Source organism: Ovis canadensis, chromosome 7, assembly GCF_042477335.2.
Source record: "Ovis canadensis isolate MfBH-ARS-UI-01 breed Bighorn chromosome 7, ARS-UI_OviCan_v2, whole genome shotgun sequence".
Lineage (NCBI taxonomy): Eukaryota > Metazoa > Chordata > Mammalia > Artiodactyla > Bovidae > Ovis > Ovis canadensis.
In genome coordinates this window covers 17,917,396-18,060,714 of record NC_091251.1, presented here as the reverse complement: position 1 = coordinate 18,060,714, position 143,319 = coordinate 17,917,396, and the positions used below count along the sequence as shown (strand labels likewise).

Sequence of the window (143,319 nt, the reverse complement as noted above, 5' to 3'; positions counted from 1 at the left end):
TGGTTCCAAATAGGAAAAGGAGTACATCAAGGCTGTATATTGTCACCCTGCTTATTTAACTTCTATGCAGAGTCCATCATGAGAAATGCTGGGCTGGAGGAAGCACAAGCTGGAATCAAGATTGCTGGGAGAAATATCAATAATCTCAGATATGCAGATGACACCACCCTTAGGGCAGAAGTGAAGAACTAAAAAGCCTCTTGATGAAAGTGAAAGAAGAGAGTGAAAAAGTTGGCTTAAAGCTCAACATTCAAAAAGCTAAGATTATAGCATCTGATCCCGTCACTTCATGGCAAATAGATGGGGAAACAGTGGAAACAGTGTCAGACTTTATTTCGGGGGGCTCCAAAATCACTGCAGATGGTGTTTTGCAGCCATGAAATTAAAAGATGCTTACTCCTTGGAAGAAAAGTTATGACCAACCTAGATAGCATATTCAAAAGCAGAGACATTACTTTGCCAACTAAGGTCTGTCTAGTCAAGGCTATGGTTTTTCCAGTAGTCATGTATGGATGTGAGAGTTGGACTAGAAAGAAAGCTGAGCACCGAAGAAGTGATGCTTTTGAACTGTGGTGTTGGAAAAGACTTTTGAGAGTCCCATGGACTGCAAAGAGATCCAGCCAGTCCATCCTAAGGGAGGTCAATCCTGAGTGTTCATTGGAAGGACTGATGCTGAAGATGAAACTCCAATACTTTGGCTACTTGATGCCAAGAGCTGACTCTTTTGAAAAGACCCTGATCCTGGGAAAGATTGAAGGCAGGAGGAGAAGGGGACAATAGAGGATGAGATGGTTAGATGGCATCACCAACTTAATGGACATGAGTTTGGGTAAATGTCGGGAGTTGGTGATGGACAGGGAGGCCTGGCGTGCTGCAGTCCACTGGGTTGCAAAGAGTCAGACAGGACTGAATGACTGAACTGAACTGAATGATAAGTTTGGTCTTTCAGGTGACCAGTCCCCATCCTGAGGCTATTAGGGTCCCACTGTGATCTCTTCATTAGCACAACAAAGACACTATTAGCATTCAGGAAATTTTAAAGGTTTTTAGAGATCCACGGCAGGATGAAAACCAGATATATTCTTTGTTACACCCATCTCCCTTGCGAAGCACCTCCTCCTCTGCCTCTCCAAAGCCTTGATTGAGTTCCCAGGCTCTTCACTTTCTGTTCTCAGCCGGGGAGACATCTTGCCTGTGGAAATGACCTCTGCAGGGGCTGAGCCCATCTTTCAACCATGCGTGCTCATCCTGCTCACCTTGAGGTAACCAAGGGCCCTCCCTAAAACTCCTTCTGACCTGGATCCTGAGCTGCACACCTAAACCCCACTTCCCCAGCTGAGGCTGGGATTCCTCACTTGCTTATGTCATTTCCTGGATCTGCTCAGATTCTCTATCTCAACTGACCATCACCCAAGAGCTCTCTTATTTAAAGTTAATTTTTATTGGTGTATAGTTGTTTTACAATGCTGTGCTAATTTCTACTATACAGCAAAGTGAATTAGCTATATATATACATATAACTCTTCTTTTTTGAATTATTTTTCCATTTAGGTCACCACAGAGCATGGAGTAGGGTTCCCTGAGCTATTAATATATAATAGGTTCTCTTGCTGTGCTTTCTTAACTCATCCCAACTGCAGACCCTGAGATTACCTAGTTTTCAAGAGAAGCCTAGAATTCTGGCTTGAAATGAGTCCTAAAAAGACATTAAATCCAATTGCCAATAGCACATTCCCAGTTTTGCCATTTCTTAGTTGGATGACCTTGAGCAAGTCACTTCAAGCCCAGAAGGTTACATTTCCTTATCTGGAAAAGAGAAAAATAATTCTCCATTAGTCAGGATTTGGCTAGGATTTGCCACAATGACAAATGCTTCCTCACATAACAAAGATGCTTCCTCACGCACAGCACAGCTTTGTCCCATAACTGTATCATATAGAGCACATGGTCTCCAGGGCCATCAGGGCAGAGGAAATAAAGGGGATGGAGGAGGTACGCTGGCTCTCAGTTGTCCTGGCCCAGGGTGACCCACATCTACTTCGCTCACAAGCTCCCGGCCCGCAGTTGTCATGTGGCTCCCACATACCTGCAGGGATTGCTGGAGGATGTCTATGTGCTATTTGGCAGGTGCCCACAATCTCTCCACAAGCTCTTTGACTCAGTGGGAGGTGGGGGAAATCAAGAAAGCTCATGTGTGTGAAAACTCCAGCCACAGAGCAAGTGATTGCTAATCAGTTTCCTGATTCCACAAAGGGCTCTGTTTGGCTTGGTGAACCCTTTGGTCCTGATAAGACATGTGGGTCCTGTTTGTGCTGTTTCACCGTACAACCTCCTGGCTTACAGGCTGCCAGGACAGGACAGGTCCTAATGATCTGGGGGCTGGGGCTGTTCATTCCGGGCTGGGATAAGCCTTGCAAAGATGACCACCTTACTTCTCCCAGCCCCTCACCCCCACCCTCACCCTGGGATCAGAGATCCTAATTTCCTCAAATCAATGACAGAGACAGCTTATCTCAAATATCACTGACGTCTACCTTGGCAATCAAAGATCGAGAACAATCTGACTAAGTGCTGTCGCTTCTTAGTTTAGTCTGTAGCTGTAACCGAACTGGTTAGTAGAATGGAGTGCATGACGTGGAGTCGAGACAGCATTTGCAATAACAGCAAAAACAGCAACAGACATTTATTGAGTATTTAGTGTATGCCAGGCTTCTGGCCGAGAATTTTATGAGAATCATCTCACTGAACTCTCAATATCTCTGTGACGAAAATCCTATTATCCCCATTTGATAAGTGGAAAGATGAAAACCTGTCCCTGTGTTACAGCTGGTCTGTGGCAGAGCCAAGATCTGTCGGATTCCATGGCCTAAGAGATAGATGAGCCAGCTCCATGCCTAGGATCAAACAGGCTTTTCTGCTTACCAACGATAAGCACATTTACCAAATGCAAAGGATTTCCAATGCCTAAGGTATATGAGGATTAAGTTAATTCATCTTTCAGCAACTGTTTACAAGTGCATGCCAAGTCTAAAGACCTGGCTAGGTTCTGAGTTTGAGGAGATGGGTCAGGTGAGGCATTCTTAAAGAGCTCATGGTTCAAGATATTGTTAATTCCCAAAGAGCAAGAAAGAGGCCTTGGGAGAATGAGAAGGAGGAATGTGAAAGTTGGAGACAGGAAGAGAAAAGATGAAGAAGGGCTGAGCCCTGATGGGTGGATAGGCATCAGGAAGCTAAGAAAGAAGGGCCCTACAGGCAGAAAATGGTTCGTGCAATGGCAGAGAGGCATGAAAGAACATTGTCTGGGAACTGCAAATGGGCTCTTCACTGTTGGAACATAAAATCTAGGATGGGGATGGGGGGATACTCTTGGGGGATACTCTTAGGGGATATGGCTAGAGAGGTCGCTGGGGCCATCCTCATTCACCCACTTATTCATGCATTTAAGGGCTATCCACTGAGCATCAGAGGATTCCAGGTGCTTGAGAGACGCTGGAGAGCCAACAGAGATCTTTAAGCAGAGCTTGAAGTGTGCCGGAGGGACATACGCAAGACACCAGCAGGTGAGTAAATGAGACGGTTTCAGAGGGACGCAAGTAAGGGCAAGGGTCTTCAATGCCAGGCCAAGGCAGGGGCACGAAAGAGTTGTAGGCAGAGGACAAACGAGGTGAGATCTATGTTTTGGAAGCTCACTCCATGCAAGAGGGGAGGCTGGTGTACCACCTGGGCAGACACCCCCAGCCCCGGGCTGGGCACATGGTGGGTGCTCAGATCACGCTAGGGATCTGGCTCTCACTGTGTTGCACTTCTGGATCTGGGGCCTATACCCCTCCCTGCCTGGCTTCTTTGTCCCCAAGGACATCTGGGAGATGCCTTCTAATCACCCCGCTGGCTCTGTGCCCAGTGAGGACTGTAAGGAAGGGCCATGTTGATAAGCATCAGAGCTCCAGCTTTGACCCCAGGAGGAGGAGACAGCCTGAGTCCCTTGTGTTCCCTTGCCGAGGATTCAGTCACCTTTTCCCAGGGCCTCATCCATCCCCTGAAAGGATGGGGGACAGGGATGTGAAAATCAAGAGCCTTGAGCTCGACCCTTGTCTCCACCTCTGACTTGCTGTGTGTCCCAGGCAGATTGCTTCTCCACTGTGTTTCCTTCTTAGCAAAACAGGGACAGTATCCAGCTTCCCACCTCAACAGGCCTGTGATGGGGACAGGAGTAACAAGCCATTTGCTCCTCAACTAAGTACTTCCTGAGGCTCTCCATGTCAGACACCAGGAGGGTGCGGGGCGGTGGTGCAGCCCACAGAACCAGAAGAATAAGTCACTCCTTTCACTGGGCGCTGCCCAGGACCCATGTTCTGCTCTAATAATATTACATGGATTTGCTTCATTTAATGTTCACAGCAACCCCATGAGGTGGGTCCACTCCTCAGCCTCATTTAACAGACTAGGAAAATAAAGCAGAAAGAAGCTATAAAACTTCTCCTGGGACAGGTCTACAAAAAGCAGCAAACTAGGATATGAACTTGGTCTGAGTCCAGAGACCATCCTCCTAGCCACTGGTCCACACTGCCTCACTGCCCACGTGGGGCTCACAGCCGAGGTGAGGCCTGAAACGACTCAGAATCAGATGGAGAGTCACACAATGAAAAGCTGTGCGGTGTAAAGTCAGGAGACAGAGACAGGAGGAGTTGGTGGGAGTGAGACCTGAAGGAGGCAGGTGCCTGGAGCGGGGCAGTGGGAGGGCAAGGCTTTAACTGTAGTGAGGAAGTGGGTGGGGTATGCGGAACTCAGCAGGGACTGCAGGCCAGAGGCCTCACGGGGAGTTTGTGCTTTCCACCAGGAGTGAAGAGCTGCTGGAGGGATGTAAGCTGATTGTGTTTTAAAAAGAATCTTCTAGATTTGAGGGACCGTGGGAAGACATGGGAAGGCCATTCATAGGACCCTGCAGTGACCCGAGTGAGGGAGTTTTGGCCTAGACAGGTGTTGGCTTGGGGATGGGGAGGAGGCAACTTTGGGAGGATGTCAGTCAGTTCAGTTGCTCAGTCGTGTCTGACTCTTTGTAACCCCGTGGACTGCAGCACACCAGGCTTGCTAGTCCATCACCAACTCCCGGAGCCTGCTCACACTCATGTCCATCGAATTAGTGATGCCATCCAACCATCTCATCCTCTGTCGTCCCCTTCTCCTCCCACCTTCAATCTTTCCCAGCATCAGGGTCTTTTCAAATGAGTCGGCCCTTTGCATCAGGTGGCCAAAGTATTGGAGTTTCAGCTTCAGCATCAGTCCTTCCAATGAATATTCAGGACTGATTTCCCTTAGGATGGACTGGTTGGATCTCCTTGCAGTCCAAGGGACTCTCAAGAGTCTTCTCCTACAACACAGTTCAAAAGCATCAGTTCTTCTCAGCTTTCTTTATGGTCCAACTCTCACATCCATACATGACTACTGGAAACACCATAGCTTTGACTAGATGGACCTTTGTTGGCAAAGTAACATCTCTGCTTTTTAATATGCTGTCTAGGTTGTTCATAGTTTTTCTTCCAAGGAGCAAGCATCTTTTAATTTCATGGCTGCAGTCACCATCTGCAGTGATTTTGCAGCCCAAGAAAATGAAGTCTCTCACTATCTCCATTAGGAGGATGTAGCTAAGCTGAATTAACAGGAATGGATAGTTGACAGAGGGTGATGGCAGGAAGCATGAATCATGGAGAAGCTTCAGGTCTCTGAGAACACCATCTCAACAGGCTGGTTCTTTAAGAAACAAAGACAGTAAGAGTCATTATGAAACGCCCAACTGGAGAAGGAAGGCTCAGATAGACTCAGCAGACAGGAAGCCCTGACTCCACCCTCAAACCGGCCATGTGACTTAGGACTAGTCTCTTTACCTTCCTGACCCTTAATTTCCATCTTCCAAAAGTAGAGATGTAAACACCCACCTCACAGAACTGTGGGGTTCACAAAGGTGACAGCTCCTGCCATTTGGGTTTAGAATCACTACATATCCTTTCATCAAGAGGCTTTTTAGTTCCTCTTCACTTTCTGCCATAAAGGTGGTGCCATCTGCATATCTGAGGTTATTGATATTTCTCCTGGCAATCTTGATTCCAGCTTGTGTTTCTTCCAGTCCAGCGTTTCTCATGATGTCCTCTGCATATAAGTTAAATAAGCAGGGTGATAATATACAGCCTTGACGTACTCCTTTTCCTATTTGGAACCAGTCTGTTGTTCCATGTCCAGTTCTAACTGTTGCTTCCTAGCCTGCATACAGATTTCTCAAGAGGCAGATTAGGTGGTATGGTATTCCCTTCTCTTTCAGAATTTTCCACAGTTTATTGTGATCCACATAGTCAAAGGCTTTGGCATAGTCAATAAAGCAGAAATGGATGTTTTTCTAGAACTCTCTTGCTTTTTCCATGATCCAGTGGATGTTGGCAAAAAGCCTCTTGATGAAAGTAAAAGAGGAGAGTGAAAAAGTTGGCTTAAAGCTCAACATCCAGAAAATGAAGATCATGGCATCCGGTCCCATCACTTCATGGGAAATAGATGGAGAAACAGTGGAAACAGTGTCAGACTTTATTTTTGAGCACTCCAAAATCACTGCAGATGGTGATTGCAGCCATGAAATTAAAAGACACTTACTCCTTGGAAGAAAGGTTATGAGCAACCTAGATAGCATATTCAAAAGCAGAGACATTACTTTGCCGACTAAGGTCCGTCTAGTCAAGGCTATGGTTTTTCCTCTGGTCATATATGGATGTGAGAGTTGGACTGTGAAGAAAGCTGAGTGCCAAAGAATTGATGCGTTTGAACTGTGGTGTTGGAAAAGACTCTTGAGAGTCCCTTGGAATGCAAGGAGATCCAACCAGTCCATTCTGAAGGAGATCAGCCCTGGGATTTCTTTGGAAGGGCTGATGCTAAAGCTGAAACTCCAGTACTTGGGCCACTTCATGAGAAGAGTTGACTCATTGGAAAAGACTTTGATGCTGGGAGGGATTGGGGGCAGGAGGAGACGGGGACAACAGAGGATGAGATGGCTGGATGGCATCACTGACTTGATGGACATGAGTCTGAATGAACTCTGGGAGTTGGTGATGGACAGGGAGGCCTGGCATGCTGCGATTCATGGGATCACAAAGAGTCGGACAGGACTGAGCAACTGAACTGAACTGAACATATCCTTAGTTACAATTTATTGAGCTTGGAGGATGTATCAAATTCTACGTTGCAAAATGTTACATATGCAATCTCCGAAATCCTCCTATCAGTCCAGTGAGGTAAGCAAAGTTATTCCCTTCATTTCTCAGTGAAGAAATGGAGGATCAGAGAGGTTAAGGACTTGCCCAAGATTATGCAGTGGCTAAAAGAAGAGGTAGAATTTACGCCCAGAAAGATCTTGTTTCAAAGCCTGTGTGTTTCATCATCACACTAGGCAGCATTAGTTGGGATGAGGTCAGCGGCAAGTAACAAAGTGCAGGCAATGGGGCTTGTACAGTGGGGGTTTGTTACTTCTGCATATCAAGGAATCTAGTCATAAGTGATTCCAAGCTGGAGGCAGTAGTTCAATCATGTCATCAAGGACCCACATGCCTCCCAGCTTCCGAATCTATCCCTGCCATTCTATCACCAGTATCTTCACTCATGCTTACAATACAGCTGGCGCAGCTCCAAGTATCGTAAAGGTATCCCAGGAAAGAAGGGGGATGGCATAAAGGGAGTGTTCTTTCTTCATCACGAAAGAAAAAAATGTCCTCAGAAACTTTATTTCTCATTGGATATAGGTCACAAAGAGCCCTAAACCAATCTGCGGTAAAAGAAGGAGAGATAACAACACGCGGCAGTTTTCAAGAGTATCTGCATATTCTCGTCACTCTTCTCATCAAGAAGTGGGGCTCCCTGGAATTTGAGCCAACTTCAGGAGCTTCTTCACCAATAGAACATGGCATAAATGACATCGTATGCCTTCGGAGGCTAGGTCATAAAAGGAGGTTCATTTTCTACTCAGTTCGCTGGAGCCTGTGTGCTGGAATCCTTATTGCATCAGTCCTACCATGAGGCTGCCGTATTGTGAAGAGGCCCAACTCGCCATCGCCGAGATTCCACAGAGAGAGGGCCTGTCTGAAGAGAGAGATGCCCGGGCCAATCACAAGCATGTTCAGTCGCTTCAGCCATGTCCAACTCAACGTGACCCCATGGGCTGCAGCTTGCCAGGCCCTTTCTCTCCATGGGATTATCCTGGCAGGAAGACTGGAGTGGGTTGCCATGCCTTCCTCCAGGGGATCTTCCTGAACCAGGGGTGAGACCCACATCTCGTAAGACTCCTTCATTGCCAGGCGGATCACTAGCGCCACCTGGGAAGCCCAATCCCCAATGTCTATCAACGTTTCTGAGATCAGGGATTGATAGCCCAACTCTGAGAGTGCTAGGAGGTTTCTCACTGGCCACACATATAGCCTGATGCTCCGATGGCTTGAGTGGTACAAGATTCACATGAGAGCTGGAAACATTAGTGCGTCCTGATACAGGTTCCTGTGTTATTAACACTCTCTGCCCTGCTGTGACAGCTGATTCAAACACTCAGTCAAATCTGAGAACTTTCCTGTGCCCAACAGTCCCTGGGCCCCGAGACAGAGAGATGAAAATATAATGCTTGTGATGCCCTCGGGGAGCTCTCAGAGTCGGACGAGCCCAGAAATAACTTCCAAGTCAGAAAGTGTTTGATGTACACGAGAGAGTGCAACTCAAACGTGGAAGGAGTTCAGAGCCAAGCAGTCTCTTCTGAATTTGGGGAGGCAGGGGATGAGTGAGGAGGGGCCTTGCGGTCGTGGCAGCCGTGCAAAGCTCGGCAACTCTCCTGCCCACCTGTCCTCCTGTTGTTTCCCTCTCCCGCTGCTTCCCCACTATGTAGCCTTCTTTCTGTTCTGGGAACTCCCTAAGCTCATTTCTGCCCTAGGACCTTTGCACTTGCAGTTTATGTTTGGGAAACAGGGAAACATGAAACCCATATCTAAGGAGTATAGAAATAAGGGAGAGAAGGGAGCAGGCCCTTGAATTGCCCTGCCTTTGGGCAATGGGCTTCTCATCCACCCTCAAGTGCTTCAGTTCAGGCCCGTGGCCAGGGTTCCTGCACAGATAGCAGACCTACCTTGGCCCACAGCCACCCTGTATATGTCTGGCACTGTGCAAGGAGTTTTATAAACTTCCACTTGCCTCACAATAATGCTGTAAGGTGGCTGTTAACATCCCATTGTACAGATGAGAAGCTGGAGGTCCAGGGAGATGGACGAACGGTGTGCCCTCTGATGCATGGCTCCCAAGGAGAAGAGGGTCAACCCCAGGGTCCACGCTGTTCCTTCTGCAGGGCTTATCAGAAATAAGGGGGATCTTAGAACTACAGGCCTCAGAGTCACAAAGAAAGCCTCCCCAAGCTTGAGTATTTCGGCTTGAATATTCACAACCACAAGGAACTCAGCCCATGAACTGCCGAATTCTCAGCTGGCGGATTCAGGAAAGAGCAGATCCAGGAAGAAGATCCTAGCAATGGACGGAAAGGCCTGGGAGTGGTGCTCATGGGAGAGAGAACAGCTTTGATCTGAGCTTTGGGAACCTCTCCAGAGACAACAGGCGTCTCCGCTGCAGCGGAGTTTGAAGGGCTGAAGGCCATGGAGAGCAGTGCCGACACGTCGCCATCACAGACACTGGGTGTGGGGTACTGCTGGGAGACGATGGGCCATCTGCTCAGCAAGGCCAGGACAGGCAGGGACTGGACAAGGGGTCCATCTTCTGGCCGCACCAGGCCCCCAAGGACGGCAGTTTGCGTGTGTCCTAGAAGCAAAGCCACTGTGCGGTTGGTGTCCTCCTGTTGCAGATAAGATCAGCGGGTGAGGTCACAGGGGGGCCCATTGCTTGTTTAGTCTGGGGCCCTGGCAGCCACGTCAATCATTAGCTGGTAATTAGAGGCCTCCAGAAGCTGTGCCTTCTGCAGAGAGCAACCTGTGTCCAGCAAGTGCCCAAATACCCCTTCAACCTCCGCTGCAGGAATCTTGGTACTGGTAGGCTCCCATCCGTGGGCCTGAATAACTTTCTCCCCACATGCGCTGGAAGAGGGCAGATCATTCGAGCTCACAGTCACTGGATCAGAGAGGTTCCATCATGGCCCCTCAGGTGGCCTGATGCATCAGAAGTGTCCTGGCTCTGGCCTCCCCTTGACCTGGGTTCAAATCTTGTTTTGAGTGGTTCCCTCTATCAATCAGAAGACGCATTGTCATGAGGGTGTTACTGCAAGAGCTCAATGGATGGTCATCTTCCCGATCCTTCAGTAACCTTTTACTGTTCAAAAAAAAGGTAGTAGGTGTTTTGAAAGAGACAAAATCTCACGCTGGCTCTAGTCCTTCTAATCTAGTTACGGAGAGAGATGTCACAGACAGAGCCACAGTTGTGTGTACATTCATAGGATTCTCATGGGAATGGGAATTCCACCAGGCAGTCTGGAGTGTTCTTTGATCATTCAGCAAACCGTTGCTGACCGTCCATCCTACATTCTCAGAGCTGGGCACACAAGATCGAAACACATGAGCCCTGCCAACAGAGACGCACCCCTGTGAATAAGCAATTCCAGTCAACCCAGTAATCGCCATCCCCAACGTGTGGACCATTTTCAGTGGCAGCCCTGGAAAAGCAGTCCTGCCTGATGCTGCCTCTGGATGTAAATTGAAAACTCATGGTTCCTTCATCCCAAGAGTTTAGAATTTAGAACAGAAAGAGATGCACGGATAAAAATATCAATATAGCCAGATGATGGCATTCACAGATTCATGGGCCATTTTCAGCAGGAGCCCTGGAGAAGGAGCAGCTAATTCTGCCCAGAGGAGGTAAGCCAGGCTCCCCAGAACAGACAGGAACTGAAAGTTGGGAGACTTTCGAACATCCACAGCCTCCCTCCCCTCCTCCCGGGGCGTCCTGCCCCAGGGAACTCCTGGAGCCAGCTCCCGCCTCGCTCAGCAAGGCAGCTCTGCCCACACTAGGCACCTTCCTCACTTCTGCTGCAGGGGGACCTCCAGGGCTGGGCTCTTCCACTGTTCCCCAAGGTGCCTACTGGCTCAGGCTTCCAGGAAGGTGCAGCCGAGTCAGCTTCTGCGTCCACAGAGGCTTTTTTTTTTTTTTAATTCACTTTTCTGGCTCTCAGTCTGCTTCAGGAAGCTTGTTACTCATATTCTCCACCCCCTCCAGAGTTCACAAACACACCAAAGATTACTTACCCTCCCCCTAAGAGCAAATTCACAGCCTGTATGGTTAACTCATTGTACATCTTTTAGAGAAGAGAAAACAGAGCCTCAAAGCATAAAAAAAATGGCAGCGGTGGAGTGAACCCCAAGTCCAAGGCTTTGTCCAGCACAGCACACCTGCCACGCTTCCCACAAGACATCAGTTAGGGACAGGCGGCTGTGAACTGGCCCCCAGTGCAAAGGATGAAAGGGTCACCATTTATTCAACAAATAGCTATGAAGCTATGTGCCAGGCACAATCTTACACACTGGCAACTTGTCAATAATCAAGACAGACAAACATGAATTTCAGTGAAAAAGGAAAAGCAATAATTGACCATAAAAAGAGTAAATGGAACCATTTCAGAGCATAACATGTGCTATGAAGAAAAGTAAAACAGAGTAATAGGATAGAGAGTGATGGGAGGTGAGAGGGGAGACTTCATTAGACAGAGTGGGCAGAGAAGTCCTGACTGATGAAAAGTGTCCACGCTTATGAAGAGCTCAGGCCAAGAAAGCAGCAGGTGCAAAGGCCCTGAGGTACAATGTGCAGAGTGTGCTGACAAAGCAGCCAGCGTGGCTGGAGCAGAGTGAGGAAGAGCCTGCAGGCTATGAGATGAAGGCAGAGAGGTAGATGGGACTCAGTCATATCAGTTCAGTTCAGTCGCTCAGCCGTGTCTGACTCTTTGCAACCCCATGAACCACAGCACGCCAGGCCTCCCTGTCCATCACCAACTCCCGGAGTTTACTCAAACTCATGTCCATTGAGTCAGTGATGCCATCCAACCATCTCATCCTCCATTGTCCCCTTCTCCTCCTGGCCTCAATCTTTTCCATAATCAGGGTCTCTTCCAATAATTCAGTTCTTTGCATCCGGTGGCCAAAGTATTGGAGTTTCATCTTCAGCATCAGTCCTTCCAACAAATATTCAGGACTGATTTCCTTTAGGATGGACTGGTTGAATCTCCTTGCAGTCCAAGGGACCCTCAAGAGTCTTCTCCAACACCACAGTTCAAAAGCATCAATTCTTTGGCACTCAGCTTTCTTTATAGTCCAACTCTCACATCCATACATGACCACTGGAAAAACCATAGCCTTAACTAGACGCACCTCTGTTGACAAAGTAATGTCTCTGCTTTTTAATATGCTGTCTAGGTTGGTCATAACTTTCCTTCCAAGGAGTAAGCGTCTTTCAGTTTCATGACTGCAATCACCACCTGCAGTGATTTTGGAACCCAGTCTCATAGAGCCTTCTCATTCAGGAAAGAAGCCAGGACTGACCACACAGAGAAAAGTCAGCTGAGCACTTGTACCAGAACTTAGGTGGACTGTCCACTTGCTGAGATAAGAAAGCAGGTTGCAAAGCCTGAGGTCCCAGTTATCCACTCGGTGGCCCAGAGTCTGTTTACTGGAGGCTGCCCGGCCTTCCAATAAATCCTTTTCTACTACAGTGCCTGCTACTACCTAGGGCTTCCCTGGTGGCTCAGACGGTAAAGAATTTGCCTTTACTGCAGGAGACCCAGGCTCAATCCCTGGGTTGGGGGGTTCTCCTGGAGAAGGGACTAGCTGCCCACTCTGGTGTTCTTGCCTGGAGAATTCCACGGACAGAGGAGCCTGGTGGGCTACCATCCACGGGGTCACAAAGAGTTGGACACAACTGAGCAACTAACGGGCTTCCCTCGCGGCTCGTCTGGTAAAGAACCTGCCTGCAATGCGGGAGACCTGGCAAGGCACCGCTGTTGAACCCAGGTCTTGCACAGTCCTCTGGACACTTGTCTACTGCAGCAGCTCACTCTGGCTGATCTGAGCCTTCCTGTTGATACCACAGATGTGCCTTCTGCTTGACATCAAATTTCAACTCCCCTGGGGAACATCCTCCACTCAGCTCTTCTTTCTAAGCACTATCCCAAGCATGGCAGTTGGATTCAGAGGGGCTTTCAGCCATGTGAACTCAGCTCCTCCCATAAACCCAGATTTCCTTTCCCTTACTATGAATTTCTATGGGGGTGACTAGCATACGGGGTCTCTATGGGGTCAGGAGCATCACAATGAACTTTCCTAATTTTAAATATCAGAGAGCAGGGCAGGGCTTGAGGGTTTCTGTACCTTCTTTATCCAAAAGATCCTGGTATAATTTGTTTTGGAAAAGAAATTCATGTGAGCTTATTGTTGCCAAATCTTCCCCTTTTTACTCAGCAGAAGCCAGAATGTATTTCACGTGAAACTTTCAGACCTTAAAAATACCACAAAGGCTTGTCAACTACTAAAAAAAAAGAAGAAGCACTGTTAATAAATCATGATTTGATTTCTGTCATACAAACACATCATACACACCCGTATATACATAGACATGTGTGGTGTAATGCACATACACACACACACACATATACGTGTGTGTGTGTATTTTTCCAAATTTAGAAATCAGATTTTTTTTCTTTTATCAATGAGGAAGTGAAAACTGGCTGTGCTGTCGGCCAGACCCTGATGTTCCCATCTGAGTATAAATAATACTCAGTGTTCACAGAACACAGACTGAGTCCAGTGAGGCTGGACTCAGCCAGGGTCACGCCGCATCTGTGTTTTGAACATGGCAGAGAAAAAGCCATTCAGAACCACAAAAATAACTGCACACCCCCTCCTTTTATTAATGTGAATGATTCCTGCTTTTTTACTGTCTCCTCGGTAAAGCGTGTTAAGACACCCCATGAGCGAACTGCCCTTGCTCCTTGACAATATCCAATCCAGAACCTGCTTCCTTAATCCCACCACAGAATCACCCAAGGCCAAAGTCTCTAAGAAAGCTTCTCAACCCCCACCGCCCCCCATCCCGCCTCGTGGTTCCTCTGGGCGACTCTCCCTTACCACTGCAAGATAAACAGACCTAGCTTTTGACGACCTTTGACAGCCTACATTTTGCCCCTGGTGGTCTTTGGATGAGGCCCTTGATAATAGCTTATCTTCAGCACCTTTCCTTACCCATCACTAGAGCTATCAACCCCCCTTTCATGGCTGCTTTGGATGGCAACACCTATATTACTTCAAGCATTTTTTTTTTAACTTAAAAATTTTTTTAGCTGCACTGAGTCTTCACTCCAGCACATGGGATTCTTTAGCTGTGGTGTTCTCTCTAGTGTTGGCATCCAGGCTTAGTTGCCCTGTGGCATGTGGAATTTTAGTTCCCTTGTTGCTGAGTCACTAAGCTGTGTCCCACTCTTTGCGACCCCATGGATGGCAGCACGTGAGGCTTCCATGTCCTTCACCATCTCCTAGAGTTTGCTCAAACTCATGTCCATTGAGTTGGTGATGCCCTCCAACCATCTCATCCTCTGTCACCCCCTTCTCTTCAATTCCCTCAATTTCCTCCTTTCCCAGCATCAGGGTGTTTTCCAACATATTGGCTCTTTGCATCAGGTAAGCTAAGTATTGGAGCTTCAGCTTCAGCATCTGTCCTTCCAATGAATATTAGTTCCCCTTAGTTCAGTTCAGTTCAGTTCAGTCGCTCAGTCGTGTCCAACTCTTCGCGACCCCATGAATCGCAGCATGCGAGGCTTCCCTGTCCATCACCAACCCCTGGAGTTCACCCAAACTCATGTGGATCGAGTTGGTGATGCCATCCAGCCATCTCATCCTCTGTCGTCCCCTTCTCCTCCTGCCCCCAATCCCTCCCAGCATCAGGGTCATTTCCAATGAGTCAACTCTTTGCATGAGGTGGCCAAAGTACTGGAGTTTCAGCCTCAGCATCAGTCCTTCCAATGAACACCCAGGACTGGTCTCCTTTAGGATGGACTGGCTGGATCTCCTTGCAGTCCAAGGGACCCACAAGAGTCTTCTCCAGCACCACAGTTCAAAAGCATCAATTCTTTGGCGCTACCAGGGATCAAACCCTCGTCCCCTGCATTGGAAGGTGGATTTTTAACCACTGGACCACCAGGGAAGTCCCATTTTCGTTTTTTAATACTCCCCATCACATATTTCCTGGTCATGGTATCTCATCACATGCTGTAACTGTTTGGCTTTATTCTATTTATTTGTATCATTTGGCCTTAGGAATCATTACTATGAATAAAGCTAGTGGAGATGATAGAATTCCAGCTGAGCTATTTCTAATCCTAAAAGACAATGTTGTTAAAGTGCTGCTTTCAATATGCCAGAAAATTTGGAAAACTCAGCAGTGGCCACAGGACTGGAAAAGGTCAGTGTTCATTCCAATCCAAAAGGAAAGCAATGCCAAAGAATGTTCAAATTACTGCACAACCGCACTCATTTCACATGCTAGCAAGATTATGCACAAAATCCTTCAAGCTAGTCTTCAGTAGTACATGAACCAAAAACTTTCAGATGTACAAACTAGATTTAGAAAAGGCAGAAGAACCAGAGATCAACTTGCCAACATCTGCTGGATCGTGAAGAAGACAGTGGAATTCCAAAAAAAAAATCTACTTCTGCTTCATTGACTACACTAAAGCCTTTGTGTAGATCACTACAAACAATGGAAAATTCTTAGAGAGATGGGAATACCACACCACCTTACCTGTCTCCTGAGAAGCCTGTATGCAGGACAAGAAGCACCAGTTAGAATCGAACTGAAACAATGGACTATTTCAAAAATTGGGAAAGGAATACATCAAGGCTGTATATTGTCACCCTGCTTATTTAACTTATATGTAGAGTACATCATGAGAAACGCTGGGCTGGAAGAAGCACAAGCTGGAATCAAGTTTGCCGAGAGAAATATCAATAACCTCAGATATACAGATGACATCACCCATACGGCAGAAAGCCAAGAGGAACTAAAGAACCTCTTGATGAAAGTGAAAAAGGAGAGTGAAAAAGCTGGCTTAAAACTCAACATTCAAAAAACGAAGATCATGACATGCAGTCCCATCACTTCGTGGAAAATAGATGGGGAGAAAGTGGAAACAGTGACAGATTTCATTTTCTTGGACTCTGCATGAAATGTGGATGTTGACTGCAGCCATGAAATTAAAAGACACTTGCTCCTTGGAAGAAAAGCTATGACCAAACTAGACATTGTATTAAAAAGCAGATACATCACTTTGCTGACAAAGGTCCATCCAGTTGAAGTCATGGAACGGATGTGAGTTGGACCATAAAGAAGGCTGAGTACTGAAGAACTGATGCTTTCAAACTGTGGTGCTGGAGAAGACTCCTGAGAGTCCCTTAGACAGTAAGGAGATCAAACCAGTCAATCCTAAAGGAAATCAACCCTGAATATTCATTGGAAGGACTGATGCTGAAGCTGAAGCTCCAGTACTTTTGCCAGTTGATGTGAAGAGCTGACTCATTGGAAAATACCCTGGTACTGGGAAAGATTGAGTGCAGGAGAAGAGGGCGACAGAGGATGAGATGGTTGGAAGGCATCATTGACTCAATGAACATGACTTTGAGCAAACTCTGGGAGATACTGAAGGACAGGGAAGCCTGGCGTGCTTCAATCCATGGGGTCGCAGAGTCAGATGTGATTTAGTGACTGAGTAACAACAATTTGCTTTTTGACAACTCCTCATTTTCTGTCCTTCCCACAGGACCATAAGCTCTATGAGGGCAGAGACCCCCATCCAGCCCCCAGCTGAAAATCTGAGAAGAGCTTAGTGAATGGCGAACAGAATCAGATGGGGCTTAGAAGAGTGTTCATCATCAAAGGAAAGAGAGTGAGAGAAATAGTACCGGTTGCAATCTGGACAGCTGGCCTCAGCAGGCAGATGTGGCCTCTGCAGGAGGGGAAGTGAGTCGGGCAGGCTTTGGCTGGCTGCCTGAAAGCTGAGACCTCTCAGAGTCTATGAATAGCTGTCACACAGAGGAACCCAGCAGAGCTGGAGGTCCTGGGACTAGAATCAGTGCTCTATTAATAAGGACAGCAATGTGGTTGGGTCAGGAATGACCTCCAGCCCTCGGACTGAGCTTTTCCTCTGCGTTCTTCTCAGCAACTCTGAAATGGATTAAGTCAGATGGCCTTCTTTTAGCTCAGAGAATTGCAAGATGCCAATGGTCCCCCAAATCCTTGCTTGCCCAGGTTATGTTACTAAATGTTCTAGAAATCCAGAGAAGTTCCCCGAGTCTGCTAAAAAATAGAACTCAAGAGGAATGTCACTAACAGCTCAGCAGGTGCTGAATCCCATGTCAAGTGGAATCTGAGGGCCTCCTGAGGGAGCAGTGTCCTCTGTGCTGAGTCTGGAGGGAAAGACTCCGCTCTTTGGAGCTGAGATGGGAGTAGAGTCAGACAGGGAGCACACACTTCTGCTGTGGGCAAGACATGAGCCAGAATTTGTCTGTAGAAAAAGAGATTGTGAGCCCTAAACTAGACGTTAGAAGACCAACTGTTGTCCTTGAGCCAGCTCCTGCTCCCCGAATGCACTGCTTAGAAAACAAGAGAGTGGGCATTCATGGTCACCAAAGAACAGGTTCTTTCTGTCCTCTCTCTAGTCTGTGACGTGTCCTTTCTGATCCTCAGTTTTCCTGCCTGTAGGGAGAAAGAGGGAAAGAGAAACAGAACGGAATAAATGCTGATTAGCGTCATGTAGCCACTGGGCCAGACATCACGCTGGGCACTGGGGAGGCGGAGATCAAAGACTCTCTCCGTGCTCGGGAAGCCCATTGTCTGGAGAGGCGACAAGTAAACAGCTGATTGTAATGCTTGAGGGGCAATCAGAGGCGCGATGGAAGGAGGCTCCATCACGGTATGACAGCGAAACCTCAAAGAATGAGTAGGAGTATCTCCAGGGAGAGAAGCAGGACATGTTGGGGAGGAAGTGGTGGCTGGGAGGTGTCTTTTGTTTGGTGAGTACCTAGCAGGCAAGGACGTGTGTATGCGTGCTGGATATTTGCAGCAAAAGTCTCAGAGTCCAGTGCCTGCGGGGGCCGGGCAGGTGATGTACGTGAGTTGGGCAGGCAGATGTCTGAGACCAAAGGCTGTGTGGAGCTTCCGTGGAGTAGAGAACTCATGCCCCGTGGAAGGAGAGACATTACTCAGGCCCATCAAATGCCGTCTTGTAAGAATGAGCCCAGTGTCTTCTGAGAAGACAAAAACTGGATTTTTATGTGAAGCAATAATTTGTAAATACTTTCTAATTTGTAAATGTCAGCTCCGATGTGCCAGACACATGAAACGGGTTGGACATGACTTCTTGGTTCCCCAGTTTGCAGCCTCTGGGCAAGGTAGTCCCTGAAGTCCCTCCCAGCATTTCTTTTTTAAAGGAAGGCCTGTAGCAGAGTGACTGACATCATGGGCTGGGGAGCCAGTAAGACCTCAGTTCAAATCTTAGCACTGGATCTTACCAGCTGATTCACAGAGTTGACGAGTGCCACCACCCGGGGCTCTGCAGGGCACAGCCTGAGCAGCTGTTGATGGTTGCCTCATCTGTAACTGTAAGCAAGGGCCTTCTCTCCAAGTCCCATCACTTGTAGATCAGCATACGTATGAGGGTGAAACGAGCTTAGGTGGGTATATGTGCTTAGCTCAATGTTGGGCAGACTAAATACTCAAAACAGGACATATTTTTTACCCTAGTGTCATTCTGAAGACTCCAGCTGAAAGTACAGGCTCCCTGGGGAAACACACTTCTTTGTGCTGGATAATGCTGGCTGATGGTTGGAAGGGAAGACCCCTCTCTTCGGAGCTGGGCTGGAGCAGAATCAGGGAAGCTCATGCTTTCCTCAGTAAGACAGGAGCCAGGATTAGAACTTAGGGAAACAGACTGTAAAAAACCCAGGCGCCAGATTCAGGTTTTGAGAGAATTTTTTTTTCAAGAATTTATTGAGAGAATCAGTTTGGAATATGTTTGGAAGACTTACTTTTTAAAAAAAAATTTCTTGTTCAATAAGGAAATAGGAAGCCCTCCTCTGCACCCCACTCCACCCCCTCATCTCCCCCCACCCCATCAAATGCACAGCAAACGTGAAACCAGTGACTTGGACAATAAGTGTGAGTGGATTCATGGAAGGTTGGTTTACACAGGACTTAAAGCAATTCTTGGCATCCCCTGTCACCCCCTAACTCTCTCCCAGACCACTCACCCCTTCTATCTCTTCCCTCCTGTTAGATGTTCATGGGTTTGCCTCCCTGGGCTATGAGCATCTTGACCTCAGGGAACCAGTCCTCGGTGTCGATGTCTTTGCGTCTCAGAACATCTGGGGTGCAGCACACACTGCGGGCGTGGAGGGAGCAAATGAAGCACTGAGTGAATGTCTCGGCTCTTAAGGCGGCTGGAGTGACAATGTCATCAGCTGAAGTGTGTCCCCCCAAAAGATGCTGTTCATCTGGGAATGGGCACTTATTTGGAAATAGGATCCACAGACGGTCTAGGATGGCACCTAACCCAGTGTGACTGTTGTCCCTATAAAAAAGGGGAGATTGGTGGAATTCCCTGGTGGTCCAGTGGTTAGGACCTCATACTTCCACTGCAGAAGCCACAGGTTCAACCCCTGGTTGGGGAACTGGGATCCCACTGGCTGAGTGGTACAGCCAAAAAACGCAGTGCATGTGTGGGGGGGATGACAGGGGGTGGGGAATGATTTGGACACAGAAATCTATACAGACGGAGGAAGACAGGGAGAACAGCATTTACAAGCGGAGGAACGGGACAGCAGCATGAACAGATTCTCCTCATAAGGCTCGGAGGAACCGAGCCCGCTGATGCACTGAGATGCCCAACTTCTGGCTCCTGAACTGTGGGAAATAAACCTTTGTAATATCAGCCATCCAGTCTTTGATATTTTGTTATGACCGCCCAGACCCAGCAGATAAGCAGTGTTGCTGGGACTCAGATAGGGCATCTGGTCACCCCTCCGGCCCAGAGACACAGGGCAAATTCACGGCTGAGGAGGGCTTGGGGCCAGGGTTCTCACTGGGACTGGGGAGCTGAAACGCTGATTTTAACACTCACAGGGCTGCAGGCCGTCAGCTGATGCAGCCAACCTGATTGCTCTTTTCATCTGCTGCCAGCTCGATCTCTCGCCGTCAGCTCCCCCTGAGTGAAGTTCTTGAGTGTACCTTACCTTACTAGGGGTCCTGCCTTCCGATTAGGATCCGGAGCGCATTTCACAGTGCAGAGCCATGGGAAGGCAGCTCTCCTGGGGACCCTGATGTGGGAGTTGGGGGACAGCACATGGCTGTGTCCCGGACCTCAGACTCTGGGCTGGGCTGCCTGGATCCGGGTTCCAGCTCTGCCTCTTGGTAGCTGGGTGACCCTGGGAAAGGATCTTACCTCTCTGAGCCTAGTTTCCCTGAGAAATGCTGACAATAATAGCATCTACCTCAGAGGACCGTAGTGGGGATTAGATACATTAATACAAATGTAGCTTACAAGAGACTGGCTCGCGGGCCTTCTGTGTGTTTACCATTACTTCCCTGGGGACTGATGTGTGACTCTTGGCTGGGGTGGCCAATCTCACCCTGGCAATCCACACCTCTCCAGCCCCAAGACCCAGTGTTTCAAAGAGCTCCATTACCCCCTGGCTCCTCACTGCGCGCAGCCAAGGGCCACTGCTGCAGGAGAATGGGGAGAGTGCAGTTGGGTCTGTACCCCCAACTTCCCACTGCAGGGCCCTGAGGGCATGACTGCTGCCCTCTGCTCAAGGATGCAGCTCCTTCTAGGTGGTTCTCCCCCTCCCCCTGACCCCTGCTTGTGTCCTGGTGTTGGAACCTGCTAGTTCTCTTGTCCCTTCAGCCCTAGAGAGAAAGGTGCCCAGTTGCAACCAGTTGAGGGCGCCGTACCATCTTTTGGGGGCTTGCCTGCACCCCGTCTTCTCCTTTGTAAAAAGTCCCTTTGCTTCATTCTTCAAATTACCCAGCCAGAGTGTGCCATCTGCTTCCTGCCAGGACACTTCCTAGTGCACGCGCCCTGTGGGAGTTCTGTCAGGACACTCACTGGGGCCCAGCAATAAGAGAATACACTTATTCACACATGGTGTTGGTAAGAAATAAGCTGTGGCATCAGAGGGACTTGATGCTGAATTTCAGACTGCGTGGACACAAGGGTAGGGGCAGGGCTGCAAATTGCTGGGGGGTGGGGGTGGGTTGGGTCGGTAAAGTGGGGAGAGGGTGATGGTGGTAGTTAAAGTCTTCCACTCCTGGTAAACTCGCTGAACTGCGGAAATGGTGCCCAGCTGACAGGAGCAGCCAGCGGGGAGGGCTCCGGGCAGGGAACCAGCCTCTGGGCTCCATCCCCACACCCAGGCCAACAGGGCTGCAGGTCTCCCCGCCAACCCCCACCCCCAGGCAGGGCCTCTGTGGCCAGGCCGGGCCCAGGACCAGTGAGCCGAGTCCCCACTCCTGCTGCGCACAGCACCCCCACACCCCAGCCCCATGCCACTGGGGACCTGCACGGCTTCCGGGTGGGCTCAGGTCTCTGCAGGGCCAGAGGGCCTGGGGACCTGTTGTAAGCAGGTAAAGCTCAGAGGCAAGTCAGTTGCTCTGTCTGGACATGAAAGGGCCCCATGGAAAGACCCAGACAGATATCTGCGCCGGGGAGGAGGAGGCTCAAAACTTCCTGCTTTTCCATTATGATTTATAATAAAAAATATGTATTTCGTCCTTTTCCTCAGCTTCTGGTACAGAGCCCTAAAATCCTTGGAATTTCCTAGGCATTAAAAGCAACCAAAGTGTCTTGCTCTTCATAACAAACCTCTTTCAACCACACCTGAATTTATGCTAATGAGGTGACTTATGGAAAGCCCCTAAGGATGGGGGCTGGTTGCCAGGGAAACCAACATGATTAAAGGTTGGAACTTCTGGTCCTGCCCACCTCCCGGAAGGGAAGACAGCTGAGAGGTTGAATCAATCGCCAACGGCCAAGATTTATTCAATCTTGCCTATGTAATGAGGGCTTCATAAAAACCCAAAAGGACTGGGTTTGCAGCGCTCCTGGGATGGCACATGCGTGGAGATCTGGGGAGTGAGGTGCACTCCTGGGGGGCACATAAGCACCACACCTTTTCCTGGTACCTTGCCCTGTGCTTTGCTTCTATCTGGCTGTTTCTGAGTTACATCCTTTTGTAATTAACTGGGGATCTAGAAAGTAAAAGGTTTCTCTGAGTTCTGTGAGCCACTCTAGGAAATTCACTGAATGTAGGAGGGCGTTATCGGTGCCTCTAATCTCTACCCGTTCAGCCACAAACAGGGATGACAACTTGGACTTGTGATTAGTATCTGAAATGGGGCAGGGGGATAGTCTCATAGGACGGGTGTGGGATCTGATGCCACTTCCAGATAGACAGTGTCAGAATCAGTTGAATTGGTTTCAGAGAAACACTTACTGGTGTTGGGGAAAAAAAAACCCACTCATGGTAGCCATGAAGATGAGTAGGAGTGGAGGAGATAAGAGGGGGTGCAGCTTTCCCTCCCAAATCCTCTTGACATTTGATATTTCTGCTCTGCCCTTCTCTCCCTGGTCTCTCTCACTCCCCAGAATCTTTCTCCTAAACCCTCCTCATCCCTCTCAAGATTTCCTGTCCCCCAGCCCTAGTCTCCATCCGGTCTCAGGCAAAGCGATTTCATTCTTACAACATCTCCACATCAGCTTCATCTTAAAGAATCTGGAAAGCCATTTGACTGACTACTTGACACGTATGCTTAGTGAACCGAAAGATCTCCCAGCAACCAAAGAGATGAGGTGGGGAGAGGAATTGGAAATACTTTTTGTGTATAGTGATAGTAAAACACCCAGCATGATAGTGCATTGCTTAGAGTTATGAAACATTTATGTCATTAAAATAGTAAGTGATCATAATAGCAGATATTTATCGCATATTTGCACATTACCTAGCAGCATCCTAAAAGCTTTACCTGTAATATCTTATTTGATCTTCACAGTGAGCCTGTGGAGCAGACTAGGAAACTGAGACTAAGGGTGGTAGGTGATTTCTCAAGGTCACACACTGTTTAAGCGGATTCACACTCAGATCTCCTGAACACCAGAGCTAGTGCTCTGAACCACTGATGCCAGCAGGAAGGAATATAACCAAGATCCTAGGTGTTCAGTCACTATCACAGATGAGATGGCTTCAAAAGAGCAAAACGAATGGCAAAAATACCCAGGAATGAAGTTCCAGGCAAGCAGGCAAGGCCGACACAGCTTAGCAAAACCCAGCCAAGGAGATCTGGGATATGGGAGCACAGATCATCACGTTTCCTAGGTTGCAAGGTTGATGCTCCTCAAATTACCCCATTCACTTGTTGTAATGCCAATAAAAATCCCATTAGTGCCTCGGAGAAGACCTTTGCAAATTAATTAAAATTAATTTGAAGAAAAATATACTCAAGAGGAGCCACGAAAATGTGCAAGAAACGAAAGAAGGAGGGGAGCTCATACTACTCATTCTTCTTTCAGTGGGATTTATTGAGCACCTGTTCTACATGCCTGAAGATAAAAAGATCATCTTTGTCCTCAAGAAGCTTACAGTCCAGTGGATATAAAGTATGCTGTAACCAGGGGCATGTAAATGGTGTGACTATGGGGCAGAAGTGGACAGACACAGTGGGGGCCCAGATAGAGGCTCTTGGAAAGCAGGCGGTGGGGACTTAGGGAATGATAATTCGGACGGTGTTTGTTAAATGCTCTGAATGTGTGGCATCACTGCATCCCCCAGAAGTCCTGTGACTCAGGAATCCTGATGATCCGCACTTTACACAGCAGGAAACATAAGCCCAGAGAACTCGACCCGCTCAAAGTCACACGGCCAGCAAGGAGCGGAGCAGGGCCCAGAACCCAAGTCCGTCCAACTCCAAGGCCTTGCTCTGGAGCTCTACAGACAGTCATGCCACGGACAGCAAGACTCAGGTCAGCATGAAAGTGGCTTAGCCGACTGACTGTTTTGGGATAATTATTTGAGAGATGATTAATTTGATTTTAAGAACAAATTTGACAAGGATTATATATTTAAACACAAGGCAAAAATTATAAAAGCAATAGAGAAAATGAAGGGAAATGGATCAGATATTTCAAGGTAGGACAGAAGCCGTAAGGAAGTAGAGAATATAAAGGCGGGTGAGAGGAGAGGAAGGGTTTACAATTTTGAGTTGACTTTTAAAAGGTGTTTTCCCAGCACGACATGAGGGTCACTAATGGTAAGAGAAGACAACACATAGGAGAGAAAGGCTGTATAACTTGCGTTGAGAAAGGGGTTTCACAGCATGACATGAAAGTCAGTAACGATGAAAGAAAAGATCAGTAGATAGAATCACATTGTGCTTTAAAACTCCTTTGCAGTACAAGGCACGGAGACGAAGAACAAAATGAGAAAATACATTCACAACAGTTGCTATTCAAGGAGCTCATGGAAGTCCATAAGGAAAAGAAAAGCACCTCATAGAAAAACAGGCAAAAGACACAAACAGGCAACCATGGAAGGAGACAGAATCAGAGAGCATCAGGCAGGTGGCTTGCCGTGCACACTGCCCGTTCCACACAATGAAGTAGGATTTGTAATTAATAAAATGGGATTCAATCTGTACATTTATATACATGAAAAAATGCAGGAAATGAACTGTGGTATTTTAAACTATATTAAAACCGTTTTTTAAATTTGTAGTGTGTGTATGTGTGTGTTTCAGATTCAGATTGCCTGGATTGGAATCCTGGCTCTGACATCATTAGCTGTATGGCTTTTGACAAATTATTTAACCTCAGTTGCCTCATCTATAAAATTGAGGAATAACTGTATTATTTTCAACTGGTTGTCTTACAAGTGTTATAACATGTGATATCTTGGAACAATGCTGTGTATATGAGCTCAGTTGCTCAGTCGTGTCCGACTCTTTGCCACCCTATGGACTATAGCTTACCAGGCTGCTCTATCCCTGGAATTTTCCTGGCAAGAATATGGGGGTGGCTTGCCATTTCCTGCTCCAGGGTTGGGGGGTGGGCATGGTCTTCCCAACTTGGGACTGAACATGCTCTCTTGCGTCTCCTACATTGGCAGACAGATTCTTTACCACTGCGCCACCTAGGAACATACTAAATGCTCAGTTACCGGGAGCTACCACCACCATCATCATCATTCACAGAGCAAAAAAATACAAAAAACTAAAAAGATACGAAAAATCAGTTTGCCTTTGAGGGAAGGGATTGGGATGGGTATGACACTATTACATTTAAGTATGTTTTCTTTGAAAATGAAAGCAAAGAGGGCGCTTTCTCCTCTTAAGTGGAGGAGCTTCAGGAAAGGAGGAGGAGAGAGTGGAGCAGACGAGTGGAGAGACACAGACCCCTCCTGGTCCCCAGAGGGTGAGCAGTGAAGGAAGTAGCTTTGGGAGTAGGGATGGGTGATGTTCAGCTTCCCGTAAGGCAAGGCAGTGATTTGTTTACATAACTGCTCTGTGCTATTATAAAACAAACAACCTCTTCCTTTCCCCCCCCCCCTCCTTTTCCTTTTAAATTTAAGCTAGTTCAAATAGCTTTTTGCTCCTGGTAACCAAAAATTTCTGACCAAAACAAGTAGCTGATAACATAAGAAAATACACTCAACCTTACTGAGAAACAAAGAATTGCAAACTAGAACGCTGAGATACCCATTTTCGCCTATCATATTGAGAAACATTTAACATTGTTAAAAGCTCAGTGTTGGTGAGGGAGGTGGGAAGAGTCAACAGGCACACACGGCTGCTGCTGAAAGTATATATTTGGTCAACCTTTGCGAGAGCACTTACCCATGAATCTATTTGCTCTTAGATTTAGAGATTCCACCTGGAAGAATTTTCCAAAGAACATCTTGGACCAGTTAAGGAAGATTCAAGTTCAAAGATGATGACAGTGTTTGCATTGGTGAGAACACTAGAAACAGCCTGGGAGAACTGAAGAGAGTTCTCATCAACAGGCGTCATTGAACAAGCGGGTCAGCATGTCAGACGGCTACCCAGCGAAGCCTGGCTCCTGCTTTTCACACCGTTGTCTGATCCCTTCCCCTTGAGTGTGGAAGGACCCATAACGTACTGCTAACCACCAGAACATCTCAGCGTTGACTGCATATCACTCTGTGATGGATTACAAAAGATCCTGACTTCTGTCCGGCTAGCAGAGTCTCTGCCTCTCCGGCTTTGATGAGACAGGTTGTCATGGTGGGGAGGGTCATATGGCAAGGGACTGAGAATGGCTTCAGGCCAACAGTCACTGAGGAACTCAGGCCGTCAATTAAAAAGGAACCAAATCCTCTTAACAACTCTGTCGGTAAATTTAAAAGCAGATCCTTCCCCGCTCAAGCCTTCAGAAGAGAACCTAACCCAGCTGACATCTTGGTTACAGTCTAGGAAAAGACTCTGAACAGAGGACTTGGCTAAGTTGCACCCAGAGTCCTGACTCACATAAGCAGTGAGATAATAAATGTGTGTTGCTTTGAGCCACTAGGCTTGCAGTCCTTTTTTTCACATCAACAGAGTACAAAAATGATGTCACTTTTCAGAAGAGTTATATTAGATATATTTGCATAAATATGGGGAATTATCCATGCTACTCATGTTAAAAAAGTAAGCGGCAGAGTAATATATAAAATTCCATTTTTACAAATAAATGTCTAAAAACATTTGTATGAATAGATAAAAATCTAGAATGGGATATAGATCAAATTATCCATAAGCTTATCTCTGGGGGAATAAGATTTCAGGAAACTCATTAAAGCCATATGGTTTGAATTTTTTTTTTTTTTTACAACAAGCTTTATTGCTTTGAGAATCAAAATAATAATAACAATGGAAGTATTTCCACTTAGAAGAAACAATAATAATACCTGGGTTAAAATATCAAAGAACTTTAAAAAGTATGTTTTCTTGTGTTGGCAGATACTGCTTAGTGACCAACCCAATCCTTCCATCCCAGGCCTCTTTCCCTGCATCCACATAGAGAGTGGAAGGGCACATCGCCACTTGGCAAGTCTCCCTGTAGCAAATAAGCCATAAGCAGAAGTCCAAAAAGGGGCAAATATTGCTGGCTCCCTCCCATTTCCCTTTCTTCCTGCCTCACAAAGCTCACGCTGGTGGAAACAGGCCATTGGAACACCATGGGACATCTGCTCTGATAGCGAAGGGGCATCAGTCAGATGAAGAAGACTTCAAGGAAGGGCATGTGATCTAGCCTGGGAACTTTCAGAGAAAGTTGATACCTAAACTTGGCAGGGGAGCAGGAGGAGAGAGAAAGGGAGCATGCCCCAACAGAGGAAAATTCAGTCACCATATCCTCAAAGAGCCGCAAATTAAGGATAGGGTCATATTTTCTGCACATGTGAATATTTCCTCCTTAAAGCAAGATGTATCCAGCCATAAACTGTAAAAACCTGGACTCATTTGGTTCCATCCTTTGGGTGTTTCATTACTTCACAAGGGGGAAAGTTGGCAAGTCGGTGTTTCCAAGGTTGGTGCGGGAGCCCTACTCTGTTTCTCCATTTCTTCCATAGTTTTTCCGTCGCGGGTACCACATGGTTGCCTCAGCTGCAAGATCCAAAGAAGGAAGTGGCAGAACAAGCAGGCCTGTCATCAGGAGAAGGCATGCCTCTGTCCCTCTTTCCTGGTACAGACAGGAAATTCCCCATCCCTGCCCCAAAGACTAACCCTTTGTCCCATTAGCCAGGCTGAGTCACAGGAGAGTCTCTACCCAAAATGGAGGCAGGCAAAGCAAGCCTCTAACTTTCCAGCCTTGACAGTGAGTGAAGCAAGGACAAAGGGTGGCGGAAATCATGGTGGCAGACAACAGCTCTGGTCATTCTGCCCCTGCCTGGACCCAGGACAAGCTCCCCATGATTTCTTGAGCTGGGCCCAGGCTCACCTCCGAACTCCGTGCCTCCCAACACTCTGATTAATGATGCAGCCAGGCTCCCAGAGGATCATCCTAGCATGGGTCCTGGACTAGCTTTTTCTTTATTGCAGGAGTCCCCAGTTCTGGGCTGCCTGTGTCCACTTGCTCTAAATATTCTATCCCACCCTTGCTTTAGGATGTGGCTAATAGCTCCTCTTCTGTGCGTTATTAGTCAGGGCTCTCCAAAGAACAGAACCAATAGAACGTGGATAGAGAGAGAAGGAGAATTATTTTAAGGAACTGGCTCATGCCATTAAGGAGGCTGACAAGTCCAAAATCCACAGGGTGGGCTGGCTGGCTAGAGACCCAGGATGAATGCATCATCTACTTTGGATTCCCACGAAACAGTCTATTTTCTACCGGAGTGGGCCGGCAGAGCCAATTAGTTAAAAGCAGGAGCTTTGGAGGTAGTTACATGAATCCCGCAGCTAGCTGCAAGGCCTTGGAGAAAACTCTGACTTTCAGAGCCTCAGTTTCCTCATCTGCAATCTGGGAGAAATAATAGCATTTACCTTACAGGGCTTTGATAAGAATTATTTGAATTGATGTGTTATATAAAGAACACAGCATAGATGCAGAAGATGGTACCTGCTCTGCAAATTATCTTCCTTCCTATCTTGTGAGTGAGAATGGGCACATAATGCAGTCTCAAAGTCACCAGAGAAAATAGCCAAGTTCAGGCTCCTTGGAGTTGCCCAGCGGGGTGGGAATGTGTTGCATCTGTCTGAGGACTCCAGCCCCGAGACCCTTCCAACACCTCTCTCAAGACCCAGAGCACATGACGGCCAGGAAATGCTGCACCTCACACACCCCAATCAGTCTCAGGTGTCCTGCCACAAACCCAGAGCCACCTCAGGGCTCAGGATAGAGACAAGAAACGACCGATGACAGAAACCGGTGGGGTTTCCCTGGAATTTTCTGCAGACCGTTTCGATAAATGTTATCACTATGCCATTCGTCATCTTAATTGTTGTGATCTTTCTTTTTTTCCAATTTTAAGCTGTCAGACTCGTCAGAGATTACTCATCCAAAGAAGGTACTTTTTTTTTTTTAATCTATTTTGGTCAAATAGTGGTTTGGGTTTCCTCAGAACAAGAAGGTTCTTCCGGCTTCCTTTGAAAGACAGTTCTTACATGTTCAGAGCCAGGAGGACTTTGAGGCCATCAGATCCAGAAGCCCTCTAGTGAGGTGGGAGGCCATTTGTAATAATGACGACTTCAATGATCAAAGTGCTTAGTTACCAAAGGGCTTCAGATCATTATTACAGAACTGGAAACTTTTAGAGCTGGAAGGGGTTGCAAATGTCATCCCAATCTATTGGGCGGCCAACCACGAGTTGCCCTACTTTACAATGTATGAAGGGTATCGGCTGTCTATGAAAACCCTCCAATGACTTCATTTCATTTAAGATGAAATCCCCACGCCTCACTATGACCTTGTACCAATACTATCTCAAACCATGCCCCCTCTCCCTCCTACACTCAGTCATGATGAACTTTGTTCTTTGCCAAGTCCAAGTCTGTGCCTACCAACTTGCATTTGCGCCTACTGCTCCTACATGGGACACTGTTGCCCCTTATTTTCCTACTCCTGGCTCAGCTCAAATGTCACGTGCTCAGAAAAAGTTTCTCCAACTGTCTTCAAGAAAGTGCCTCCCCCAGTCATGCTCAATTACATGATCCCACTTTGCTTTCTCACAGCAATTCTCTTTAGTTAAAATTATCTGGCTTATTCTTATTCAATGTCTTTCTATACCTTCTAGCATGTCAGATCTTTGTCTATCCTGTTCATCACTGTGTCCCAGAGTCAACTCAGTGCCAGACACATAGTAGGTCCAGTACCATGTGCTGAAAGAATGAATGCACTTAATATTCATTTCTTCCATGTGAGCCTTTTGAGGCAGACCTTACTGTTTTGCTTATTTAATGGTGAGTTGGCATTGTTGAAATAAAGACCTCTTACACTGATATGCAAGGAAAGTATAGGTAACCCTTTCAGTAAAAGGTCATAAGATTAATGTCTGTCCATGTTACTAAATAATGAGCTTCAGTTTTGTAAATCATAAAAGTTGTAACTCTCAAACAATAGTATCAGAAGAATGAGAATGTTTCCGAATGCTTGCAATCTGTATTTTGATTAAGGATCCTACAGTAGATTTTGAAAGGCTTTATTTAGATTATGTGTGAACTTAATATATGTCAATTAATAAAACAATGGTTTTTAACCTGTATTTTCTTTAAAAAAGAAAGGCCCATTTTCTAAATGGGCTTATGCCATGCTAAGTTGCTTCAGTTGTGTCCGACTCTGTGCGACCCCATGGACTGTAGCCCACGTAGCTCCTCTGTCCATGGGATTCTCCAGGCAAGAATACTGGAGTGGATTGCCATTCCCTTCTGCAGGGGATCTTCCTGACCCAGGGATCAAGCCAGCATCTCTTAGGCCTAACCTGCATTGGCAGGTGGGTTCTTCACCGCCACTGCCACCTGGGAAGCCCAGATGGGCTCAGAGATGGGAACTGATTCCCACGGCCCTTTATCTAGTAATTCACTGATTTGTAACAAACCAGCCCAGAGCTCACCGACTTGAACCGACAAGAATACATCATTTCTCTCAGTTCAGTGCATGCCTGGGTGGTTCTTCTGCTGGGCTCACCTGCGCTTACACATATGGCTGTAAGAGTTGGGACAGCCGGCTCTTGCCCACCTTGTGGTCCTTCAGATATCTCCACAGCCTGGTGGCCTCAGGGATGATTCCAAGGGAGTAAAAGCTGGGGGATCAAGGCCTCTTAAGGCTTAGCCTCGGAAATGACCCTGCATCACTTCTTCTGGGTTCTGTCCGTCCAAGCAAGCCATAAGACAGGCCCAGACTAGGGGAAGGGACATAGACTCCACTCTAAACGGGAGGAGCTGTCACACTGCAGAGGAGCAGAGGGCCATATGGTGGCCGACTCTGAAAATCTGTCACAGATAGTAAGCGCTGGAACCAGCTTGACTGAACCTCTGACTCAGCAAGGAAAACCAAGGACCAAGTTGTTATCTGTGACTCCAGAAATCTAAACGGCCTAAATCACACTTATCTCTCAGTGACATCATGTGTCCACCACGTGGCTGGCTGGGCTTCTGAGACCTCACTCTGGGACTCAAAGCAAGGGAGCAACCTCTCCATGGCATATCCCCTGAACAGTCTCATGACAGACAGAAAAGGGAGCCGGCAAGGACTCACCGGCCCAGAGCCTCTGCATAGACGTGACACAAATCACATCCACAGTTACATCAGTGGCCAGTCAGGTCACAGACAGCTCCTCCTCTCCTGGGAGGGACACCGAATGTGAAAGGACAATAGTCTCATCCACGTGGAGCCCATTTTCCTCTTTGAGTCCTTTAAAAAAAAAAATCCTTCAACAGAGCCAAAATCTGTCTCATTTTAATTCTCCCGTTGGCCCACAGAGCAGAGAGACAAAGGTCGTTGCAACCATCTCTTCTCTGGGAGCCACCCAGTGTGAAAACCGGCCACAGCCCCTCCATGGCTCACAGGATCGAGTCTAAGACCCCGCGGGCATCCTCTTAAGCGCCCCCACGTTTTGATTCCTGCCGGCCTGAATGCTCCAGGCTGTTTGACGGCTTATGCCGCTCACCGAGCTGTTTCCTCCGCCTCTGTGGCCCTTCTGCTGCTCTCCACCTTGTGAAGCGTTGTTTTCCTTTTAAGATCTGCCTTAAAAACCATGCCTCTCTATAGACAATTTTTGTTGTCTTTGGCAGGGTCAACCCACTTTTCCATTTTCTAAACCTCTTCATTATAGCATCTGTCCATTCACTCATACAGCCTATACTTCTAAAGCATTTATCACTGCTCCAGGCTCTGGGGAGACACAGGGAATTATACAAACAAGTTTCCAGCTCCTTCACTGGTTACATCCTGGCACACTACAGCAGGCAATAAGCACATAAACAAATGAATAAACAAAATAATTCAACACAGTGATACATGTTTTCATTACAATAAGAAAGGGGTGATAGAAAAAACTGGTAGCAAGGAAGTGACTGTTCTAAGTAGGATGATCAGACTTTGTGGTCTCACTGACTTTGGGGCAGCTGCAAAAAGATGTAGGGGAAGTAGAGAGAACAGCCAGTTCAAATGGTCTGGGGGGTGATCCAGCTGGGTTGCTGTGGGCACAAGGGGGAAGGCGCTGTGGCTGAGGAATAGAGAGAGAGGCAGAGAATGGTGAGACATGTGCTCAGAGAGGTGGGTCATGGCCAGATCATGGGGATGGTGATAAGGAGCCTGGATTTTATTCTAACTGCAACACAAAGCCCTGAAAGAGTTTTCTTCAGGGAAGTAGAAAGGCATGACCTAATTTATACCTTTTCTGAGATAACCTATGTTGCTTTGTGAGGCTTCCCAGGAGGTGCCAGTGGTAAAGAACCTGCCTGCCAGTGCAGGAACCATAAGAGATGTGGGTTCAACCCCTGGGTCGGGAAGATCCCCCGGAGGAGAACATGGCAACCCGCTCCAGTATTCTTGCCTGGAGAATCCCATGGACGGAGGAGCCTGGTGGGCTACAGTCCAGAGTTGCAAAAGAGTCACACATGACTGAAGAGAGTTAACACACACACACGTTACTTTGTGAATTGTTGGTGAGCAGGGGTAAAGTCTGTGAGACCAACTTGGTGGCTTTTGCTGTCTTTCCAAGACACTGGTGACTTGGATACACCATCTACAACAGCCTCCCCCAGAAGCTGTGACCTCTGAGCTCCAGGAACTATAACCTTAGTCTCTGCATCTCAGCACACACATAGCCCTGGGGCGGGGGTGGGGGTCCACAGTGACAGAATGACTTGGGGTGGTGTGTCAGTCAGCAGCAGCACATACCTGAAACTTAGATGCAGCGGAACCAGCTTTCTTTCCCCTTGCTTTATCAAGCTTCTGCAGAAACTCCCCTCTACGCATCATATGGGGCAGCCCATCTGACTGCCTGCCTCGCTAACACTGGGTTAGCAACCCAGGCCTGGCACAACCCTCACCATCCTGCCCACCCAGGCTCCGCTCCACCAAGGTCTGCTGGGTTAGCATAGCAGCCGTGATACCTGGATCTGTAAGAGAGGCTCTCTCCCACTGGGCCTCTATGTTTTCATCTGAAAGGCGGGTGTTATTTTCCCTACTCCAAGGGCTCTTTTTCCCCAAGACCCTCCTTCCTACCTTTTCTCTCTCTCCATCTCTCCCTTCAACTAGAACAAGTCCACTCTGCGGATTTCTGAAACTCCACTGATTTTTTTTTTTTTTTAATTAATAACCCCTTAACTGATTTCTCTGTGCCCTTAAGCCTCAGGCCCTCTTTGTTTCCAGTCTAGATCGCAGAATTATCCAGACTTTCCCCTTGAAACCAGTTCTTCCTCTCTCTTCTAGCTTGATTCCAGGTGGCTGAGAGCTGGACACGGAAGGGTAGCGGGTGCCACCTGATCCCATGGGTCTAGCCTCCCCAGGGCAGGCCCTCCAGCTGTGGTCAGGAGTCCCCCTCCTCTTAGCCAGGGAAGGCACAGCTGGAGGCTGGGTCCCAGGCCAGGCAGTGGAGGGGCGGGGGGGGAAGGGAGGGGAGAAAGCGAGGGAAAGAGGGGGGAGCGTGACCAAAATAACGACAAAAGGGAAAGTGTCAGAGGCAGAGAGAGAAGGAAAGCAGGTCCAGAAGAAAGCAAAAGACAGTGTGGGAGAGTGTGGGAGAGGCAGGAGAGCCAAGGAGGAGAGGACGCGAGTGTGTGCGTGCGCCGTGGGGGAAAGAGACGACAGAGAGGGAGAGAAGGGGGCTCGGAGAGGGAAGGAAGGGAAGGAGCGAGCGGGAGCCAGGAGCAGCGAGCTGGGGGCGGAGACGAGGAAGTGGGTGCGAGGCGCAGGGCGCGGGCGGGCGGGAGCGCCGCCCGCTCCATCCCTGCCCGGAGCGCAGCCGGCGCGGGCGCAGGACGGAGGCGAGCCCGAGCGGAGCCACCTCGGCGGCAGCAGCTCCAGGTAACGCGGCCGCCGTCCCCCCGCCGGGCCTGGGCGCGGGGTGGGGTCCCCGGGCAGGCCCTGGTGGAGAGGAGGGGCGCCCCTGGCGGCTGCTCCCGGTTCCCCGTCGCCGGCTGGACCCTGACCCCGGGTTCGAGCCCCGGCCCGTCCGCGTGCGGGCTGTGCCTGACCTTGGACCAGTCGCTTTGCCGGCGAGACTCAGTTTCCTTTTGTGACTCGCGGAGGGTGGCGCCCTGGGAACGCGGCAAGCGCGGGATGCAGCCCCCGTGGGTCTTCGGTGGTGCTCTGGGCGCGGGATCACGCGGAAGTCCCCGCTGCCCCCATGGGGATGGATTTGGAAAACCCACTTTCGCAGAAACAGCCCATGTTTTGTCCCTATGTCTGGGCGCTGGCGTTTTCTCAGAGCGTTGTCTGTGGGCGCAAGGCATGACCTTCTGCTTAAGGAAAGCCGATAGAGGGCAGGGGCTGGGCCGGGAGGAGGCTCCCAGCTCTTTAGGGAGCCTTCGCCCTCCTGGACTGTCACCCGGATGCCTGGGAGCGAGGACCTGGAACCAGGAGCTTCTGGATAGCAAGCCTCTAGGATGGAGCCGGGCAGGTGGCCTCGGCTTGGAGGCTTGGAAACGCAGTTCTGCCGCCTAAGGCGTGCAGCTGACCTTGAGCATGGGAGCCTCAGTTTCCTCCCCCATGAACAGGGCCAGACTCAAGGATAAGAAGGTGGGGCAGCAGGTACCTGCGGGTCGTGGTATTCCCCAGTGGCAGCTGTCATATCCTAACTCGGGCGCCCAGAGTCCTGGCTCCGGTTGCCTCCTGGAAACTCATTTGTATGTGCCAGGTCCGTCCTGGTCTCCTTTGCCAGAGCTGGTTAGTGGTCCAGCTGGGCATGAAGCAGTGCCCAGGAAATGAGGAGGGGGGTGTTGGGAGCCCCCCTCCCCAACCCAGATACAACATCCTGGTGGTTATTTTAGATGTGCAGCTTATATCCAGTAAAGACTCCTGAGGGAAGCTCTCAGAGCCTCAGTTTCCTTATTTGCAATAGCCAGTCATGAATTCCTCCCTATTTGTGAGATTCCTGTTGCTGGAGGTTATGAAAGGCAATTAGTAAATGATATTTATTGACACCTCTGACTCTGAGTTATGAGAAGAATTGAATAGAATGAAAAAAGAACATTTCTTTGGCACCTGCCAGGCCTGGTAACTCAGCGCGTGATATATATGGTATTGACTATAGTTATTGCAATAATCAGGGGAGCCGGTGCCATTAAATCCCAGTTTACAGAAAACCAGGGCTCACAGGGTCTGCGATTTTCACAAGGTCACACTGTTGGGAAGTGCCTGCCCTGGGGTTGGCCCCAGTCCTGCCTGACTGTAGAGTGCTCCTCAGAGCACCAAACTGCCCCCCAAATCTGGTGGTGGATGGCGTTCCTGGCACCTGGTTCGTTGCGTGCTTGTTGCCTGGTTTCTTGTGGCACCTGTGTTAGGAAGAGGTGCTACATAATCACTGGAGAAAGTGAGTCTGAACTCTGGCTGTGGTGTGTGGTGGGGGGTGCCTTTGCCAGGTGATTTCTCCAGGAGTCTGGAAGGAAGAAAGATCACGACCCAACTCCACACGGAAAGCAGACACCAGGCTGACTCACTCTATCCCGCCAGCTTCTTTTCCTTTTCCTGCCGCTTCACCTCCGTTAACCGCAACCTAGGCTGCCTCTCCAGGTCGCAAGAGCAATCTTCCTTCTGCATCCTCTCATGATGACTAATGGAACTGACCATCCAGGCTGAGATGTCTGAGGGGAAAACAAATCCAGCTGCGGCCCATCTCCGCGAGGGCCCCAGAGAAGCAGAAACAGGATTGGGTCCCAGTCTCAAGCATTTAGCTCAGCTTAGGGAGAATGTCTGTGACGATGGGAAAATGGACACCCTGCTCTGGGAAAATGGGTGTTCCAGCAGGCTGGAGAGGTTTCTTTGCCAAAAATGTTCTAAGAGAAGAGGAGGACATCCAAACAAGATGATGGGAATATAAGCCAAGGCTCCGCTGGAAAGAGATTCATCAACAGAGAAGACCTAAATGTTCAAAAGTGGGGAAACGATGGAACAGTCAGGGGGCTAATAAAAACGGACAGGCTTTTTTTTTATGCTAAATTTTATGTCATCTGTATTTTACCACAGTATAAAAACACTGGAACTTAAAGTATAGTTGATTCACAACATAGTATTAATTTCTGCTGATATAGCAAAGTAATTCAGTTATATGTTGGAGAAGACTCTTGAGAGTCCCTTGGACTGCAAGGAGATCCAACCCGGCCATTCTGAAGGAGATCAGCCCCGGGATTTCTTTGGAAGGAATGATGCTAACGCTGAAACTCCAGTACTCTGCCACCTCATGAAAAGAGTTGACTCATTGGAAAAGAGTCTGATGCTGGGAGGGATTGGGGGCAGGAGGAGAAGGGGACGACCGAGGATGAGATGGCTGGATGGCATTACTGACTCGATGGACGTGAGTCTGAATGAACTCCGGGAGTTGGTGATGGACAGGGAGGCCTGGCGTGCTGCGATTCATGGGGTCACAAAGAGTCGGACACGACTGAGCGACTGAACTGAACTGAACTGCACTGATATATATATATTTAGAGAGAGAGACATTCTTTTTCCAAATGTTCTTTTCCATTACGGTTCATCGTAGGCTGCTGAATACGGTCCCCTGTACTGCGCAGGAGGACCTTATTTACCCAGTCTACATGTAACAGCTTACACCTGCTAATCCCATCCTCCCACTGCTCCCCGCCTCAGCCCCCTTCCTCTGGGCAACCACCAGCCTGTCCTCTATGGAAAATGGACAGCTCTTCATGGAGGGGGACATGCATATGTGTATATGTGGCATCACAAATTGGTGGCAAGTACTTAGAAAAAAGACTGGAAGGATATAAGTCAAACGGCATTAACAGTGTTTGCCCGTGGGAGATTTATTCCCCCCTTTATAATTTATGAACTTTCCAGATTTTAATCAGGGAACATATACTATAATAATTAGTGGACCTAGAACTGTCTGATTTTTAAGGACCATCTCCTCCACCCGCTCCCACCTCTTCCTGGCCAGCACCCAGGACACGGCTGGGGTATGGAGGCCTGTCGGCAATAGGGACATCTCTGTGTTGAGGCCTGGCAGGCACCTTAGAAGGAAGAAGGAACACTAAATTTTTAATACCACCAGCATCTGGCATCAGTTACATTTTTACTGTGTGCTCGTGGTGAGTCTGCGAGGCAGGTGCTAGTGAGAGCCCCGTTTTTCAGAGAAGACACCGCACCTTCTGCCACTTCCCCAGTCGCACGGGACCCAAACCCAGGCTCCCCAAATTCAGAGTCTGCACTCCTAGTTGCAGTTAGGAAGGGTCAGCAGATGCCATCGGTGGCATTTTAGTGCTTATCACAGAAACCCTGGGGGAGGCGGGGCCCCTATGCACTGTCCAGGGGAAGAAACGGCTCAAGAAATTCCCTGGCGGTTCGGTGGTTACTCCTCAGCCTCTCACTGTGGGGGCCCAGGGTCAGTCCCTCTTTGGAGAACGAAGATCCTGCAAGCTGTGGGGCATGACCCCCCAAATTAAATCAAGTTCCTTTTTAAAAGAAAAGAAATGGCTCAGCAGTGACCTCTGAAGTGCCAGGCCTTGTGGTATGGGCCCAAAGGTGCATAAGGCGCCATCCCTGCACAGACGTGGGAGAGCAGCGCGTAAACCGTGTCCGCGAGGCTTTTCTGGTCGGGGTGTGGGATTGTTTTAGGGACTGTGGGGCCTCAGAGGAGGAAGAACGGAGGCTCCCAGACAAGGTGGTATCTGAAATGGTTCTGGAAGGATGAGCAAGAACCCACCAGGTGAGCAAGACAGGCTAGAACAGTGGTTCTCAACTGGGCACAGTTTGGCTGCCCGGAGACATTTATCAACATATGGAGATAGTTTTATTATCACAGCTGGGGGTGAGGAGGTGTACTGGCATCTAGTGGGTAGAGGGCAAGGATGCTGCCAAACATCCCACAACGCACAGGACGGTCCGCACAACAGAGAATTTACCTGTCCAAAACATCAGCGGTGCTGAGTTGAGAAACCCTGGAATGGAGAGGGCCTTCTGAACAGGGCTGGCCCGTGCAAGGCTTCCACGGACATTCAGCGAGTGCCACCTTGGAGCCCGTGATGGCCCTCCTGGCCTCCCTGCTGCCACTCTGCCTCCACCACCAGCCAGAGTGGTCTCTTTAAAAAAAAAAAGAAAGAAAACATGAAAGCTTTATAGAGATATAATTCACCTGCCATAAAATTCAAAATACAAGCCAGTTGCTTCAAGTATATTCACAGAGCTGTACAACCATGACTGCTATCTGATTCCGGAACATTTTCATCACCCCAAAGAGCAGCTTTGGACTCATTGGCTGCGGCTCCCTATCCCCGCCCCCACCCCCACAAATCACTGGTCTACTTCCTGTCTCCGTGGATGTGCTGATTCTGGAGACTGCGTGTCAGTGGAATCATGCAACATATGACCTTTTGTGTCTGGCGTATTTCGATGAGCGTCGTGTCCTCAAGGCCCATCTTTGTTGTAGCGTGTGTACTTCACCGCTTTTCACGGCCCAAATCCTATTCCATTGCATGGATAGACCAAGTTTTGTTTATCCGTTCGTCAGTTGATGGCTGATGGGTAATTGGGTCGTTTCTACCTTTTTGTCTATTATGAGTAACACTGCTCTGAAGAGTTGTGTACAGGTTTCGTCAGGACATAAATTTTCGTTTCTTTGAGGTGTATACCTAGAAGTAGAATTATCAGGTCGTACGATAACACTAGGTGTAATCCTTTGAAGAAACACCAGAATGTTTTCTGAAGCAGTGGCCCCATCTTGCCTTCCCACCAGCCCTGTCTGAGGTTTCCAGTTTCTTCCCATCCTCACCAGTGCTTATGATCTGACTTTTGGATCCTAGCCATGCTGTGGGTGTGAAGTGATATCATTGTGGGTTTGATTTGCATTCCCCTGATGGCTAATGAATTTGAACATCTTTTTGGGTGCTTCTTGGCCATTTGTGTATCTTGTTTGTAGCGCTGTCTTTTCAAATCAGCTTTAAAAGTTGGTTGCATGCTTCCCTTACTTAGACCGAATGACAAACCCCACAGCGCAGGACTAGGCCTGCACGACAGGGCCTTGCACCCAGCTTTGAGTGCATCTGCCCTCACTCTGCTATGGCCAAGCCGACCTCAAAGCAGCAAGCCCGTCACTGTGCAAGCCCTTTGCAGGGGGTTTCCCCTACCCCTGACTGCCACCCCATCCGCCTTTGCATAGCAGGTCTGGGGTCAGCCTCAGAAAGAGCTTCCCTGTTCTCTTGGTCTCAAGGGCCTTCCCTGACACCCCCCGCCCCAGGCCATTTCTATCCCCTCTGAAGGTTTCTTTTGAGTATCCTTTTTAGTATCTCATAAAATCCAGAAGAACGGGCCTCCTGTGTGACCCTGGGCAAGTGGCTGCCCCTCTCTGGGTCCCGGCTGCCCCATCTGAAAACAGACACAGGTATATGAGCTGGCTGACCTCACAGGGCCTTTCTAACTCTGCCCTTCACTGATGCCAGCTTCCCTGTGGTAGCTCTGCCAGGAGGCGCCGGCCTGGCGCCATGGCAGCGAGAGAAAGGTGGCTAGAGCCAAGTTGGTCACGGATCGTAGCAGGCAGCGTGGCTGATTATCGCCAGCCCCATGGGGACAGTCTCCAGGAGCATGTGGCTGCCAGGAAGAATTGTCAACAGCTCTGCCCAGGTCTCTGCCTTGGCCACTTTCAGCTCTAGAGTCACCCACTTTCCCCTGGAGAGTAATCTTCTAACCTCCAAACCCTCTCTGAGCATTAGAGCCATCCGGCCCCCTCACTCGGTCACTTAACAAACACTTCCTGGTGGTCTGCTTGTGCCTCGTCCTGGGTGCCGCCCCGAAGACATAGAGGCAGATGAGTGCCGCCCCTGTGCAAAGACTCAGGTGTCGTGGGGAGGCAGGCTTGTAGCCAACAGCGGGCAAAAGCAGCCCTGAAGTTGCAAGCAGACCTCAGAGACTGGAACACCCACTGCCCTGGCGGGGAGGCGGGAGGACTCGCAGAGCTGGGTGGGGCGAGCGGGAGTGCAGCAGGCAGGCAGAGTGTCTGAGTAGCAAAGGCATAGAAAGACGTGTGTAGAGACACGGCTGCCAAGCCTCCAGGTGTGCTCGGGGCCTTCAGAGCAATTAGGTTTTGCCTGAGGCTCCGGGGACAGTGGAAGGAGGTAACAGAGGACTCGATTTGCCGAGATCCTGATCATGGAAAGCCTGCAGTGCCGAGCAGAAGAGTGTGGACTTAGCCCTGGAGGCTGCAGGAGCTGGGAAGAGATCGGAGGCTGAGGATAGAGGCCATCAGGTTGCACTTTTGAAAAGTGCCCTTTCCCCGGACAGCCCAGAGGCCAGGGTGCTAGGGAGCGAAGGGGAGACCAGGCACCCCGTCTGGATGCCCTTGTTCTTTCCAGATGAGCAGAGATGAAGGCTGGAGCAGTGCCGCTGGAGGGAAGGGGCAGAGCCTGAAGTGAAGCCATTTGGTAGACAGAAGCCCCTGAAGGAGATCGGGGAGTCTAAATAATGAACGGCACGGGAAATGCCAAGGCCAGCCTCCCAGGCTGCTGTGATGGGGAGGCATGGGAGCTGTGCGAGCTAGCCCGTGAGGGTGGCATTTCCCTGGTGGCTGAGACGAGACCGCAGAGGCAGAGGCAGAAGGTGTCCAGACCAAGGGACTGGGTTGTGCAAAGGCACAGAGGTGTGAGACTGTCGAGAGTGAAAGGAAGGGTGAAGCCTTCTGGGTGGTTGAAACACAGGGCGTGATAAGAGGGGAGGGGAAACTGAGGCTGGGGAGGGCAGAAGGGGCAGAGACTCTGGCCTCGGAAGGCTGCAGCAGTCCCAGCTATGGCCGCATTGCCTGTCCCTTCCAGACACAGAGCACTCACTACCCCGGAGAAAGCCCATTGCTGGACTTAGTCACCCCTCTTCTGGACTCCGTACCACATTCCCCGGGCAGAGGTGGGTAAATGTCAGAGGCCCCACCTCCAACCCTGAAAAACTGACCAATGGATTTGGTCTAGGGCAGAATTCGCAAAGCTGTATGGAAGGCGGGAGGGTGGTTAGAAAAGCAACCAGATCCTGGGGGCTGACCTTGCTCTCCGAGAGCCCCAGGAATGTGCCAAGGTCCTAGACACCTGCTGGTGGAGGACTTGAACAGAAAACTGTAAGATCTTTTTTTAAAGCCATTATTTTAAAATGAGATTTCATTGAAAAGTTTGGGTCTTTTATTTATTTATTTCAAAGACTGTATATATTTTCAGATCTTCCTTCCTTCCTTCCTTTCTTTTTAAATGTTTATTTATGTATTTGGCTACTCCAGATCTTGGTTGCAGTGCTTGGGATCTTCAATCTTTGCTTCTAGGCCTGCAGGGTCTCGTTCCCTGGCCAAGGACTGAACCCAGCGCCGCTGCGTTTAGTGGTAAAGAACCCGTCTGCCAATGCAGGAGATGGAAGAGACACAGGTTCAGCCCCAGGGTGGGGAAGATCCCCTGGAGGAGGGCATGGCAACCCACTCCAGTATTCTTGCCTGAAGATCCCCACGGACCGAGAAGCCTGGTGGGCTACAGTCCATGGGCTGCAAAGAGTTGGACGCTGAAGCGACTTAGCATGCGCACACCCTTGCCTTAGGAGCACGGAGTCTTAACATTGACCCACCAGGGAAGTCCCCTAGATGTTTTATTTTAAAGCCGGAAGTACTCACTTAAGGGCTTCCTGGTAGCTCAGCTGGTAAAGAATCCGCCTGCAATGGGGAAGACCTGGATTTGATCCCTGGGTTGGGAAGATCCCCTGGAGAAGGGAAAGGCTACCCACTCCAGTATTCTGGCCTGGAGAATTGCATGAACTCTATAGTCCATGGGGTCACAAAGAGTCGGACACGACTGAGCAATGCTCACTCACTCACTCACTTAAACACCATATTTCCCGTTTCTCCTACAGAATGTGGTGATCCCGTGGCACTGGGCCCTTACTGACCACGGTGCCCCTCCCTCTGGCCCAAGTCCCAGCCCCCTCTCTGGGTCACAGTCCCGGAGGATACGCACTGTTCACACACAGCCTGCCTGGGTCAGGAGGCCTTCGGACCTGGGAGGTCTGACCAGCCTCCTAGTTTTCTCTGCCCTAGTGCCTTTCCCTTGCCCTGCATTCTCTGACACGTCCTGGGAGCATCACTGTCAGGGGAGGCTCTATGGTAAAAGTAGGGCTGACGGAAAGAGGGTGGGTCTGGGATCTGATTTGGCTCTTTGGAAAGCCCTGCAATCCACAGGGTCTGTCAGTCACAGCACATGCTGGTAGACTTGGTCCAGTAAGACCCCAGCTGACTTGATTCACCCCCGAGTCATTCCCAGTACAGATTCCTTTGTTTAAGCAGTACCCTGCCCCTATCTGGGGAAATACCGCCTTTTTCTAAAGGTTTATTAGATAGCTAAAGGTTTATTAGATAGCTAGGAGAAGGAAATGGCAACCCACTCCAGTGTTCTTGCCTGGGGAATCCCAGGGACGGGGGAGCCTAGTGGGCTGCCGTCTATGGGGTTGCACAGAGTCAGACATGACTGGAAGTGACTTAGCAGCAGCAGCATTAGATAGCTAAGACTTTTTCTTCTCACTTTTTCATTAAATAAAACACTGATATGGCTCAGCGGTACAATATACAAAGGTGTGTGCATGCTTAGTCACTCAGTCATGCGCAGCTCTTTGCAACCCCATGGACTGCAGCTCACCAGGCTCCTCTGTCCACAGGGATTCTCCAGGGAAGAATACTGGAGTGGGTTGCCATGCTTTCCCCAGGGGATGTTCCCAATCCAGGGATTGAACCCAGGTCTCCTGCATTGCAGGCAGATTCTTTACCACCTGAGACACCAGGGAGACCCATACAAAGGTGCATGATATAATATACAAAGGCCCCCATCTACCTTGCCCAAAAGAGGGGGTCAATTTTACTTTGTTGCAACGTATCTTTTCAGATTTTCTTCATGCAAAAACTTACTCACTTCTTATATAAACACATTCACGCGTACTACGTCACCTCAGTCGTGTCTGACTCTTTGCAACGCTATGGACTGTAGCCTGCCAGGCTCTTCTGTCCATGGAATTCTCCAGGCAGGAATACTGGAGTGGGTTGTCATGCCCTCCTCCAGGGGATCTTCCCGACCCAGGGGTTGAACCCATGTCTCTTCCATCTCTTGCACTGGCTGGTGGGTTCTTTACCGCCATCACCACCTGGGAAGCACCATATATAAACACATGTTTACATATCTATGGTGTATTCTCACCTTTGATATAAGGAAAATATATTAGACACACTTCTGCATCTTCTTGTTGCTTTTTAGTCCCAGTACGATTGATTCTCAAGTGTAGAAGATTTTGAAGGAGATACAGAAGAAAACAGTAACAAATCATTGTATCACCATCCAAAGAAAGCCGCTACTACCATCCAGCCTGCCCCTCTAGACATAAACTTTATTTGTTGTGTTTCTTCCCAGCCGGTTAACAAGGAGTTCACGGTTACAGTCATCCTCTGTATACAATCTGAATCCTGCTGTTTTACTGCTTAAATATAAGCGTTTTCCCTTATTTCACAGTTTCCAAAATGTGATAGCAGCAGCTCTAGTAATTCTATTAGGACATAATTTACGCCACTGTTCTTCCAGTTTTGAACATATAAAAGTCATTTGCAGCATCACCTGTCACAAATAATACAGTTAAGCCTACAGTTGTGTGTGTGTTTGGAATTGTGTTGAGTGAGCATCTTCAGAAAGCCTGCATCCGGAGTAGAAGCCAGGCAGCAGTGATTTGGTCCCCCAGGGCTGGGGGCTGGGCGCGTGTAGCTGAGGGAGGGGGTGTGGGAGGGGCCTTGGGGGGTGAAGGGACCCGGAGGCCAGCGGGCTCTGGTCCCCGGATGGTGCCGCGTGTTTGTGCATCTGTAGAGCGCTCACTTGAGCTCAGCACTTAGTGGTCTCTGGAGCTTCACACACGTTTGCCCAGCTACTCCTCACAACAGTCAGATAACGGGAAGATTCCTGTTATTTCCATTGTGCCAGGTGAGGAATCTGAGGTGGGAGAATCCAAGTCCCTGCTCCCTATGGCCGCATAAACAAGCGGTGGGGCCAGAACGTGGCCCAGGTCACTGGTCCTGGCGGCGCCTTGCTCTTAACCCCCCACCAGCCACTCTACACCCTTGAGTGTCTGGGACTAGTATCCCCATTTTGAAGAAAGGGAAACTGAGGCTCAAGGCAGAGCTGCCTGGCTAACAGTGCCTCCCTGGCAAGCAGCAGAGCTGGGATTCGAACCCATGGCAGCTGCTGGGAAAGACCTTATTTTCAGCAGGGCTGAGCTGGGGAGAGGTGAGAGGCAGATTGGGAGGAGAAGCCCTCTGACCCGCACACAGTCCCAGCCAGCCGTGAAGACTGTGCAGGGCTGCCCAGGAGCTGCCCCTGTGCTCAGACCTTCCAGACGAAGACATGCTTACCGGGGTGCCTTCTCTTGCAGGAGGGTGGGCAAGAAGACCAGAGAATGCCAGGGGCGGGCAAGAAGACCAGAGAATGCCAGGGGTGGGGAGAGACATTTACCAAGGGGCCAGCACGTCTCCAGCATCCCGTTGCCTTCACATTTCATCTTGCCGGCATCGCATGCTGTGGTTTCATGCTCACTTACAGATGGGAAAACCGAGCCTCCGACAGGTTCCTGGTTCCTCTCCACTACACAGTGTTAGCTTCCTGGGTTGAGCGAAATACTCCAGTGTGGCAGGTGGCCCTGAGTGTCCTGGGGTGGACCTGGATGGCCAGTTGTCTCAGATACCAACAACCATCCCATCACACGGTGAATAAATTGGCTCTTTAGTTCTCCTTCAGGCTTTCTTCTTTATGCAAAGAAAGTCATCAGTTAGGTGCTAATGTGTCTTTAACACCTTTGCAGCACAGCCTTTCTAACTAGGAGAGGGTTAGGCTGGCTTTTCAGGCAGCAGGAGCTACATGGAATTTAATAACATCAGCTCTGTCTCCACTGCCTTTGTTTTCAGGGTAGCTTATTTGAGGGAAAGTGATCCTGGTGGTTATTGTAATAATAAGACAAAATTCTTTTTGCAATTCATTCCATCACTTTAAAGAAAAATGTTAAGTACAAAATAGAACTGGTATATTTTCTGGGTTTGGCAAAATCATGGAGTTGGTCCATGAATGCATGAGGTTTGGAAACACAGGAGGCTTCAGACAGGGTATGCGGTTTGCAACTGGAAACCGAGAGGGCTCTTCCCTCCTCTGGCCAGCTGTGTGACCTCAGCCCAGGCACTCGGCATGTCCGAGCCATCTTTGCAAAGTGCAGTAATAGTGACTGCCCTGGCGATCCCACAGGGAGTTCTCCTGCGGGGCTGGAGGGTGTGGAAAGTGGGGGAGGGCAGAGAGGATTTCCTCAGATAACCAGTGTGTGAATGTTCCTGGCAAGCCTTCGCTGTTTGCTGTGGATATCTTTAAGGTGACCCAGCGAGCTGCAGGACTTTCGCCTTATAAGAGCAAGCTACACGCCCTGCTGGGAGGGCAACGCCTCGCTGAAGTGAGGCTGCGGGGAAGAACAGAGAGGAATGACCATGCGGACTGGGGGGTGGTTCTGGTGCCCAGCTCTACTGTCACCACTGATGGTGGTGCCCGTCATGGTGATATGATGGTGCTGGTGGCGATTCTGGTGAGGGCAATACTGGCAGTGACAAGGGCCGTGAGGTGTTCAGTTGGAGGGCCTGAGGACTTTCGTATCACCGAGAAGCAACGACTCGGGAGTTCTGTGAGGCTGTCCAGAGAAAGGGACTCAGATTTGTCCTCTGGGGCTTCATAGCCTTTCAGGAGCCTACAAAATTGTCTGCAAACACACACATACAGATACACACACACACACACACACACACAAATACCAGATTTAAAATGCAAAAAACCCACCAAATTACAAATAATATTTGTTTAATTGACAATTTATGACAGCTAGTCGGTGGCAGCTCCTTATACTAAACAGCTAAATATAAATCCTGTTTTCGATGGAATGTGTTCTAGGAATATTGCAATGCATTCGGTATGCAATATAGGGGTATGCTTCCAAATGAAAGAGTAGATAGGATTCTATAAGGTTTTTTAAATGGCCACGATTGGCAAATAATTTATAAGCTAGTAAGCCGCCATCACTGGAGGTATGCAAGGCCATCGGGGATCATCTCCTCTCTGGGATGCTATTGAAGGGGTTCCTGAGCACCAGATGACCACTGAGTGTTGTTTCTACCCAGAACCCTCTTATTTTAATTAGTCTGGGAGTTTGTGATTCTTTCTCTCCCACCCCCTCCAGACACGCACACACATCTAATCGCTACAAGAAACTTTTAAGATATTCTAAGCCCATCTTCCCTCTTTTCTGCTGAGGAAACTGGCAGTATAAAACCTGTGGGAGGAAACAGAGCAAGTCAGAGTCACACCAGGGACTCACTCAGGTTCCAAATTCCTTGCCCAGTGCCCTCTCCACCCAGCCTCTGCACCCCACGGAGTTTTGTCCTGGGTGGCAGAGATTTGGATCCCCCTGCAAAAACTGGCAATCCAGGGTATAATCTCCCCCAGAAGAATCAAGGTAGAATTTTCATTTGGCCCCAGCCAATGCCCGTCTTAGAAAGTGCCCCCACCCAGATCTTTCCCACACTTGTTACCTCAAGTCTGGTCATGGGCTTTGGTCAGGTTACAAAGCACCACAAACCTCAAGTTCCTCATCTATAAAGTGGAGATAAATAATGGTGTCCTTGTAGGAAGGCTGTTGCAGAGAGATTAAATGGGATAAAGTATGTAAACATCAGTTCGTAGAGCATTGCATACACTTTCAAAGCACCCCCATAAACGGGGTATTATCTTGCAATGATGGTTGTTTTCAGTATGCGTCACTCAACCCAATAAATATTAATCGAAGCCCCATTAAGTGCCTGTTAGGGAACAAAAAATTGATCCTGGCCTTCATGCTGCCTATGTGCTATTTAGGAGAGAGATATAGTGAACAAAGAGGGAAAAGAAGAAAAAAGTGCCTAAAAAAAATTGGCTCTCTCTGTGGAGAGCCAAATGGAGGAGATACGGTGAGGTCCAAGGAGCTGCTCCAGGGGTCAAGAAGGATGCCCTCCACAGAACTGATATTTGAGCCAAGATGCCAATGTCCACATCAGCAGCAGATCAAGGCAGAGGCCCGAGGAGGAGACTGTGCATGTCCAAGGCTCTGGGGCAAGGTCAGAGTGCTGGGTACCCAGTGAGTCCTGAGGCAGGAGGTCAGAGAGATGGGGCACGGATCCCAGGGGGGGCTGTCTTGTGAGCCAAGGAGCGTGTGTGAGGCACAGTGTGGATGAGACAGGAGCAGGAGGGCAGTGCTGGAGACCAAAGGGAGCAGCAGAGATGCCTGGTGACAAGTGTCGCGAAAGTCCACACGAGAGATGGTGCTGGCGTGGACTAGGGCGGGATGGCAGCAACCACGGGAAGTTGCCTCATCCAGGAGGCACGTGTTTCAGAGGGAAAAGCCATCAACTTTGCTGATGGGTTGAATGTTGGGGATGAAGGAAAGACAGAGGTCCAAGAAGATGCTTGAATATGTAGCCTGAGCCCCGAGGTGGATGAAGGGGAAACAGAGGCTAGAAAAGAGACTCAGAGATCCTCCTTCCCTTTGTGTCCCCAGTGTCCAGAACAGGCAAACTCTATGGAGCCCGAAAGCATGTCGGTGGTTGCCGGGAACCGGAGTCAGGTAGCGATTGCTTAACGGGTGTCGGCTTCCCTCAGGGTGATGACCATGTTTGAAAACCAAGTAGAGCTGGTAGTTACACAACATCATGGGTGGGCTGAGTGCCATTGAACCGTGCACTTTGATCTTATGTGCCCTTCACCTACATGGAAAGAAAGGGAGAAATAGAGATGCTCCCAAACAGCAATGACCAAGGGAATTTGTTGTCACCCGATGCGGCTTCAGCTGCCCACATCAGCCGTTGGCAAGGCCAGGCAGATGGCCTGGGGTCTCTCACTGAAAAGAAAACCCCTCAGCAAAAACTGGACACACAAATAGTCAGCAAATGAACTGAATTATATGCAGGTCTTAGTTGGCGGAGGGCGGCATGGTGGTTGGCTGTGGACACTCAGAGACAGTGGAGTTAGATCTGGTTCAAAGCCCTGCCTGCCTCTTTACCAGCTGTGCACCTTTGGACAAGTGACTTTATGTCTGAACCTGAGTTTCACAATCTGTCAAATGGGACTCTGCCTCACAGAGATATCTGGGGCTTCCCAGGTGATCCAGCGGTAAAGAATCTGCCTGCCAAGGCAGGAGACGCTGGAGATGCGGGTTCACTCCCTGGGCTGGGGAGACCCCTGGGAGCAGGAGATGGCAACCCACTCCAGAGTTCTTGCCTGGAGAATCCCATGGACAGAGGAGCCTGGCGGGCTGCAGTCCACAGTCCAGGGAGCTGCAAAGAATTGAACACGACTGAGCACCACAGAGCAGCCTAGAGCTACTAAGCTACCTGTGAGTGCTCAGCAGATGGAAGAGGTCAGTGTCCTGGCTTCCAGCCCAGGTCACCTTCCCGGCACTGTGATGCCCGAGTGATGACAGTCATCACAGGAAAAGGTCCGCTTTGCTGCACCCTGCCTTTCTGGGCTGGTAGACACACATGGCGGAGAAGGCAGTGGCGCCCCACTCCAGTGCTCTTGCCTGGAAAATCCCATGGACAGAGGAGCCTGGTGGGCTGCAGTCCATGGGGTCGCTGAGAGTTGGACACGACTCAGTGACTTCACTTTCACTTTTCACTTTCATGCATTGGAGAAGGAAATGGCACCCCACTCCAGTGTTCTTGCCTGGAGAATCCCAGGGACGGCAGAGCCTGGTGGGCTGCCGTCTGTGGGGTCGCACAGAGTCGGACACGACTGAAGCGACTTAGCAGCAGCAGCAGCAGCAGACACACATGGGTGGGGCTCTTCTTTTGGTTGTGCCAACAGCAGCAGTTACAGAACCTGCCCCAAATTCCAGACGATATTTGGGTCCATTCACCTCTCAGCCTGTGCAGAAGGGGGCACTCTCCCCCATCAAGTAGGCTGCAGTGTTTGGGACAACTTGGACTTAAGAGCAGAAGTGAAAACAATCCCAGCTTCAGATCCCTGTCAGCTCAGAAGACATGAAAGGGTGGAAGAAAAACTCAGACCACCAGGAGCCCAAGGCCTTTCTCTCTAATGAACAACCAGAAATTGTATACTGCCGTAAGAGGCTTGTACCAAACATCAAGCCCATTGTGGGGAAGGAGTTAGGAATCTACAACCACGAAGATCAAAGACAGCAAAAGAGGAAGCATCTTCAGCTGCGGAGCCCGGGGAACTCCCACCATGTCTTTGGAAAGCCTGAAGGGCGTAGTTTCTTTCTCTGTAAGAAAGCTGAAATAACAGCAACTGAGAACCAGGATTATGGAGTCAGACAGACGGGGGTTCAAATTCTGACTTTCGACTTGGTGAATTGAGACTTTGGGCAACCTCACTTTCCTGAACCTGGGTTTCTGCATTTTTAAAATGAGGAAAGACCTCTTGCCACAAGATGTTGTGGTAAAGCCTGAGTGAGAGGATGTTCAGAAAGCAGATAGCCCTAGGCGTGTTGTGAAGCAAGCATCGGATGTATGTTCATCGGTCAGAAGTGCCTCATTGATTGACAGCTGGCTGGGATCAAGAGGGTGGTGTCCCACATGCCACCAGGTCCCTAGGCAATCTCGGACCTGTTGATGGAAACTCCAGGGCTGGCCTGCTGCCCTTAGAACTAAATGCAAACTCCTCAGCACTCCCCCCAACAGCTACGTTTCCCTCTCCACCCTGAGAACAGGCTGAAAAGGTTGGCAGCGGCCAGATCATGCAGGGCTAGGGCTTGGCAGCCATTGTCATCTCTATGCAGATGGCAGGAGAAGCAATTGGAGGGGCCGGGCCTGACCGGTCCTATGCAGTGACTGCGGGAAGAGGGGTCCCTCAGGGTGAGCTTGGAGCAGAGGCTCTTGACTGAGTAGTCACTCAGTCCAGTCACTCAGTCGTGTCTGACTCTTTGCGACCCCATGGGCTGCAGCACACCAGGCTTCCCTGTCCATCACCAACTCCCAGAGCTTAGTCAAACTCATGTCCATAGAGTCGGTGATGCCATCCAACCATCTCATCCTCTGTCGTCCCTTTCTCCTCCTGCCTTCAATCTTTCCCAGCATCAGGGTCTTTTCTAATGAGTCAGTCATTGCATCAGGTGGCCAAAGTATTGGAGTTTCAGCTTCAGCATCAGTCCTTCCAATGAATATTCAGGAGTGATTTCCTTTAGGATGGACTGGTTGGATCTCCTTGCAGTCCAAGGGGCTCTCAAGAGTCTTCTCCAGCACCACAGTTCAGAAGCTTCGATGCTTCTACTCTTGACTGAGTAGGCTGAGTGCCAGCCCTGGCCTGGAGCCCCGACGCACCAGGTCCGGCTCTTAAGCAGCACCTGAGCACACGGCTGCCTTTCCTTTGCTGTTGTTCCTTCCACCTGGGTGCCCTCCCTCTGCCCTTCTCTGCTGGTTAAGCCCTGTGGCCTGGCTGTTACTTTGGCCATAGGTGATGTCTACCCACGGTTGTCATTGTTCAGTCGCTCAGTTGTGTCCAGCTCTTTGCAACACCATGGACTGCAGCATGCCAGGCTTCCCTGTCCTTCACAATCTCCCAGAGTTTGCTCAGACTCATGTCCATTGTGTCAGCGATGCCATCCAACCATCTCATTCTCTGTCACCCCCTTCTCGTCCTTCCCTTGATCCTTCCCAGCATCAGGGTCTTGTCCAGTGAGTTGGCTCTTTGCATCAGGTGGCCAAAGTATTGGAGCTTCAGCTTCAGCATGAATACCCATGAATATCCCAGCTTGATTTCCTTTAAGATTGACTGGTTTGATCTTCTTGCTGTCAAAGGGATTCTCAAGACTCTTCTTCAGCACCGCAATTTGAAATCATCAGTTCTTCGGTGCTCAGCCTTCTTCATGGTCCAACTCTCACATCTGTACATAACTCCTGGAAAAACCATCGCATTGGCTATAGGTAAAAAGATTCCCAAGGTCCCAAGGGACATATGGTGAAGGAAGTCTTTCCCGCACCCTTGGCTCAGCCCTCATCAACCTCCACAGAAGCAGTCAGTCCCTTTTCACATGTGCCCTTCCTGGACCAGCTGCGTGTCAGTTCAAGAGCACGGAAACACACACGCGTTCCCCCTTTAGTACGTCACGCCCCACACATGCAGAAAACATTCCACATCAGCCCCAAAGCCTGCGACAGCCCTCTATTTATTTTTTTTTATTGAAGTACAGTTGATACATGGTATTATGTAAGTTACAGGCATACAATACAGTGAATCACAACATTTACAATATATCCTTGCCGCTTATTTCTCCATAGTAGTTTGTACTCCTTAGTCCACCCCCTTTATATTATCCTTCCCTCCCATCCTTCTCCCTACTAGTAGCCACTGGTTTATTCTCTGTATCTGTGAGTCTGTTTCTTTTTTGGAAAACAGCAAGGAAGTTTCTCAAAAACCTAAAATTAGAGCTACCATATGACCTAGCAATTTCACTGTTGAATATATATCTGGAAAAAAACCCACTAATTTGAAAAGAAACATGCACCCCAATGTTTGTAGCAGCGTTATTTACAGTCGCCAAGGTATGGAAGCAAGCTAAGTGTCCATCAACAGATGAATGGAGAAGGAAGCTGCGGTACATATATACCATGGAATAGTGTTCAGCCATAACAAAGAAGGAAATATTGCCATTTATAGCAACATGGATGAACTTGGAGGATATTACGCTGACGTGAAATAAATCAGACACAGACAAATACTCTATGATACCACGTATATGTGGAACCTGGGAAATGTGAGAAGCTGGTGCAGTTGTCCTTTTGATGATTGCATTGCATGCTGTCACAGGGGCTTGAACAGCATTTCCAGGTCATATGATGAATTCCTCAAAATGCAACTGCTGGGTCAGTTTGTTTTTTTAGCATTCACGGGATTTTCCAGGCCCCATAAGATGTTGCCTTCTGCACACACACACAGCTGTCACCTGCCACCACCCACAGCATCACCACAGCATCCTCCCAGTTCCCATAGCCCCTTGCTGCTCCCCACACCCTCCCTGGCCCTCGCCCCCATTGCTAGGCAGTGTCTGAACTGCTGGGGGCTGGACCCGCCTCACCCTTTTGGTGCGCCCCCGGGCCCTGCCCTGCATCCCGGGCTCCCAGTGATGGAGTCCCAGAGCACCGCCAGCCTTTCTGAAGTGGCCACATGGCCACCAGTCACGCTACTCAGCACCTTTGTCTGCAGCCGCAGCGGGGCTTGGAAGGCCCGTCTTCCCTCCTTCAAGAATGAGTCACCCTGCTGACATAGCTTCCACTTCTTAGGCCCCTCTGGGACTCCAGAGCGGGCAGCACTCCTGGGGTAGCTGACCCTGGGGCCACCCTCTGATGCCCGCAGCACCCAGTACCCAGAACATTCAGACGACGAAGTGACGGGGTGATGTTCTGGGACATTATGGCTCATAAAGACGAGGAACTGCCTGCCAGGGACCCAGGGACCCCTGCATCTCATTACCGGCAGTGACAGCTAGGAGCAGCTAGCAGGGCCAAGTGAGGCCCCCTGCCACCCTGCAGCCACACACCCCTCACTGCCCCCTGAAGTCCCCGCAGGACTGCTGGACGTAAAGCCACCTCTGGCCTTCCGGTTGCGTCAGCCTCCACTCACCCCCCACCCCCAAGGGTTCCTATGGGTCTGCGGACATCCCCAACTCTCTGTCTCCCAGAGTTTGGAGCAGCTGTCCTCTATTTGGAGCGCGCCCGTCCCCTGTTTCCACTGAGTGACCCTTTTCCTTTCTGTTCAGACCTCAGATCACATACCCTCCAGACCAGCACGGGTCCCCCCACTGTATATCACTGTGGCCCCTGTGCCTAGTCACTCAGTCGTGTCCAACTCTTTGCAACCCCATGGGCTGGAGCCACCTGGCTCCTCTGTCCATGGGGATTCTCCAGGCAAGAATACTGGAGTGGGTTGCCATGCCCTCCTCCAGGGGGATCTTCCCAACCCAGGGATTGAACCGATGTCTCCCGCATTGCAGGTGTCTAAGCCACTAGGGAAGCCCAAGAATACTGGAGTGGGTAGCCTGTCCCTTCTCCAGCAGATCTTCCCAACCCAGGAATCGAACCGGGGTCTCCTGCACTGCAGGCGGATTTTTTTACCAGCTGAGCTACCAGAGAAGCCGGTGGCTCCTTACACTCCCCCTTTATAGAACTGTCAACATACTGCAGCTGAATCAGCAGCTCTGCTGTGAGTTATTTCATGTTTGCCGTCCCACCCCCACCACGCTGTCACCGAAGCTCCGAGCTTTGTCTTCCGTGCTCACCGCTGTCCCCAGGCACCCAGCAGTGTCTGCCCTCGGATCCACTCCCTACACATATAGCGCACGTGTGAATGCCGTTTCCAGGCTATGGGGCTTTTAACAATAATTATAGGTAACATTTCTGTTATTATGAAAAATTATTCTTATACTATTATTATACTTAATGTAACCTGCCATATGCCAGGCACAAAGTGTTTTACACACCTTTGCTCTCTGCATTTTCACAACCACCAAGTGAGGAAGGACATATAACCCCTGTTTTACAAAAGAGAAAACTAAGGCTCAGAGAGGTTGCAGTCATATGCCCAGGGTCACCAAGCTCTTAAATGACAGTTCTGAGATGAAAATCCAGATTCATCCCATGTCAAAGTCCTTGTCTTTCAGACCCTGGATGTCCTTGCACTGGTAGGCGTGTCAATTTTTGCACAATAAGGGTCAAATGACCTACTCCGCAGACTTGCCCACTGGTTCCCCCAGAAGCCATTGTATGCCCCCCTAGCACACAATGGTTGCCTGCTGAATATCATTTTCTTTTCCTATTGTAAATGATTGCTTGGAGAATTGAATTCATCTTCCAGGTTGAGTGAGAAACCCAGAGGAGCTTTAACTGATTCCCCTAAATTGCTAGTTACTCCCCCAGTGGCTTTGCCTGGGGGTTTAGGTACTTAAACTGCAAAAGGGGAGCCTCGTTTCACCTCTCAGTGAAAAGGGAAAGAAAAGCATTGGGCTCAGTTTGATAAAATTTGATGGGAGAAGATCCCAACCCCCAGACTAGTTAATCTTCTAAATGGCTTCTCTCCTCTGTTGGCAAATAGAATAGACTGTTAGTGGCATCTCTTGCAGGATTTTGTGGGTGGGCAGCAGTGAGAGGGGAGTTGGGGCATTAGGCAGACCTGGTGGGCCTTTGGTCTGCACCTCTGCTGGGGGCGGGGGTGACCTTCAATACTTCAAGCCCCGTTTTCTTTGCAGGAGAGGACTGAGCAGGGTCATGGTGTTCCAGATTCCACCCACCACAGCGCATTCCACACACACACTTTGGTGAGGAGACGCACTTTGATGAGGAATCACCAAGGACCACATCCAGAGGAGAATTTTCCAAGGGCCCTGGAAACTCAGATTTCTACCCAGTGGAAAGTTAAAGAACCTCTCTCTCCTGTGCACCCCAGAAATCACAAGCCTCTACCAGAGGTAGGTGTAAGTGGGAAGCAGAAGTGAGAGAAGATGAAGCAAGTGCTGCTGGAAGACTGAAGGACTTCCTGGAGGAGGTGGCAGAGACAGCCAGGTCTTCAGGGAAGAGTGCGAGTTCCCCAGGCGTGGAAGGGAGGAAGGGCATTCCAGGCGGTGGGAATAGCATGTGCAAAGGCACAGAGTCATAATGGGCCTAGGACTTTTAAAACCAGGAGGAATCAGATGCCACCAGAGCTATTTCTCCAAGTGTTGTCCAACTAAAGGGCACCGGGCAGGCAGGAGCTAAAGCTAAAGAGAAAAGACAAAACCAGGTCACACAGAACCTTGAAAGTCAGGTCAAATCTGTACTTAGAGGTGGCCGAGGCTGGTCATCGGAGGTGATCCAAGCAGACTTCCCCGTGCAGAGCCCAGCACAGTGGGTTTAATACACATCTGTGAGCTCACTGAGTGCCTCTAACACACTCAGCTGTGGCTGCTCTTGAAGGCTGCTTGGCCACCATGGCCTCCCAGAGGTGCTTGATGGGATGAATCAGACTCTGAGCAGGCCACTGCTTTTTGTTATGGCTGAATATGCCAGGTGACGACTGTAGATGAAGGTCAGAAACCTCCCCGGGGGCAGTAAGGGGCATAGCAACCCATGAGCGAATTCTTCAGAAAGTGCTTTTCTCAGAGGCTCTTAGGGTGAAAACTGAGATGACATCAGAGGAAGCGGGGTGACACACACAACTGCAATGTCTGTGGTCAGCCTGCAAGACCGGGACAGGAAGTGGCTGAAGCTGGTTTTAGTGAAAATTCCATATCATTTTCACACTCACTCTGTGTACCCTGGGCCTCTCCCTTAGACAACAAGAAATGCTTGCTTGCTGACTGGCTGGCTGGATGGCTGGCTGGATGGAAGGACAGACAGACAGGTGGATGGAAGCTGGAGACAGGTGGTCTAGATCCAGGCCCTGCTTGCAGACAGACACTGAGCCGTATTAACAAAGCCAGGCACCAACAGTATGAAGTGAAAGTGAAAGTGTTAGTTGCTCAGTTGAGTCCGACTCTTTGCAAGCCCATGGACTCTAGCCCTCCATGCTCTGTCTGTGGAATTCTCCAGGCAAGAATCCTGGAGTGGGGTGCCAGTCCCTTCTCCAAGAGATCTTCCCGACCCAGGGATCAAACCGGGTCTCCTGCATTGCAGGCAGATTCTTTACGGTCTGAGCCACTATAACTCAGTACAAAGTACAGGAGAGGGTACCCCCGCCTGCAGGCTTCAGGGAGACAGAGGTACAGGGATCCCTCTGCTTTTTGAAAGTTTGCTTTACCTCACTTCTCCTTCACGAAAGACCTACATTAGTACCTGTTGTACCGAAAGAAATCCAAGGAGGATTTTTGCTTTTACGAAAAAAAAAAAGATGAAAAGCAAAAATAGTGTTCAGGTTTGTTTGGCGGTGAGCTGTTATAGAGCCAGCCTGCATGCACGCACCCCGCCCCCCCCCCCCCCAAAGCTCCTTCCCTGGGAGCTACGTTCAGCATCTCAGCATCAAGCTGTGAACTGTATCTGAGCATCTGTGCTTTATCTTGATTTATTTTGTGCGTCCGTTAGCAAGATGGGTCCTAAGATAACGTCTTCTTCACTTTATACCACGTTGGCTTTCAAAAGGTTTCAAAACAGCACCATGCTTTCAGATGGTGGAAGAGGGTGTGGGGACCTGTGTTTGAGCTAGGCCTTGAAAAGGGCATCATTGACTGAAGATAAGGAAGAACAGGACCCCAAGTGCAGAAGACAGCAAAGGCCAGATCAGGAGGGAAGAGGCTGGGTGCATTTGGGCCAAAGCCGGGGTGCCTGAATGGCAGAGTGAGGGAGGCCACTACAGGACTATGTGCTGAGACCCACTTAGAAGGACAAGTTGAAGTCTGTGCGAGAGTGGGCCTGAAGGCAGCTGGAGGGACGTGAGCTGAGTCTGAGTCCAGGCTCTCCGGCCACTTACTAGGGATGTGACTCCACTGGGCCTTTCTGAGCCTCGCTCTCCTCAACTGTTAAATAGCAACAGATTCCCCTTGTGAGCAGTCATTGTGAGGCCGAGATCTTTTATTCAGTATGCATGAAATCGCCTTGCCCAGAACTCTGCTGTAGTGCAGACGCTCCATCTTGGGTTGAACCATCCCCCTGCTGATGGACACTCAGACCGTCTCCCATCGTTTGCCACTTGCAAGCCTGCTAACGCAGACCTCCTTGCTCACGGCTCTTCTCATGATTGGTGGTGGTTTATTGCCACAGCCTAGGTTCCCAACAGAAGGCGTCAGATCTAAGTGATCGAGAAGGGTGTCCACTATACCAGAGAGATTTTGAAAGAAATGAGGAAAGGAAGTATCAGAACAGTGTCCTACATGTGTCTGGTGTGGGCAGAGCCTCGGAGAAAGAATGGATGGTCCCCGTAACACCAAACGGTCCGCAAAGGTCACCTTCCCAGTGTGAGGGCTTGGGTATGCAGTGATCCAAACAGTTGGCCCCTTCTGTATACCTCAGCGCCCTTGGTTTACTGCAATAAGCAATGTCATCGCTTTTAAAGTTTGAAAGGAAGGTTCAAGAAAGTTTTTTTTATATCAGCTGTGATGGTAACAACGATGGTGATCGTGAAGACAGTGATTTTGGGGTTGTGACCCCAAGGGCCATGACCTTCGAGGGCCATCGTTCTACCCACAAAGCTCCACACGAAAGCTCCTGCCTTCACAAAGGTCGCTGGAGACGTCTGGGACTCGGGCTGTAAGATAGAAACGCAACCGAAGTGGCTGTTCTTTGAAACTCCAGGAACTCCACGAAGAAGGGAACCAGCGCTTTCTTTGTGGTGGTTGTGGCCGTGGCCCCAGCGCCTCAGACAACGCTGGGCACGTGGTCAGTTCTGAAAGAAATATTTGCTGAAAAGAGCAGGGAGAGGGAGGTGACAGAAGGAAGGAGGGAGGGAGCGAAAGAGGAATTAATTTTTAATTATATGAGAGGCCGGTTTATTCAGATTTGAAAGTCTTCAAATGTTAACTAAAACATCAGTTCAAAATAACTAAACCTGGCTATTAAGGAAACTCAGAGGAAATTTTGATCAGAAATAGGGGTTCTCAAAAAAAAAAAAAAAAAACGAACCGAACAGTCTTGCTACCCCCTCCAAAGTTAATTAAGTGTGGCAGTAACAGCCGTACTCTTTGGGCTATTTATGTAATGAAAAAATCTTCTAAAAAGAATACTTGGAGGCCCAGCCTGCTAGGCTAGGTGGCTGAGCCAGCTGGAGTGGCAGAAGGTGACCAGGAGCCGTGATCCCTGTGCCGACATAGCGGTTGCGATTCAACGATGGCTCTCTTATTCAGATTGCAAAACCACTCCCGGCCAAGAGCCCGAGAGAAACTTCGTCTGTGTCAAATGGCGTTGAGCTCCTTCCTGAGAGGAGGTCCTCTGTCAGCTTGATTTTCTGCACACTCCCAGACCCCAGGAGACTGCTGCCGGCTGTTCTCTGGAAAACCAGGATCCGCTTGAAAGAAAGCATCCAGGAATCAAGCAGGGCCTTAGCTTGTTTTGCATGAATCAGAATCATAGAGTATCACCACTAAGAAGGAATTTCACCAGATACTTAACCAAAAGAAGCATGGCGTCTGCAGGTATTCCATTGGAGTGATGTTTGATGTGGGACCAGAGGCAGAAAGGAAGAAGGGATGGAGGGAGGAAGGAAGAAACTAGAAACCACCAAAATACCTATGTTAGAGTGGTGATAAACCACAGCCGGCCACCCCACAGACTGTTACGCAGCCGTTTGAAAGACTGAGTGAGGTCTGCACCCACTGACCTGGAGAGTGAGGTTTAGAGAGATGTCCAGAGCAGGGCTGGGGCTGCTGTTGGCAGACTGGGACAGCAGGCTAGATCTGGTCCTCTCTTTGGTTTTGTGCATCATGTGAACTAAGAATAGCAGTTTTACATTTTTTGCCCAGAAGTTGCTTCAAAGAGTTTGAGAAAAATTCAAGAGAAGAAGATTTTGCCACCCATGAAACCGATGTGACATTCACACTTCAGTGTCCATAGTAACGTCCAGGATCACTCATCTGCACACTGTCTGTGGAGGTGCCTTCACACGAAACAGAGTTAAGTGAATTGCAGCAGAGAGCTTGCAGGATACAAAGCAGAACATGTTCACGAGCTGGCCCTCTCCTGAAAAAGCTGGTTGGCTTCTTGTGCAGAGTGTGTTGACGTTTTATGAAGCTGGAGTGTAGAACACTGTTCTCAGCACTTGGCAGAGTCAGTGTATTAATGTTGGCTATTTTTTTTCATTCATTTTATCCTTTATCCATCATAGGCGTAATGCCTGCCGGTGGAGCCAGGCCCTGGGAACCAGCAGTGACCGAGCAGATGCAGCGCCCGTTTTCTCAGAGCGCAGCGTCTGTGTCTAGAACCTCTAATATAAACAGTATAAACATAAGCCTGTCCTCCTGTGCCTCCTGTGATGACTTGCTGGTCAGCCCCTCGCAGCCCGTCTCCCTTCCTCCTCTCACTGTGTTTCCTGATTGCCCTGGTCCCTTCTAAGGAGACATGCCGGACTGGCCTCCTGGTGTCTTGAAGTGAGGTCAAGGTCTAGAAGTGTTCATTTTGAATTCTCTCGATCTGGTTTCAACATGCTCAAACCTCCATCTTTGTGTTTCTAGCTCACGCTCTCCAGTGGACCCTAGAGGGCAAGGCAGCCGTGCCGGACCCCCATAACGTGGATGGGGGCAGCTATCCATCATGGAGAAGGCTGCAGCCACAGCGCCACATGAGACCTCCCCAATAAAACCAAAGCCACCTCCAGACTCACGCCCCAGTGCCTCAGTTTCCACGCAGCAGCCTGAGAGTGGAGCTGCGTTCAGCCCTGGGAGGAAGCCGGCTCTGTTGGAGGCGGTTTGAAGACTGTGGCTTGAACCAGGAAACTTGCTTCGAGAACTAGATGTCCCTCATCTTCCTTCCTACTCATGCCCCCCACCTTCTTGGAGATCATCTTATTTATTCTAGAAAAAAAACAGCACTAGCTTGGTCCCTGGATCCTCCCCACATTTGGATACTTCTCTCAGCTCTGGTGGGCAGCCTGGAGCCCAGCGGTGGACATAATTGATCTGCTGGGGAGCTGGAAGAGGAGCAGCCACGGGCCCGGGGTGGGGCGGGGGTGCACAGGGGAAGGAGCTTCAGGGACCCAGGATGGCGTCCAATGGCACGGCCTCTTCCTCTTGTCTGGACCCCGCCGCGTTCAAGGCCACCGTCACCGTAGTCCTCACCCTCCTCATCCTCATCACCATCGCTGGCAACGTGGTCGTCTGCCTGGCGGTGGGCTTGAACCGCCGGCTCCGCAGCCTGACCAACTGCTTCATCGTGTCCCTGGCCATCACCGACCTGCTGCTCGGCCTCCTGGTGCTGCCCTTCTCTGCCTTCCACCAGCTGTCGTGCCAGTGGGGCTTTGGCAAGGTCTTCTGCAACATCTACACCAGCCTGGATGTCATGCTCTGCACGGCCTCCATCCTCAACCTCTTCATGATCAGCCTTGACAGGTACTGCGCCGTCACGGACCCCCTGCGCTATCCCGTGCTGGTCACCCCGGTCCGGGTGGCCGTCTCCCTGGTCTTAATCTGGGTCATCTCCATCACCCTGTCCTTCCTGTCCATCCACCTGGAGTGGAACGGCAGGCCTGAGAACCTCAGTGACAGCCACGCCGTCCCCAAGTGCAAAGTCCAGGTAAACCTGGTGTACGGCCTGGTGGATGGGCTGGTCACCTTCTACCTGCCGCTGCTCGTCATGTGCGTCACGTACTACCGCATCCTCAGGATCGCCCGGGAGCAGGCCAGGAGGATCCACAACGTGGGCCCGTGGAGGGCAGCCACGCTCAGGGAGCACAAAGCCACGGTGACGCTGGCTGCCGTCATGGGGGCCTTCGTCGTCTGCTGGCTGCCCTACTTCACCGTGTTCGTCTACCGGGGGCTGCAGGGGGACAGCGCTGTCGACAAGACCGTGGAAGACGTGGTCCTGTGGCTGGGCTATGCCAACTCGGCCCTGAACCCCGTGCTGTACGCCGCGCTCAACAGAGACTTCCGCACGGCCTACCAGCAGCTCTTCCGCTGCAGCCCCGCCGGCCACGACGCCCGCAGGACTTCGCTGGGGTCCAACAGCTCTCAGCTGGTGAGGCATCCGGGCCGGGAACCCAGGTGGCCGGAAGAGAGGCCCCTGAGGCTCCAGGTGTGGAGTGGGACTGAGGTCACGGCCCCCCAGGGCGCCGCAGACAGGTAACTCCCCTGGCAGTTTGCGTGCGGGAATGAGCATGGTGGAGGGGAGGGTCTCGTTTGCGTGCAGGAAGGAGCGTGGTGGAGGGGAGGGTCTCCCTCAGGGTGACAGCCGTTCCCCAGTTGCTGCCTCGGATGCTGCGTGCTGGGAAGCCTTCACGAGCACTTTGCAAACCCTGTGTTGCTGCATCCTCCTGAACACCCCGTCAGGTAGAACTTTTGACCTCCATTTTCAAAAGGAGCGAGTCAGATCTCAAGAGAACTTTGCCAGGGCCCCACACAGAGCTGGCATCTGCACAGAGTGCCCCTGACTCAGAACTGGTGGGCCCTCTCTTCTAGCTCCCTCATCCTTACAATCAGGGGGCCTAAGTGTGAGGCTCAACTCCGCCCACTTACTTAGTGGTCATAGGTGTTCACTTAAATCCACCAACAGCCCTCAAATAGCCATGCTCTAGTGCTGTCGCCGGGGGCTTAAATCAGAGACCCCATTCCGCCCACAGTCTTGAGCACCTGTTACGCACCAGCTCTTACTTTGTGGAGTGCTCAAGTGGGAGAAAAAAGAGGCTTGGCTGCATCGGGAAGATGCAGCCTTGAAAGCCAGGCTTGGGCATTGTAATTTAGGTCTTAGGGGAAGATAGAAGGATTAGAAGTTAGGATGGGGGTAACCCAATCACCGCTGTGCTTTGGAGAGAGTATTCTCAGACGTGGACCTGAAGAATGAGATGGGGACATCGGCGAAGAGGGATGCGTGACTGCTCCGTAAGAGGGAAGAGAATAGAGCAAGATCTAGGAGGCTAGTAAAAAGTGGGCTTGGAGACCACTGCACGTCTGAGACACAGGGCATGCAAGAGAGAGGAGGCCCCAAGACTTCACCCTCGAGAGGTACCCTGGCTGGAAAGATAAGGTCAGAATGAGGCTGAGATAAACTCACTTGTGACAAAGCCCCTGAGAGGTATTAAGGGAAACCTCCCCAAAGACTTGAGTGGCTCAAGGAAGCTCACACGTGGAGAGAAGGTTCACAGGGCTTAGTGACCCCCATCTAGCTGTTGAGGGGAGTGAAGGATGCCAGTAGAATCCCTGACACGTACAAATGCTCAGGAAAAGTCACCCTCCTTTTTCTTCCCACAGACCATGCCTTTGCCCCCCAGAATGCTGGTCTGTGTGAGCGATCCATCTATCCATCCATCCATCCACCCACCCACCCATCCATCCATTCATTTGCAAACGTGTGTCAACTTCCCATCACATGCCAGGAACTGTGCTGGGCAGCAGGGATGCAGAAGTGACGTTTTGGCATCTGTTTTGACAGACAGGTTTGGGAAGTCCGCTGCACAGCCTCATCTCGGCTCTGTGGCTTGAGCACACCTCTGCCCCTCTTGGGCCTCAGCGTCCTCCTCTCATGGATTATGGGGTTTGTCCTCAAGCAGCCTGCCCTGCTCACCTCCCAGAATCACCCGAGGCACATGGGGGCCGAGGGATGCAAACAAGCTCTGTGAGCGCCCTGGGATACTTGTCTGCTCTCTAGCACTGAGCACTGGACTCAAGAAAAAAGCTTGGATGAGTACCGCACACCTACACCCTCTGGGAGCTGGTATTGTTGGGGACAAAATTGCCCAACAGGACTCCTTGGCCTTGTGTCCCTCTGGCCCTTGCAGCAGCTGGGTGTGCAGTGTCCCCCCTTCGATGTGGGTCCCAGGTCCTCCCCTGTGCCCTGCTATCCTTCCAGAATGAGCTTCATTGCTCCTGCCTCCAGCCTCCTCCAGGCCTCCCAGCCTCTAGATTCTCCCTGTCCAATCCATCCTCTAAGCCGCCCAAAGACATCTCTCCAAAGTGCAAATCAAGAGGTCTGACGCAGGGTGAGATGACCCTGTCCTGCACACTGCTTTACTCAGGACAAGCAGTCTTAAGTACAAAGCTAGTTTAGTTCACAGAGCAAAGGACAAGGCATGGAGTGTACACTCGGGAGAAAGCCGTCTACACGGTTCAGTCTGGCCATCATTCCACTTGCTCTTGCGCTAACCAGTGGGACCCGGGTTAACAGGCTGCCTTTACCCCCAGGTCCTCAGGGAGACATCCAGTAAGCACTGCACTGGCAGTGACCAGCCCTCATCCAACACCCGTTCGGTGCCAGTTTCACCTCGGCTGTTATTTCTGTATATTGATCTTTCCGTGACAGCGTCTTATCCCCACCCCTCCCAGGTGCTGGGTTGCAAAGGGAGATAGAGCCGGTCCCCCTCGCATGCTGCCACCCTCGCCGCCTGTAACTGCTCACGGTCTGGTTGAGGAAGAGATGGCATGGTTCAGCGCTGCGTGTGCTAAGCCTTGACATCCAGCGTGCAGCACACCCGGAGGGGGCAGTGACGGCCCAGGGAGCCTGGGAGCAGCCCTCCCAGCTGAGCCCTACGTGCAGGTGGGAACAGCCCTCCAGGCGGCGGTGCCGGGGCCCCGTGAGACTCAGGGCCGCAGTAGTTCCCCGTACCGCCCTGTGAAGTAGGTGTTTAGCTCCCACGTTACAGGTGGGGGGAACGAGGCTCGGAGAAGTGACTTGGTCAAGGAACTCAAGCTAGTGACGCAGCCAGAGCCAAGATCTGAGCAGAAGTAGAAGTAGCAGCCCCCCTACTGACTGTCCTCCAGGTGCCCGGCGCGTGGCGGGCAGTGAGTGGCCACCTCCTGTTCCGATCGTCAGCACCACCCTGGCCGCCGAGGCCAACCGAGACGCTGGGCCTGCCTGGGTCACACGTAGCAGCTGCGGAGCACAGGGGTCCAGCGGAGGAGGTGGTGAACCGGCTGGAGGGCCTCGTCCATGGTTGTGGGAATATGTTCAGGAAGCCAGGGACAGCCAGAGGTTGCATTTCCCGTGGAGGCTGCCAGGGTGATTGGGGACTTGTGTGACCCTTCGTAAGGTTGGCTCCCAGCTTCCTCGATGACCGATAATATGTCCTTTCTGCTCCCCATTTGGGCGCAAAACCCAGCATTGACCTGGCAGAAAACCCTTGTCACTGCCAAAGGGCTGGGTGCCCTTGGTTGGTGGTGGGGGAGGTTGGGATGAGGGGTTGGGCAGGGGCGTGGCACAGTCAGCCAAGGGGAGACTCCAGGAGAGAGTGGCTGAGCTGGACGGTCCTCCCCTCCCTGAGGCCGACCTGCAGCCTCCTCCCCAGCAGGATGCTCTGTCTGCCCTTTCTTGACCCGAGATGGCCTTCTTCAGCTCGCCCCTCATCACCTCTCCTCATCTTTGACCCCAGGTCCCCAGCCTCATCCCCTCTGCTCCACTGACCCTGCTCAGTAAACTCCACTGCTTTTACTTGAAACAGGCCTGGGTTAGCTCCCAAGAGAGGGCTGCTGTAACAAATGACTGTGAACTTGGTGACTGGAAGCAACACAGGTTTCTTCTCTGCTAGTCCAGGAGACCAGGAGACTGAGACCAAGGTGCGCGTAGGGCGGGTTTCTTCTGGAGGCTTCAAGGGAGAACCCCTCTCCCTGCCTCTTCTGGCTTCTGGGGGCCGCTGAGCTCATTGGCTTGTGGCCCCTTCTTCATATCACTCTGACCTCTCGCCTCCGTGGCCACGTCTCCTCCTCCTCTTCTCCGCCTGCCTCCTTCCTTTATTAAGAGAACTTGTGATTACCTTTAGGGCCCACTGCGGTAACCCAGGATAACTACCCTATCCTAACGTCCTTCACTTAATCACATATGCAGTCTTTTTTGCCACATAACGTTCTCAAGTTCCACCATGAGGATGTAGACCTCTGGGGGCCCATGTGCAGCTGTCAGAAGCCCCAGCTCCCTGACTTAGCATGAGGATTAGAGGCCCTTCATGGTTTACCCCTGACCACCTCCTGACCCCATCCCCAGGCCCACAGCCACCCTCCAGCCCCTTCTGCCCTCACCAGAACAAACCACTCTATGAGTTCATTCGCACGCACTTGCCGAGAATTTGCTACATGCCAGCACTGTTTGAGGGTGTCACGTTGAGCCAGGCAGAGGCCCTTGTCCCAGGGGGATGTTATTCTAGGGTAGTGGTTCTCTGAATGTGGGCCCTCAGCTAGGAGCAATGTAGCTGACATTGGCCACGCTGCCTCATCCTTCCGGAGCTAGGATTCCAGCCCAAACCCATCTGACCTCAAAGCCAGGGTCTTTCCATGATGAAACGCTGAATGGACTTGAGTTCAGCCCAGACTCAGTGCTAGTCCCGTAGAGAGCAGATGGGAAGCAAGCAACTTGAGGCCCAGAGCAACTTAGGGGAGGGGCTGGAAGGAGACCCTGTTTCTCTGAATCCCTGCCCAGGGCTCTTGAGTCCTTCCCCATACACTCAGCCACCCTATGCTGTCTCCCAAGGCAGGGAGATAAGCTTTTTGAGCATCAGAGTATCTGCGTCTCTCTAGAGACGGAGTCTTCCACCTCCTTGCAGGGTCCCTGTGCCCACTGCCCTCCTCCCTGAGGCCCAGAGGTGGGAGTCAGAACTCAGGAAGGAGAAGAGGTGTGGAGGGAGGCAGGGAGCCACAGGTGCCCCCTGCAGCCAGCCCTCTCCCCTCTGCCTCCCATCCGCCCTCCTTCCTTCTGCTGCTGGCGAGAATGTTTCCTCCGACAGGACGACCTTCAGCTCGGCCCCTGGGCACTCATCCTGACCCACGAGGCCCTGCCCTCCAGCTCGGCCCGCTCCCTGCCTCCTCTTCTGCACCCCTCAGTTCTGTCCCCAGGCCACGCCTCCCCCCAGCCCAGGACAGCTTCTCACCCCTCTTGGCACATCCTCTCTGTGTGGTTTCTGCTCCCCTAGACTGTAAGCCCCCTGAGGGCAGGCCCACGTCTGTGCTGGTTCCTGCCTAACACCTAGCACTGGGCCTGGCAGTGTGCTCAGCAGTGCTTGTTGAATGAATAAGTGAATGACTGAATGCCTAAATGTCTTATCCTAGGTCCACAGGAGCCCAGAGAGGTGACTAACACCACCCTTGCTTAAGAGATCAGGGAACCCAGTCTCAGAGGGAAGTTGCTGGAACCTAGTGGAAGCTCAGAAATTCCTGGTTCCTTTTTCTAACTCTGACGTCACTAAAGGGCTTGCCTCCAACTAGCAGCATCAGCAACAGGTCTGACTGGGGGATCCACAGCCTGCTGTGAATCACGGAGTCACCCCACATGCCCCCCAGGAGTGGTGAAAGGATCCTGGACTTGGGATGGGGATCCAGAGTTCAGACAGCCTGGATGTGGTTTATTGTGTCTCCACGCTGCTGTGACCCAGTTTGACCTGAGGTTGGGAGCTGGGGGAGGACGGAGCTGGCTTTATCTTCTGCTCCAAGTCCAGTCTGGTCTGGCAGAGGAGGCTGGGATCCCATTAGCAGTAAAAAGTTTGCATGACTAATGTATACATGCTTCTTCTTAAGAAGCAGCTTTGCTCAGAAAGGAAGCATTGCATAATTTACCCCGAACTTGTCCACTCATATAATTTGGGTTCTGAAATAGACTAACCTTTGGCACGTTGATTCCAGTATTTCTTTAGGGGCCTTCCCGAACACTCTTGGCACAGGTGCCCAGAGCAGCTGGTATCCTGCACCCTGCTCCCTATCCCCTCCCCACCCCCACCCCACCGTACCAAGGGGCCTCCCTGCCCCCTGCACTGGAGCCCTGCTGCCAGCTGCCTTGTCCCCCGCCCTCTGCACCTGACAGTCACACTGCAAGGCTAATGGGGTGTCTTCCTGCCTCGGGGTGGAACTTAGGGAACCTGATAGGAGCCCTGGTCTTCCCCTAGTTAGGAGTCGGGTGATGTTAGACAAGTCACAGACAGTCTGAGCTGCAGTGTCCTTACCTGTAAAATGATGGCTGTTATCAGACCTACTCTGCAGAATTGTGAGAGTGAAATGGAACCAAGGATGCCGGCGTTTAGGACAGTTCCTGGCACGTGGCAGGTGCTCTAACAGACATGAGTTTCCTTCTTTGCCATCCATCACTTTTCCCTTCTTCTCATTTTGTCTCTTTTCTGTCATTTTCTAGCTCTCTTGTGTATAGCGCTTTTGTTGAGACACGCTTCGCATACGGTAGGACTCACTCATTTCAAGCACACTTCCCTGGCTTGGAGTCTGTTCACCGGGTTACGCCGCCATCACCACAGTCAATTTCAGCACGTGTTCATGACCCCAGAGAAGCTCTGTAGCCTTTGGCCATCACCTCCCCCAATCCCTGCGTTTCCCACCCCGCCGCGAATGTCCTTCCTGTCTCCATGGACGAGCCTGTCCTGGGCATTTCAGATGGCCCATGGTCTCCCGTGCCCGGCTGCTGCACTTAGCGTGTGCTGCTCTGGTGCTTCCTGCATTTTCTGCCTTTCCTCACTTCCTTTCCTTTTCCCATTCTGCTCTGTGCTGTCTTTCCCTCCGGTTCCCCACTCCCTCCACGTCCAGGGTCCCTTCTCTCTTTTACCCAGTGCTCGGGCTTCCTGGCCGCTGCGGGTCGTTCACGGCCCTGGGGGCGGGGGTCCAGGTGTGAGGCTGCCTCCTGGACCGCGCGGAGGCCTGCGTCCCCTCTCCTGCCTGGGTGAGCTGGGGAGGCCCTGCTCGGGCCTGGGGGTGGTGTCTGTGCTGCTACGCGGCGGAGCACATGGGCTGCACCGAGGTGTTAATCCTTTTCATCTTCTGTCTCTTCAGAGAGTTTGGGGAGTGAGACCCCCTCCCAGCCCTGGAGTCAGGGGAAGGAGAGCAGAGGGAAAGGAGGTGGGAAGCCTTTTACAGCCTCACAAGTCAAGGAGAATAAACCGTGGCCCCCCAGGAGTCACTTGAAAGGTAGAGAACCGCTCATTTCCCGCCCTCTGGGGACGGCGCCTTTGAAGCAGGCTGGAGGCCCCAGCGGTGCCCGGCCACACTCCCTCCCTCCTGCTGGCTTGGCACAGACCCTGGCGCCTGCCCTTTCCTGACCCTCCCTTCTGGCGCCTTCTGTCACAGGTCTGACAGGACTGCTATGGGGCTTCCTTCTCGGGGGCTGCAATGCAGAGGGAGGGGGGCCCGCCACTAGCAGCTTTGCACCAACAAGAACAGGGTAAACACACTAGGTGAACAAATTAGAAGGCCTTTTCTCCAGGGCACCCAGCCCCAAAGTACATGGCTTGGCGAGCAGAAGGAGGTCTGGATTTCAGCCCTGATACCCTCGTGCAGAGAACAGAGTCACGGAGAGGTCCTGCCCGCCTTCCAGATCCCTGGGAAAAGGCAGGGTGGAGGGCAGGGCTCAGCAAGCCTCTTCTTCAAAGGGCCAGACAGGATAAGTGCGTTAGCTCTTTGGTGCCTATGCTCCAAGGTAACCACTACTCAGCCCTGCTGGCATAGCAGGGAAGCAGCCCCTGACAATACAGAAATGAATGGTGCTGGCTGCCTTCCAATAAAACTTTATTTATGGGCGCCAAAATAGGAATTTCATATCATTTTCACTAGTCACAAAATATAATTCTTCCATTCACTTTTGTCAACCATTTCAGGCTAGTGTCTGCCAACCCCTGCGCACTGTGTTGTTTAGTACCTCAGTCGTGTCCGACTCTTTGCAACCCCATGGACTGTAGCCCGCCAGGCTCCTCTGTCCATGGGGATTCTCCAGGGAAGAACACTGGAGTGGGTTGCCATGCCCTCCTCTAGGGGATCTTCCCAACCCAGGGATTGAACCCAGGTCTCCTGCATTGAAGGTGGATTCTTTACCATCTGAGCCACGAGGGAAGCCCAAGAATACTGAAGTGGGTAGCCTATCCCTTCTCCAGGGGATCTTCCTGACCCGGGAATCAACCCGGGGTCTCCTGCATTGCAGGCGGATTCTGTACTAGCTGAGCTACCAGGGAAGCCCCCAACCCCTGAGGTGGGGGAAAGGAAAGGGTGCTAGCATTTACTGGCTTTGTGACTTTGGGCAGGTGGCTTGCACTCTCTGAGCTTCAACTTGCTTATCTGCAAAATGGGGATTAAAATACCTCCCTGTGAGGATTTTGATGAGGCTCAGCACCAGCTGATGCAAAGTCCCGGCACAGGGTAGATGCTTGTAAATGCTGGTTTTTCTTTCTTTCCCGTTCTTTCTCCCTTCCTCCTCTCTTTCTTCCCCCCACCCTGCCTCTCCTCCCTTCCCTCCTGCAGCTCCCCTGTAAATGAGCAGCTGGAAAGTCCAAGACAGGCTCCGTGGACTTGTATCTCAGCTGCGCCACTGAAGCACTCAATCTGGACCCTGATCCTGAGCCTCGTGTCCCTTCTCTGAAAATGGGGGGCTTGGATCCATCGCAAGGGACCATTCCAACACTAATTATATACAAATACTAACAAGAGAGAGAAATTATGCCAAACCCCCAACAGTGTTTATGTCAAGAATCTTCTGGCAAGGGTGGGGAGGAACCTGTTTTTCATGCTAATGAATTTCTCTGAGGATGAAGAGGCAAATTCAGTAAAACGTGTCTTTGTTGCAGCCTGAGCTTTGCGGGCAGGGTCATACGCAGGTAGGGGTGCAGATGGGGTGCAGGATGGGGCTGCCAGGAGGGCCTCAGCCTGGCAGACGGGGGGCCTGGCTTTCTCACTGCCTCTGGCATGGATGGCTATGTGGTCTTGAGAAGATCGCACCTCTCTCTGGGCCTCTATGTGCTCATCTGAGAAAGAGGGCTACAGCTCCTAGCAGCTGTCCCTGCTCCTGACGAGACAGCAGTGGGTCACAGGCAATGCTGTATTCCTTAAACCCACAGCAGCTGTTTGTGGCAGCATCGGGGGACTAGGGCAAGGTGTGTCTGAGACCCGCTGGGCATTTTAGGGAGTCCAGAGTCCCCGAGGCTCCCCTGGGGTGTGAGGACCATTCCTTTCCTGCCCGTTTTTGTGCAGAAAGATGGGGGCGGGGGTTGTCCTAGCTCCCCAAACTGGCAAGTGGCTCTGCTTGCCTACATCTCGTGTGGAAGGCTGCAGCTTGCGGTGAGGACTGCAGGCGCTGGGACGTGTGGGCAGGCGGGTGAGGCCCGGGCCTTCCTCATTCTGGGACTGAGCGCGTGCCATCATCCTCTGGAGATGGGTGCTCTGTGTGCACAGCGGGACATTTCCCAGCACCCAGAGGTCTTGAGGAACTTCCCCTTTCCACATTGACTCGGGAGGCACAGAATATTTATAAATACTTCATCATCATTGAAATGGAACGTGAAAGTTAAAAGTCAGAGAGAAACCCCCTTCATGGGGCCATCTTCCACAAGCCCTGAAGTCACGCTCTGTACTCGCTTTCTGTCTCTGTGAGCACATGAGGTCCTAGGGTCACAGCGACAAGAGGATCCATGCCTGGACTTCTCTAAGATAGGTCTCTGTCTCAGGGGCTGCTGAGTCTTCCTGATTCACTCATTCACTGGCCCTTTAGAGCCCCTGCCCTGTACGGTGTGTGTCGGGGGTGTGGTTAGAGGGGGTGCAACTAATGGAGCTCTCAGATGAGCTGTCAGGGTGCAGACACGTTGGGTAAGTGCAGGTGGGGGCCAAGAGGGCCCCGGGGGGCCCAGCAATTGGGCAAAGCCTCCTGGAAGGGGTGATGGCTCAGCGGACTCCTGAAGGACAGGCAGGAATTTTCTAAGCTGAAGGGAGGAGGTTGGAGGTGCCATTCTAGGCAACAGAGGCTGGAAGTTGGGGAGGAGCGGAGACAGGGACTGGGATTCACAGGGTCTGGGAAGCCCACCAATGCACTTGAATAGAAAATGTACTTCCTTTTCTAAAATTTGCCCCCATTTGAAAAGCAGGACTGATCACCCCAACCCCTCCCTCCTTTCCAGGGCTGGAAGAAAGACCAAAGGCATTCATGTCTGGCCTAGGACAGAAGCTTAGAGCACAGTGCTGAGGTGTAAGACTGTTTCATTCTGCTTTGCGTGCCCACTTAACAGATGGTGGGGAAACGTACATTTTCCAGGTCAGGGGATCTCAGTCACTTCCAGTGGTAACCATGGTGACTTTGGAAGTGGAACCCCACCAACGCGAGTCCCTTCCCTGCCCACTCCTTCCCTCCAGGGTAAGCTAAGCTCCCGGGGGCTGTCTGGCCCCCACAGTGTCCATCTTCATCTGTGGCACCCACGCCATGCCTGCTCCAGGCCCTCCGGCATTGCTGAGGACCAGCCATATCCTCCCACGGGCCTTGGCCTCTACCACAGGCCCCCACACCACCCGGCAGGAAGGCCCCAAGGCCCAACTGCACGCTGAGACTCACTGTAGGTCTGGGGGATTTTAAGGGCCTTCTGCACCCCCTTGGGAGCAGAGGAACTGGGGTGCAGAGCTCCATGAAGCCTCCTCTCTGCCATGTCTGCAGGGGACCCCCCCCTCACCTCACCTCCAATGAGCATTCTGACCCCAAAGGAGGGGCTGGATGCAGGGCCCACTCTAGCAGGGAACTGACGCCCAACCTCCTCTCTGGGTTGGGGGAGCTGCTCTTAACAAGGCTCCTGAAGGCTGGATGCCCTCGGACACTCCCACATGGCTCTGTTTCCCTTCTGGATCGTGGCCTGAATGGCGGGACAACCAGCCCAGGTGAGAACCCAAGCAAGCCCAGTGCATCTCCAAACAGCGTCCCCCCTGCCCTGCCAGAGACACAGCGCCCAGGTGCCAGTGCGTCTCCAAACAGTGTCCCCCCTGCCCTGCCAGAGACACAGCACCCAGACGACACACCGGCCTGCAGTCAGCAACGGGCTGCCGATGGTGATGACCAGTACCCCCGCTGCCCTGCCAGGGGCTGAGGCTGATAGCGCCTGACAGCGCCTGACTGCCTGGGAGCTGGCTGACCTCAGGAAGGCTACCTCTCCATGCCTCCATTCCTTCAAGTGTTAAATGGGCACGGGGCAGGTTCCCACTTCAAATGGGAGTTGCAGGGGTTCGTGGAGAGAACAGACCCACAGGCCCCGAGAACAGAGTCGCTCACGGCAGTCCTGGTGGGGGAGGTGTTGCCCGCGGAGCCTGAGACAGGCTGAAATGTTCCCCTGTGTTTGTATTTTGCCCTTGTCTAGGCATTATTTTTGCTATTATAAGCAATCCTGTGATGAACATCTCCATGCAAAGAACATTTTGTTTCTTTCTGATTATTTCCCTAGAAACTGAATTTCTGGAACCAGAATTACTGGTGAAAGGGGAGGGATATTTTCGGCCTGTTACACTTTGCTTAATTGTTTTCTAGCTTGGCTGTGCAGCGCGGGGGAGGGGGTCGCTGTCAGCCACTTCTGACCGTGCAGCGGGGAGGGCCCTGGAGCCGCTGTGAGGGGGGCTCACGAGGACAGAGGGCCTCCTCAGCAAGGAGGAGAGGGCTCGGCCATTTAGCCTGGACAGGGGCGACAGAGGAGGGGAGCAGAATGGGCTGAGGAGGAGCCATCAGGGTGCCCACATCCAGGGCTTGAGCTCTTCAGAGATGAGAGATTGTACAACGTGTGAGTTGAGAGTTACGTTTTATTCGGGCAAAATGAAGACTGTAGCCGGCAGGACAGCATTTCAGACAGCTCTGAGAAGCTTCTCCAAAGAGGCAGAGGGGAAGGCCAGAATGCGATTCTGGTGAAGGGAGTGCATCTGCAGTCAGGCACATATCTTTTTTTGCGGAAAGTTTCTGCTAGTCACGAGGAGCACTATCACCACGCAGGATTTCAGGGCTTTCTAGACATGAGGAGATGCAAGAAGGAGGCTCACGGAATCGGCTCCTGAGAGTGTCCATCTGAACACCTGTTCTGCCAGTTTTTCCCAGGGCAGAGTTGCCTCAGTGGTGCTCTCCGCCCTGGACTCCTTCAGGGGCTGTTGAAAGTCAGCAGCTGCAGCTGCCCGTGGTTTAATCCTTGTAGGAGGTTCATAGCAAGTGCTGATTTGTCGTTGACAGGAGCAGATAAGTCTCAGATCTAAAGGACTGACATGATGGTGCCAGGAGCCAAGCCTGGGATATAATGCCCGACTGGCCTGGAGCAAATGGCCTCAGTTTCACATCTGAGAAATGGACGTGACCCTTCGCCTGCCTCCCAGCGGGGGCGGTGAGGGGTGGTGGTGGGTGTTGGGGTGTGCGCTTGGGTGGGTGGGGTGGGAATGGAACGAATGATAAGAAATGACTTTCAGAGTTGCCTCTGGTACCATGGGTTCTTTGTCCATGGCATCCACTGGCGTGAGTTGGGGGGAAGGCGGGGGAGGGGGTTACTTCAGTTTTTAATAAAAACGCCAGTTTCAGGCTGAGGATTGAGCCAGCCAGGCAGTCTCACATGGAGGTTACTGGAGGGCTGGAGCACCTCGGCCAGGTGAACACCAGCTCCCCTCAGGACTGGGGAGGCCTGAGCAGGGCCCATTGGACGGGGCGGAGCCAAGGCAGGGAACTCCAGTGGGCGGCCGAGCTGCGCTCTCTCAAGCCGCCTCCACTTACTTGCTGTGCGAGTGACTGAAGGGTTTTGGGAACTCCCTCCACTGCTGGAGATAAGAGTATCATAGTATCAAACATACCACATGGATACTATGAGAGCTGTGTTAAGGCTGACCTGTGATCACTCCCATCCTCTATTATTCTGCCACATCATTTATCAGCAGACGCAGAGGAAGGGTTGAGCGGAAGGAGGGCTTGCCACGCCTTTACATGTCCTTGAAGCAGCAAAACCAGTGTGCTGTGACATGCCCAGACTCCTTACCAGCTGTGTGACCTCAGATGAGTTTCCTAACCTCTCTGTGCCTTTGTTTCCCCCTCCATCAAATAGAGGTGGATGTGTGAATTAAGCTGAGGTGGATGTGTGAATTAAACTGAGCCACTATTGACAAAATGCCCAGAGCTGGGCCTCGCTGTCAGCTGGCTGCCCTCAGGGCCCAGAGCACGGGCTTCGGACCTCGCCACTGTGGCACAGAGCCCTGTTCCTCCACCCACTGGCTGTGTGACCTTGGTTAGGTCGATTGCTTAACCCTACAAAGAGCCAGTCCCCTCCTCTGTAAAGATGTGGGTCGTGGGGCCCCCGTGGCATGCCAGACTGACAGTAAGCGCTCAGTGTGACTGTTGGCTGAGGGCCTTAAAGAGGACCCCAGGGAAACCAGCAGAGCCCGGCCCTGGAGCCACGCCTCCCCCAGTGGGGGTGCACACTCCCTACCAGAGGGGAGCACTCCCCCCCACCCCCGGGGCTCCTACACCCACGGGCAGGTACAGTCACACTAACGCATGCAGTCAGCAACTCCTGGAGACCAGCCAGGCCACGCTATAGCTGAGACCATACCTTGATCAGTTCAAAACACTCCCCAGGCAGAAAGCCCTCAGCGGTGCTCAGGTGCCCCAAGGCCAGGCTGTTCCGGCCGCTGAAAAGCTTTCCACTCCCCTCCACCGCAACTTCAAGTTCCTTTTCCTCCAGCTGACCTAGACCACTCCAAGCTCTCAGAGTACGATGCACAGCTCGTGCTGCCTCCCTGGGCCTCGAGAAACTACCCACCTTTCTAACCACCTGTTCAGTTTCCACTCATTGCCCCAGACCCGATTCCAATGATGTCTGCTCCACGACATCTCCCCGGATCCCCAGGGCCAGAAATGGCTGCTGTTACAGACCGCCTGCCCACGCACGCTTACTCACTGAGGCCTACACTGCCATGCACACTCAGGCTCTGCCATGCACACTCAGGCACCGTCATGCACACTCAGGCACTGCCATGCACACTCAGGCACCGTCATACACGCTCCTGGGTGCACACAGGTGTGTGTCCACACACACACACCCGCTCACACCCTTGAGCACCTCGAGACCAGTGACCTGCCCTGTCCATCTCTGCATCTCTCACATTAGCTCTCCGTCGTACTGACGTGGTCTGGCCCTCAGAAAGGGAGTGGGAAGGGATCAGAGTTGGGAGTCCACAGCTGTTGGTTCACATTTGAGCTTTGCTCCTGAGTAATCTGGGGGCATCACTTACTCGCCTGGAGCCCCAGTTTCCTAGTCTGTGAAAGGGGACACCTGCCCTTACCTTGGAGTGCCGCTAACCAGAAAAAGGATGCCAAGCACCCCGCTCAGGACCCAGCAGGTGAGCACTCAGTAAAGGCTGGCTTGTCAGTCACTTACTTACTAGTCATTCACCAGTACAACTCATGGATGCTGGCTGTGTTACCAGGCCGTGGGGGTTGCCGCCAGGGGTGAGTCACCACCAGCCCTTCCCTTGAGCTCTTAGTCTGGTCCCAGGCTGTGGCCTACCAGCATTTAGGGGTGTATGTTCTGGGAGGTCTCTAATCAAGATCACTTTCAGGAGCCTAAATACCCTGACCCTCACCATCCTTTTCCTTGTCACAGGAAAAAAACTAAAAAGGGATAATAGTTTGTGACTCTTACTTATTATCTCAACTTAGTCCCGGGGAGTTCTGTGGGTGTCTTATCTATAATGAAAATGAATGCTGTGTTTGCAAAGCTCCTGCAGGAAGCCTTTGCCCAGCTTGCTCTTGATGCTTGAAGGACAGACAGAAAGCTCTGTCTGTGGACTCAGTCTTGAGTGCCCACTACCCTGGCCTGGCCCTCCTCTCTTCAAAGCAGACTGGGTTTACTTCCAGAAAATTATGAGAATGCACTGAAAAAAAAAATCAGTTCTTTCATGAGCGAAGGGCGGATGTTTGGTCGTTTCAGCCAGATATTGGGTAATACTGGTTTGTGATAGTAAACAGTTCAGGGAAGATAACACTCATGCGAGTGGGCTCTGGTAACTTGGCATCTGGGAATTTCTGCCTCAAAGCTTATTTTAGGACAACCAGAAATTAAGTCTCCTTGGAGAAGAGGGTCCCCTCTGACTTTCGTAAAAGCACAAGGCAAGGAGTCAGACACGTGGTCTGTAGTGACTCCCAGGGTACTAGAGAGTCACTTCCCCTTTGTAAGCTCCTCCACTTCCCTCTTCTCAAGAACGAGACAGGACTTCCCAGGGAGCCGGCTCCCAGGATGTAGGTGAAACTGCCCGCCTGGGTGTGCCAGCTCCCCCAGGTGCTTGTGTGTGGGATCAGCAAGTGTCTGGGTTCAGGGGCCAGCCCAGCCTTCAGCACACAGACCCTCAGTCACCAGTCCTTGCTGACCCTCAGGGCAAAGCAGCTAACAGCTATACCCATCGCAGGAAAGAGAGGAAGAGGGAGAGGAGAAGACTCTTCTAGAATTCGTCAGCCTTTCCCTTCTCCCATCCCTTCTCCTGGCTTCCACAACCTTCCCCTGGGATCGTGCCTGTTTCACAGATGAGATGAGTTTCAGCAGGAGGTGGAATTGTCTGAGACCGACAGCAGGGGAGTGAGGCAGCCTCAGCCCGAGTGCAGGACTCCAGCTTCCAGATCTCACATTTGATCCCAATCAGCCCAGCACAGGGCTGGTGTTCAGCAGGGATTGGCTGAAAGGCTGCCTCTTGGTCCCGAGGCCCCGGCTCAGAGTGCTCTTCTGGGCTGGTAGTGGTGGGAAGGTAGAAACGAGACCAGGAGGAGACACCACCCAGAGGGCTGCAGGCTGCTGCACAGCCAGGTGCAGAGCTGCGACCCATCTGTGAATCGGAAAGTCGGAAGGCAGGAGCACCGCCGTCCAAACTGAGAGTGACTGGGCCTTTCGTTCATTAGCTCACGCACACGACTGAACCCTGCTATAAACTTGGACAGTGGGGTAGACGATGACAGATCCTACACCTGTCTGTAGTCTGGGAGACAGGTAAACTGATCGTTAGCCCAAGAATGTTAGGGTCTTGGCAAAGGGGTTCTAGGAGGCAGGAGGGAATCAGTAACCTTGGGAGACCTCAGGGACAACTCCCCAGAGGAGGCTATGCCTGAACAGAACCTTGAACCATTCCAAAGGGCACAGCAGGGAAGACAAAGGAATTTCAAACGATGGGGATGACACGTATAAAGGGGCAAGTATTTATAAGAAATAGTGGATTCTCATATGGGTATGGTGGTTCTGTGTGATAACTTGTACTCTAAGAGGCAGAGGGTGATGGGAAAGGGCAATGACCCTCATTGTCTGTGGTCCTCACAGTAGTCCTGTGAGCTTGCTACTGTTAACATATTTCACAGATGAGGAAACTGAGGTTCAGAGCAGGCCAGAGCACAGCTTCTCAATGAAACTGAGTTCTGACCACTGGCGGCTGAACATATTGTAGTGCCTTCATGAGAAAAGTTGGAGATTCCAAGGACTTTCCTTAGGAATGCTGTTAGGACACTGAAATGCCATTAGCAGCAACCCAGTTATAAGAGGCTGGGATTGGTGGAGGTTGGGAACTGGCTTAGAACTGAAGAAACCAAGAGTAGCTTCAAGCTGGACTCAGCCACTCAAATGTCATCATAAATTTGTCTTTCTCCAGCTTGCAACTAGTTTCATCCTAGGCTGCTTCATTTTCAGTTAAAGTCTCCCTGGGGTGCCACCAGAAGCTCCAGCTTTACATCTTGCCACCTTAGTACCCACCCTCCATGCAAAATATGCCCCTTTCCTCCTGTTCCAATGGAAAGTTTTAGTTGTATTGGCTGGTTTGGGTCATATCTCTACCGCTGTACCCAGAGCTGGAGCCAGGGCAATGAATAAGAGGTGAGTCTCACCTCACCCACATGGATAGAGTAAGGGAAGTTTGGATCCCAATAAAGAATCCAGGTACCTTTACCAAAAGAAGGGGAATTGATGAGGGGAAGGTAAAAATGAGATGTTTCCATAAGCCGTTACTGAATGGCAGATACTTTGTTATGGGCTCTGCTAAAACCCCATTCATGTCTTCTAGCTTCAACTGTCAGGGCAAAAATGGGCCATGAAGGAATATTAACCCTACTAGGATCTCTAGACATGTGTAGTGTTAAGAAAGTCTACATAGGATGGGAATCCAACTTCTCTGGCACGGATGGCAAGCTAAGGCGGAAGGGCTGCACACCACCAGGCCTTGTGACGTGAGATGCGCATGGTAACGATCTTTTATAAGAGGACAGAAATTCTGTATGGTGAGGGGCAAACGGAAGGAGGACAAAAGGCACAGGCCAAACAAAAATTAAAAGACAGGAAATTTTAGAAAGGATGGGACAAATATAAAACACAAAATCTCATTGAATAAATTAGTCAAAATCCATCAGTAATCATAGGTAATACAAGTGGGATAAGTCGTGCCAGCGTTTCAAAAGTGAAGGTTGTCAGATATGATTTTTTAAATCCAAACAAATATTTTTACAAGAGATAGACTTAAAGGAAACAAGACTGTAGAATGTATGAGGAAGGAAATATAAGATATACTAGGCAAATAGTAACCAAAAGAAATCTGGGTAGCTGCATTAATATCGAAGTGAACTGTGAGCAAAAAGGATTACTAAACATAAGGATGGTTACCACCTTTTGAAAAAAAGATTCAGTTTACTAGAAGGATAAGAATTCCAGGCCTGTATATACCAAATAAATTTGCTTCAAAAGGTAAAATTGACAGAACTTTAAAGAGAGATTAATCATTAACATGAACAATATTAAGAATGAAAGGGAGATACTATTATAGATTTTGCAAAGATTAAGAAAGATAATAAGAACCCCTGATTAATTTTATGCCCCAAACTAGGGAAAACTCAGATGCAGTGAACAAATTCCTAGCAAAACAGAATTTGCCAGAACTGACTTGGGAAGAAATAGAAAAGGTGAGTGATCCTACAACCTCTGAGCAGTACTTGGCTTTGCTAAGGAGTTCCGCCAGACACTCGAGGGAGCATCATTCCAGTGCTGCTCAGACTCTTCAGAGGGGAGAAAGGAGGAAACTCTCCTGTTCATTTAATGAGACCAGCAGAGTGTAAATTGAAAAAGAAGTCTGCGAGGGAAGATCATAAAAATGAGAAACAACTCAGATGCCCATCAAAAGGGGAACAGATAAATAGACTAGAGTATCTTCCCATGCTGGGGTACCTTATGGCAGTGAAAATGATCTGCAGGTCCACATGTGAACACAGCGCAGTCCCCAAAAGATAATGTTAAACAACCACTTTTAAAAAAGGTAGTACATTAAAACCAAACCAAAACAAAAAACCCCTAAACCACGACTCCATTTATATAAAAGTGAAATGCTGGCGGAACAACACAAAGTATTATTTACCAATACATACAGATTTGCTGAAACAAGTCAGAGGCTGGTAAATTCTGCTACTTAACCTGAGAGGTGGTTACGCTGGCATGCATTTTAATATTTTAAGCCACACATATGTGTTTTTTGTATAATCTCTTTGATGTATTTTATTTAAAAATATTTAAGGGCAGAATCACCATGTAGCGAAAAGATCTATCTGAGTAGAGGAGTTATTTGAGATGTTTGTTTTCCTCTTCTTGTGAGTCTCTATGTTCTGAATCTTTTACTATGAACATGTGATACTTCACAATCACATTATTTTAAGGGATTTGTAAGCCTTTTAGGAGAAGGGAGGTAGTTTCATAGCCTAGAGCTATCCTGTCTTCCATAATTTCACTAATCTCAGTGAAAGTCATTTTATCACACTTCAGGCTCCATCCAGTATGTTAATCCAAGGTTAGATCCCTGCCTGCTTGGTCAAATATGTACCCTGCTGGCATGGAGAACTGGAGCCTCTGAAATGCCAGGGATGTGACCTTGACGTGCAGGTGAGAGTGGGGCTGGCCAGACCCGTGGCGAGAGGCTGGGCCACGTGAGGCCTCCAGCACTGGCTGAGCCGGGACACGCCAGGCGCTGAGGGAGGCTCGGGTGTCGGCTGTGTCCCTGTCCACAATGTCTTACAGAGTCACAGCCGTATCACAGCGCCCCTCTGAAGGACTCCAAGAGGAGCAATGGTGCTCTTCTTTCTCTCTCTGGGGAAGGCAGTGAGTTTGCTTCCTCTGGTGGCCAGAATCCCTTAACAGATCATGGCTAGAGCTGAGGCCAGGCACGAGCTTCTGTAAGGCATTCAGAGAGGACCTGATCTCAACACCAAGTGAAGGCTAGCTCCCAGCTTGACGCTGGACGTGGAAAGCCACTGCTCCAGCAGCCTAGGCAGGGACGCACGAAGCTAGGCGGCAGCCGCTGCCTTAGACAGAGCTGAAGCCAGATTTTGCCTGCCCTGGAGCTGCAGAGACCTAGGCAGAGTCTCCAGGGGCCACGGGTGAGCCAGGGTGGGCCAGGACTTGCAAGGACACCCCCAGAACCACAGCTGCTGGGAGATCCCCTTCCCTGCGCAGCCCACGGTCCTCTCCCAGCTGTATTATGTGCACCTAAGACCTCCACACCCCTGGCTGTTTTCACCAAAATGAATTGATAGGACTTTATATTATCGCCATAAACGGAAATCCAGCATCACTTGTGGAAAATGGAAGCGCTTGTGCACGCAGAAACAGTGACACAAGAAAATGCCCCCCAAGTCTGTCCAGATTTCACTGCCTGATTAAAGCTCCGAGCCTGCCCTCGCTCCGGGCTATAAAGCGAGACCTGCATGCTGGGTGCGGAAAAACAGGCCCGCCGTGTGCAGCCGTTCTCTCTTGACCTCAGAAGGCTCGAGATAAAAACGACAAAGGAATTCTTACTCACTGAACACAGTGGAAGGAAAAGGCAGGTCAGCCGTCCACACTAGCATGCAACAGGCAAGGGACTTTTGTATACCTGGATGTGGGGGACATCCTTTCTGAAAATGTACATCAAACACTTTGTTACAACCTTTCTTCCCGAGTGTTTGGCTAACTTTCCTTCAGGGACCTTCAATCAGCTTGACTCAGCAGATATTAACTGAGGACCTACTATGTGCTGGCTGCTCGGTAGGAGTTTGAAAGGCAAGCGCCTTTCCTTCAGGGACCACACGTTCTAATGGGGAGGCAGACGTATTCACAACCGGTTTCAATGCAAGGCTGAACAAGTCTTTGTGTCCTCTCCCAGCCTTCCCCCCGACTCATGCAAAACAGGATGTAGGTGTTCAGGAATCATTTTATTCAGACACAGAAATAGCAAACATTCATTGGGTTCAAACTACGAGCCAAGCAATGTATGGGATACTTGTAGACATATTTTATAACTCTAACTTGACCAAGGGTACACAGCATCTTAGAAGCCAAGTTGGGAGTTGAAAGCCAGTCTCCTGAATGTTCCCCCGTGTTGGAAGCCCTGTTGACGTGGGAGGTCCCACCATTCCCCCACCCCAAATTCTGTCCCATCTCACCCCACCCTCCCCAGGGCCCAGCTGAGAAGAAGCAAAGGCCAGAGGCCAGGTCTGGCCCACTGGCCTTGCTGTGGAGCTCACCTCAGCCCACCCTGTGCTTGTATGCCCCCAGGAATCCAGCACGGTCCCGCGCTGCGTGCTCCAGCAACCTTCTCAGCTGCTGCAAGAGCCTTTGGGCGCTTAGGTTCCTCCAGAGACACGGGGGAGGCCCCTGGGAGGAGCAGCCAGGGGCGCCACTGTCAGAGGAGCCGCCAACAACACCTGCCCAGGAATCGGTGAGGACGCTGCCCTCAGAGACGGCTAGACCCGGCCCCAGGATGCTGAAGATAACTGCTCCCCAGCACCATGATTTGACTCCCGGAGCCACTAAGGACCCCAAAGCCCCACAAACCACAGAGAACACACCCTGGCTCCAGTCTGGGGACTCCCAGAGCACACGGCAGGTGGGTGCTGGGGTCCTCGGCTGAAATGGAGCTGACCCGCCCTGCGCTGGGACTCCCCTGGGTCCAGGTCTGCCGAATCCCACGGGTTCAAAGCTCGCGTTGGTGCTGGCCCTGAGTCACCAGCAGAGACAGCGGGACTTCTGAGGACCTGTGTGTGTGCAGAAACACGGGTGCCGTCTGGGCACCGCAGAGGGTGTTGCCATCCCAGCGCCCTGTGGGATGCAGGGAGGGAAGGGTAGGGAAGGGAAGGACGTCCGTCTTTAGTGAACACCTTCTGTGTGCCCGGTGCTTCCCCTGCGTCGGCTCACGTCGTCCTTAGTACGCGCGCCAGGGATCAGGGGTGGAGACAGGCTCAGAGAAGTGTGAGGCCGCTCAGCTAGAAGGTGCGTCTCGCGCAGGACGCTTGAGAATCGCTGTGGAAGGAGGGAACAAACAGACGAACAGGGGGATGGTAGAAATCCAGGCCTCCAGCCCATGCTCTTCGATGGGACCCTACCCTGCCTCTGCAGAGAGGCCTCGGTAGTTCCTTGACTCAACTGACCCTCCTGGAAGCCAGGCTCCGATCCAGAGCCTGGGGGGAGCGGGGGGCGCCCTTCATGCTGCAGTTCTGACTCTCTCTGGTGCTTTCCATCAAGGAGTGGCGTGGAGCAGATTTGCTGGGGAAAACGTGAGGGGCAGCAAGGAGGGTCAGGTTGGGGGAGGGGGACCCAACAGGCTCGAGTCGGGAAGTTGGCCCCGGCGCGCCCTCTGCTGGAGGCGGGGAGACCTGCGGCGGCCTCCTCCTTGGAGCAGCCCCTTACTCACTCTGTCCCGGGGGCACCGCTCCCCTTTCCTACTTTCAGGGTTGTTGAAGAGACCCAAGGAGATGGAGGAGATGAGGGTGTCCATGGGCTCCCTGCAAGACCACTGCCCCTCCCTGAGCCCCCTCTTCCCCTGGTTGCAAGACGCCCTCCTGGGGTCCCCCTCCCCACCCACTCATGCCTTTTCAGTCCCCCTCCCGAGGCTTCACACTGGCCATCGCCCAAGGCTCACCCGGAGCCTTTGCCTCTCACTGCCGTTCCTCACTCTCTGTGGCCCCATCAGCACTGCCGAAGCTACCAGGAGGCTTAGCTCGAAAATTCCTCACAGACGCGTACCTTCCAGGGTCCCCTCTCGCTGTTTCTCAGCCTCGCCTGGAGCATGTCGGCCTCTGCACCTTGACCTTTGCCCTGCACCTGCTCCTGCCCCAGAATCCCCCTCCCCAGACAGAAATCCGACCATTGGCCTCAAAGGTCCGTCTTGGCCCACCCTCCTCCTGGCTCCTCAGGCTCCAGGCTCTCGATGGACTTAGCGCCCACGTGTTTCCACCCGGTTCCCTCACCTGCCCGGCCCTCACTTGGTCCCGCTGCCATCCCCTCCATCAGGAAAACGGGAAAGCTTCCCGCATTCCCCACTGGCCCACCCCTCCCCTCCTCCAGCCAGAGTGGGCTGTGCAAAACGCAACCGCGCGGAGAAAGCCAGCCCACAGGCCCCGCGCCGTGGGCCCTGGTGTGCCCTCCAGCTTCCTTCCCCCGATCCTCTTTTCCACCTCTTCACCCCAGCCCCGCCGGCCTTCTCCTTTGGGTTTATTTATCCCACTGCTCCTTCCAGCTACACCTGGCACAGAGCTGTTCCCATCACTTGAAAAGCTGCTCTTGTCCTTTCAGCCACAGGATCTCAGCTGAAATATCGCTTTTCAGGGAGTCTTCCAGAGTCTCCCTTGACTGTCCCTATTGGGTCTGGCCTCCCACCCACACCCCTGGAACTGTCCCCGGAAGCCATGGGCATGCCTGTCATGCCTGTGTGGTCCCCTGACCCTTGTCTGTCAGTGAGTCCTGCCTGTTTCTGTTCACCGTTGTGTGTCTAGCTCCTCGGAGACTGTTTGGCCCACGTAGTGGGAGCTTTAAGCAATTTCTCTGCCGATACACCTGAAGGCACCATTTGCCCCAGGGTTCTCCAGAGATGCTCAATCTGTGGGCTGGATTCCTCTGGAAATCTCAGGATCCCTCTCTTGGAAGTTTTCCCAGGAACCTGAGACAGATGGGTCTCTATGTCACGGCCCAGGTAGATGAGCATAAGACGGGTCTGGCTGATCACAGACTCAGCTGGTCAGGGCTGACGTCAGGGTGCCTACGCGCCGCCTGCCACTGCGGACCTTCCTCTGAGCTGCCCGCCCTCCTGGAGACCCCCCGCGTCCCCTGCTGGCTGCAGAAGTGGGGCGTGCGCTGCCCAGAGGAGAAGCATCTGCACTGCGCCCCCAAATCCACATTTCGTGTTATCAGGATGTTCCAATAAAGCTATCAAAACAGATGCTGCCTTGTGGTTTTATTTTTTAACTTCCTGGTGAGGAAATACTCCCCAAACTTCATCATACAGTGTGTCTTGATTTAGAAAAAGGATTATGATAAAATGTTGGGGTAGAAGCCAACTGAGAAATTGCCTTGAAAGGTAAAAGAGTCCTCAGCAAAAGAGGCCTTGTCTTGAAACATCGTGTTGGAAATGAAGGACAGGCTGGTCAGAAGTTCAGAGCTTCATCTGTCTCACCTGGTGAGCCAGGTATGTGGTAGGCCCTCGATCAGTGTTTGCAGAAGGGAATATTTCTGAAATTGCCAGATTCAGCGATGCCTTTGTTAGGTGGGAGAGAAAGACATCTTTAAAATGGAAAACCTGTCAATCAAAGAAGTCTTCTGCAGTGGAGAGTAAGTGAAGCGCAAGTGAAAAACCAGGTCAAGGATTCTATGCAAGAAATGATTCCCAAAGGCACTCATGAAAGGGCTTGGAAAAGGGAGGGAGGGAGCTGACCAGAGTCCAGGTCACTGTTGGAAAAGTGGTATCAGCAGTGAGTAGTGTTTCCTGGGGTGGAAGGAGGAGGCTGTGGAATCCTGAACCTCGGGGGGCCTTGCAGAAAGACACACCAAGACATATCTTGATGAATTCCCACAGGAAACAGAGAAGAAATCATTTGAGTCATACAATCAAAGCTTACAGGAGCTGATCTGCCTGAAATGGATTTTCATATATTTCAGAGCAGAGAAGACAAAGTGTGTTAAGAGGTCCTTGGGGACGATGAAAGTAGCAGAACAAGGCAGTCTCTAGATAATGTCAAACAGTTCTATGTAGGCGGTGTCAAGAGAGTGAGGAGGTGTCTGCTGAAGGAAAACTCTGTGTGTGCTGAATACTGGGGCACTTTATAGAAGCCCAGCCAGGGCCAGAAGCCTAGGGACCACAGTTTCCAGAATCTCATCCCAACAGGTTCAGATTCCACCAACAGGCAGTGGAGGAGAAGCAAAACCACTGTTGCTAAGTAGGCCAAAGAGGGAGGGGCAAGAGGAGAGGAAGGAGGCGCTGGGAGGCTTGAGCACGGCTGTGGGCCATGGAGCAGAATGGTTCCAGATGGCCCTGCATCCAGGAACATTGCCTCATCCTGTGAGTAGTGGGAAGGCTTCAAAAAGGCCTGCATTGAGAGGGAGCTGATGAGGTCTGTTTTACAAAAGAGACCTTTCAGAGTCCAGCTTGGGAAGGGGTGAAGGCAGAGTGAGCAAGGACAGCCCCACTTTGGGGGTGGGGGAAGGAGGTGTAGATAGTCACATCAGATCTACCCCACACCCTACAGCAGACTTCAGGCTCCAGGCCGGGTACCCGAAGGAATCAGACCCTTCCCGCCCTCCAGAGAGATGGGCTGATGCCTAAACATTGCCAGGAATCAGAGAAGGAATGGGACATGAAGGCCAGTGTTGGGATCACCCAGAAAGGAAAATGTGTGTGTGTGTAGTGTGGCAAGATGTGGACCAAGGCAGCTGTGAACTTCTAAGCAGAAACATTCATGGTGCACATGGGACTGCGTTTAAACTCGGGTTAGACACTTGGTAGGCAGTAGACTGCTCAGAGCCCTGGCCTGTGTGCTTAGCCGTGGCCAACTCTTTGTGATCTTCTGGACTACGCCCACCAGGCTCCTCAGTCCATGGCATTTTCCAGGCAGGAGTACCGGAGTGGGTTGCCATTTCCTTCTGCAGGGGATCTTTCCAACCCAGGGATCGAATCTGCCTCTCCTGTGTCTCCTTCATTGCAAGCAGGTTCTTCCCCCGCTGAGCTATCAGGGAAGGCCAGATGCAGGGCATCCGTCTGGCACCCCACGTCAGCTAGGCCGCTAGCAGATGACACTTGGCTGTTCAGGCTCTAGCTGGAGTTTGGGGGAGAGTTTATCATCTCCATTGTCCACTTTAGGGGGCTCTTTCCAGGTCCCTCAAGCAGGGAATGACAGCCCAGAACATCCTTCTCCCACCGCAGTTCCCAAATCCCACCAGAATCCTGAGCATTCCAGTGATCATTCAAGAGCCATCAACAGTCACCAGTAGCCCTCAGGGCCACTGGGGAAAGGCCCTCCTGTGCGCCAGCAGCCCTCCAGGGTTCATAATTTTGTTACTGTGAAGAGCATTTTGTGAAGTGATCTGGTCCCATCACTTCATGGGAAATAGATGGGGAAACAGTGGAAACAGTGTCAGACTTTATTTTTTTGGGCTCCAAAATCACTGCAGATGGTGACTGCAGCCATGAAATTAAAAGACGCTTACTCCTTGGAAGAAAAGTTATGACCAACCTAGATAGCATATTCAAAAGCAGAGGCATTACTTTGCCAACTAAGGTCCGTCTAGTCAAGGCTATGGTTTTTCCAGTGGTCATGTATGGATGTGAGAGTTGGACTGTGAAGAAGGCTGAGCACTGAAGAATTGATGCTTTTGAAGTGTGGTGTTGAAGAAGATGCTTGAGAGTCCCTTGGACTGCAAGGAGATCCAACCAGTCCATTCTGAAGGAGATCAGCCCTGGGATTTCTTTGGAAGGAATGATGCTAAAGCTGAAACTCCAGTACTTTGGCCACCTCATGCGAAGAGTTGACTCATTGGAAAAGACTCTGATGCTGGGAGGGATTGGAGGCAGGAGGAGAAGGGGACGACAGAGGATGAGATGGCCGGATGGCATCACCAACTCAGTAGAAGTGAGTCTGAGTGAACTCTGGGCGATGGTGATGGACAGGGAGGCCTGGCGTGCTGCGGTTCATGGGGTCGCAAACAGTCGGACACGACTGAGCGACTGAACTGAACTGAACTGAACTGAACTGAACTGAAGAGCATTTTGCAGATGTTGACTCCAGGGCCCCAGCCTCTCCACTCAGGGTCGTGGAAAGCAGCATGTTTCTCAGGCCCCAAGATGCCACTGTGTGAGCCAGGCCCTTACTCCCTGAGGCTTTGCCAACACTCTCATGTGCCTGGTGAGCCTGGCAGGATTCCCAAGGAAGTAAGGCCCCAAAGGACACAATTCCCAGATCAACCCATCCTTCACATTCAACTGAACTTTTAGAAGCCTTGTCATGCACCCAGACATTAGGTCAGCCCCTCCACAGAGCCGGTTTTTTCACTGGACACAGGCAGAGGGTAGCATCCCCACCACCTGGGACCTGAAGAGACACAGGGTGCACCCCAAGTTAAAAATCCGAGTGAAATAGCTGGGTTTCCAACCCAGACCACCTTGTCTCCCGAGTCCAGACCTTTTTTTTTTTTTAACCATTCATATTACGAAATTTATGTGTAAGGATTAAGTGATAACCAGATATAGCCTCTTTTCAAAACTGTGACATTCCAGGAAAGGCCAGAGTTCCTTGGACCCCCTCTCCCCAGCCCTGAGCAATTTCCAAGGCAACCACTGCTACGAAGTTTGCCGTATGGTGTTCGGTTCAATTTTGTTTGGTTTTCAACATAAAAGTTATATTGCACCTCAGGGACTGAACTCAATAATCTGTCTTCAAGGTTCAACTACGTTAGCACATAAAGGGCCTCCTCACGTATTTTGTCTCATGGTATTGGTACACACAGTTCATTTAGCTGTTCCCACTAGCCATGGACATCTGAATCATTTCTAGTTTCTGTTTACATAACAGCACACTTTTCCATTAAAGGTTATTATAGGATATTGAATATAGCTCCCTGTGCTATGCAGTAGACCCTTGTTGTTTATTTATCGTATATGTGGTAGCTTGTATCTGTTCATCTCAGACTCCTAATTCATCCCTCCCCTGACCCGTTCCCCTTTGGCAATCATACATTTGTTTCCTATGTCTGCGAGTCTGTTTCTGTCTTGTAAATAAGCTCTTCTGAATCACTTTGGTATATACCTGAAACTAACACAATATTGTAAGCCAACTACACTTCAATTTAAAAAATAACAATATGCCGATCAACTGAAACAATGTTTCCTCATGTACACCTGCAAGTGGGTTTGTTGTCATTGGTGTGTGCGTGTCTGTCTGTCTGTGTGTCTGTGTGCCTGTGTCCATGTCTGTGTGTGTCTGTGCACGTGTGTTTAGATACCTACAAGTATATGTGGATATGGAGCATTACGTGTTGCTAAGTAGTCCCCCAGAGAGGCACGGCTCATTCAAGCTCCACCAGAAGCACTAAGCGGGGCTTGACTCCTCACAGCTCCATCATCCGCTTGTGCCTTTTCTACCATACCCTGTGGGGCGTCTTTCACCCCCAAGAAGTCACAATAGTCCTCCTAGAGATGCCTTACCTCCAGTCAGGGCAAGCAAGGGCTCCCTTGGCTCACCCTGGGTTTCCCACGAGCCTTCCTAAGCCTCATGTTCTTCCTTGGGCTCTCTGTGGAGGACAGCAGACTTGCCCAAGTCACATAACTGGAGAAAGACTGCATCATTTCACGAGAGCCTCAGCAGTGCCGCATAACAACTGTCCACACACACTCCCAGCATACGACAGTAACGTTTGCGTGGCTCGGAAATCTGTAGGCTGGCTAATGGGGGATGGGCTCTGCTACGGGGGCTCATCTTAGCTGCACGAGTCTCTCATCCTCTCCGAATGCCCATCCAGGCGTTCTCTTCTTGCAGAAATGGCAGGGACCTGAGAGAGCAAGCCCAGCAGCATGAGTGCATTTCAGGTTCCTGAGCATCTTGCCTGCAAACACACTGTTAGCCAAAGTCAGTCGCATGGCCCAGGCAGAGATGGAGTGAGCATGTCTACCCCTTCCATGGAACTGAGGTGGAGAGAGGGATGAATGTTACAGGGCGATCTAATCTACTACTGTGGCCAAGCCTGGATAGGAACCAAAGGCTGCTCAGGATGGAGGAGACCTGGGTCTCCCAAGCTACTGGGAATTCCCTAGAGCTCTCTGCACCTCCCACACCACAGTGTTGTAGTTGCTTCCATTTCCAGTACCCCACACACCTTTTGCTAGTTCTCTATCCTGGCCTACAGCGAGGTCTCCAAGACTCAAATCTGGGCGCTAGCTGAAGACACATGTGCGCTCCAGCACCACGATTTTACTGCCCCTGAAATTATCATCACTTGGGCAGGGCACTCAGGGTCACATCATGGTCTGGCTCTGCCTAAAGTTCCAGGCTCACCTCATACCTCTCTCCCCTTGCTCATCCTGCCCACCCAGCCCAAGGGCCCAGCCTCTTATGCAGTCTCACTCAATGGCTATGTCCCCTGCAGAATACCCTTCCCAATCTTCAGAATTCCCCTTAGCCATTCTTGAAATCTCAGCTTGGGCCTCACCTCCATTTCAAAACTATCCCTACCCCTTCCTAGAAGAGCTAATCACTTTCTCCTAGGTGCTCACTCTATCACAGGACACATCTCGCTTATCCCAGGGATTCCCAGACTCAGATGTTCTCAGGGACCATCAGAGTTCAGTAGTTGAAAAAGACAGAAAAGGACACACTGGTAGTTTTTGAATAATATCCCTGCAGTTGGTTTATGCCCCTGCCATACTAATTTTGTGTGCATATGTATTCAGATTACCAAGGGGCTGCAGCAATTCCATGCACAGTGATGTCACTTGATGGGGATGTGGAGCCAGAGCCTATTTTTTTAGGAGAAGCCATAGTCTGGATTTCTATTAGTAATTTTTGTTCATTTTAATGAATTAATTCATTTTTAATTCGTTTTAATGAATTGACCTGTTAAAGATCTCAGAAAAGTGGTGGGCACTTGATAAGTTTTGTAGAAGTATTAGAATAAGTGGGTGAAGAGACAGCTCATAATAGAAAGACAGATAGATTAATAATGATAATAGAAGATAAATTAGATAGAAGGCTCTCCAGTGCTCTTGCCTGGAAAATCCCATGGACAGAGGAGCCTGATGGGCTGCAGTCCATGGGCTCGTGAGGAGTCAGTCACAACTGAGTGACTTCACTTTCCCTTTTCACTTGCATGCATTGGAGAAGGAAATGGCACCCCACTCCAGTGTTCTTGCCTGGAGAATCCCAGGGATGGGGGAGGCCGGTGGGCTGCCATCTATGGGGTCACACAGAGTCGGACACGACTGAAGCGACTTAGCAGCAGCAGCAGCAGCATATAGATCTTTCAAAAGACGGCAAAAAAATTAAAAAAAAAAACACTGTACAGACAAAATCCAGCCTTTTCACAGGCCACATTTGACCAGAGGACCAGTTCTTGGTCTCGGATACAGAAGTGCCCTGTTTCTCTGTTGGAACCTTTGGAGGACAGAAAGGGGACATGGCATGTGGCTTCCCATTCAGAGCAGACCCCCCTGAGGGTGCTCCCCACTGCCCACACTCCCAGCCCTTCCTACCCTTCTCCCTGTGGGTGAGGTGGACAGAGGGGGAGAGAGCAGAGGAGAAGACTCTTGGCAAGAACGTGAATTGCTTCTGTCTTGAAAACAGCTTTCTCTTCAGTGCTCAAAAGTTCCAAAGAACCTCCTGGTCCTCCGAAAGTGTCTTTGCGGTGCCTACTCCTGGCATCTCCATGGTCAGCACCGTGGATCAGGCCTTGCTGCAGCTTTCTTGGGCTCCTTACTAGCTTTCTATTTCCCATTCTCCCCTCCTCTAATATGCCTGGCCACCTCACTACAACCTCAGAGGAGGAGTAGCTCATGGTCTCGGTCTGGCTTTGCAATCTGATTCTGTGTGAACACTTTACCTCCTCGCACACTAGTCTCTTCCCCATAAAATGGGGGTAATTGCAGTATCTCCCAGGGTTGTTGGAGATCAGGCTCGCAAGGTGATTTGAACCATGCAATACAAGAACTTAGATACGAGTACATGCTTGATAAACGTCAACCATCGTTATTGCTGAAAGGCAAATCATTCTAAGCACTCTTGTACTTAAATGTCTTTGGGGCTTTCATCACCTGTGGATGCAGACCAGGTTCCCTGGCTCGGCTCTCACAGCCTTGCCTGATCTCGGCCACGTTGTCCCTTGGCCCTCCCATGAGGTTCCAGTCTTGAGATACACTCACAGCCTACTCTGAATGGCTGTCCGTTCTTGCTTTGTCAGTTCTGAGTCTTCTAAATACTGAGACCTGGCAAACGATCCCTTCCCCAAAGTTGGGGAAATCTACCACCACCCTTGGAGCTTAGCCCAGGATGTCAGGGCTGCCCTAGGCATCCAATATCTCACAGAGATTTAGGGGTGGAGAACATGCTGAGCTTACTCTGAGCCCTTGTCCCAGGGACCCAGCGTGCATCTGGCCTGATGGGCTGAGCCAGGCAGGGCTGAAAGTGATGCATGCCGTCCTCTCTGACCATCACTTTCTCACCCGTGAGACAGCAGTGCTGTGGACTTTTCCTCTACGCTCTCTCTAACCTGCACGGCCTTTCCAAGAGAAGGCCATTATTGTTCACTGAGTCCCCTTGTTTTAGTTGAGCACCTGGATGAGTCTGAAAACTTGTATTTGAAAAATGATAGGAGAAGGATCTGGAATCCCCAAGGCATGGTCTGGGGTAGCAAATGGTGTGGGGGAGGGATGGGAAAAGAGGAAACAGATCAGAGGCACCAAGGTGGAGACCACACACATTTCCAAAAGGACACTTCAGTGAAAAGGGAACGCCCAGCATACAGGTTACTTTCATGAGCATTGATGTGAGGCAACCCCTTCTGCACAATCCCTCTGACAAGATCTCCAGAAGGGTCCACTGTCCTCGTGCATAGCTCAGTACATATGGCTCTCAGGGGGCATCGAGGAAGGGGGTAGCCAGGTCCAGGTAGAACATAACAGAAGGGACCCCAGAGGGTGTAGGTACCCAGAGGAAGAGAACACCATGAGGACCTGAGAACCGGAGCCCTTTGGGAAGTCACCGGAGTCCGGGGAAGACTGTGTTCCTAGAGGGTAAGGAGTGAGTGGGGTCAAACCAAACTTATCCAGATCTCAAGGGACTGGGGAGCCTGAGATGTCATTTTGGTTATAGAGTATTCATAAAACCTACCTTGTAGATTTAAGAGATATGATTAATGAAAGTATCTAATGGATACATGGAGACACAAGTGTTTGAAGAGCTGTTTCCTCATGGTTGCATCCTGCAGAAAGTGGCTGGCCTCATAGCACCAGAAACAATGTAACGGGAGTTTCCAATGTGAAGAGCAGGCCTCATACATAATATACGAAAGCACCAGATGGATCTAAGCAGATGTCTCAAAGGGTTCGAAAAAGTTTAGACTCGTATTACATGTGAGGAGAGGAGAGGGGAGAGCCCCCTCAGTTCTTGGAGTCTGTCTCCCCAGAAACAGGTCACTAAAGACAGGCTCAGACCAAGCTGAACTCTGGTTTGAACCAGGCAGGCAGGGTAGGGAGCTCTGAAATATCACGGAAACAAGCCACAAATATGTTCCCCCAGATATCCAGACATCATTCTTTCCTCTTAAATGGCAAAAAGTGCATTGACTCCTAAACTTGCAAATGATTTTTGGAATTTAAAAAAAAAAAAAAAAAAAAACCTCTTTCTGTGCTAATTCTGCTCCAGGTCTTTAATTTTTTTAATTGAGATATAGCTCATATACCATAAAATTCACCCTTTAAAAATATATAATTCAGTTGAGAGAGTACCATTGCCATATACACACTACCATGTGTAAGATAGATACTTGGCGGTAAGCTGCTATATCACACAGGAAGACCAGCCCAGCCCTCTGGGACGACCTAGCCGGGTGGAATGGGGGTTTGGGAGGGGGGCTTAAGAGGAAGGGGAGATGATAGATAGATAGATACTTATGGCTGGGCTTCCCCAGTGCCTCAGGGGTAAAGAATCCATCTGCAATGCAGAAGACCTGGGTTAGATCCCTGGGTCAGGAAGATCTCCTGGAAGAGGGCATGGCAACCCACTCTAGTATTCTTGCCTGGAGAATCTCCATGGACAGAGGAGCCTGGTGGGCTACAGTCCCAGAAGTTGTGAAGAGTTGGACATGACTGAGCATGCACGCACATACTTAGGGCTGATTCAATACTGTTGTACAACAGAAGCTGACACGGTATTGTAAAGCAATTATCCTCCAACTAAAAAGTTTAAAATATGTATACAATTCAGTACTTTGCAATATAGTCACAGCATTGTGCAGCCATCACCACTGTCTAAAGAAATCCTCTGCCCACTGGTGGCCACCCGCCTAGCTCTGACAGCCACTGACCTTTCTCTTTTCCATGGATTTGCCTCTTCCGTACATTTTGCCACGCATACATTACAGTCAGAGAGCAGTGGAATCCACAGTGATATCTGCTGACATTCAGAAACTCAGTCATTTCCGTTGCTTACCAATAAAAATCACGCTGCTTGCCAATAAAATATATATGATGCAAAATTAAAACTCTTTGCTATACGTCCCACTAAGCTATCTGATTTGGATACTCTCCAAAGGAACTGAAAGAAGTTAAGCTCCTGACCACATACACACACACAATAGGAACTGTTTTGCTGAATACTTTCAGAACTGACTCCACTGGGATCATGGACATTAATGAGTAAGTGATTTTCTTTCTGTATGTAGTTTTTACTAACAGAAAAATCACTTTTCCGCTGATCCATCTGTATAAATGTGGAACAGAGATGGAAAGACATGGATTTAAAGGAGTGCCAAACTACTTCTCTGCCTGATGTGGATCACAACAAACTGTGGAAAATTCTTAGAGATGGGAATACCAGACCACCTGACCTGCCTCCTGAGAAATCTGTATGAAAGTCAAGAAGCAACAGTTAGAACTGGACATGGAACAGCAGACTGGTTCAGAGTTGGAAAAGGAATACGTCAAGGTGGTATATTGTCACCCTGCTTATTTAACGTATATGCAGAGTACATCATATGAAATGTCAAACTAGATGAAGCACAAGCTGGAATCAAGATTGCCGGGAGAAATATCCATAACCTCAGATATGCAGATGACATCACCCTTATGGCAAAAAGTGAAGAGGAACTAAAGAGCCTCTTGATGAAAGTGAAAGAGGAGAGTGAAAAAGTTGGCTTAAAACTCAACATTCAGAAAACGAAGATCATGGCATCCGGTCCCATCACTTCATGGGAAATAGATGGGAAAACAGTGGAAACGGTGACAGAGTTTATTTTCTTGGGCTCGAAAATCACTGCAGATGGTGACTGCAGCCATGAAATTGAAAGATGCTTGCTCCTTGGAAGGAAAGTTAGGACCAACCTAGATAGCATCTTAAAAAGCAGAGACATTACCTTGCCAACAAAGGTCCGTCTAGTCAAAGCTAGTCGTGTATGGATGTGAGAGCTGGACCATAAAGAAAAGTGAGTGCCAAAGAATTGATGCTTTTGAACTGTGGTGTTGGAGAAGGCTCTTGAGTCCCTTGGACTGCAAGGAGATCCAACCAGTCCATCCTAAAGGAAACCAGTCCTGAATATTCACTGGAAGGACTGATGCTGAAGCTGAAACTCCAATACTCTGGCTATGTGATGTGAAGAACTGACTCTTTGGAAAAAACCCTGATGCTGGGAAAGATTGAAGGCAGGAGGAGAGGGGGACGACAGAGGATGAGATGGCTGGATGGCATCACTGACTTCACAGACATGAGTTTGAGCAAGCTCTGGGAGTTGGTGATGGACAGGGAGGCCTGGCGTGCTGCTCTCCATGGGGTCACAAAGAGTCAGACACGACTGTACAACTGAGCTTAACTGACCTGCCCCTAGGTCCAGACCTGCCCCTGGCAAGACTTGCTCAGAAAACCCCTTTTCTATTGTTAGAAAAATTCATCAAAACTTGGGAATAAGGCTAACAAATGACAACACGTCTTTGAATGTCGTATGTGAGTATACCTAGCAGGCCTGACCATGATTAATTAGCTGATTCTCTTGGGACACATCCCTTTATTTACTATTTACTGTTGATTAAGGACCAGACTCTGCAAAGTTAGAGGTTAACTTGTATAAGAGTGCATGCATGCTCAGTTGCTTCAGTTGTGTCCACCTCTTTGTGACCCTGTGGACTCTAGCCCTCCAGGCTCGTCTATCCATGGGATTCTGCAGGCAAGAATACTGGAGTGGGTTGCCATGCCCTCCCCCAGAGAATCTTTCCCACCCAGGGACTGAACCCAGCTTGTAGAAGAGTAATTTAAGCTGCAAATAATTTTCTTCTGGCCCAGTAGAAACGCAGAGGACTTCTGTCCCATAGAAAAGACAAGGCTAAAAGTTATGGTGTATTGTTCTATGGAACACCAACCAGTTTGGGATCTAACTTAACAATCTTATTTCAAGACTCCTCCTTTGCAGATGTCTAGCTGTCTCTCACACACCTGTCTGAGCTGGTTCTACCTTCTTGCTCATTCCCTTACTAATGGGATAAATTAATCTGTCACACGTTGACTATCCATTTGTACGAGTCATGTTTTTAATTGTTCAAAAATTATGCTTTAACAGAACATTAGATTTCTCACGACAGCTAGTGAGCAGCAATGCTGCTGGTGGGGTTGCTGTATCCTTCAGACACTATGAAAAAGAAAGTGAGAGTGAAGGTCACTCAGTCGTGTCCAACTGTTGGCAACCTCATGGACTATACACAGTCCATGGAATTCTCCAGGCCAGAATACTGGAGAGCATAGCTGTTCCCTTCTCCAGGGGATCTTCCCAACTTAGAGCTCCAACCCAGGTCCCCCACACTGCATGCAGATTCTTTACCAGCTGAGCCACCAGGGAATCCCAAGAATACTGGAGCGGGTAGCCTATCCCTTCTCCAGTGAATCTTCCTGAGCCAGGAATTGAACCGGGGTCTCCTGCATTGCAGGCAGATTCTTCACCAGCTGAGCTACTAGGGAAGCTCCAAAGAGCACAAGCTTTTCCAAGATGTACAAAGGTATTTGCGGCCTGAAAAAATTCAGAGCCTCCAAAATATGAAAAGAAACATGTAAATCAAGGAATCAATCAATTCTTAGTTAAATATTGACAAAATACACTATTTCAAATGTCAGTGTAAAGTATAGCTTGTTAACCATAGATCACTATCACTCAGAATTATGTAGAAACTACTTTTAATATGAGATCTTCTCTGTGGTCACAACTTCTGATGTCAGGAATCCCTTAAGACTGAAGGGGAAGGCAAGTTCTATGTGTCAGTTTTTACCAGCAGTAAGATGGAATAAAGATAGCTCCGTACTTGGAGACAATCTCTTAGAGGGACAGCTGGTCCCACCTGCCCTGCTTCTGAGACTGACTCTAGGCTACAGAACCCCAGGTCTGCATACCAAACCTGCCTGGGCTCCCGGGATCCGGCAGGAGAGGGTGGGCACAGTTCATGCCTTCCCCTGACTTCCTGCATCTCCAGGACGCTCTGTCCTCTCTCTCTCTGTGGTCAGTTGCCATGCTTCAGGGCCTCTGGCATAGGCTGGGGTCAAGACACACGTCAGCTGTCCATCCTGGCAACAAGATCCAAGGCCCGCCAGACTTCATGTGAAAGCATCCTAGTAGGAGGCTCCTTCTTCTATGTGGTGATGACACCCATCCAACTGATTTGGCTTCATGGGATCTTTGCTGCAGGCTCTGAGGACCTGGCAATAAGAAATGCTGAGAGCTTTCTGGTCTTGAGCTGTCTTCTGGGGAATCCATTCACCACTGGTATCCATGGTAACGCTTAGGGGCAAAGAAGAGGTCTCAACAGGGATTTCACGTCCTCATGTCCACAAGGTCCTTAGCTAATTTTTTTTTAAGATCCTCATTTCAGTCTTTGATCATCTAGAAGAATCGGTTTTGATTCACCATGGATCCACCATTCGCATTACCATCTCTTTCAAGCACAAGAAACTGAATTGCTCTAACGTCACTCTTAGAACTGTGGGGTGGGCATTAAGGCCCCCTTTCTCACTTCTCTGAAACTACAGTCAAACCCACCATATCATTGTTGACAAAGCCAGATTCTCTTCTGACCCAGGATAGGAGGAGAAAGCAAACACACAAGTTGCAGGTCTCAAGGTTTTTACTAAGAAGGATACACTCCTCTCTAAGCCTCAAAACCATAAGAGCTGAATTCCTATTCCAGTTCAAGTTCTAAGGGAACTTTAGAGTGTATAATTTATTCATTTGTACCTTGGCTTTCCCCATCCGTAAAATGGGAGTGGCCATTAGTCTAAGGATCAGGTCATGATTGAAGGAGATAATGTTTACCAGTACCCAGCACCTATTTCGGAGAAGGCAGTGGCACCCCACTCCAGTACTCTTGCCTAGAAAAATCCCATGGATGGAGGAGCCTGGTGGGCTGCAGTCCATGGGGTCGCTAAGAGTCGGACACAACTGAGCAGCTTCACTTTCACTTTTCACTTTCATGCATTGGAGAAGGAAATGGCAACCCACTCCAGTGTTCTTGCCTGAAGAATCCCAGGGGCGGGGGAGCCTGGTGGGCTGCCATCTATGGGGTCGCACAGAGTCGGACACAACTGAAGTGACTTAGGAGCAGCAGCAGCAGCAGCAACCTATTTAGTACCTCGTAAATATTTGCTCTAAAAGTCCCATAATTTTAAAGTGAATAACTTTCACATGTCACCAGCTGAAAGTAGTAAAGTTTTCTGGGTTTAAAATAATCCTGTAGTTTGATGAGTGCTGAAGATATACTAATCTGGGGGATTTTCTCTACATCTTATCAACATATGAGGATGTTTTCAGACCCTACCTTAAATGACTCTATTAGTGTTAAATTCAATTACAGTTCACCAGCTGGCTTAATATTACTGCTTGCAGAATAAGTTTAAATATAAACATTGATTGGCTTTGATTTTGCAGTCTTATTTTTACATTCTGGAATAAAATGAGGCAGAAGCTAGACAGGGGGAGGCTGACGAACCAGTGAGAAGGGCAGGAAGTGCTGATCTGGAGGTTATAAACGGCAGCAACTGCCATAGGCACACTCATGAGGTTGTTTAAATATTTACTCAACATTTAAATAGAATGTGACTTGCAAAGAATTGGAAAGGATTGAAATCTTTTATTTGGCAAGATCAGATCCATCCTTCTTCTTCCAACCAGTGGTCTCCAAAAACAAAAGTGACATGCTATTAGGAGAAAATGTAAACGCTTCACTTTTGTGGATTGCTGAGTTAAGGCTGCTGGGTTTACCGCTGCTCAGCTTGTTCTTCGGTCTATTTAGTCTGTTTCTTGCCCTGGCAGGCAGCTGTCAATCATGGCTGCCCAAATCTGTAAGCATCCTCTCCCTTTTTCTGTAGTTTTCTCTGTTGTGAATCTCTTCTTGCCCTGGCAGGCAGCTGTCAATCATGGCTGCCCAAATCTGTAAGCATCCTCTCCCTTTTTCTATAGTTTTCTCTGTTGTGAATCTCTCCTGTCCACTGGAGAATGCACACATCTCCCTTCGCCAGCCTCCTTCACTCCTTGAATGCAGACACATGACTTAGAATCTCGCGATCAAAGGCAGGGAGCACCTTTGATTTAAAAAGAAGCTCCTTGCAGAAAGCCGTGGACTCAGGCTGCAGTGCATCAGGCTGGAGGGTGGGACGCAGTCACAGCTCCAGCCAGCCGGTTCTGCCACAAACCTGTAAGCTTTCTAATAACCCCTGTGCTGATAAAGCCCTCTCTGCTTGATACCCAGCTCCTAGCATATATTAGGTATTCAGTGAATTCTCACTGAATGAGGGTCTGTCGAACAAAAAGCCTCTGCTGGGCACAGCTTTTCAAGAACCCGCGTGCACGCTCGGGGGAAGCACTGGATCTGCCTCAGGCGTGTCTTCCCTGCTTCACTGAGAAGGTGGCTGCCTGGTCGCCTGGGCCTGGACCCCAGGCAAGGTCCCCTGCTGTGGTTCCTGTGCTTTGGGCAATCCTTCCCTGGCTTTCCAGCTGTGCCTCCCAGAGTCAGGGTCTGCGGAGCCAAGAGGATGTGCCCACGATAGCCCACCCACTCCTCCTTGTCAAGCACTCTTGGAGGAATTAGACCCCTGGATTTCCTCAGCCGAACTCGCTAAAGCCCCACTGTAGGGTCTGTGCAGGCTCTACGCCAGAAGCCAGCCTCCATGGGACAGACTTAGGCATGTACTCATGCCTGGGCCCGGTGGCTAATTTTTTTTTTTTTTTTTGGCCGCGCTGGGTCTTCACTGCTGCTCGGGCTTTGCTCCAGCTGCCGTGAGCAAGCAGTGGCAGGGTGCAGGTTCCTCCCGGTGCCGGCTTCTCTTGCTGCAGAGCACCAGCTCTGGGGCGCGTGGGCTTCACTATGGCACACAAGCTTAGCTGCTTTACACTATGTAGAATCTTCCTGGACCAGGGATCGGGCCCATGTCCCCTGCATCGGCAGGCGGATTCTCAACCACCAGACCCTACCAGGGAAGTCCCCAAGTGGCTGTTTGCAGGGGGGATATGTGGGGTTTTAACCCTTCAGCGTGTGCAAGACTGGGGGTGTAGGGGGCGGAGCCAGGCTGGGAAGAGAAGAGGGATGGCTTCATGCCAAGGTCCAGCCCTCCCCTCCCGTCATGCTCTGGTGCCCAGCTCCAAGGAGCCCAAAGATTCCAGATTTGAGCCTGACCTTCCAGGTAGTTTTTACAGTATACTTGGTCAAGTTCAAAGGGTAGAACATACTTCATTTTAATAGGTTGTCTGTGTACTGGTTACCTATTGCTGTGTAACAAATTGCCCCCCCCCCCCCACCATTAGCAGCTTAAAACAGCCCACATTTATCATCTCACAGTGTCTCATGTCAGGGAGCTGGGACCTTCTAGGCTGGCTTTTCTGCTTCAGTCTCAGAAGGCTGCAGTTATGGTACATGTTGGCCCAGGGGCTATGGTCTCATCTGAAGGCCCGACTGGGCTCACTCAGGGCTTGTGGGCAGCATTCTGTCCCTTGCAAGCCCTGGATCAGTTCCTTGCCACGTGGGCCTCCCCGACATGGCAGCTGACATCGTCAAAGCATTCAAGCCAGAGGCAGGAAGGAGTCTGCCAGCAAGCCAGGAGTCACGATCTTCTGGACACTCTGATGGAAGGGGCACCATCACCTCTGTCATTACTATTGGTAAGAAGCAAGTCACCAAGCCAGTCCACACTCAAGGGAACCAGGCCCCAAACGCCCCTCCCCCGGGGCTCCAGCAGAACCCAAACCTTGGCTTTACTTTGAGCCAAGCCCTGGACTGAGTGTGCACGGCTGCTTCTACAGAGCCCAGGGCTCCCGGAGCTCCACCCTGCCCCCTGGACGGATCAGTAAAGCCCCATTCAGAGGCAGCTTCCATGAAGGACAGAAATTACCACCTCCAGTTCCTATTACCAGCTGAGCTAATTGCAAAAGTAATTGCAATTGAAGGATCTAATTGCCAGGCTGGGCCAGAGTAGCGCCTCCTCCAACCTCCGGGGAGACTCCTGCTGTCTCCTGGGGGCTACAGACGTGGTGGGAACCCCATTCTTGAGGAAACAAGAGGTCTGGCTTGCATCCCAGAGACCAGAAGACAACCCCAGATCAGGCTTCCTGGCGGAGCGTGGCTTCTCCCCTTGGGTTCCTGGCGGAGCGTGGCTTCTCCCCTTGGGTTTCTGCCCAAGGACTCCTGAGCCGCTAGACCTACTCTTGTGCTGCAGCCCCTCACCAACTGTGAGCAGAGGTTGCTGTGTGCTGGCATCTGGTCCTGGCCCTCGCCCTGCACTGCCCTCCTCCACGGGTCGGCACAGGAGGCATGGTCAGCCCTGAGGCCCCATCTCCCCTGTCTGGCCTGGAGCCTGTCTGCAGCCTGACTCCTCTTGGAATAAGCTTCCCCACCCCACCCTGCCCCACCCCCACCGCTTCCACAACCCACCCGCAGGGCCCATTCTGGATGTTTCCTGCCAGTAGCACCCAGGCCTGCAGAGGACGTCCAACCCAGCCGAGCCTGCCCCGGCTCCGCGTCAGCCCAGCACAGGGCACAGCGCAGGAGCTCAGAAGTCACCACAGAGGGGACGAAGGTCCATGCAGGGAGGCCAGAGAGTGGCCTCTCCCCCACCTGACAGCGGCTCCAGCTGCCTGCTGGCCTGCATTAGCCCTCCTCCAACTCCCCCACTATGTCCCCTAAATAGCCATCCTTGAAAGGAAAAAAAGTGAAGTCGCTCAGGCATGTCCAACTCTTTGCAACCCCATGGACACTAGGCTCCTCTGTCCATGGGATTTTCTAGGCAAGAGTACTGGAGTGGGTTGCCGTTTCCTTCTCCAGGGAACTTCCCCACCCAGGGATCGAACTCAGGTCTCCCACATTGTAGACAGACGCTTTCCGTCTGAGCCACCACTTGATCTCAGCCAAAAAGCCTAGAACACAAACTGTCAATATGGCCCACCTTTGAGAGACTGCAGCTGGGGCAAGGCCTGAACAGGTTCTGGAATCAGATCCCAGTTCCCCAGGGTGTGATCTGGAAGAGGGGAAGACAATGGGCTCCCAGTGGGCACATCCTCTAGGCCCACAGACTCCTCGCCTGTAGGGAGCGGCCCAGCTGGAATACCGAGACAGGGTCTTTCAAAGCTTGGGAACCACGGCCCGGGTCCCTCTTGCCTGGGACTGGGCGTTGCATTGGGAGAGCTCCTTGTTCTGTAGAAAACTTTCCAACTCAGGAGGGGCCTGACCTGCTCCAAGCTTTTAATAGGCCCCCACTGCCCTTGAAAGGGCTTTCCTGATAGCTCAGTTGGTAAAGAATCTACCTGCAATGCAGGAGACCCCGGTTCGATTCCTGGGTCGGGAAGACCCACTGGAGAAGGGATAGGCTCCCACTCCAGTAATCTTGGGCTTCCCTTGTGGCTCAGCTGAAGAACCCACCTGCAATGCAGGAGACCTGGGTTTGATCCCTGGGTTGGGAAGATCCCCTGGAGAAGGAAAAGGCTACCCACTCCAGTATTCTAGCCTAGAGAATTCCATGGACTGTATAGCCTATGGAGTCGCAAAGAGTCGGACACGACTGAGCGACTTTCACTTCCATTGTCCGTAGGACAGGGCTTCCCAAGTGGCGCTAGTGGTAAAGCAGCCGCCTCCCAGTGCAGGAGACATAAGAGATGGGGGTTCAGTCTCTGGGTCGGGAAGATCCCCTGGAGGAGGGCATGGCAACCCACTCCAGTATTCTTGCCTGGAGAGTCCCATGGACAGAGGAGCCTGACAGGCTACAGTCTGTAGGGTCACACAGAGTCAGACACGACTGAAGTGACTTAGTGCGCGCGCGCGCGCGCGCACACACACACACACGCGCGCGTGCATGCACGCCCTTACAGAGACACCCAGGCCGAAAGGCTGATGACCCAGCTCTTGCCCTCAGGGAACCCCCAGCGTTGTGGGAGGGTGGGATCCTCAGAGAGACACGAAAGATGCAGGGAGAAGTGGGCACCCTGAAGCCACGCCTAGAGCATGCTGGGAGCCCTAAGCTGGGCAGGAATGGGGAGTGGAGGGAGGGGGCGGGCGGGGGCGGGGGCGGGGCGGGGGCCAGATTCCGCGCTTTCTGGCTGGGCCAGCCTGCGTTCTCTGCTTCTGTCGCTGTTTCCTCTGCCGCTCCCCAGCCCACCCCGCTGGCCTCGGCTCCTCCAGATCTGATGGAGCCCCGGAAGCTTATTCAATCTGGCAGAGGGAGCGGGTGGGTTTCCTGAAAGAAAAGCACACAAAATGATGAATGCAACATGAATTCCCGAGCCCTGGAAAGTGAGGGCCCTCGAAGCTTCGGGCCACTGGATCACAGCTGACTTGCCTCTCCTTTGCTGGGGTCAGCTGGACCCCTCTGGTCCCAGCTCCCTTTTAACCTGCACCCCACCTGCTACCTTCCTTGACCCCCTCCCTCCACACGCCATTCCGGCCAGCTTAGGGCTCTCAGGATGCTCTGCGCGTGGCTACATGGTGCCCACTTCTTCCTGCATCTTTCCTGTCTCTCTGACATCCTACCCTCCCACAGGGCTGGGGACTCCCTGAGGCTTACAGACAGATGTCTCTGGAGACCTGAGGAAATGATCTAATGAAGGCACACTTTTCCCACAAATATGGTGATACATGAACGTCTGTTATCTAGCCTCGAACCCCTCCAAAAACAGGCATTGTACCACCAGGAAGTTCTCCTGGAATCTTAGGCAAGAATACTGGAGTGGGACTGCCATTTCCTTCTCCAGGGGAATCTTCCCGACCCAGAGATCGAACGCGGGTCTTCTGCATTGCAAGCAAACGCTTTACCCTCTAAGCCACCCAGGGAAGCCCCTTTTCCCCGCTACAACCAGCCTGAACTTCTCAAGCTCAGAACTCCCAGACCCCAGAGGCCAGGCACGGGGCGGCCACCAGGGGGCAGTGCGGGAACACACATGCTCATCAGCAGCCCCTGAGAACGCCCTTCCCTAAGGCTCCCATCTCCCTGCAGAAACTGTCTCCGCCCAGCCGCGGTCACCCCGCAGCTCTGAGTTCCCGCGCTTCTTTGCACTGTTGAACAAGAAAATCAAGGCTGTGCCATCAGGCAGATCCCGGATCAAACCCAAGCTCTCTCATTTCCCTCCTGGCTGTGTGAATTAAGGCAGGTTCCTTCCCTTCTCTGAGCCTCCGTCTCCTAACCTTTGGGGTTCTTGCTACGCCTTGGAGAGCCTCCAGAAATGGTAAATTGCCACGTGCGGATTGATGATCGGCCAATCATCATTCACCCATAGTCTCAGTCCACTGTCTGATTCCCAGAGCATGCCACATTAACCCAACTTTGGCTTTAGGGGAAAAATGTTGAAATGCCAAGCCCCATAACAAGCTTATGAAAAGCTCTGATTTAGCCTCTATTAAAGACATCGTGAACAGTTTATTGATTTTGTTTTAAGGGAAATGAGAGGAAACAGAAGCAAACCCTTCGGGGTGCCAATTGAATTAGCAGTTGGGAGTTTATTCCACAAGAGACAGCGGGCTCGGCAGAGCGCTTCCGCTGGTCCCTGACGCTCTCCTGTCTTCTCCCCCTGCCCACAGATGGGAGCTCCCTGGGCTTGTTACAGAGGAGAAGGCAGTGCCCGGCCTTGCAGGCCACAGTCGGTGCTCAATCAGTCCACACTGCATTGCTCTGAGGAAGGCGTTGGGAAACACTTTCTCCCCCACTATCCACTAGGGTTTCTGACAGCATCCTCAGCAGCACTTGGCAGCAAGCCCTAAACCCTGACTTGAGGGAACTGAATCTGTTGGAAGGATGTCAGCTCAAAAAATGAAAAGAGCTCAGGGGATCGAGCTGAGCAAACGCTGGAGCATCTCTGGGGGCCCCAGATGAAGAGAACTCTTCTCCTGGCGGCCCGGCTGCCATTCCTGGGATGAGTGACCTCTCACGGTCCCTCCTTGTGGTTCAAGACTACTGGAGTGAGCCACCCCCCGCCACCACCACCCCCGGCCTGGCTTGGCCTGGGAAACACATGCATCTTGATGGGCAGCCCCAGGACCACATCCCCAGAGAGCTCAGGAGGGACAAGACCCCCAGAGAAAGGGGCAGGGAAGCTACAGACTAGTGAAAATCCACGACATCGTTTGATACCGCAGGTTTGGGCCGCCAGAACGTCCTCTCCTGTCCCTCTGCCCAGCTCTGCAGTGTGGAACACAGAAAGCTGTGGTGTGGGGGCAGCAGGCAAGATTCCTCCTCCTGAGAGTGTGAGAGCTGGCTGAGCGGGTAAGGCTCACAGAGGATGGGGGAGGGGAGAGGCCCCTGGTGCACAGTCCTGGGTGTTCACGGCAGCCCACCTGCCACCTGCTGTGCGACGTCAGGCAGGCCTCTGCCTCCTCTGGGCCTCAGCTGCATCGTCAGTAAAGGCCTTTCTGCCGCCCTGGCCCCTCCGTCCAGCAGAATCCCAATAGACGGGGTCACTACGGCCTACAGCACTGACAGGGTTCCTCTGTCATCCACTACCTCTCACACACACTCACACACACTCACCAGGCCCCAGGGAAACAGAACCCCCTCCATATCTCATTCATTAAACAGCAAACTCCCAGAGATGGGAAGCTGGCCTTGAGCTTTCGCCCCTTTGTTCGTTAGCTGCCACTAGTCTTGAATTGAACTGCAATTTTTAATTGAAGCATAGTCAATTTATAATGCGTTAGTTTCAGGTGTACAGCAAAGTGATTTAGTTATAGATATATAGATTTTTTTTTCCATTATAAGTTATTGTAAGATGTTGGATATTGTCCCCTGTGCTACACAGTAGGTCCTTGTTGTTTATTTATTTTATGTGTAGTAGTGTGTTTCTACTAATCCCAAACTCCTAACTTTCCCCTCCCCTTCTCCCCTTCTCCCCTTCTGGGAAACACATGCATCTTGATGGGCAGCCCCAGGACCACACCCCCAGAGAGCTCAGGAGGGACAAGACCCCCAGAGAAAGGGGCAGGGAGGCTACAGGCTAGTGGAAATCCATGACATCATTTGATACCGCAAGTTTGGGCCGCCAGAACATCCTCTCCTGTGCCCAGCTCTGCAGTGTGGAACACGGAAGACTGTGGTGTGGGGGCAGCAGCAACTTGGTAACCGTAAGTCTGTTTTCTACGTCTGAAGAAGTCTCCGTTTCTTCAGCTGAAATGTGTGATGTGACTAACACCTTACTACAAACAGGTTTGGTGGAAGCATCGGATGAGATTACAGATGTGTGAGAACGCTGTCAATTGTGGAACTAAGCAAATACGAGATAGCTTCTAAACTGTATTTCCAAGTTGTTATTTTTGCCTTTCCCTTTGGTGACGTGGGAGCTGGTTCTGAAAACAAAGCCTAGGGCCTTTTATTTGGGAATAAACAAAGCCCTTTTTTTTCTCTCTCTGGGTTTTGCAACTTGCTTCTCAGGCATCCTACAGCCGCCTGAGTCCTGCCTTCAGTCTGCAGACCCATGCCGCAGGTTCCTGGGGGGCCACCCTGTGAGAAGGTGGCTCAGCACGGTCCACGCTTACATGCTGGATAACTCGGCCAGTGTGTGTGTGTGTGTGTGTGCGTGTGCGTGTCAAGGATTCCATTTATACCCAAAGGTGGTACTCACCAACGTCACGTGTGTAGTGCTAGCCACAAAATTGAGACCCAGAGAAGACTATTCAAACACAGCAGACATTTATTTCTTCTCTCACACAATGTGCAAGTCTGAAAAATCCAACCAGAGAGGCCCTGCACTTCCAAACTGTATTTCCTTTCATTTTGGTTTACAGTTTGGACTGTTCTTGCCTAAATGCGTGTCTTTCTTGTATTACCTTACTACAGGCAGCAGAAAGAAGTGAATGCCCACTAGCTTTCAGACTCTTTACCCCTTCTCCGGAGACAACCACATCCATGCCCATTTTAGGCAACGATTCGTTAGGTGTTCTCAACTGCAGGACATGAGTGCCCTGCCTTCCTGCCTGTGACCTCCACGTCCTCCCCACCCACTGCCCAGCGCTGGGCCATGCCACACACTCTAAGGTTGTTGCTATGGCAACACCTCCACTTCAAGGTACCAATTTATTAGAGTATTAATTAGAATCATATAAACTGCTGAAACATAGATCAGATAAATAAGGGCTAACAGCATCAGAATTTGGTTTCTTCTTTGCACGAGGGTCCTGAGCCTGTGTTCCTAGTCAGTAGGAGCTTCCTCCTCCTCGTGACCAGGCAGTAGGCTTCACTTTGTAGCCGCATCCCCTTGAAAACAAGGGCCTTGTCACCGTCTCCTTCAGCTTTAGGAAGGAGCGGAAATGAGGAGGGACACACCTGCTTTTTAAAAGGCTCAGCCTCCCAAAGGAAGTCCATTGCTTCTGCCTGCGTTTCACGGGCCAGAACTCAGAACTCAGCCCACGACCACATCCCTCCACGAGGGCGGAAGAACCAGGAAGTGAGAAAGGTGAATCTGAGGGGAACAGGCAACGGCCAAGTCCAAGCCCGTCCTCAGAGACGTCTCTCTGGCCCGCTTCACATGGCTGGGGGTGCATCTGCTGTCAGACATTTACCCGATTGTGTGCAGGCCCTGAGTGAGGGAACTCAACAATACATCAGTGAATCAGACGCCATCAGTGTCCTCAATGAGCTCAAAGCTTAATGGAGAGACTTAAACGATGAGCGATTGCACCGAAGTATGGTCAAAATTGTGCACCCCAGGAGGACGGAGCTGATGGAGAGAGCACCAGCAAGGTGGCTGATAACACGTGTAAGGACTCCCTGGAGATGGCATTTAGGCTGAGACCTGCAAGCTGTCTGACCGTGGCCCCGACGGAGGGTGACAGTGCAGAGCACGGCCCAGCCTGCCAGGCAGAGTGCGGTTGGTTGAGAAGAACAGACTGGAGTCCTCGCTTGCCTTCCCCAGTGAGTCGCTGGGAGATGGTTCAATCTTCGGCTGATGGAGGGAACCAGAGTGGGGCAGAGATTCGAAAGGTGGACACACCAGGTACTGAGGGGGTTATTAGTTTCCTGGGGCTGATGTGACAAGTTATCACAAGCTCAATGGCTGCAAACAAAGAAAATGTATTATCGGACCCTTCTGGGGGGTTAGAAGTCCAAAAGGGGCCTCAAGAAGGCTCCAGTGCAGAGTCTACTTCCTGCCTTTCCCGCTTCTAGAGGCAGCCCGCTTTCCTCGGCTCCTGGCTCCCAGCCTACTGCTGCACCCTCCCACCTCAGCTTCTGCCCCCATATCCACCCCCCATCAACCCTGGGCTCTCCTGCTTTCTTCTTTCACTTATAAGCAATCTTACATAATTAGGGGATTATGTGGAGCCCACCCAGCTAATTCAAAAGCATCTCCTCATTTCAAGATCCTTAACTTAATCACATCTGCCAAGACGCTTTTTCTCCATAAGTCCCAGGGTTTTGGATATGGACATCTTTGGGGGGCATCATGATCGCCAAGAGGATGCTCAGACAAGAGAAAGAGCAGCCATGCAGGTGACCAAGTGCAGTGACGGATAGACGAGCGTATTGGGAAGTCGGAAGGCGAGGCGGCAGCGCCCCAGCGGGAAGTGCATCACCCCTCTGCACAGACAGCCCTTTGTGCCTTGCCTGCCTTCGCTCTGCCCCTTCTCGTGACTGCAACCCAAATTTCTTTGTGGAGATACTCTTGCACATTCTTAACCTGGGGGTTGGACCATGACCAAGTTGAAGCCAACCAGAGTCTTTCATGCCTGGTTCAGCGGTGGGACTGGTCCAAGCCAGGACAACGAAAGCTTTCTTGTAGGTTATTCTGGAGTGGCTGGGGAATAAACTGCTGCTGGTGGCCACCGTGGGCCAGCTCCTCTGACATAATCCATGGAGAAAGAAGACTAGGGTCTTATTGAAAGAAATCATAGCATTGTTTGAGAATCTGGATCTAGCTATAACCAAAGCCAACATCTCGATCACGTGAACGACAACAACACAGCAGAATCCCATTTGGGCTTAATCCTCTTTCTAGCGGTGGTAACCAAATGGACGTTGGCACGGCCAGTCTCTGGCACTACTCTTAGGTCTAGGGGGCACAGCCAACGTCTCTCCCCTCTTCCTCAGTTTCTCCCGTTCTTCAAGACTGTGGTTCGTGCCACCTTTCCAAGGAAGATGTCCCTGATTCTCCACACTCCCAACTCACCTGGCTCTGGTTGGAATGCTTCCCATAGGATCCTGACCTCTTCCAGGTGACCACGTCACCCAAGTACCTTCCCCGAGCCCTCTTGACCTTCCCTGTCCTTTCACCCTCAGGGAGTGAGCTGCCCATCTGCTCTCTGGCTACTTAGCTCATGGAGCATGAATCCATCAGAACCAGATGCTAAGCCGCGGGAGAGGCAGCAGCTGCCATCCTTGAGATCAGGGAAAACGAGGAGTCATTGGCACCTTGCTGAGGGTTGCTGTGCCCTGTCCTTGAAGGATCTCAAAAGGAAGCTCAAGGCTTCTCACCCTGGGGTCTTCTCTGCAAGGCCAGGGTCACCGAGAGGAAGAGCAGCAGATCATCTATCAGCCCCGGACAGAGAATCAGGAAGGGTCCTCAAGGCTCCTGGTGACCTAGCCCTTCCATGTCTTTGATAGGCATGGGTTCTCCTTGAATGCCTCCAGAGACAGGGAGCTTACCACTTCTCTGGCAAATCATCCTCTCCCTGGACAGTGGGTCCAAGTCTGCCCCCTAAACTTCCTTTTCCTCCGGTCTTTTGGGAAAGCCTGAGTGCGTCCCTCTCCCACTGCCCCTCCACTCCCTGGCGGGCCCCGGTCCTAGCACTAACGGCGGTGCGCTGGGCATGTCTCTCAAGCTCCTCATCACTTCTGCCCCCCATATTTCCATAGTTCCCACCCTTTTACTTCAAATATCTCCAGCTCCTTCCTGAGGGATCCCTGGCAGGTCATGTAGCCATGACGTGAACCAGAAGGTTCCAAAACCCCCAGAGTTCCCAACCTCACCCAGCTAAGTGCCTGACCTTAGCCAAGGCAGGCAGAGATTAGCAAAGAGTCCCCACCCTCAGACCACCTTCTTTCCTTGAATCCTAAGAGATCCTCACCTAGGGGACCAAGGAGGCTGATGGTCTCTCACCTGGGGCCTCCAGGGAAGCCAGGACAGTGCACTTGCTGGTGAGGGACATTCAGTTGCATCCAGTTAGGGACACTGAGCCCAGGAGAGGAGACGTATTGGGCTCAGCATTGATCCTTGGATGCAACACTGCAGCTCTTCCAGGCTTCCAAAGAACCTGAGATCCCTTTGCTACAGCTAGTACAGGCTCTCAGAAAATGTCTCAGGAAGGAAGGCAAGTGGCAGGAAGGAGAAGGAAGCATTTCTAAGCACCTACTGTATGCTAGGGGTGTTTACTGAGACCTCACTCACTTTATCCATCGAGACAGGGTGGCAGTTGCTCCCGCCTTTAGAGGAAGTGGGACGAGGCCAAGGTCACACAGTATGTGAGCGTCAGAGTGGGGATTTGAATCCAGCCTGCTCAGTGCTGGGCCCCCTGTCTCTCTGCCGTTCCTTCTTTGAGGAGAGCACAGGCTGTAAATGTTCCAGCAATGTCGCCGGCTGCTCCTGCAAGATTACGTGTGGCGCTGCAGCTCTTCCTGTGGGAGGAGGAGGGTGTGGCTAAGGGGAAGAGGCAAGGAAAATCTGAGATGGGAGAAGGGGCACCCTGTTCCTCCAGATCAGAACATCAAATTTCATGAGCCTGGTATCTTCTCAGAGCTGGCCGAGTAAGACATCTGTTCTGCCCCAAACCACCCTCCTTCCAGAAATCACCCCAGCCCTGGGGTATGGAGCCATACTCTCCTTCCCAACCTCTTACAGCCCAGTAACCTGCCCTGCGTAAGCTTTGTACTTAACAAGGACCAAGGGAATATTCATTGGGAGGACTGATGCTGAAGCTGAAGCTTCAATACTTTGGCCACCTGATACAAAGAGCCAACTCATTGGAAAAGAGCCTGGTGCTGGGAAAGATTGAGGGCAGGAGGAGAAGGGGACGACAGAGGATGAGATGGTTGGATGGCATCACTGACTCAATGGACATGAGTTTGAGCAAGCTCCAGGAGACTGTGAAGGACAGGGAGGCCTGACGTGCTGCAGTCCAAGGGGCTGCAAAGAGTCAGACACGACTGAGCAACTGAAAACAACAAAGGGGCCCACGGTGGCAGAGGAGAGAGAGAGTCAGTGTGGGACTCCACGAACACTTATCCCTGCTGTAGATCCCCCTCATCGGGTTCCCGCCGTGCATGTTGTACGTTTCAGCAGTGCAACTCTGGGCAAATCTGTTCCTCTCTCTTGGTCTGTTTCTTTCCTATAAAGTGTGCACAATTCTAGTGTCTGCCTTAAAAGACTGTTGCAAGAACTAAGAAGAATGAGTAAGCCCTCAAACAATGTTACTCGCTACTATTAAACTACTTCTATCTTGACAACAACACAGCTGAGAAGGTCCTGTTATTCCTATTCCCCAGAAGAGAAAGCTGAAGCTCAGCCAGGTGCAGGACTCTGCTCGAGGTCCATCTAGGGAGATCTGGGAATAAAACCAGAAACTCTCTTCCCACCCGCTCCATCTTCACTCCCAGCAGCATACCAGGGACCAGTGCTTCTCAGGCACACAGGCCTGATCCCTTGTCCAGTGCGGGGAGACACACACAGACAGCTCCAACTCCAGGGAGTAAGCGCTGTGATGGAGGCCTAGGGAGCTAGAGAGCGGGGGGGAAGGTGAGCAACGGAGGAGCGGCCCCAACCCTGGGGAGCTGGGGGCCCTGGGGAGACTGCACGAGAGGTAAACATCTAGCCAGGCCCTGAGGGGGAGGCCTTTATACGGGAAGCGACTGGAATGGTAGTTAAGGGACAGAGCTCAAAGCCTGGCTCTGCCCTCCGCTGTGTGATCTCAGAGAAGTAAGTTCACCTCCTGAGCTTCGGTTTCCTCATCTGAACAGCTCAGTAACTGTGAGACCAGATAGATGAAAACACCTGGCACCTGGTAGGTATTTATCATTTACAAAGTTCCTTCTCCTCTCAGTTTCCAAATGCTTATTGAGTGCCTCCTGCATGCCTGATCCTGGGTGCAGAGATCAACCATGATCTCACTGTACAGGCAAAGATGCTCAGTGAGCAGAAGCAACTTGCCTAAGGCCACACTGGTTCAGAGTCTGCCTCGTGCTCGCAGAGCACTTGCCAAGAGGTCATCACCTTGGCAAATCCTCCAAACATCTCTGAGAGGATGAAGTGACTGCTTCTATTTCATGGACGAGGGAACGAAGACCCAGGATGGGGTTCTCGCGCAAGATCATCAAGGACCCCCTTTGACAAGATCAGGACAACACCCTCCCCACTCCCATCAGAGCACCTCTGCTACCAGGCTCCAAACAGAGCCCTGGACAGAGCCAAAAGCCCACGCAGGCAAGCCAGCTCCCAATGCGAGGTGGCTGACTGTTTGAAACCAAAGTTCCATCTTTCAGAGGAAATAAGCTTATCAGAAGGGGGTGAGTTAGCTGCTCATGGATACAGGTAGTTTCCTACTGCTTGATGTTCCCCTTGTCTTGGAGAGCAGAGCCCTGCCCTGATCTACCCCTGGAATCCACCCCATGCCTCTCACAGCCTAGGAGCTTGGGATGGGGCTGAGCCATCACCCCCGGCTGTAGGCACAGTACCCAGCAGGGCTGGCCAGCATATCACAGTCCCCCAGCTGCAGGGTTAGGACTCCAGACCCAAGAATCCTGGTGTCTCTAATGGGAAAGGAAAGCTCTTTCAATGGAGCTATTGGGAGATGAAGATGGAAGCGAAATGCTCGTTTCCCCACCGGTGAGGACAGTAAAGGAAGCGGAGCCAGGAACAGACGCAGCATCCTGGGCCCATTGTCTGATCGGACGCAGCCTTGTCTTTGGCTTAAGCAATCCTCTAGAATATCTAATTATGGAAACCAATACATGTCCCGCTTTCCTTCAACCGCATTGAATCGAGTTTCTGATCCTAGCAACAGCAGAAACTTGATGAATACAGTAACCCAAACAGGAGCTAACATATCACATTTGCTGTGAAAAAAGTATAAGAGAGCACTGATATGTTAATGGTAGTAATTAAACGGGAAAACAATGAAATTAATCGAGAGAGTTTTATTTATCCAGAAGATAGTACTTAGGGAGAAAATTTAGGGAAGCATAAGGGGGAAATGGAGACTTCTGAAATTCTGAAGAAGGCAGCAGGGCACTCCCAGGAAGAAATCATCGTGGAGAAACCATCATGAATTAACACATATTAAGGTGGGTCTCTGTGATTGCACACCATCCCCAAACAGCCAGCACACTTAGTGGTTATACACCCACTTTCAAAAATGAGGAAACTGATGTTCAGAAGGAATAGACACTTAGCCAAGCACATATAAAATTTGCACCAAACTCCATTCACCCCACGTCCAAATCTATTTCCTCATCAAAAAAGCATTCAACAATAATTTACTACCAGCACCTAAGAGACCTCTTTGATCAGTCTCTGTGGTCATCACAGGAACGTCATAGAAAATACCCTAAAGTAGAAATCCATGGTAAAAATCAGGGCCACTACCAACCAACGGGGACTGGACTCCAAAGGTGGCCTCCATCCCTCACCCCTCTGGGGTCTCCAAAGGACAAAATGAATGTTCAAGACCGACTTCAGAGTCTATGCACGCCCTATAGGACCAGCACACCCTCTGGCCCCAAGACCAGAACTGACAAACTCGCCACTCTCAACAAAAGCACTAGTAGTCTTGCCTGAAAACCCACTGTCTCTTTCTTCCATAAAAAAAGGAAGAAATCGATCATTATACAGTCTCTACCTACTGGTTCAAATGAAAGGCAAATCTTTTGTAAATCTCTTTCAACATTCTATCCAGAAACGCTGCACTGATGGGAGATATGAAGAACTCAGATCCAGGCAAGGTCACACTGGACCCTGTTTAGGCAGGACAGAGCACGGGGCTGCTGTCCAGTGGGATCTGCTCTTGTTCCCTGTGTTGGGCTGAGCTTCCCGAGCGCCCCAGTCCTTAGCGGGGAAGTAGTGCTGGTCTCCATCGCACAGATGAGAAAACAGCAACCCAGAGAGGCGCAAGCACAGAGTGACCCAGGGCAGAGCGGGACTTGAACCTGGCTCCCTCTGCCTCCAGAGACTGCAACTCTCCCCTCACTGCACACGCTCACCCTTTGAGCACAGTGAGAAACGGTAACCAAGCAGGAGCAAAGCTGAGCTCCAGAAGATAACATTCTTTTTTTGCACATAAAGAAGCTAATAGGCCCCCTCCCTCGCATCTGCAGAGTAGGGTTGCAGTGATGCTAATGAACAAAGTCACTCACAGTCTGCCCTGACATCCTCAGAATATATCGCCCTGCTCTGGGAACACGTCTCCTTAGCCCCATAAATAATTGGGAACCCGTGCATTCCCTGGCATTTCTGCTGAAATCATCACTCACCCACACTCTCTGTGCTTCCTGCAGAGCCAAAACAATTCTTTCTGATTTTAAAAAAATGCAGTCTTTTATTGAAAATAGTTTTTGTATTCACCCTCCACCAAGCACCTCCTCAGTCTGCACTCGGGCTTAAGCAGCAGAGACACAGAGATGACTTGGACACAGCCCTGCCCACAGGGAACTCAGATCCTGCAGAGGAGAGAGAGAGGCTCAGCAGATCATTAGAACTGCACCATGTAAATTATTTACCAGAATTAGGAGGACGGGCCGGTGTGGGGAGGGCCAGCAGGGAAGTACAGACAGTGCCTTGCAGGGGGACAGGAAGAATCAAGGCTGAATCCGGGGCAGTGCCACACTGGGGAGAAAGGTGCTCTTGGAAGGGGGCAAGAGGCAGGTGGTGAGCCAGCCTGATGGCAGAAGGTATGAATCTTCAGTCAAGATATTAAAATCATAAAATCACAAGTGATGGGGTTTTTCTTTTCTTCTTCTTCTTTTTTTTTTTTTTTTTTTTTGTGGATATGAAGGGTGTGCTGAGGTGCACACACCGGTAACTGATCTTAAGGGACATGCACTGATGCAGGAGTTGAGGGCCACATGGGAAGAAAGCCAGGAGCAGGCAGAAATCAAGGACGGTGTGAACTGCACAGACTCTGACATTGCCAAATTAATCAGTCCATGCCCGCTCCCACAGCCATTGGCTTAATAATGGACACGTGATCTCAATCAGCCAGCCAGAGTCGACCCTGGGACTTTTGCTGGGATGTCTAGCAAAGAGACTTGTTTTTCCCTCTGGAGCCGCCACTGATCACTGTGAAGGGAGTGCCTGCCTGAGAATGGAGACAACACAGAGGAAAGCATCCTCTTAAAGGCATTGCTTAAGCCCTCTGCATGACTGAAGCTCCCTCCACCGTGAGATATTCAATTGCACAAGCCAATTTTTTTCTTTTTTCTTTTTTTTAAGTATTTGAGATGCTTTATCACACTGGTGACCTCCAGGGTTGTGGCAGTGAATGCAAAGACCTGTGACAGTAGGTGGAAGATAGCCAGTGTGTCCAGATACTCACACTCAGCAGGTTGTGGAAGAAAATGCAGTTTTGTAGATGGGTGGTGGCCAGGTTGCAGAGGGCTGTAATGTTAAGCCAAGTATAAGTGATGGGAACCAGAAAAGGAATTTAAGCAGGGGAGTGGTATAATCAGATATATATATCTGTAGGCTCATTCTGTTTATTCAAATGTGTTTAAAACCTAGAAAGACTTTCCCAAGTAGGAAGCAAGCCAGACGTTTTTCTTCCTCAGTTTTTCTGCACGAAGGTGCTATCCAAGGTACTGAGATCCCCAAGAGGACTCTTCCTGGAAAGGAAGCATGCTAAGTCTTGTGGGAGGAGATTGGCATGCTGGCTCATACATTCAAAATGCCAGCTAGTTCTAGTCCCTTATTTCTGCACAAATTGAATCAGTTCTGTGCTGTTTGTCTCCCTTCTCCTATAGAAGGGGAAGAAAGTCTATTAGTGTACGGCTGCTCTCTGAAATCAACCTCAGGGCACACACAAATCTTTTGTCCTTGCCTCTGCCTGGGCTGATGGAGCCAGGGACTAACAAAACTTAGAGACAAAAGGACTGGGTAACAAGTTCTTTGATACTGAAGTGTGCAAACAGCCAGAATGATTAACATACTTGTCCTGGGTTGGTGGTAGATTATTGGCCCCAGTTCTTCAAGTCTCCCTGCATCTAACATCTTTTTCATATGATAAGTCCTTCTCATCAAAAGAGTAGGGCATAGTTCCCTTTTATTTGACTTTGGGCTTGGCCATATGACTTGCTTTGGGCAAAACCGGTGGACAGACGTGAAGATGAGCCTGTCCGGAGCTTAGACATTACCAGACCCAGGCACTTCCACTAAGCTTCTTGCAAGGTTCTCATCACCCCCAGGAGAGTGTGTGCCAGTGTGACCACTGCTGGGGGATAATTCCCCATATCTCCTGCACACAAGAGGAGAAGGGGATGACGGAAGACCAGATGGCTGGACGGCAACACCGACTCAGTGAACACGATTTTGAGCAAGATCTGGAAGACAGTAAAGGACAAGGAAGCCTGATGCCTTGCAGTCCATGAGGTCACAAAGAGGCAGACATGACTGAGCAACTGAGCAACTACAAACCACAGACCTTGTGAGCAGAGCCACAACTGGCTGCATAATCAGCAGGTCCTCACTGAAAAGTGAAAATGCATAGTCTCTAATTTTGAAAGTACTCACAAGTGAAAGATCGATGATTTTTATATGTGTGGCCCTGTGCAGTTCCACAGTGCACATGCCCAGGAAGCCAGCCCTGGCAGAAGCAGTGATAGCTTTTGCTTTAGATCAGTTCAGTTCAGTTCAGTTCAGCTCATTTCTGTTCCTCAGTCATGTCCGACTCTTTGTGACCTCATGAACCACAGCACGCCAGGTCTCTCTGTCCATCACTAACTCCCAGAGTCCACCCAAACTCATGCCCATTGAGTTGGTGATGCCATCCAATCATCTCATCCTCTGTTGTCCCCTTCTCCTCCTGCCCTCAATCTTTCCCAGCACCAGGCTCTTTTCCAATGAATCAGCTCTTCACATCAGGTGGCCAAAGTATTGGAGTTTCAGCTTTAGCATCATTCCTTCCAAAGAAATCCCAGGGCTGATCTCCTTTAGGATGGACTGGTTGGATCTCCTTGGAGTCCAAGGGGCTCTCAAGAGTCTTCTCCAACACCACAGTTCAAAAGCATCAATTCTTTGGCACTCAACTTTCTTTATAGTCCAACTCTCACATCCATACATGACCACTGGAAAAATCATAGCCTTGACTAGACAGACCTTTGTTGACAAAGTAATGTCTCTGCTTTTTAATATGCTGTCTAGGTTGGTCATAACTTTCCTTCCAAGGAGTAAGCATCCTTTAATTCATGGCTGCAGTCACCATCTGCAGTGATTTTGGAGCCCCTAAAAATAAAGTCAGCCACTGTTTCCACTCTTTCCCCATCTATTTGCCATGAAATAACGGGACCAGATGCCATGATCTTAATTTTCTGAATGTCGAATTTTAAGCCAACTTTTTCACTCTCCTCTTTCACTTTCATCAGGAGGCTCTTTAGTTCTTCACTTTCTGCCATAAGGGGCCAACAAATGATGATCTTTAGGTCAAATTATGTTCATCAGCTGTTTGGGTTTGACCCTGGAACTAAGGAAGTTTTTACACTTTTAAATGACTAAAAAAAAAAAAAACCAATCAAAAGAAGAATACATTATGTGGCATGTGAAAAGTAAAGTGTTAGTTGCTCATTTGTGTCGACTCTCTACGACCCCATGGACTGTAGCCCACCAGGCCCCTCTGTCCATGGGATTTCCCAGGCAAGAATACTGGAGTGGGTTGCCATTCCCATCTCTAGGGAATCTTCCTGACCCTGGGTTTGAAGCCCGATCTCCTGCATTGCAGGCGGATTCTTTACTGTCTGAGAAAAGCCCAAATGTCAGCATTCATAAATAAAGCTCTGTGGAAGCACACGCCTGAATACTGGTTTCCGTGGTGTCTGTGCTGCCCTCACACCACTGAAGCAGTGCTTGGTCATTGCAACAGAGACTGTGGTCCACAGATTCTAACATGCTTGCTTTCTGATTTGTTACAGAAGTTTGCTGACCCTGTTGTCAGCTAGACAGAAGAGTTTCCTAATCAATTCCCGAGCTCCAGCTAAAGCACAGACCTCTGAGAAGGAGTGCTACTATCGTATGGCCCCTGAGATCCTGTCAGAGAGTAACGCAGCAGATTCTAACCTGTAGGGCTCCACTCCAAGTTATAATGGCATGTGGGATGATTTCCCAAGGGCACGGAGGAGCCTTCCATGACGCTGCATTGCATCATAAGAAAGCACTGCTGTTTCCCATTCTCTTTAACACCTTATTTCATCAAGGAGGAGGTTTCATCTTGGTCCTGGTACGTCTCTCACTCTTTCCTCACTGCTGGTCATGTCTTCACAACGGAAACAGAGCAGGACTTGCGCCCAGTGCCTCCAGCAGGTACGGCATCTCCCTAGAATGGATATGAGTGCTGTCTCAACTGTGTGTCTTCTGATGATTTACCTTCCATTCCTGGCGAGCAGTACTAGTGTTCTATTTATGTCAGTGTGTTAGTTTCCTTTTTAAATGCTGTTGTTGATGTAAAAAATGTGATTTTACTTGAACAAGAATTATAAAGTTGTATTACCTAAATGAAAATATTGAATAAATCATCGTGCAGATAGAAGTAAATAAGAGAAGAGTGCCAGAGAGGCGGTGGACAAGTGGCTGAAGTTTGGGAAACATGGATAGGGCTGACTGTTGAAACCCTTTCCCCCTCTGGTTGCAGAACATAGTGCCAGGCATGTTAAGTCTGGGGCCACCCTCCCCAGTTCAGGATCTGCCTCCGCTATGCATTGGCCGTACTTCATTTCTCTGAGCCTCTATCCTGTTGCTGCAAAATGGAGATGGCAGTTGCTGCTGCTGCTGCTGCTGCTAAATCGCTTCATTCGTGTCCGACTCTGTGCGACCCCGTGGACTGCAGCCTACCAGGCTCCTCCGTCCATGGGATTTTCCAGGCAAGAACGCTGGAGTGGGGTGCCATTGCCTTCTCCTGGAGATGGCAGTACCTGTCTCCAAACTGTAGTGATCACTGTAGGCTGCCTATCAGCATGCTTCCTCCTTCCTCCACAGCATGCCCCTGTGAATAAAACCCAGTTTGTTTGTTTTTTTTTTAAGATATCTACAGCTCCCCCAGGTGACATCAAGCTTCAGGAAAGCTGCTCTCAGCTCTGGATAAGGCCTAATTGCCCCTTCCCTTTGCCAGTGATTTGGCCAAAGGTAGATTGTGATCCAAGGCTGGCACTGAGCCATTAGAGATTCCTGAGAAGTCTTAGTAGCTCCTAAGAGAGAGTCACTGAAATAAGGTTCTTTTGTCCTTGCTTGGATATTGTTGGGTCTGGATGGGATTCCTGGAACTGGTGTAGCCAGTAACCTCTGATAAAGGTAACACTGGACTCCTCTAGTAGCACAGTGGATGAGACTCTGCCTGCCAGGGGGGACACAGGTTTGATCCCTGGTCCCTCCAGGAAGATTAGACATGCTGCGGAGCAACTAAAGCCAGTGCTCCACAACCTCTGACCCCGCAGGCGGCAACTGCTGAAGCCCATGCCCCCAGAGCCCATGCCCCATGGCAGGTAGGCCACCACAGCGAGAAACCTGAGCACTGCCCTGAGGAGCAGCCCCCTGATCACAGCCAGAGAAAGCCCACGCGCAGTAGTGCAGACCCAGCGCAGCCAAAACAAACAAATAAACTGAAAAAGGAAGAGTCAGCATCAGCACCAGAGAGCAGGTTGGTGGGCAAACCCCAGGCCTGATGACGTTGAACTGCTAAATCAACCAACTCTGAAGCTAACCTTTCCTCTGGAAGTAAAACGAGTGTCCTAACAAACATTCTTATTGTTTAAGCCAGTTAGAAATGGGGTTTCTCTCACAACCAAAAGAATCCTAACTGATACAAACACTGGTATTTCATGTTCCAGGTTCAAATCACTACCTCAGTACATCTGCCAAATGGTCCACTTGGTCTGCGATTATGCAGACAGCTCTTTGCAGATAATCAGCTGTAACAGAGAGTCCCATTTGTCAGCCAGCGTCACGTGGTCTCTTATTCCTTAGGAACAGAACCTAGATTTCATTGAGGGGAGCAACATGCCCAGTTTAAAAAAAAAAAAAACCCAACTACATTTCCCGCTCTTCCCGCGCGTATACATGACTAAGTTCTGGCCAGCGGCGTGCGAGTGATTGTGAACTGTGGTCATTCCAGGAAGCTGCCTCAAGGGAGCTGATTTAGCCAAAGTACACTTCTTTCTAACATCACATTCTATTTATTTGTTTCTAGTAGTCAGTGATGAAAGTGAAAGCGGCTTAGTCGTGTCCGACTTTTTGCCACCCCATAGACAATACAGTCCGTGGAATTCTCCAGGCCAGAATACTGGAGTGGGTAGCTGTTCCCTTCTCCAAGGGATCTTCCCAACTCAGGGATCGAGCCCAGGTTTCTCGCATGGCAGGAGGATTCTTTACCAGCTGAGCCACAAGGGGCTTCCCTCATAGGTCAGTTGGTAAAGAATCTGCCTACAATACAGGAGACCCTGGTTCATTTCCTGGGTTGGGAAGATCCACTGGAGAAAGGGATAGGCCACCCACTCCAGTATTCTTGGGCTTCCCTGGTGGCTTGATGAATTTCTGACGCTTCCATACCAAACTTGCACTCCAACTTCTGTGACTGTTTTATGTAGTAAAGTGAACCCTTGTGTGTTTAAGCCCCTGTTTCTCTGGGATTTCTGTTACAAACAGCTGCACCTAATCCTATCTGATACATATCTAATTGCAAATTCCTTGTTCTTTATCAAGAGGCCAATGTCTGCAAATACATAAAAATGTGACTGAAATAATTTTCAGATACACAAAAGACCTAAGATTTAATATGATCTTTATTGACACTCAGATTCTCCAAAGAAACTTAGAGCTGTTGGGAGGGTGAAAATGGATCATTTATATCATAAACATAACTCAGAACCAGTCCACACAAAGCACCCAAGCCATGACCTGTGTGTACACTCAATTAGTCATGTCCAACTCTTTGTGACCCCAAAGACTGCAGCCAGCCAGATTCCTCTGTCCATGGGATTTCCCAGGCAAGAATATTGGAGTGGTTGCCATTTCCTTCTCCAGGGCATCTTCCCGACCCAGGGATCGAAACTACACCTCCTGCATTGGCAGGCAGATTCTTTACCACTGAGCCACCCGGGCAGCCCAAGCAAAGATGACTTCTAAATTATTATTGTTATCAGATAGCCCAGCCCTCTGATTTGATCCAAAGGGAAATGGAGATCCAGAGAGAGGAATCAGCTTGTCCAAATCATGTAGCTCAGCAGTGCAGGCAAGACTGGAATTCATATTTCAACACTCTTGCTTCAGACGTCTTTCCCCTCTCCTGAGCCTTTTGCAAGGTTGGAAGCTCCTCCACCACAGAGGAAGTGTGCAAGGGGCCTTGGATGCCCACATCCTTCCAGGGACACTTCCTGCAGTTATCTTGGTCCGTTAAACTTGCAATACCAAAACACCACAGTCTCGGTAGCTTACAAACAGCAGAAATTCATTTCTCATAGTTCTTGAGGCTGGAAGTCTAAGATCAGGGTGCTAGCATGGTCAAGGGAGGGTCCTCTTCTGGGCCACAGACTTCTCACTGTGTCCTTAGAGGGAGGAAGGGGTCAGGGAGTGCTCTGGGGCCTCTCTTATAAGGAAACTAATCCCAGTCATGAGGGCTCCACTCTAACGGTCCAATCACTTCCCAAAGGCCCTGCCTCCCACACCCATCCCCTTGGGAAATAGGGTTTAACTTTGAATTTGGCAGTGGGAGGGGGGAGGGGAACACAAACGTTCAAACAACAGCACCCCTCTGTAGGCAGTCAGCTCTGCTGAATGATTCTTAGTTCTCTGCCAAGTTCAGGATTCCATAGCTTTTTCAGAACCAGAATGTAAAGGAAAGATGGAAAGTCTTTCCATCTCCCATCTGGGTCCTCCCCTGTGATGCCTACGAGTGAGGATAATGATGTATGATGGAAATGAAAATAAAAGTGGGAAAAGCAGATAGTCGAAGCCTCAAATTTTACTGGAATCTGAAACACAAGTAGAGGGTGATTATGACCTGGCTCCTCCTTTCTCTGTGGTCTTTGCTTGCCTTCTCTTCAATCACCCTGTCTCCAGTACCCAAGGCGGGAGCCGTGTGGCTAGCACAGCCATGGAGAAGGGTCTAGCGGTGTCAGGTCTCACCTGAAGACCTACAGGGAAGACTGGAAGTCTCCAGAGGCTGTTTTGATGTTACCTTCCAGCCAGAGGATAGCTGTTATTGGCAGAACTTTATCAACGTTTCCTTAGTGCTGTTATTAAGGCAGCCAGCTTGCCCCAAGCTGATGAATTTTAAAAGAAGCATTAAAAAAAAAAAAAAAAACCTGAAGCTGAAAAAGTAATGAATGTTTAAAAGCTTGCCTCATTTGAAGCTTCTCACTGGAGCGGATTAACCCATTCACTGATTAGCGATTTAAAAAAAAATGATTATTAGCAGATTCCAAAAAGTATGTTAGACATTAAAATATCTCCAACCATTTAATCCTTCAAAGAACCCTATGATGCAGGAATTTTTGTCACCATCACCTCCAACCCAGTCGTGAATACAGGAGCTGGCCGCATACGTGGGCCCGTGAGACAGCCGTGCATGCCTTGGTATCCATCCTGGGCACAGCCGTGATCTGGTCCTTCACCCCAGTCCACTTTGGGATTCAGCCAGGACAGATGGCCCATTTAGCCTGCCCAAAGACAATCTTCTGTACTTGCCTGTCAGCTCATAAACCTCCCAGCTTGGCAAACAAGGTCAGAAAGCACTTTGGGAGTAAGGAGGGAAGAAAAGGGGGTGCCGTGGGCATGGACTTGGGCCATTTCCTCCATGCTGGTTCCCATCGTCTCAGAGGAGCAGGCTGCTGAGCCCCGAGAGAGTGGAGGGAAAGCTGGTCTTGGCGGCCCCTAGGGCACAACTAGAGACCGCAGATAAGACGCCTGTGTTAAGTGCTAAGTCGTTCAGTCGTGTACAACTCTTTGCAACCCCATGACCTGTATCCCGCCAGGCTCCATTGTCCATGGGATTCCCCAGGCAGGAATACTGGAGTAGGTTGCCATTTCCTTCTTCAGGGGATCTTCCTGACCCAGGAATCAAACCTGCATCTCTTATGTCTCCTGCATTGGCAGTGGGTTCTTTACCATTAGCGCCACCCACCCAGAGCAAATCTGAGTGCCGCAGAGGTTCAGCTTCTAGCAGAGCTATCCACCTACTCAGGAGCGAGTTGCCTGTCCCTAGAGGCATGCAAGCAGAGGCCACCATGCTGCCACCTTCCTGGAGTGCAATGTGAGGGATCCTGGCACTCAGTGGTATCAAAACAGCCCTTGTTCCAGGGGAATGTACCACAGTCAGCATCATGCTCGCATGAACTGAGCACCTGCTCTGCTCCACATGCCCATCCTACCCAACGGCTCTGTAGGTCGGGATCATTGGACCTATTTTACAGACCCTCAGAGAAGGGAGATGGCTTGTTGGGGGTCGTGCAACTTGACTCACGTCCTGCTGTCTCCTATACCTGTGCCTCTGCCACTGTGCATCCTGCGTGAAGTCAGTCACGTTGGCGGAAAGCAATCTTTCCACAGGGAAGAGATATCCTGTCTTCGTAACAGCAAAAATCACTATAAGTTATTGAAAGTTAGCTATGTGCCAGGCACTCTTCCATGCACTTTGCAGGAGTTATCTAATTTAATCCACCTATTAAATTATCTTTCTCCATTGACTTATGAAGGAACTGACTTCCAAAGTTGAAGTCACTTGCCCAAGGCTACAGCTAGCTGGCCAAGTCAGCCTGACTGTGAGCTTGAGCTCTGCTTCATTCTGGTACTTATTATTCAGGCAGGGTTCCCCTGGTGGTAAAGAATCTGCCTGCAATTCAGGAGACCTGAGTTTGATCCCTGGGTTGGGAAGATCCCCCGGAGAAGGGCAACCCCACTCCAGTATTCTTGTCTGGAGAACCCCCATGGACAGAGGAGCCTGGCGGACTGCAGTCCACGGGGTCTCAAAGAGTTGGAAGTGATTGAGTGACTAAGCACATTCAGGCAGGGGGCAAACCCAGCAGGCATGCGTGTGGAGCAAGAGGAAGACAGCGAGAAAGGGGAAGGGAGGGGGCTGGCCTGGGGCTGCCCTGTGAAAGAGCAGGGCTCACAGGGCTGATGGCACTCTGGGAGGTCACGTCCACACCCACACCAAGCCTGGCTGTAGACTGAGAGAGGCTCCACAGGTTCAGATGGTTTGTATGGCTAGCTGCGTAGCCTTAGTCAAGTCCTGTCTCTCTCTGAGCCTCGAATAGCCCACAGTTTAAAGCAGAGCTCCACGCCCAGCAGGGATGAGAGGACAATTTGAGAAGCTAAGGCAATTAAGCAGACTTATAAAAACTAGGTCCACTCACCAGTTTGCCAGCTAGGAGTGAGTGCTTATCCTCTCTGGCCTGGGGGCACTTGGGAATGGGATCCCACCGCTTGCAAAGCACTGGGTCCCAACTATTCAGAGAAAGAGCTGCGGTGGTGGCCAGATCCCAGATATTCACGCACATTGACTTTTTCCAGCCGGTACCTGCCAGGAGCCCCGTTTCCAACCAGCTTCTACGGAGTTGATCTTCTGGGTCTCTTTCACTCATTTTTTTATTCATTCAACAAACGTTTATTGGGCACCAGCAACACACCCATTCTAGAGTTAGGCACGTTCATCCACACCCTTGCTGACTCTAGGATAAGGCTGTTTATCCCCCATGGACCAGGTGAGAGGAAGCAATTTAGCTATGGTCACATGGCTGGAAGAGGGCGGGTTCTCGCTTGCTGCCGCAGGGCCGGTGGCACCTCCCGGTGTCTGAGATAAACCTGTAACCTGGGGCCTGCTGCCGGAGCCATATGCGTGCACGTCTGAAGGCCCTGGATTTCCCCCCGTCCTGGCACCTGTCGCAGTTTAGCGGGTTACCATGGTATCGTTCCCCCCAGCACCCCGGGCAGCGGGGACCACCATCTGTTTACACGGCTGTCAGAGGAATTGATGTCATACGAAATTGTCAGCTCAGCAGGATGAGAGGAGGAAGAGTGGGAGGCTCTGAAAGCTTCCAAGCCATCAAAACTCATCTTGATCAAAGCCATGAGCAAGTGGCTGTTCCCCTTGGGGAAATGGAGGGGAAAAAAAAAAAAAAAAACGGGTAGGCTGAGAAAAAAATTTTCCCCGGAGGAAGAAGCAGGTAGCAATAGTAATGGTGAGTATTGTTCTTTCCATTTTTACACTCATTTACAAATCGTAAGCTCAAGCAGGTAGCAATAGTAATGGTGAGTATGATTCTTTCCATTTTTACACTCATTTACAAATCATAAGCTCATTTTAGCATCTCATATCCCTGGGAGATAGATATCACTCCTAGCTCCATTTTACAGATGTTTTAAAATATACAGCTGAGGCTCAGAGATGTGAAGAGCTTGCTCAAGGTCATGGCAAGCCAGATGACAGTTTCAATAGGAAAGAGCTCCCTGATTCTCAGGTTAAGAGGCTGAGAGTTGCTTTTGGTCAAGATGAGAGGCAGGCCTGCCACAGGCGGCCCTGCCCGGAGAACAGATGCCCCAGGCAGTTTGTCTGTAGACCATACCTGCAGCAAGTGGGAGGGAAAGGACGTGAAGAGCACAGGCTGAGAGCCGGGAGTCCCGGCCTCTAATTATAGCTCCGACAAAGCCAGCACTGCAGTAAAGGACAGAGCAGCTGGTGGTTGCCCAGAGCTCAACTAAGAGGCATTAAACATCCCTAGAAATGTAACTGGAGAGTGGAAATCCATTATTTGCTGCTCAGTATCTACCCCTCTTCCTCAGCCAACCTACTGACTCTCCTCTGGGAATCAAAATCCTCTAGCCCCACTCCACTGGGGTTTGTGAGAGGCTGACCCACCCCAGATGAGCTGGATCTAATCCAACCAGGATACCTCAACTCCAGGCCATGGCGATTGGCTCAGGCAAAAGCATGTGACCCAAAATGAGCCAATGAGAGCCAGAAAAGAGAATCTCTCCCTTCAACTGGGGTGATGAAAGGAGATGATGTAAGCCAGAAATAGGCCAGCATCCTGCCCCAGAGGGCAGAGCCTGCCTGAGAAGGGCGCCAGGGAAAGCAAGGCCAGAATGGGGAAGTGAAAGATTCTTCCCAGATCCAACCAAGCCTGAAGGAGCTTCTACTGGACTTATATTGACCAATGCATTTTCCCTTTTGCTGAGATAATTGAGCTGGGCTTTCTGTTGCTTGCCTCATCTCTACTCATCTCAGTGAGAGAACTCTGTGAGATTGAGAGGAATCACTGAAGAAGCTGGGGCAGGTGTGAGACACCCACCCCCCAGCCCTGGGCTGATTGAATAACAAACAGTTGCTAAACTGCCTTCAAAGGAGACTGGGCAGGGTAACTGCAGGATCTCTGCCAGGTAAATTATACAAGCTGGGACTAGAAAGGAATTTCTAGACTGAAGGACAGACTGAGGCAGCCACCAGAACCCCCTTTCTTCATCCTAATTTGGGCAACACTAAGCATCACCTCTAAATAAATCTTGACCAAGTATTTAAAAAATACTGATTTGAAGAAACTATTAGCCTGCTTAAGCGAACTTTTCTCCAGCTAGCCTGAATACTTTAAAATCTGGTAACTTTGGAAAAATCCTGTTCCCTCTCTGAGCCACAGTTTTCTCATCTGCAAAGTGGATACTTTCATTTGCATTTTGCTGATGAGGAAAAGGAAGCAGTAAGGGGACAGAATTTGATCAACTTGCACAGTGGAAGGATCAGGAAGAGCTTGGAACCTCCCATCTCTCACTGGGGATCATGGTCCTCCATCTCCAAATAAGTAAAGTTTTTCAACTGGGAAGTTTTTCTTCCTCTAATAACATATCTGTCCTTGTTGCTTATTTTATTTTATACACCTGAAACTAATGTAATATTGTAACTTAATTATGTGGGCTTTCCTGGTGGCTTAGACAGTAAAGAATTTGCTTGCAATGCAGGAGACCCAGGTTTGATCTCTCAGTCAGGAAGAGCCCCTGGAGAAGGAAATGGCTATCTACTCCAGTATTCTTGCCTGGAGAATTCCATTGACAGAGAAGCCTGGTGGGCCACAGTCCATGGAGTGGCAAAGATATCAGTTCAGTTCAGTCGCTCAGTCGTGTCCGACTCTTTGCGACCCCATGAACCACAGCACTCCGGGCCTCCCTGTCCATCACCAACTCCCGGAGTTCACTCAAACTCATGTCCATCGAGTCCATGATGCCATCCAGCCATCTCATCCTCTGTCATCCCCTTCTCATCCTGCCCCCAATCCCTCCCAGCATCAGAGTCTTTTCCAGAGTCAACTCTTCGCATGAGGTGGCCAAAGTACTGGAGCTTCAGCTTTAGCATCATTCCTTCCAAAGAAATCCCAGGGCTGATCTCCTTCAGAATGGACTGGTTGGATCTCCTTGCAGTCCAAGGGGACTCTCAAGAGTCTTCTCCAACACCACAGTTCAAAAGCATCAATTCTTTGGTGCTCAGCCTTCTTCACAGTCCAACTCTCACATCCATACATGACCACAGGAAAAACCATAGCCTTGACTAGACAGACCTTAGTCGGCAAAGTAATGTCTCTGCTTTTGAATATGCTATCTAGGTTGGTCATAACTTTTCTTCCAAGGAGTAAGCGTCATTTAATTTTATGGCTGCAGTCATCATCTGCAGTGATTTTGGAGCCCAAAAAAATAAAGTCAGCCACAGTTTCCCCATCTATTTCCCATGAAGTGATGGGACCCAATGCCATGATCTTCGTTTTCTGAATGTTGAGTTTTAAGCCAACTTTTTCACTCTCCTCTTTCACTTTCATCAAGAGGCTCTGTAGTTCCTCTTCACTTTCTGCCATAAGGGTGGTGTCATTTGCATATCTGAGGTTATTGATATTTCTCCCAGCAGTCTTGATTCCAGCTTGTGTTTCTTCCAGTTCAGCATTTCTCATGATATACTCTGCATATAACTTAAATAAGCAGGGTGACAATATACAGCCTTGACATACTCCTTTTCCTATTTGGAACCAGTCTGTTGTTCCATGTCCAGTTCTAACTGTTGCTTCCTGACCTGCATACAGATATCTCAAGAGGCAGGTTAGGTGGTCTGGTATTCCCATCTCTTTCAGAATTTTCCACAGTTTACTGTGATCCACACAGTCAAAGGCTTTGGCATAGTCAATAAAGCAGAAATAGATGTTTTTCTGGAACTCTCTTGCTTTTTCCATGATCCAGTGGATGTTGGCAATTTGATCTCTGGTTCCTCTGCCTTTTCTAAAACCAGCTTGAACATCAGGAAGTTCACAGTTCACATATTGCTGAAGCCTGGCTTGGAGAATTTTGAGCATTACTTTACTAGCATGTGAGATGAGTGCAATTGTGTGGTAGTTTGAGCATTCTTTGGCATTGCCTTTCTTTGGGATTGGAATGAAAACTGACCTTTTCCAGTGCTGTGGCCACTGCTGAGTTTTCCAAATTTGCTGGCATATTGAGTGCAGCACTTTAACAGCATCATCTTTCAGGATTTGAAATAGCTCAACTGGAATTCCATCACCTCCACTAGCTTTGTTCGTAGTGATGCTTTCTAAGGCCCATTTGACTTCACATTCCAGGATGTCTGGCTCTAGGTGAGTGATCACACCATCGTCATTATCCGGGTCATGAAGATCTTTCTTGTACAGTTCTTCTGTGTATTCTTGCCACCTCTTCTCAATATCTTCTGCTTCTGTTAGGTCCATACCATTTCTGTCCTTTATTGAGCCCATCTTTGCATGAAATATTCCCTTGGTATCTCTAATTTTCTTGAAGAGATCTCTAGTCTTTCCCATTCTGTTCTTTTCCTCTCTTTCTTTGCATTGATTGCTGAAGAAGGCTTTCTTATCTCTTCTTGCCATTCTTTGGAATTCTGCATTCAGATGCTTATATCTTTCCTTTTCTCCTTTGCTTAAATATACATTTATATATGTACTTATATATATGCACTTCTTATAGACACAAACTGAAATATGTATCTATGAAATGATACTAGGTCTATGATTCACTTCAAAATTGTATGGAAGAGAGAGCATGGATAGAGGTATAGATTAAACAAGAATAGCCAGGAGCTGTTGAAAATGGGGTAATGGATATATGATGGTTATTAAATACTTCTCTATGCTGAAGAAGCTGAAGTTGATTGGCTCCATGAGACCTACAAGATCTTCTAGAACTAACAACACAAAAGATGTCCTTTCCATCACAGGGGATTGAAATACAAAAATAGAAAGTCAAGAGATATCCAGAGTAACAGGCAAATTTGGCCTTGGAGTACAAAATGAAACAGCGCAAAAGCTGACAGAGTTTTATCAAGAGACCATGCTCGTGATAGCAGTCATCCTTTCCCAACAACACAAGAGATGACTCTACACATGAACATCACCAGATGGTCAATACCAAACTCTGATTGACTATGCTCTTTGCAGCCAAAGATGGAGAAGCTCTACACAGTCAGCAAAAACAAGACTGGGAGCTGACTGTGGCTCAGATCATGAGGTCCTTATTGCCAAATTCAGGCCTAAATAGAAGACAGTAGAGAAGGCTGCTAAGCCATTCAGGTATGACCTAAATAAAATTCTTTATGATTACACAGTGAAAGTGATTAACAGATTCAAGGCTTTAGATTTGATAGACAGAGTGCCTGAAGAACTACAGACAAAGGGTCCTAACATTGTACAGGATGTGGTGACCAAAACCATCCCAAAGAAAAATAAACGCAAGAAGACAAAGTGGCCACCTGAGGAGGATTTACAAACAGCTGAGGAAGAAAGAGAAGGAAAAGCAAGAGAGAAAGGGGAAGATATACCCAACTGAATGCGGAGTTCCGGAGAACAACAAGGAGAGATAAGAAAGCCTTCTTAAATGAACAGTGTAAAGAAATAGAAGAAAACAATAGAACGGGAAAGACTAGAGATCTCTTAGAAAATTAGAGATACGAAAGGAACAGTTCATGTAAGGATGGACACAATAAAGGACAGAAATAGTAAGGATCTGACAGAAGCAGAAGAGATTGAGAAGTGGTGGGAAGAATGCACAGAAGAACTACACAAGAAAGGTCTTAATGACCCAGAGAGATTTCAATTTCTTGGGCTCCAAAATCGCTGTGGGTGGTAACTGCAGCCAGGAAATTAAAAGACTCTTGCTCCTTGGAAGAAAAACTGTGACAAACCTGCTGCTAAGTCACTTCAGTCGTGTCCGACTCTGTGCGACCCCAGAGATGGCAGCTCACCAGGCTCCCCTGTCCCTGGGATTCTCCAGGCAAGAACACTGGAGTGGGTTGCCATTTCCTTCTCCAATGCATGAAAGCGAAAAGTGAAAGTGAAGCCACTCAGTCATGTCCGACCCTCAGCGACCCCATGGACTGCAGCCTTCCAGGTCCCTCCATCCATGGGATTTTCCAGGCAAGAGTCCTGGAGTGGGGTGCCATTGCCTATTAAAAGGAGAGACATCACTTTGCCAACAAGGGTCTGTATAGTCCAAGCTATGGTTTTTCCAGTAATCATGTATGGATATGAGTTGGACCATAAATAATACTGAATGCTGAAGAACTGATGCTTTCAAACTATGATGCCGAAGACTCATGAGAGTCCCTTGGATGGCAGGGAGATCAAACCAGTCAGTCATAAAAGACATCAAGCCTGAGTATTCACTGGAAGGACTGATGCTGAAGCTGAAGTTCCAACGCTTTGGCCACCTGATTCGATGAGCCAAATCATTGGAAAAGACCCTGATACTGGGAAAGACTGAGGGCAAGAGGAGAAGGGGAGGATGAGATGAGGATGAGATGGCTGGATGGCATCACTGACTCAATGGACATGAATTTGAGCAAACAGGGAGAAGGTGAATGACAGGGAAGCCTGGCATACTGTAGTTCATGGGGTCGCAAAGAGTTGGACATGCCTTAGCAACTGAACAATAGCTAATTCTGTATAGGTTTGATATGTACAAGATAAACTGTTAAAAAATGGTAAAATGTTAAAAAATAAAAATAGCCTGTGAGTGTGGGCTGCTCTGACATGTTTCAACATGCTCCACCATAACCTGGGAAGTGAAAGAAGTGTTCCTGGATAATTGATGGAGATAATCACTTGTGCTTTTTGCTCAGAGAGAGGTTTTTCTCTTCCTGCATCTCACGCAAGTTGGCAACTTTGTGCTCCTTGACTCACAGAGAGGCCGAGGCAGGGCAGGAGGCAGGCTGCTTAGGTCTTCAGTGACAGGCAGGCAGAATTTTATTGGCCAGAGAGGAGCAGGAGAGGCTTTCTCAATCTGGACCGGGCTCCAACTGGACAAAGTCCCTTGAATCCCTTGGGCAGCATAGAAACCTCAGAACTACCAGTTCTGCTGGAGCCAGGACTGGGGACGTCTCCATGGTGATTGATGGGCACCACTGATGCCCACCCAGTGAGAGTGCGGATCCCTCGGAAGCTGTGACCAGGCCTAAGAATGTGCGGTCTTTGCCTTAAACCAAGGGGCAGGCTGCTCCCCTAATGACCAACACCTACCTTCTGGTCTGTCAAATGAGTTGGGGGATTGAATTTTAACTTAAACCAAGTTAAAGAAAATGAAGAAATATAGAGAGGTGTGCATGTGACAGGGATGGCAGAATAAAGGAAGAGGCTCTGGAGACCAAAGAGCAGGATTCTGACCTGGCGCTGCTGCTTACAGGCTCTGAGACCGTGGCCAAGTTATTTCCCCTCTGGAGACTCAGATTCTCCACCTGTAATACAGAGAGAGCGGAAACAACACGATGGGCTTCCTGGGAGGAGACAGATGCGGGCATGCCCTGTGCGGTGTGAGACACTGCCTTCGCCCTCCCTTATCCCACCCAAGCTTCCTACCACCCTGCCTTTAAGAAGAAGCCATTTAAATGGAACTGTAATTCACATGCAGTCAACAGAGGCTAATTCAGAAGGTATTTTTACTCCTTGATCAAGTAACAGTTGAACGGTTGGTATCTCATTTTCTTGGTTGGCTACACAGAGTCCTCTGGAGTCTTCTGCACATAGTCCAGATCCCCCAGTTAAATCCATACATGAGAACAGGTCGTCTCTAGGGCCAACAGCCCAGTGAAGAATCATCTTGCCCCCTCAGCATCCACACAGCAAGGAGGATGAGGCTCACACTGGCAATTCTTGATTTCAGCCACACTTGCCCCTCTCCTGGACTACTCCATAGCAGGAAATGGAGCCCCATCCCCCCACCCCATCATCCCTGTCATCTCCCTGCCCCACATCTCCTCAGCCCACGCTCCCCAAGTCCTCTGACTGCACCCCAGCCCCGCCCAGCGGCTCTCTTCGCTCCATTTCCCCTCCACCTCCCGGTACAAGCCGCCATCCTCTATTATCTAGAGCCTCCTCATGAGTCTCCCGGCTTCCTCCCCGCCATGGCAGCCCGAGTTTTTTCCAAATATAAACCGGAATACTTAAAATATTAATCAAAATCCTCCGGAGGCTTTGTGCTGGACTTAAAATAGAAGCCCACTCCTTATCCTGGCATACCAGCATCTCCTATCCCCTGTCCTGTCCTCCCACCTCATCTCATTGGTCATGGACCCATCTTTGTTCACTCGGCTCCAGCCCCTCTGGCTTTGTTCTGTCTCTTGAGCGCACAGGCAAAGCTTTTTCCCACTTCCAAGGCCTTTGTATCTTCTTACAGCTGCCTCCCTCTCATTCCTCAGGTGTCAGCTCAAAGTCCCCTCTTCAGAGAAGCTTTCCCTAACTGCCCCATCTAAAGGAGTCCTCTGACCCCCATAACTCTTTGTTTTTTAAATCAGCCAAAGAAACAGCCACTGCATATTGGCCCCTAGGTTACTTCTTTGAGACCTGTTAGCTCAAAAGCCCACCAAACTCAAATTTTTATACATCTACCAATTTTTAAAAGCCACCAGGCAGATTTTAGTCAATTAAGGCCTGATTGATTTGCATACTCCACGAAACTACACCTAGTCTCTACTGGCCACTGACAAGATAGGGCTTGAGTTTATAAGACCAAAGCTGCTGGGACTTCCCTGGTGATCCAGTGCTGAAGGCTCCATGCTTCCACTGAAGGGGGGCTGGCTTCATCCTGGTCAGGGAACCAAGATCCTGCATCCTCCATGGTGCAACCAGGAAAAAACAAAAGCAAAAACTAAGCTACTGCTGCTCCTCCGAAGTCTCTGATCCAGGAATTCCTCACCCTGATGCTGAGTGACGCCATGTAGACCTAAAACCTCATCTCTGGTCCCCCAGGAGTTCCCCTCTGGATGTGGCCTCCTTGCCATAAGCCTCTGGACAGACTCCTGCTATGAGAGACTTCGCACCATATGCAACCCTGGCTAAGCACCACGTTACTGCCTCTCACAGTCACGTCTTTTTCCTATGATGAGGCCCAAATTTCTTAAACCACAAATACTTTTGTCCACTACTCTATTTTACTTTCTTCATAACACTTGTCACTCTGAAATTACCTGGTTACTTGGCTTGCTTGCCTTTTGTTTCTCTCCCTTATTAAAATCTAAAATCCATGTGATCAATCAATACATCTATGAAAAGGATATTTGCCTTCACTAGTAATCAAAGGAATTCCAGGATAAAGTAATGACAGGTAATTTTTTCACATAAATTGGTAAAATTTCTAAAGTTTGAGGGTGTTGCATGTTGCAAGACTCTATGGGGAAGGGGTAACTGCATACTCAACTAATGGGAGTGTGAATGAGCCCACCATCTTAGAAGGTAATTTTAACCTTAAAACACACCCAGTTCCTGACCAAGCAATTCCACTTCTCAGCAGCTACCTGTAAAAAAAAAAAAAAATTCTTATGTCTGCATAAAATGGAATGTTAACAACTATAAATGAACAAAAGAAGACTCTCACTTTCAGGAAGATGGAGTAAATGTATTGTGCTTTCCCTATTTCTTCTGCAAAGTACAACCAGAAACCCTGAATGTTATACGTAAAGCAAACATTAAAAGATGGAAAGGTGAGAGAAGGCAAATTGGCTAGGGACCTCAGAATCCAAGGAACAACATGATGGTAAGCTCCCCGGGGTTTTCTGCTCTCTTTTGCTTTGGTTTGGGGTTTTCTTGTTGTTTGTTTTGTTTTTATTGTTTGCCTCATGCATTCCAGACTTAGAGCTGAAGAAGCCAGCAACCAAGAAATGCCAACAAGCATAGATACAAAAGGCTCCACAAAAGCTTGCTTTCTCTAGCCAGTGGACTGGGAAAGGGACGACTGAGAAAGACAAAACTTTTAGACAGTAACCACTCTATTCCAGAAAAATTATCATTCCAGCCTCACCCATACCAACCAATCAGGAAGCCTAGAGTGACATCCTCTTAAGGCTATAAGAATGTGCCCCAATCTGCCACCCCATCAACCCCAACTGATGTCAGAGAAAACCAAGCAGGGGGCAGAAATGAGCCCGCACTCCCCCCATGATGTCCCAGAGGCCATACAGGGAGCAGTAACACGGCACTCCTATTTCTCCCACCCAGGGAGGTGGAGTCCAGCATGGGGATCTGGAACTTCCACATGCAATCAGCAGTAATGAGGTTCCCACCCCCTCAGGTATCAAAGAGGCAAGACAGGGAATCGGGACTTCCGTCCCCATCTGGCAACTACACGATAGCGCCCACTTTCTCTTGCCAGGAGTTTCAAAAGGAACAGCCTAAAACAGAAAGCTTAGCTAAGATGCAGAGTCTCGTAACAGAATACTCAAAATACCTAGGTTTCAATCAAATCCCTTATCATACCAAGAACTAGGAAGACCTCAAACTGAACAAGAAAAGGCATCAACAGATGCCAAAACTAACATGACAAAGATGTTAGATATATAACAAGGATCAGATGCTTCAACATGCAATCATGAATATGCTTGGAGGAAATTAAAACACAGAAAGCTGGGAAAAGGAATACAGAGCCTCAGCAAGAGGTAGAAAACTATAAAAAAAAATCAGATGGGAATTTTAGAACTGAAAATACAGTAACTGAACTTAAAAATAAAAACAAACAAACAGAAAAACTCAGTGAATGAGTTCAGCAGTAGATTTAGAGAGCAAAAGAAAGAATCCGAGAACTTGAGAACAGAATAGCAGAAATTACCAAATCTGAACAACAGAGAGAAAATAGATTGAAAATATAATTAAAGGAACCTTGGAGACATGTGAGATTATAACAAATATCTAACATTTACATCATTGGAGTCCCAGACAAAGATGAAATTTTCTAAACTAGTCAGGAGTGGTGATAGTAATATCAGATAAAGTGACATCAAAACAAAGAAAATGACCAGAGGCAGAGAAGGATATTATATAACGATTACAAAGTCAATTCAATAAGGAGATAGCATTTTAAGTGTGTATGTAACCAAAAACACAGCTGCAAAATATATGAAGTAAAGCTGGATAGAACTGAAACAAAGAGACAAATTCTAATGTATATTTGGAGACTTTAACATATTCTCTCAATAACTGAGAAAACTATTAGACATAACAATTAGACAGAAAATCAGCAAGGATATCAAACAGCTTAACAACAACAAACAGGGTCTAATTGACATTTATAGAACACTCTACTCAACACCAGCAGAGTACACATTCTTTTCAAGTGCCCACAGGACTTGTGCTAAGATAGACCATACTCTGGGCCATTAATACTCAAAAAAATAAAAAAGCAAACAAACACAAAAACCAATCTCAACAGATTTAAAACAACTGAAATTACACAGAGTATGCTCTTCAAACACAATGAAGTAAACCTAGAAATCAATAACAGAAATACAGAAGAAAAGTCTCTAAACATTTGGAAAATAAACAAGATGCTTCCAAAGAATTCATGAGTCAAAAAGATAGTCTCAAGGGGTGTCAAGAAGTCCATTGAGCTGAGTAAAAATGGAAATAGGGCATATCTAAATTTGTGCCACAGTTCAGGGTAAGACAGACATTTATAGCACTAAGTGCTTACAATGGAAAATAAGAAAAGCCTCAGATCAGTAATCAAAACGCCTACCTCGAGAACTTAGGAAAAAAGAAAGCAAAATAAACCCCAAATAAGCAGAGAAAAGGAAATAATAAAGAGGAGAAATAAATAACATTGAAAATCATTTTTTAAAAATGGAGAAAAGTCAAGGAAAGAAAGAGCTGGTTCCTTGAAAAGGTCAATAAAATTGACAAACTTCTGGCATGACTAACAAAGGGAAGACGGGAGAATGAGGATGAAGGCAGAGATATCACTACAGACCCTGCAGACGTCAAAAGGATAATCAGAGAACACTGTGACAGCTCTTCACACATAGATCGATACCTCTGATAAAGTGGATCGGTTCTTGGGAAGCACATACTACCCCCGACTCATCAAATATTAAATAGATGATTTGAATAGCCCTAAGGGCTTCCCACTTCACTCTTGCCATCTCTTGTTTGACCACTTCCAATTTGCCTTGATTGATGGACCTGACATTCCAGGTTCCCATGCAATGTTGCTCTTTACAGCATCAGACCTTGCTTCTATCACCAGTCACATCCACAGCTGGGTATTGTTTTGCTTTGGCTCCATCCCTTCATTGTTTCTGGAGTTATTTCTCCACTGATCTCCAGTAGCATATTGGGCACCTGGGGAGTTCCTCTTTCAGCATCCTATCATTTTGCCTTTTCATACTGTTCATGGGGTTCTCAAGGGAAGAATACTGAAGTGGTTTGCCATTCTCTTCTCCAGTAAACCACATTCTGTCAGACCTCTCCGCCATGACCCGACCGTCTTGGGTGGCCTCACGGGCATGGCTTAGTTTCATTGAGTTAGACAAGGCTGTGGTCCTAGTGTGATTAGACTGACTAGCTTTCTGTGAGTATGGTTTCAGTGTGATGCCCTCTAGCAACACCTACCATCTTACTTGGGTTTCTCTTACCTTGGACATGGGGTATCTCTTCACGGCTGCTCCAGCAACGCGCAGCCACTGCTCCTTATCTTGGATGACAGGTATCTCCTCACCACCGCCCCTCCTGACCTTGAACGTGGAGTAGCTCCTCTAGGCCCTCCAGCGCCCACACAGCCACCGCTCCTTGGATGTGGGGTAGCTCTTCTCGGCCACTGCCCCTGACCTCGGACGTGGGGTAGCTCCTCTCGGCCATGCTAAGTGTGCCGGTCGCAGCTTAAAGCTCAACATTTAGAAAACTAAGATCATGGCATCTGGTCCCATCACTTCATGGCAAATAGATGGGGAAACAGTGGAAACAGTGTTGGACTTTACTTCAGGGGGCTCCAAAATCACTGCAGATGGTGACTGCAGCCATGAAATTAAAAGACGCTTACTCCTTGGAAAGAAAGTTATGACCAACCTAGATAGCATATTCGAAATCAGAGATATTACTTTGCCAACAAAGGTCCGTCTAATCAAGGCTATGGTTTTTCCAGTGGTCATGTATGGATGTGAGAGTTGGACTGTGAAGAAAGCTGACAGCCGAAGAATTGATGCTTTTGAACTGTGGTGTTGGAGAAGACTCTTGAGAGTCCCTTGGACTGCAAGGAGATCCAACCAGTCCACTCTGAAGGAGATCAGCCCTGGGATTTCTTTGGAAGGAATGATGCTAAAGCTGAAACTCTAGTACTTTGGCCACCATGAGAAGAGCTGACTCATTGGAAAAGACTTTGATGCTATCAGGGATTGGGGGCAGGAGGAGAAGGGGATGAGAGAGGATGAGATGGCTGGATGGCATCACTGACTCAATGGATGTGAGTCTGAGTGAACTCCAGGAGTTGGTGATGGACAGGGAGGCCTGGAGTGCTGCGATTCATGGGGTTGCAAAGAGTCGGACACGACTGAGCGACTGAACTGAACTGAACTGAACTGAACTGAAGGGCTTCCCTGATAGCTCAGTTGGTAAAGAATCTACCTGCAATGCAGAAGACCCCGGTTCAATTCCTGGATCAGGAAAATCCACTGGAAAAGGGACAGGCTACCCACCCCAGTATTCTTGAGCTTCCCTTGTGGCTCAGCTGGTAAAGAATCTTCCTGCAATGTGGGAGACCTGAGTTCAATTCCTGGGTTGAGAAGATGCCCTGGAGAAGGAAAAGGCTACCCACTCCATTATTCTGGCCAGGAAAAGTCCATGGACTGTATAGTGAATGGGGTCACAAAGGGTTGGACAAGACTGAATGACTTTCACTTTCAAAATTATTAAAGATACTAAATTCATAATTTAATATTAGAACTTCCAAAAATGGAATCTCCAGACCTGGACCACCAGAGAGTTTTACCAAACATCTAAAAAAAGTTAACATCAATTCTCCACAGTCTCTTCCAGAAAATAGAACAGGCGCAAAAACTTCTTAACTCATGTTATAAATCTACTATTATTCTTATACCAAAATCAGATAAAGGCAGTACAAAAATTTTTTAAATATAGACACAAAAAGCTTAACAAAGTATTAGCAAATAAAATTTGCATTGTATGAAAAGAATTAAACATCACATTGGTCTATATTTGAAAAACAGTTAATGAAACCTATATTAACGGCCTAAAGAAAAAAAAAATCACAAGGTATACCAACTGATCCAAAAACGGTATTTGATAAAATTCAATATCCATTCATGATGAATGATAAGAACTCCCAGAAAAACAAAAATGGGGGGAACTCCCTCAACTTGATGAAAGCTTCTACACAAAATCAATAGCTAGCATTAATGTTGAAAGCCCAGTGTAAGATTAAAAAACAAGGCCAAGATGTCTGATCTCATCACTCTTCTTATTCAACACAATGCTGGAAGTTTTAGACAATGCAATAAAGCAAGATAAGGAAATAAAAAGAAGGCATGAGGCCAGAAAGTAATAAATACAGCTGTCAGTATTTACAGATGACATGATTATAATTTTATATGTAAACATTTCCTGGGCTTCCCAAGTGACAATAGTGGTAAAGAATTGGCTTGCCAATGCAGGAGACACAAGAGACACGAGTTTGATCCCAGGATTGGAAGATCCCTCGGAGTTTGAAGCGGCACTCCACACCAGTATTCTTCCAGGGACAGAAGAGCCTGGCAGGCTACAACCCATGGGGCTGCAAAGAGTCGGACACGACTGAGCACACACAAGTGCACAAATATTTCCCAGGAATTTAAAACAAACCAAAAAACCCCAAAGCAAACCTATATCATATTGAGTGTAAATGAGTTTGGCAAGGTCACAGGATATGAGATAAACATACAAAAATCAATTGTATTTTTATATACTAGCAATGCACACATGGATGCCAGAATTAAAATCACAATGCCATTTAGAAACACTTGGAAAAAGAGAAATATGTAGGCATAAATCTAATAAAACATGTATGGGACTTGGGCACTGAAAATTATAAAATGCTGATGAAAGAAACCGAAGATCTAAATAAATGGAAAGGCATACTCTGTTCATGAAGTGGAAGACTTCATAGGTCAATTTTTTCCCAAATTAATATTTAAGTTAAAAAAATTATTATCAAAATCTAAGCAATATTTTTGTGGATATAGATTAGATTATTCTAAAGTTTATGTGGACAGGTGAAGGCGCTGAAATAGTTAATGCAAGTTTTGAAAAGAAGGCTAGACTTCCCTGGTGCCCCAGTGGTTGCGATGCTGTGCTTCCGTCTCAGAGTTTCATTCCTGGGCAGGGGTCTAGGATCCTGAACGCCATGCAGTGAGGCCTCAATAAATAAACAGAGTGGGAAAAGCATTCTAGCTGATTTGAAGACTTACAATTTAACTATAGTAATCAGGATTGTATGGTATTGATGGAGGTATTCACTTCAGTTCAGTTCAGTCACTCAGTCGTGTCCAACTCTGCGACCCCATGAACCACAGCACGCCAGGCCTCCCTGTCCATCACCATCTCCTGGAGTTTACTCAAACCCATGTCCATCGAGTCAGTGATTCCATCCAACCATCTCATCCTCTGTTGTCCCCTTCTCTTCCTGCCCTCAATCTTTCCCAGCATCAGGGTCTTTTCCAATGAGTCAGTTCTTGACATCAGGTGGTCAAAGTATTGGAGTTTCATCTTCAGCATCCGTCCTTCCAATGAATATTCAATTAAAAAAAAAAAAGGAGACTAGAGAACCAAGGAACACACCCACATAAACAGACTCAACCAATTTTTGACAGGTATAAAAGCATTTCATTGGATTTCAACAAACAATACTAAAGTAATTGGACATCCATAGGAGAAAAAAAACTCAACCTTAATCTCATTGCTTATATAAAAATTAACTTAAAAATGGATTTCAGTGTTCAATGTAAAACTATAAATCTTTCTGGGAAAAAAAAGAAAAACATAGGAGAAAATCTACAGGGCCTAGAGCCAGGCAGAGAGTTCTTAGATTTGATGTGAAAAGTCAAATCAATAAAAGGAAAAATTGATAAGTTGGATGGATCTCATTAAAATTTTTTTTAAAAAATGTTTCTCTGTGAAAGATCCTCTTAATAGAATGAAAAGACAAGCTACACACTAGGAGAAAATGTCGCAAACTACGTGTCCAACAAGGATGAGTATCTCGGGTAAATGAAGTATATATTTATTATATATGTATTTGAGAAGTTCTAAGAGTATGTAATTTATATATAATAACATTATATATACCATATAATGTAATGTAATATATATACATATCACTCTCTGTTGTAATTGTTCTATATCTCAGCTCTATTATTGTTAATATCTTCGTTTTGATACTGTAATTTGATACTATAATTTTGCAAGGTGTTCCCATCGGAGAAATCGATTGAAAGGTATATGGGGTCAGTGTGTATCATTTCTTACAAGTGCATGTCAATCTACAATTATCTGAAACTAGACCATTTAATTAAAAAATAATTGTAACATTGCTTGTATTCAGGGGAAAAAAAACTGGAAACGGAATACATATTCGTAAGGGGAATGGTTGTCTATAACATTAGCTCCATAAAATGGAATATTGTGTAGAGCCTAAAGGAAAAAGAAAAAAACTCTCTCTGACCTGAAAAGCTATGTCACAGAACTCTTTCTGTAGCATGGTGCCATTTATATTAAAATTCACACACATAGAGCGTGGTTACTGCGTAAATACCCACACCCTACGTTCTCAACGACAGCAATATTACCAAAGGTCAAAAATCAATTTGAGGGAGGCTAAGAAGTCTTACCCTCCTTGTATAAAAAGCACAGATATGCATGACTACATAGCAGATAAACGATACAGTAAAAATACTTCATGGGTGAGAGGAGATGTGTTTAGTATTTTTTTAAGTATTTAGGAAAAAAAAAGAGAGAGACTCTTTAGTGGGGGGCAACAGTAAAAAAAACAAGTTAAGAATTCCTAGCCTAAGCCAGTATTTCTCAACCTCAGCCCTACTGACATGCTGGAGAAGTCTTCATTTATAAGGCTGTCCTGTCATTGCAGAGTGTTTGGCAGCCTCCCCGGCTTCTACCCACTCAATGCAGGTAGTACGCGCCCACCTGTGACGATCTGAAATGTCCCTGGAAGGCACAGTTGCCCCTGGTGCAGAACTGCTAGACAGAGGGCGTCACAGACCAAACCCCAGCCATGCGGCAGGCAGCTCAGCAGGAGTGATGGGCACTTTCATTGTCGACAAGGAGAGTATATTCAGGGCTTACTTGTGTCATTAAAAATTAATTTTTCAAAAATGACTCTGACTGGGAGATGCAGTGCCAGAGGGAGGAAAAGACCTGAGAAGCCCTTGGACCTGGGTCCAGTCCCAGTCCTCCCCCTTCTGCTCTAGGACACCAGTAAGCACCTGCCCCCCGCTCTGCCTCCCCCAGCCCTGCCCCAGGGGAGCCTCTCGGGCTGCACCCCATGTGCCCTGCTTTGCGCCCAGATCGCCATGCTCAGGCAGCGTGCAATCTAACACGTACTCATCCCTAGACCCCAGGGTCCTGTCGTCCAAGAAGCCCTCCTCACTCCCACCAGATCTAGAGTCCTCTGCTGTGATGCCACAGAACCATCTCCCCATGCAAGATGCGCGCAGCGTTCCGGCTGTTTACGGAACAGAGTGGAGGTCCCAAATTGACTGCCGCTCGCCCTCCACCTCTGCACCTTCCTCTCAGCCGGGCTCCTTCACCTTCTTAATCTGTCTGGCTTAGCAAATGGGAGGCGCCAGCAAAGGATGGAGCGGGGAGGAGACTGGGGTGGGGGTTGAGTCTCTGGCTTCCTTCCAGCTGCCCCCCACCCCACCCCGCCCTTAGGCAATGCTCCTCCTAGAAGCACAGCTCTGGTCTGGCTCAGTTCAGTTCAGTCGCTCAGTCGTGTCCAACTCTTTGCCACCACATAGACTGCGACACACCAGGCCTCCCTGTCCATCACCAACTCCCAGAGTTTACCCAAACTCATGTCCTTTGAGTCAGTGATGTCATCCAACCATCTTGTCCCCTGTCGTCCCCGTCTCCTCTGCCTTCAATCTTTCCCAGCATCAGGGTCTTTTCCAATGAATCAGCTCTTGACATCAGGTGACCAAAGTATTGGAGTTTCAGCTTCAGCATCAGTCCTTCCAATGAATATTCAGGACTGATTTCCTTAATGATAGACTGCTTGGATCTCCTTGCAGTCCAAGGGACTCTCAAGAGTCTTCTCCAATGCCACAGTTCAAAAGCATCAATTCTTTGGCACTCAGCTTTCTTTATGGTCCAACTCTCACATCCGTACATGACTACTGGAAAAACCATAGCCTCGACTAGACGGACCTTAGTCGGCAATGTCTCTGCTTTTGAATATACTATCTAGGTTGATCATAGCTTTTCTTCCAAGGAGCAAGCATCTTTTAATTTCATGGCTTCAGTCACCGCCTGCAGTGATTTTGGAGCCCAAGAAAACAAAGTCTGTCACTGTTTCCATTGTTTCCCCGTCTATTTGCCATGAAGTGATGGGACCCGATGCCATGATCTTTGATTTTTGAATGTTGAATTTTAAGCCAGATTTTTCACCCTCCTCTTTTACTTTCATCAAGAGGCTCTTGTATAGTTCTCCTTCACTGCCGTAAGGGTGGTGTCATCTGCGTATCTGAGGCTGTTGATATTTCTCCCGGCAGCCTCGATTCCAGAGTTGCTTCATTCCAGATTGTGCCACAGCCCTGGCAGAGCTCCAGTAACCATCTCTTCTTCTTGTCCTCTGTCCTCCAAGGGTGGTAACGGCTTCCCAGGTGGTACGCCATCTCTTGTTAGCCCTTTAACCTGGTCCCCGTCCTCCGAATGTTTCCTCCACTGAGCCCTTCTCAGTTGGACTCACATTGTTCCTGACAAGGCCCTGACCTGACACACATAGCCAACCCTGCAGCTCAACTATGAGCTCCCAGCTCATAAACACTGTGTCTTCGTCCTGCTTGGGTTTGTTTTTTTTTTTAATTTTTAATTTTTACTTTATTTTGCTTTACATACTGTATTGGTTTTGCCATACATTGACATGAAGGACTCCAGGGGTCGGCACTGATAATAGCTAGAACGTGTGTAAGGCTCAGTGAAAGTTCATTGAATAAATGGATGAAAGAATGAAGAATAGGTGGATAGATGGATTTGCCAGTGGATGGAAGGACAAATGACCAGATGGATTCATGTATGGGTGGGAGGATATTCAGACTCTACTTTTGCAAACATGAATAACCAACAGAAATTCTTGAATACTCACAGCTTGCCAAGCATCACACCAAGCCTTTTGTGTATCTTCACTCAACCTCCATGATAGCCTATGAGACAAGAGTATCAACATGAGGAAAGGGAGGTTCGGAAGGGTTAGGTCACTTGCTCAAGGTCACAGTTGAGAGGTGATAAGACTATAGGATTCAATCCCACCAGCCTCCAGAGCCTGCAATCCTGAGAGCAAAGGGACATGGCTGGATGACTCCTCCAGGACCCCGAGGTCCACCACTGTCCTAGGGATGGTCTCCTGGGGCCTCTTCTGTACCATGCCTGTCCCCTACCTCCAGGCCCTGGGTGGTCCTTGCTCTTTAAACAGTGGGCCTAGCTTCAGCACGCTTCCCTCTGAAATCGCTCTCTACCCCGTCCATCCTGAGTGTCTCTAAGGACATCTGGCTTGCACGTGTGGGGCGCAGAGAGGCTCCAGGTCCCTTCCACTCCAGCTGACAAGCCCTTGTGTATGTCTTGAGCA

The 143,319-nt window shown here is 49.7% G+C and overlaps 1 protein-coding gene and 1 long non-coding RNA gene across 3 annotated transcripts in view; one reads left to right on the top strand and one right to left on the bottom strand.

Annotated features, from left to right (window-relative positions):
• Nucleotides 1-33,988: 33,988 nt before the first annotated feature.
• On the top strand, nt 33,989-83,791 carry HRH2 (histamine receptor H2). Of its 2 annotated transcripts, XM_069597554.1 has the most exons (4): nt 33,989-34,054; nt 59,387-60,988; nt 81,133-81,463; nt 82,306-83,791. In XM_069597554.1, exons 2-4 carry the CDS (start codon nt 59,913-59,915, stop codon nt 82,312-82,314), a joined length of 1,416 nt encoding a protein of 471 aa, XP_069453655.1. In that variant the 5' UTR covers nt 33,989-34,054; nt 59,387-59,912; the 3' UTR covers nt 82,315-83,791. The 2 variants fall into 2 exon arrangements, with proteins under 2 accessions (XP_069453655.1, XP_069453654.1); XM_069597553.1 differs by lacking the exon at nt 82,306-83,791 and having other exon boundaries at nt 81,133-81,587.
• Nucleotides 83,792-137,377: 53,586 nt separating this feature from the next.
• The window catches only part of LOC138444068 (uncharacterized), a 10,144-nt gene continuing 4,202 nt past the window's right edge, over nt 137,378-143,319 (bottom strand). The window contains exons 2-3 of the long non-coding RNA XR_011258395.1: nt 142,840-142,897; nt 137,378-138,255 (exon numbers count right to left, since the gene is read on the bottom strand). This is a non-coding gene — a long non-coding RNA (uncharacterized lncRNA). The remainder of the gene's footprint in view (nt 138,256-142,839; nt 142,898-143,319) is intronic.

Excerpts from the sequence above, each read along its gene's own strand:
- HRH2 (XM_069597553.1), top strand. The coding sequence starts at position 59,913 with ATGGCGTCCAATGGCACGGCCTCTTCCTCTTGTCTGGACCCCGCCGCG. Across the intron at positions 60,989-81,132 it reads CCCCAGGGCGCCGCAGACAG|GAATCCAGCACGGTCCCGCG; the intron begins GTAACTCCCCTG and ends GTATGCCCCCAG.